Genomic DNA, 142,026 nt, shown 5'->3' on the forward strand with positions numbered 1-142,026 from the left:
GATTTTTCATGTCTTCTATTAAAAATATCTTCTATTTCCTGCAAGAAGTGAAAACCACAAACACCCTGGAAGACCATTAGCAGTGCAACTGAGAGCTAAATCATAGCTGCCAGAACAGAGAAACAGTTGCACATGGGTACGTGTTGGCTTTTCAAGCCATATCCATGGCCAAAGCCTCATTTTAAGTCATCAGTGATGCACAGTAGTCCTCTAATCCTCTTAATTGCTTTCACTCTGAAATTATATCTGATGCAAATAGATTAAGTTAATATGAACACCCACACTTAAAATTTTTCATATCCCCATGCACAGGAATTTAAAAAAAAAATATTTCAGTACTGCTCTTAAGGTAGTATTCTTGAAAATTACTTTAAACTGGGTATAGAAAATAAAAGCTTTTATTTGGAGAAGGGACTATTAGAATGAAATGTGCTCTCAAAAGAACATTTCTTAGAGCTCTGTCCATTTTTACTGCTTTTAAGTCTGTATTCAGGAAATGTTTCTTACGAATTCTTAGAGGAAAAAAAGAGTGCTGCATTTCTTCAAAAAAAAGTTTCAATGTATAAAAAATTTAAGTTATGGAACAAAGTTTACTCATGCTACTTAAACATTAATGTCTTCCAGAGATTAAAGAGTGCCTCAAAAATTCAGTGTCAACATTTCATTAAATTAAGCACTCTGTTCTGTGCCACTCTTCTCCTGTGCATACTTAAAATTTGAGGTTAATAAGTACAAAAATTAATCAGTGTTCTAGTCTAAGATATGTCCAGAAAAAGAGAATGAGGCACTTCCTTGGCTTGCAACAGGTAACTTTTACATGCTTATGCACTGCTGGGGATTTCACAATTACTATTGCCAGTTATTCACTGTCTAATTTCCATATATAATTCCTGTTTAAATAAGCACTTAAGATCAGGAGCTGCCAGAGCTGGAATACTAAGCAGGCAGAAAGCAATAGCTAGCCTTCAGGGAAGGCCTTTCTGGAGCTTGGCTAGCTTACCCAGACTGAGCCAAATTCTGTTCACTCACAGTTCATAAGCCGTTTCTGAAAGTCAGCATCTGTGCTTACTCCCAACAATGAATAAAGCTACTCTGTTAAAGCTACACAGTTTTACAGAAAAGACTGCAGGGTTCTCTGGGCTAGAAGGAGAAAACAAGCACAAGTTTGGCTGTGGTCTAAAACACAGGGCTTTTTGCAGTCCCAAAGTAGAAGTCTTGAAAGGAAAGCTGTCAGCTCATACCACCCTAGGAAGTACTACTACTATTCGTATTGCAGCCATATTCAGAGTGCAGGATATGTAATACATAAGTTGCATTTTCTACATAGCTGACAGTAGCTCATGTTCAGGCAACTTTATACTAGGGAGAAAAGACTATTTTCCACCCTTTAAAAACATTCAAAGTGTAAAATGCATAAAGCTTCTCTTTCCAATTATGTTCTCTAGGACAAATGAAGATTTCTGAATGCTTGCTCAAATTGTATAAAGTCTACCGAAAGGAAGGCGATTTTGTTATAGTCTGGTCTTTCCTCTTCCCTAATACTTCAAGGACAAAATAAGCCACAATGCAGAGTAATGCCAGGAAACCAACTTCATCAGCAATTGCATTTTGTATATTCATGATTTTATTTGATTTTGCCTAGGGAAAGCAAGGAGATGCGTGCCAACCAGGCTAAAATATCTATGGAGAACAGCAAAGCCATAAGCCAAGACAAATCTATCAAAAACAAAGCAGAAAGAGAGAGGTAAGTACCAGAGCTCCCTTTCTGAGAAGAAAAGAACATTATTAAAAGCTGGCAAGTGAACTCACAGATAAATTCTGTTAAAACCATGCTTTTATGTAGGGAAACAATGTCTAATGATTGTGTTGAATACTTTTAAATGAGCATTTTAAGAAAGGTGTTACTTTTCTCATCTTTATTCTTTTAATAAATGTGATGCCCTTCTCAGGGAAACAAAAATGTCCTAAACTTTATACTTACTATCTGTAAGTGACTGGTGTAGGTCTAAGAGTTGTAATGACTGTACTTAGGAGTGCAGTATACTTTTTAGCAGTTTTTTGTTTGTTTGTTTGTTTTAATGACATTAAGATTGTTCTGAAAAGGGAGTCTGAGGTTTGGAGCTAGGTGGATTTAGAATATTTTAAGAGGCAGCATCACTAAAAACACAGGAGGTGGTGCCAGTGAATGCTTTTCTCTGTCATCTACTGATAACACAGAAGAGAGATGGAACAGAAGACAGGAGTGCTAAAAGTGATGATAATAAATGGAGAGGGTGATGAAAGATGGGAGTGAAGAAGCTGGAGGTGTACTGTTGAACAGCATGTGTATTGTCTCTGGTCCTGAACAGAACCACAGCTCTCTCCCTTATTATGTGCTGGTATTGGGAACCTGGCCAGCATCTAAGCTCAGCAAACCAAGTCAAGGGCACAACTACACTTCTAAAAGTGGGTTATTCACAGAATGTTTGGGGAAGACAGCTGCAATTGACTTGAGAGACTTGCCAATACCAGCTACCAAGACTTTTTTGGAAGATTGATTTGCATTATATCTATTTTAAGTTTCTTCTTTATGTTTCCAAATAAGTAGATAGAAGCAGAATGTACATGATAATGTCTCATAAGCCTTCAAGGTTTCCCCTTTACTTCTTAAGTGTTACAAATTCCTAGCTCATCAGAAAGATGAGTCGTCAGAGGTCTTTGTAACTGTATGCTTAGTTTATGTAAGACCTCCAGTAACAACTCGAAAATAAATCTCTTCCAATATTTGAATGCAGTCTGAATGCAGTTCCATTTTTCAGGCTTTGAGGTTAGTCTGATTCAGTTCTTTGAACTATTTCTGTTATATTTCATGACATGAATCGTAAGAAGAGAGGCTTATGATTATGTCTCTTATGTTAGTATTGTATATTTATCTTTGTATAAAAAATACCTTTAAAAACCTTAAAGCATTGGTAAACCATAACTTTACATATGATGATCAGATGTTTTTTTCCATTGCCACTGCTAGAGATGTAGCACTCTGTAATCAATTTATTTTGATAAATGGAGAGTGAAATGAAGAATACACAGATGAATTAAACAGTTTTTAAAGTTCTGTTCACCACTCCCGAGTTAGGGAAAAAGTCAAAACTTCATTGAAACAATGAAGTGTAATAACTAGAAGACTGTTCAGCTTGCCATTAGTGCCATATGTGACAGATAATCAAAAATTAAAATACAAGTTACAAGTCTGTGGTTCTCTCTGCTGGTACCTTTGAGTTTCTTTTCTTTTTTTTTTTTTTCTAACAAGTCTTCATGGACAATGTTTGTATTTTTTTAGACGAGTCAGAGAACTGAACAGCAGCAACACAAAAAAGTTCCTCGAAGAGAGAAAAAGGGTAACTATAACCTTGACAAAGTCACTGGGCGCTATTTCTGGATATTCATTTTCATTTCTGTGTTGAGAATACAGCTCTAGTAAAATAAATAAATAAAATGAATGTTTGCCCTTGCTTGGTTCCACATGCTTGTAGTATAAAGATCCAACAACTATATAAGAGGAAACTTTAAAACAACAAAGTTAAGGTTGATGTGTCTCTGTTAGACTTCTATGTAGTATATATATATTATATGCAATACTTATAAATGTATTATTGTTATATTAATAGCTCTTCTTAAGACTCTGTGATACAAGAACCTCCTGTGATGTTTTGTACTATCCAAAGGAGACAACACAGTATATATATGTATATATTTCAATTAAGTTTTCATTTTGTGTGTTAATAATGCATTATATTTCTCCCAATATTTTCTCTTGCTTACAGCTTGCAATGAAGCAGTCAAAGGAAATGGATCAGTTGAAAAAAGTTCAACTTGAGCATTTAGAAGTCCTAGAGAAGCAGAACGAGCAGGTATTTTTTAAAAATGCTTAAAATAAAAGCAGACTAGTAAGAATGGTAACCAGAATCAGGCTGAACAGAATGCTTCTAAATATAAATCATTACCAAACTGGGGAAAATGACCTTGTTCATGGTCACTCAACTACCTGGGGGGAGTTAAAATGAAGAGGCAAAGTGAGTTAAATAATGATATAGAACTCGGTTTGCTTCAGATGTGAATGCTTAACTGTTTAGTCAGTCTGTCCTTTTAGCAGCTCAGCCACTTTGGTACACATTAGCTAGATATGACAGTAATAAAAAGCCCAGCATACAAATTTTAATTACTCCACAAAACTACCTCAAGAAAATCTGTTTCTGTTGCTTTTGAACTTAGATTTCTAGTGCTGACTGGGAAATAGAGGTGTAAAGCATGTGCACAGAGCATCTCTGAACTCCAAGAGCCACTTTATTTTGGAATGAACAATAGAGGAGTACAGTAGCATGGGGAGTTTTATCTGTGCTAATACACCCTTTCCTAATTAAAATACCTTTTATTTTCTGCTAGTTTATAACCTTTTTTTTTTTTTTTTTTTTTTTTTAATTTGAAAAAGCTACTTGGCAAGGCAAGGAAAATTCTAATCTTAATTCTGGTAGAAGCACTACTGTTCTGAGCAGTTCCCTTGCTGAAAGGTTGAGCCAGCAGAGCTGTAATATGCATGAACTTGCAGTAATGCACTTACACAAGTGTAAACTGCAAGGGGAATATACCCAGCAGTTCAATAAGATGAGAGAGAAAGGGTGTGTTTAATACCCGTTGCTTTCAAGGGTTATGCACTTAATTCTTTGTTATTAAATTTTCTGAACTTAACTCTGGCAGACACTATACTATGAATTAAAGTAATCTTGCAGAGGGGGAAGGAAGGGTACATCCAAATCAAGTGTTTCCAGTATCACAGAGTCCCAAAAGCTGCATGTGACTGGGTTAACTTCTGGGGTGATGACAGCAAGTAGGGTCACAGGCAGCTGCTACTACTGAGCCCCGGCCTGATCACTCCACCTTCCTTCTGGACAGCAAGTGAAACTTCCAGTCTGTCCCCTGCCAGGGTTTCTGTAGATGCCGTCTCTGACATACAACACGAATTAATCTATTGGTCATTCTGCTCCTGGGCAATAGCTGCACAAAATCAAAAGGTGGGGTGGGGGGACATCTAGGGGAGGCAATTGGGGGTACAGTGGACCTGTAGCTTTAACTTCAGAGAGCAGCACAGAGAACTGTGTAAACTGAGCTAGTTGACAAAAAATAGTGGGCTTGATCCAAAGACAGGTATTATTAGTGGTGTCTTTCTGCTGGTGGCAGAGGGCCTTAGATCCAGCATTTAAACACATAAGGACAAGAGGGAATGATTACAGTTGTACTTTCAACCACAATGTGCCAAACACGTCATGTATAAGGGAGATAGGCTGCTGGGAAATAATTGTGGGTCATTAAAGGAGTCACCTCGTTCAGCAGTTAGATTCTTCCCTCACCTAGGGTTACAGCCTCCACTGCTGAGAGGCAGTAACAGCCTACATGAGCTTGCTCATACTCCATTTCAGTGCAGGTCAGCCCACATCAGCAGCGATGAAATGGAGGAAAATCATTCAGGTTCTGTCAGGTTATCACTTTGTGGGGGCATGTGGAGGCTTCCACCACAGGCAGTCCTTACCAGCTTTTTAACCCACTTGATTTAATCCATCAGAAAATATACTTCCACACGTGCTGTCCTGACCGCTTCCTTTCAGTCCCTAAAGTGCACCAATGCAAACCCAGGTCTGGTTTCGTTGCTATATGCATTGATGTGTGAAAGCTAATTGGATCAAAATAAAGGTGATACTTGTTTAATGCACATTTCAAAATGTGTTGTTTTTTTTTTTTCTGATCAAATGGGTGAAGAAACTTTTCATACAAATACAGAATGTAAAAAGTAGCAATATGGGTGGAAACAGCCTTCAATACAAACTGTTATAATTTAAATTTTTGTTTTATGTATGTTTTCCTTGCATTAATTTTTTAGTCTCACTTCAGTTTTCATTCATTTAATTTGTTTCTCCTTGTATTACTCAATTTTGACATTATTATTTTTGTACAAACAGCTTTTGAAATCCTGTCATGCAGTGTCTCAAACACAAGGTAGGATGGACGTATAATAAGCAAACTCTTATTTCAGTGTGCTTTCCGTCTAAATTGAATCAGTATCATTGGAGCCTTCCTTGTAAATGCAACCATTGGGAAGTACCATTGACATAGTGAACACAATGTTAATCTTTTTTGCACACAAGTATTTGAGCCTAACAGTATTTTGTGCTTTAGCATCTCCAATTCAGATGCATATGAACAGCGATGTAAATAGGAAATATTTAGAGATTAACTTGTATTGTACATTACCTGTTGTTAATGAAAGATACGTTCAGAGTTCTAAACTGTCTGCAAAAAGTGTCTATTGATTGAAGAAAACTTTTAGTGTTAACATACTATGCTTAACAGGTAACGCTGATAGACAAAGAATATTCACATATATTAGTATGGTAATAAAATAAGAAATTCCACACTAAAAATAGCAAAGTATAAAATAGATTGCTAGAAATAGCTTTTTAGTGTTTGAAGAAGAGAGGCTTCCAGCACTTCAAAATTCACTTTAAAATCCAGCGCATTACAATGTATGGTAATTATACTGTGTGGCTGTGCTGCTGTAGTTTCCAATCGTTACAATAAATCTCTGTTAACCCTTGTCTTTCCAAGGGAAATAATTGTATTAGGCTTGAACGTCCAGTTTTACAGTATTGCCTGACCTGCATTATTTTCTTGAATTGATAACATACATATTGCACCACACTTTTGCAACATGTATTTACAGACATCTAAAGAGGAAAAAAACATTCATTATTTAATGTATATGGTTCTTAGACTGTCTCAGATTTCTCTAGAGAGCAAGCACCTTGCAAGCAGGGTCCATTAACTACCACTAACTTCACGGATTCGCTGTAGCTTTAGCACTGCCTTCCAGAAAGCTCTTCTTACTGTGTTTGTGTGTGCACGTCAGAGTGCACTGTCTGACCAGGCCTCAGAGTAGCAAAAACGGGCATCGTGATCCTATGCTAATGTGTTCTTTGAAACCAGGTTATCTCTAAAATAATTCCTTACGCTATACACTGGCATGCAGAATATTTATAGGACACTATGTGCCAGCAGATAAGTCACAAGTCTAAAGCTTAAAACAGATGAGTCACTAAAAAACAAACACAGAGTTTTATCTGGAATTGCACTTCACACACAGGCAAAATCCAGCCAACATTTCAGAAGAGGTTGTACATATTAATTTATTTATTATGTTTTCACATTTCCATGTTAAAATTATTTCTTCATTACTTTCAAGCTTTTAACTCATTTAAATGGAGAGCATTGATTAATTTTTAATCATATTTATGACAGTTTCTTTGTTATTATCATAATTACTATTACTTTTTTCCCCAAGATGATGATTGTGAAAGTACAGGGCTAGATTTTTTAAGAAGGCACGTATATCACATCTGTACAAACCCACACTTACCTTGCAAAATGGATAGCTGTGCATCTCATTACTTTAGATCTACATCTGCCCATGTTCACATACATGTCCTTGCATGTCCAGAATAGGTGACTACTTCAGCAGGAGTCTGTATATCAAATTTCCCTGTCAAAGCAACATTTACAGCTTTCTAAGGAAGAGCTCACATAAATCAAGTTCAGTAATCATTCTTCCCTGCCTAGCAGATACAAAGGAGGTACACTGAAGAAAGGATTAGTTTGGTTTTCCTCTTCCTAAACTTGTCCTAATCCTCCCAGACTTGGTTGTAAAGATAGCTTGCCCTCTGGGTCAAGTTATTCAGAGTCCTTTGGGCTATGTATTTAAATAACTTCACAGATTGAGAGTCATCACAGAAAATGAAGAGATGGTGACTCCCAGTTCTTTCAAACCACAGAGTTTCAACCAAAGTGCAATTTATAATCTGTAGCTGAGCCACAGGAGGAGTAAGCATGTACAAGTATGTACATGTGATGGAGAGAAAGAGAATTTTAAAAGCTCCCTCTAAGCAGAGGATTCCCAGGCCAGATAGCATTTATATACAGTGCTTTAACTCTTCTTGCAAAGCCTGAGGCATGCAGAATTTATTGCAAGATCTGGCATAAATTCAGTGCTGTATTCTGCACAATGCAATTGGATGCAATTTCAGGTGGATTCAAGGTTTGTAATCCCATGGAGGACATGTAGCAGTAGTCTAATCTTGAGGTGAAATAGTTCATATCTGTAATACTAAAAGACAAGAAAGATCTCCAGGCCAGATAAAGATTATTATTATTTAAAAAAAAAAAAAAAAAAAAAGGCAAACTATATAACATACTGCAAGAAAGATGTTATGCTGACAGATTTTCATCATTTGTTGTATTTACGGAAAGAAATCGGTCCAGATCATAAATTAACTCTGAACATTTCAGGAAGTAAAAGGTATATTGCAGTACTCTCACAGCAGTGATTGACCATACATTCCCAAAGACATTTCTTATAAGGAGAAACAGTTGAAACAGCATCTGAATAGTTTTCTTCCCTAAAATTGGTGCTTTGCATTTTACTGTGCATTTCTTCAGAAATTCAACCCATGAATCTTGGAATAAAATCAAAAATATTTTCCTAGAGTTTGTAGACATAAGAATTACAGCTGATTTTGAAAACATAATGACATGGTGGGAGGGGGGAGAGACATTATGTTATTACATGTATATTCAGTGTGTTTTGCCTGTATTTTACCCAGATGCTATCATATAAAATGAGCATCATTCTGAACACATGGTCTGATGCAGTGCTTCATGTGGTTATTTTGGATTGCAGGCAAAGGAGATGCAGCAGATGGTGAAGCTGGAAGCAGAGATGGATCGCAGGCCAGCAACAGTGGTCTAAAGCCTCAACATGTAAATTGAAGTTGGAGAAAACAGAATCCTTAAAAATGAGTGCAAAATTCAAAATATTATTGCTGAGGTTGAAAAGTGGGCTTTTTCCTTGTTCCCCCCTCCCCCCCCCCCCTTTTTTTATATATGGAAAATGTAGCTATGGACCACCAAGTCTTAAGGTTTGCATTGTTTATTTTTAACACTGAGCACTGAATTTCCTTTGTTGGATTTCCATGATAAGAATTTCTTTGGTTCAGGAAAACACTAATCAGAAGATGAAGACAGTTTTGAAATCCAGTCCTGCATTCCATTCTGTATCTCCACAGGCAGACTGCCTGTATCAATTACACAATCAGAGCCTTGAAACACAAGAGATATTTTTAACATTATCTCAAATGGCAACAAAACCATAGTCAAGTCATGTTACCTACCTTTTGTGTTCTCATGTGTGATATATTGTGTAGAAAGCCCATGCTGCCAAACCACAAGTAACATGTCAGCTGCTCAGCACCTGCTGTCATTGAGCCCACTGAACTGGATTTTTTGCTAGGTCACTGTAATAATACTGATCCCAATCAAGTTAGTAAGGAGTAGAATTGGGGCATTTTTTAATTTATATTTCAAAGTATTTTTCAGGCAGCAGACAGTAAACAGCTGAACATTGTGTATGTTTGAAAGTACATGTACGAAGTCATTCGTCAAATTCATCAACTGTAACAGTAACTTCACAGGATGTTTCTGCAGTCCAGTGATGTAATTCACATGTGCCATATCAACTCCATCATGTCTGAAAGAAGCCGATATCCTGTGAATGTTACTGCAATGGTTAGCATGAGGGAAATACAGTGTATTTGTGCCAAACTTGCTCAGTGCTCTAAGGGATTATGTATTAGGCACTTTAAGAAAAGTTTACATCATATGTTGCTTGTACAGAAATTGCATTTTGATCCTGTTGCTGCAGATCCCAGATATTACAGTTCATTGTAACTTAAAGATTGTTTAAATGGCTTTTGGCAAAAAGTTTGTAACTGTGAAAATGTAAAAAGTATTTATACACTTCAGAATCACAACATTGTAGAAAAATTCACATACATGTAGCCACATGACAAAATTAGTAAACAGAGACGCTAAGAGTATGTTTGCATGTGATACAAATGCTAATAAGACTGTAATGCCTACTATATGACCACAGTCATCCTTTTAGCCAGTAAATACTGAATAAATGTATGGCACAGAATATTGTTTGATTAAGTACAAAGACTTTTAGCATAACAAGGTCTCTCTATATATGTGTGTATATTAATTACGTGGGCATTCTTGATACTTCAAGTAAAAGAAAACTAATTTAATTTTACACAGAAGTATTTATGCAGATTTTCAGAATTTCATATCAGGAATAACCTTTTTATGTCCATTAGATAAAAAAAACAATTTGCTAATGTGTTAATGTGCATGTTTCCAAAGCTTGCTGTAGTTATATTGCAAAACGATGCATGTAAGCATTCTGCTTGAAATTTGTCCATGCTGCCAATTCAAAGATGACTGCATGGAAAAATGGTAGTTTAGAACAAATCAGATTCCTGATTTCAATGTACTAAGCACCGATTATTTTGTTGTATATGCCTGTACAAATGAATTCTACATATTCCTATAAACAAAATAAATGAAAAGAGATAATTATGTCGTTGTCAGTCCTGAGATGAAACTTTCAACTTCTCTAATAAAAAACTTAAAATTCAAAACCTGTAGTGACCATAGTGGATTGTAGGGTGGTGTGTTATTGCCTATGATTTTTTGATAAGATGTATTTCCTGTAAGAATGTGCATAGTGTAAATATATTTATATCATAGCTTATTTATTCAAATGAGTCTTATTTCTTTCAAGTGGTTGAAGAATTGCGCAGTGTTGGTCTGTGCAGTACTACAGAACAGCCTGAATACAGTGTAGCAGCACTACATTGAAAATCCAAGAACTGAGTACAGTGTAGCAGAGAACACAGCTGAGACAGAGGTCAGTGAAGTATTTAGGTGTTTAAGACAGAATTTAAACAAATTTGTGATGCCAATTCAGAATTCCCATTCTGATGCACTTAACCTGTGGAGGCACCTCCAGCTCCTTATAATCTGTAACATTTTAAAGACAGGTTGTGTGCGCACGCACTGAACCACCGCACTGGGAGCAGCTGTCCCTGCTCTCTGAGCTTGGCTGGTCCTCTTCCCAAGTGCTGGAGGGAGCTGGGAGCAGCAGTGTTTTCAGAGCATGCTGGAAAGGATCTGGCAGCTCAAAAAAGGTGGTGAATTTTGTTTTATAATATATAATAAAAATATCTTCTAAAATGCAGCTAGTGGAGACAGTGCTGTGAGCTGGAATTTAATACTGATGCCTACTATTGTGGTTTCTAGACAGTAAGGAGAAGAAAACAGATTAGGTATGGAGGGAACTGGATGGTGAACAACTGAATGTTACTAGTTTTCCTAGGCTCAGTTACAGCCTAGCTAAAAATCACTGCACTAGCTGTTAAAGAACTAACTGGAAATGGAGTACTTGGGTTCGGTTCACTTCCCTCTCTGAGGAAAATCAAATCTCCCTGTCATATTTCTCTGACAAATATCATATACATCAGAGGATTAGCTGGTTTTGGAGGGGAAAAAGCTGTCCACAGCCTCCTTGTGAGTCTGTGCTCACTGCTCAGCCAGGAGTGAGACATTGATCGAGTCCGAGAGAAAACGTGCTGCTGTGAAACAGCAGAGCTGGGTAGCCTGTGTGTCCAGGCTCTGCTCCCAGAACTGCTGTGTATTTCATCCACTGACAATTTAGCAAAAAACGCAGACAGTAATTTGAAATTAAGTGATGAATTTTGTCAGCTAAGTATTTTGAAATACTGTTTAAGTAGTATTTGATTCAAAAATTATTTGAAATTTGGCTGCTAATGTAACGAGGTGAGAATTTCTATTGAGATAAAATAGGCTAATCAATTTGAACACTGATACTGAGCTGAAGCAGTTTAAAATGTCACTCTCCACCGGGGTGATGGATTCCACTTCACTGAAATTTTATCCAGGGAAGTGGTAGATTCTCCCTCACTTAATTTCTTCAGATAAATTCAGTGCAGCTGCGATGGGGAGGGTTGTGACACCCTGGCTGCACAGGCAGCCAGTTGTTCTTTCACTTCCATTGACTCATGGGTTGATCATTAGCTCACCTGTGTCCAACTGAGGTCCGTTTAACCCATCCCCCTTGAGTGCAGTCAATAGCGATGCCAGAGATACAAGATACACCTGGGGGGCTGATTTCCTTGCAGATTGCACGTGCTGTTGCCCATTGGCTGCCAATGGCAGGCAGACACATCCTGGAGCTGCTCAGCCAGAAATCCCAGCACGCAGGATCACACCAGCGGCCGTCGCAGTGCTGCAGCCCCACTGTCACCGTGCTGTGCGCTCCCTGTGAGGAGGCTGTTAAGAGCAACTGCTGGCTGGTAGCTGGGAGGTAGCAGTAGGAGTCTCAGCCTTCGGAGATGCATGGGCTCTCTCCCCACCTGAGGGTAAGAGCAGGTTTCAGAGGCTGGGCTGGCTCCAGGTGGTCCATTAGCACAAATCAGGCCTGGTCACAGCCATTCAGCTCAGCTGATGCTGCACTGGCTCCCTCAGGTTAGAGCCCTGCTCACTTAATGTTTTGGGGCTTTCTTGGTGTGAGGAAACCTTAACCCTTTCCCTTTTCACCATGGAAAGCAGCATAAACCCTGCTCAGCAGGCTAGAAATAGGGGCGATGCTGAAGCTGCAGGATTTTGTTGTTCTGTACAGCTGGGAGGTGCAGGGAGAGTGTGGTTCTGCACCGTGGGGCTTGGGGCTGCAGTCAGCCTCCTGTCCCTGGCACGGCTGCTCTCACTCCTCTGCTCCCTGTGCTTCCCTCCCACGCAGGCTGGGTACAGGGGCAGCTGCTCAGCATTATATATTTATTTGGAGGCTTAGAAGCTACCTAGAAACCTAAGAAATATTTCAGAATAAGTAGGGGGCTAGAGGATGAAATAGGGGCTAGTAAAGCACTGCAGTCTTCAGTGAAAGGCCTGAACTCACCAGGGAAATAGTCCGGTGCAGTCAGAGGGGCTCACGTAGGAGGTAATGGCTTTTTGCTTTAAATAGTCGATTGCGACTGTTATCCATGGGTTAGTCTTGTATCACTACTGACACAGATCTGGCTCTATTTTGAGGGGCAGGAATGAGTCCTTATCCTGAAACAAGATGGAGGGGAAAAGGCCAGAATATAGTATTTACTACATACAGCAAGCAGGAAAGGTATTCGACAGAACAGTTACAAAACCAAAAGCAAACAAGCAAACAAAATCAATTTGTTCCTTCAGCAACTTTTATTTTTGAAGAGCTATTTCCCAGCAAGACAACCATTCTCTGCAGGTGTGCCCTGGCAGGGAAAGGGCAGCTTCCAGAAGCAGGAGCCTGCAATCAAAACTCCCCTTGTAGTACCTTGCTTGGCAAAGCTCTGGACTGTTTCTCCCAAACTCCTTTTCCTGAATTAGAAAATTGAATTATTACTGAATCCTTGTAGGGCCACGAGCTCCAAATAGCTGCTGTCCCTTCGGCATTTCACAGAAAAAAATATCCTTAGGCTCCAATTCCCTGCCACAACTGAACTCCTCTTGGGACTCTTCTTTATCCTCAGGGCTGTAAATATTTGGACGTGCTTTTCTGTTCCTACCTGGTGTTGAAGGGCCCTAAAAGCTCTCGGTGAGAGGCAGAAAACCCTCAAAATTTTACCGTCGCGTTGGCAGGCGACAGGGAAAGGCGAAAAACGCCGAGGGAGCCGGCTGCTCCGGGATGGAGAGGGAGCCCGCAGCAGGCTGCCGGTTTTGCTTCTCACCTTGCAGCCCCAAAACAGCTGCCCGCGTCTCCCAAATGAACGCGCTAAGCAGTCGCTCGCCTTCGACCGAAATTCCGGGCATCGAGGCAGGGTTGGGAGCCCCGGGGGATCCCCGGGAGCCCCTCGGCGGGGCCGGATAGGGCAGGGGGACGCCAGTCCTCCTCCCCGTGTGCGCCCCGTCCCTCGGCGTGGGCGCCTCCAGCAGCTCCACGGCATCTCCCCTGCTGCTGCTCCTCCTCCTCCTCCTCCCCACACACCCACACACTCTTCCCCGTCCCTCCTCCCCGGCACTCCGCAGCGGAGTGCTTTTGCAGCCTGTGCAGCTCCTGCGTGAGGAGGTGTTTCAGCTTTTTAAAAAATAATTAGTAGCGTTTTCTCCTTTTTTCCCTTCTTTTCTCCATCCCTCCGGAGCGAACCCTCCCGGAGCAGCAGCAGCCGCCGGGCCGAACAGGGAGGATGGCCGGGGGGCGCCTCCCGGGGTTGCTCTTCATCTTGCGTGAGTACCGCGGCCACGGGTCGCGACGCCCCCCCTCCCCCCCAGGACCTCGCTGTCGCGACACGGAACCCTATCGCGATGTGGCCGGCACCGAGACAGACCCGGCGCTGCTCGAGCCCCGGGGCTGCTTCACCGCCGCGAGCCGTCCTATCGCTACTACCCGTTCTGTCGCGACATGGGGCGCCCCGTCGCGACTGGGGGCCTTAGTCCCGGGGCCGGGCTGGGGGTTGCCGAGGGGTGCAGCCGCCGCTCAGCGCCCCTCTGCCCGCAGACGCCGCGGCTCGCCTGGCTGCCGAGCAAGAAGTTGAAAACCTGTCCGGGCTCTCCCCTAACCCCGAAAAGGACATTTTCGTCGTGCGGGAAAACAGGACGACGTGCCTCATGGCGGAATTCGCCGCCAAGTTCCTCGTCCCTTACGACGTGTGGGCCAGCAACTACGTGGATGTGAGTGGGGCCGGGGGGCTGGGGCTGGGGGACGTGCTTTGCCCACGCCGGCCGGGCTTTGGGGCGGCTGAGCGGGTAGGAGGGCGGCCGGCGGGGCTCGCCCCGCTCAGCCCCGGTCCCCGTTCATAGCTGATCACGGAGCAAGCCGACATCCCGCTGTCGCGGGGCGCCGAGATGAAGGGCAAGTGCGGCACCAACGAGTCGGAGCTGGAGATCTCCTGGCTGGAGCAAGCGTACACCCTCAGACTCTTCTTCCTGAAGGTACGGGGCTGGGCCCGGGTGCCGGGGTGCGCGGCCGTCCTGCCGGCTCCTGACCGCCGCTGTGTCCCCCCCGCAGGAGGGGCACAACACGTCCCGGGGCCAGGAGACTTTCTGGAGGCTCGGCCGGATCCAGTTCGCCTATGACACCTCCGAGCGCACCTATTTCAAGGACGCCGTCAGCCGTAAGCGCCCCGGTCGCGATTTGAAAGCACAGCCCCGGGGGGATTCCCGGCGTCGCGATTTTAAAGCGCATCCTCGGGTGATGCCCAGCGTCGGGGCAGCCAAACGCAATTTAATGGGGAAAACCCCAACCCCACACCCGCCCGACAGAGTGGGACCGGGTGCCTTTTTTAAACCCTATGTTATTTTTTTTCCTCCCCTTTTTATTCTTTATTCGTGTTTTTAGTGACCGCAGCTGCCGCGGGAGAAAGCGCCCAAGCTCTGCCTGGTGCTGCACTACCCTAGCCCCGCCGGGGGACCCGGGAGGCAGCGGGACGGGCTCTGCCTGCCCTGGGCACGTCTGGCTCCTGTCCCGTGGGACAGCACCTTAAGGGCATCTAAGGTTAATTATTTCCTCAGCCCTGACCATGGCTGAATGGGTGGAAGAGCAGCGGACTCCTGTGGGAACGATGAGACGGACATCAATATCCCTATGTGCCTCCACACCCAACAGTTCCTTTTCTCACTGGGTTTCCTTTCTTTTGGCTTCCATTTTCTTACCTTGTTTTTGGTCAGAAATGAGTCACCTCGCATTGAAATTTAAAATACAGTCATTTGCATTTTTTTTGTCAGCGAGATTTTCAGACTCCAGTGAATGGTGCATTACTAGCTTATGGCATAGGGCTCGCTGGATGTGGAGCTGTTTTTCCACCCCTACGGTTTGTGTCCCCAAAACGTGGTGGCGGCTGTGCCCCATCACCCTCTGCAACCGCAAAACGCTGATTGCCTTTCTGTGCTGCCGGAGGGGAACAAAGGGCTGCAGATGAGCCGAGGGTGGAAGGCATCCCTCATTCCACCTTGCTGAGCTACCTTCTGCCTTCATTTACGAAACAACTTGATATAATGAGAAAATATTTTTTGCAATCTCTACTTGGGTGAAATGACCATGTTTTGTTTTTGAGAAGGGTGCTAAGGCCTATTTTGCTCTGCGGTAAGGTCCCCAAATTGCAGCATTCCTTCCATCTCAATTCAGGGCCAAAGCGCAGCCACAAGAATTGCTCTTTCCCAAACACAGGGAGTATGAGCACAGTCTGAGGCTGCATAGACAACAATAGACACCATTCCTCTGGCTTTATGGGCTTCAAGTCCTGTGTCAGGAGCGTAGGTGGAAGCAGCAGAGCCAGCTCTCCCCTTTGTGCCGGCAGGACAGCACGCTGCAGCCATCCATCCCTGATTGCGGGCAGGTGACCCCACTGCAGGTGCTGTCCTGGCTATGTGGGGGTGCCACGCAGAGAGCACGATGCTACCCTGGGAGAAACTGCTGCTTTGAGAGCACTGAAGCGTGTAGCCACTGTGCTGCATACCCCATGTCCAATTTATAAGTTTGGTTAATAAAGTCACATCAGTTCCCCTCAGACAGGGCTTGACCTTGGCTGTTTCTGCCCCTTGGCCAGCTGGGAAGCACACAGCCAACTCGCAACGGCTCTCTGCCTTGGTCACCCCAGCTGGGAAGTCCTACGAGTGCCAGGCACAGCAGACCATCTCCCTCATCTCCAGCGACCACCAGAAGTCTGTGCAGCTTTTGCTGTCTGAAGTCCGCATCCAGCCCTTCGACATCACTGCAGATTTTGTCTTCAGTGAAGGTAAGGCACCGGGTGAAGGCATGTTCTGCATCCCCAACATGCTACCACTGCCGCAGCCTTTGGGGACATTATTTGCTCAAGGAATTTGGGTCCCACCTTTCTCACAGCAACATCTCTTCCCTCCAGTGAGTTGTGAGTGCTCCCTGAAGTCCCTCAGATCCCTTCCCTGTCTCCATGGTTTCCAAAGCCTTTAGGAGCTTAGCCCAGCTGTTACTTGGTCACAGTGCGTGCTGTCATTGCATGTAGGTTGGCTTCTGTAAGGCCTCATCTGCCTGGGTTGCCAGCAAGCAATGGTGCTGCCTGGTCTCCAGAGAACCCTGCAGGTAGGAGCATCTCCTCAGCATCACCAAAGGTGCTTTTGGGACAGCTCCAGGGGCTTTTTAGGGCCACTGCATGTTGAGGAAGGATTGGTGCTGTAGTGGAAGGAAATACGTGGATGCACATTTGAGGCTTCAGCTCTATTACTGCTCTTTGCAAGGGTGAAAGAAGTGTAAAAGAGACTTCATCAAGTGACCATTAGGTGCTCTTCTCTATGTTCTTGATTTAGGCAAGGTCTTTTGGGGAGGTTGGTAGTTGGGGACATCTGCATGGGGAGCTGTCCACGGCATGGTGAGGAGGAGGGTGGCAGGAACAAGATGAAGGCAGTGGCTCAACAGCAGAAGGCTGTGGAGATTTAGTCCCTGACAGGATGAGCTGCCTGCCTTGTGGTTTACCTTTAGAGGTTGTGATGGTGTAGGGATGTCCCTGTAGCCAGACTGCAGGTCTGCTGCTGGGTGCAGAGAGGGGATGTTTGAAACCCTGGCGGTGTCTGAAGTCCTAGGGTGCTGCTGTGATTGGCGTTATGCTGAAGCTGAGCAAGGGAGGAAAACAGTCTTTCTCAGTCAAGTCTGTAAATGTGAGCTGGAACCACAGCGGAAGCCAAGGGTGGAAAGAAAATGACTGGAAGGAAGCCTTGTCTGGAGCAGCTGTGTGTGTGGGGCACCTCGTATGCCAAACGCGGGGGACACTGTCCCTTCTCTCAGGTTTCTTAATGTTAATTGAGGGTAAAAGAAAAAAGTGAAGTAACACATGCTTTTCAAATCGCAGGGTCTCACTGAGGTCAGTAATATCACCGGGGGGGCGCATTCCTGCAGGTTCTGCTTTCCTTTGTCCTTAGGAAGGCACAGAGCTCCTCCTGCCCCACTGCCACCTGCCTTTTCCATCAGGTTGAATGAGGGAGTGTAAGCATGTTCACTTCAGTCAGGGCTTTGACACCAGTCCCCTCTTTATACTGCTGCTTTAGCAAAGTGGTTTACTCCATTATTATGATAAGTTGCAAATAAAATATATAATAGCCAGATCTTCTAATAACCAGCTAGAAGGTGGTGGTGTTATTTTCAAGGCCAGCATTAAAAACATGGGGCTTTATTATTTTGCATGTAGGAAATATTTTAGAACACAATAAAAACCCATCACTGACTACAGAGCCGAGCACTTCCACTCATGACTCACATTCCTCTCACTGGTGTAGTAAATACTTGCTATTGTGTATGCTGGCTCTGGCAGAGCTCTGCACAGCTGAATTACTCATGGTGAGGCCAGCATTGTATAGAGTAGGTTTTATCGTGGGCACAAATAAGTCTGTTTTCTATAGAAGTAGTACCACACTTTGCATAGGCTGCAGGGAGAAAAAGGCAAAACTTCATAGTCTCCTATCATTTTTGGTGGCAAATCTTCATCTTCTCCCTCTTTCTGGGGCTCCAGGGACCCCATGGAGGACATTTAAAATATGCAAGTCTGGGCTCATGTTTAGCTGCTGTGTCTGTGTGCTACCAGACTTGTGAGGTCTGATAGCTCCCGTTTAAAACAACCAGGCTCAGGGTTCATTGCCAACAGGGACTGCATCCATTTTTCATGATACCCTGTTTTGGTATCAGGCTGTAAATTATTTGTTTTTCTTTGTTGTAGGATTTTTTTTTTAATTATTATTATTTTTTTTAACCCAGGACACAAAGAAACCCTGGTTGGTTTAGCAGTCTTTGAATGCAGGGGGGGAATTCCTCCTTCTGCGGAAAACACGATTTCTGTCTTTGTCAAGCTTTCTGGTTTGTTGCTGTTGTTATTAAATTACTTCTTGTTATTTAATTCTGCTGGAAGTTAAATAGCAAAGAGCGCCCACCTGGAGAGGATGGCTAGAAGTGCCTGAGAGCAGTCATTTAAAACAGCAAAGCTTCAAACACAGGCGCTGCTGCTTCTCCCAGTGGCATGTCCCCAACAGCCCTGCAGACTGGCGCGTGCTCGGCACAGGCATGGCAAAACATGATCCTTTGTGGGGTCTGAAAATCACTGCCAATCTTAAATTACAGTAATTAGCCTTCTCCTTTTTGGTTCATTAATTTCCCATTAGGTAAAATTCCTATTAATTATGAACAAGCTACAGAACATTTTAAAATATTTTAGAATAGAGAAAGAGACCTGCTAGAGCAGAAGAATTGCTGAGACTCTGGAGGGTCAGGCTCTTTTGCCACAAAGAAATGGTGGGGAAAGGCTTCGTCGGTAGACCTGATGCTGTCCTGCCTGGAAGAGATTGAAGAACCTGGGGGGAGTGCCTAGACTGCTTTTGTTTTCTGAGTGCTTAAATTCAAGCGTTAGAGTATCTTTTCTTGAAGACAACCAACTGGCACACAGGCATATAAATTTGCGTATTTATTTACCTTTTTCAATACAAAGGCAGCAGAAATTTTTCATTCAGAGTTTGGGATTTTTTTTTTTTCTTAGTGGAAAATGTGTACATTTATCAGTTAAAAGACCAGTGAAAAGAGAGCCAATCAAGAGGGTGAGAGGAGAATGTTTAAATTGGAGAAAGAACCCACAATAATTGCCAGTTCTTTTGATTTTCATGAAAATCATACAAAATGCCGATACACGGGGATGCAAAAGCAGAGAATTAGGGGCTGGGATCCCAGGAGCTCTCACCTCCCTCTGAACCACCCCAAACAAAGGCCGCATTTTCTCAGGGGTTCTCAGCACCAACCAGCTCCTCTCTGCAAGGTGTGTGGCCACGTTTAAAAAGCAGCCAGCCTTTTTTATTATTTATTTTCTAAACCAAACCCTTCTAAAAACCCATCTCAAAAATCCATCCTGTCATGCCAGACACTCCTGGGCTGTTTTTCTGTCCATTTAACGGCCCTTGCACCAGTTCTCAGGCTTGCAGTCGTGACTGCGGGAAAACACTGTCTCTTTTCTCTCTCTTTTTTTTTTTTTTTTTTTTCTCCTTGCTATTTGTTCTGCTGAAGGATGCTGAAACAAGAAAATGGGCCTGTTGGGTGGTTTCGTAGCTGAGTACTGAAATTGGATGAGCACTCACCATAGAAACCGTGGCGGTACGTGAGGCTCGGTGCCTCGCGGTGCCGGAGGAGGCACAGCACAAAGGGAGCACACCTGAACGCCTCCTTTGTCATCCGCCCGCAATCTCTGCATTGGGGTCGTGCTGCGGGGTGGCTCAGCCCGACCCCGTAGGGCTTGGGATGCAGTCCAACTGCCAGCCTTGAGCCAACCGCTCATGGAGAGAAAAGTCACCAGGGACCCTTTGCGCTTCGCGGGACCCAGGGTAGGGCCCAGCAGTTTGAGCAAATGCTGAGATCTCTGTGACCCGAAGCAAAATCTCTGGGAAAGTTTGCTGGAGAGGGCTATTTTCCTGCAGAAGCCATCGGTTTGACATATCTATGTCCATTCCCAGTGTGACCGTGTTTCATTTGCCGTGCATTGAGCAGCCCGCCCATGGTTGAGCGGGTTGGATGTCTGGGTGGGGGTCTGCCTCAGACTTCATGTAAACCCCCCTCCCTTCCCACTCCCCCTTTCCATTTTCCTTCCCTGATAGAGCAGGAATAATGCCCGCTACCTACCTGCCCACCGTGCTGTGCACCTCAGTGCCTACAATGCTTTAAATTCTTGGGATGAGCAATGCTATGTGGACCCTAAAGGACATTGCCATAAACGTGCAAATATTTTTATTTGGTGTAAAGTGAATGTAACGTTCCTACAATGTTAAAATCCAAACCTCTTTCCCCGAGCCAGCAGCATCTGGAGTGCCTTCGCTCCCCGACAGATGGGTTTGCGCTGAGCGCTTGCAGGCACCTCCCTGCCAGGTCCCCCACGGCCCCAGCCCCGCTCCCCCCGCGCTCCTGGCAGAGCGGAGATGTTGGTGAGCAGCTGAAAGGAGCAAAGGGTCTGTGGCTGGGCGAGGAGGAGGAGGTTGTAAGGCTCACAGCTGCCTTCGCTGCCCAGGCAGAGCACTTTCTGCCCAGGGAATGCAGCAGTGTCTGGCTGGGAGTTTGGGGTGTGCTGCTGGAGACTGCAACCTTAGCTTTGATTTTTATTTTTTTTTTCCTATGGGGTATTTTTTTTTCTTTTAATCCTCTTTAAAAAGTGTCAGGATAAAGAGCTATCTTCTGTGGTTGCTTGCGAAAATTGACACCTTTTTGAGTTGTGACTCAGATACTTAAATACAGCTGTGGCTTTCCGTGGATGCTGGAGTTTTGGCCATGTCTTCTGTGTAATCTATTGCTCTGCAGTCTGTTTACTTTGGCTAAAGATGGGAATTCAAATACTGCAAGCAGATGCTTTAGAGTTGGGTTAGTCCTCTGCATCACAGCACTGGTGCTTTCAGCTTTGCCTTCTCTGGTTGCAGACCCTCGCATGCACCCTGTTCCCCTAAAAGTGCTGCGTTACTCATGTTTAAGTAAACGTGCATGGGCAACCCTGCCCTGTTTGAGCACAAGTGAATGTCCTCAGCTGGCTTTACACCAGGCTTGTTTCAATACTCCACGGGATTTAAGCTAAGCTGCTTTCAAAGCTGCTGCTTTGTGCCCAGATGTGGTCAGTGGTTGGGGTGCTGGGGCACCCCTGGCCCCGCAGTGCTGCCCCACGCAGCTTTTTCCGCAGCCAGGACCGGGCACGCCAGCGTGTGCCGTGCCTCTGCCTCACCGCTGCAACTCTGGTCAGGCCTTAGCATCCTAAACTGGGAAGAATTCCCTAAAGCTCTGGAAATCTGATTTGGGGAGCTAAATAATAATCAGGGTAGCTTTTTTGTTCGTCTTTCTTGTTAATACAAACAAACAAAACCCCTGCATTGCAGCAACCGCTGAATCGCCTGTAACAGACCTGGTGATTAATCACTCCTCTGGTGAAACAGTGAACAACTGGAACTGAAAAGGACATTTCTTTGTTAGACTACGTTTCACTTTGCCTTTTTTGTTTCACTTCATTTGCGGCTGGAAACGTTTCCTAACACATGGCTGCCAGCCTGCTGCTGGGAGGGGGGCAGCCCAGCTCCGGGCGGTGCAGGCAGCGCTGGCGATATGGATACGTCCCTGCTGTCACCTCCTGCCTGGGCGCAGGGGGTCTCGGGGTTTTTCCTGCCTTTTTCCACATTCTGCTAGATTTGCAGTTCATTTGTTTTCACAGCAATTCCAGCTCTCTGTGTTCTGCAATCAGCTGCCTGGGGAACCCATCTGGATGGTCTTTAGTGATGGGAGGAAGTAGTGGTGCCCTTTGTATGTGCTTGTCTAACACGCTTTTTCTTTCTTTCCTTTTTTTCCTTTTTTTTTTTTTTTTTCCTGAAAATTACTGCTGTTTTCCTTGTTTTCAGTAGGATTCTGACACTGTGAAGAAGACAGCCCAGGGGCCAGAGCACTCTACCTTCTGTGCCCATAGGTTTATTTTTCAGCATTGCCATTCTTCTTGTTGGTCTGCCTGCCCATCAACATGGATAATCAAGGTTTCTGTGGAGAAAAAAAAAAGTAAATTGAGGTCTTGCCTACCACCTGTACGACTGTGGCAGTGTAAGGGAGCTGAACAGGAACCAGGGTAGTGCATTTCCTATCTTTGGTGGGCACGTATTTGCAAGCTAAATAGAAAAGTGTTTTCCCATTGCAGCTGTGGTTATTTTCTGACAGATTATTGGACTATGGTGAGGATTCACAGGCCAGAGAGAAAGCCACTGGGGATGCTCCCAGTGCTTCTGCTCATCCTTTGCTATATTTGACAAACAAGAGGGGGTGCCGGGATGCTGTTTGCCCACAAACACAGGCGTGCTCTGCCAGATCTGGCACGCTGCCCTTGGGCAGCTTGTAGGGAGGGGGAGATTCCTGCTGGATCTCCGTCAGCCTGCAAATAGAGGGGAAAAGCTCTTTTAACAATGAGGGTTGCTCTGATTAAATACTTACTGATGTTGCTGTTTCATGATATCACATCTATAGTCTCTAAATAAACAGAGCAGCTCTTCAGCCATGGTCAGGAGGCTTGTTCTTTCACTGCCCTGTTCTCAGTGTCAGTGCTATTGGTGTGGCACAGAGGACTGAAGACGAACCTATGGGCCTGAAAGTCTTTTTTTTCCACCACGTTGGCTGGCTTGATGGAAGGTGTTCACCCTCCCTCCAAGCCCTGCACAGTGACTGTGATTTGAGTCTCCTCCAAAGCAACTGATTTTCTCCCCAGGACGCCGATGGTTGTTGCTGTCTCTCTTGGTTGCAGCAGCTATTTGTGCTGTGCAGGGACGCCGGTGCACACCTGACTTGTCCAGGACAGTTTCTCCAGGGATGTTGGTTTGGTGCAGCAGCAGGAGTTAGTATTTGCAGTGTCTCACTCGTTTCTCCATCTCATTTTCTCTTTTTTTTTTTTTTTTTTCCACCCAGAACACAAGTGCCCAGTGGACCAGAGGGAGCAGTTAGAAGAAACCCTGCCTCTGATTTTGGGCCTGGTACTGGGGTTGGTTATCGTGATAACCCTCTGCGTTTACCATATCCACCACAAGCTCACAGCCAACCAAGTGCAAATTCCTCGTGACAGATCTCAGTACAAACACATGGGATAGGTGACAGGACCGAGCAGCCCGAATATTTATCAAGTTGAAAAGGCAAAAGCACTTTTTTCTATGGGAGACGAAAGATTATAGGGGGAATGAGATGGTATTCACAACACCTAACCAAAGGTATTTTGGTATTTCGTGGGGACACATGAGTTGAGATCAGGCTTTATTGCGGTCCATGCAGACACACAGCTTTCTCCATAAGATGAGGGCACACCTGATACTAGGAGTCTGTCTGTGGAACTAGGTGCTCTGAATACCTTCTTAATCAGCCGGGACGATCACCTGGAAACAGAAATACTTCACATGTCAAAGTCTAACACGGGGGGGCAAAATGAACTTTTTTTTTCTTCTTTGTTTTTTTTTTTTTTTTTTTTCTGTTGTTCCTCAAGGGACTGTTACCTCCCTGATGCACTGCTCTTGGCACGTGTTCAGCCTCTGTGTTGGTGTGCCTCCAGCAAGCATGGCTGGGGGTTCAGGGCCATTGCACAGACTTCATTAAGGTCCTCTGAGAAAGGACACAAACCACATTCCTGGTTTTTGCACTCATGTTAAGGAAAGCATGAAAGAGGTACAGGTGTGTTTTGGAAAGAGTTCAGGCCAGGTCCTCAAGCTGGTATAAACTGGAGTAACTCCAGCAGAGCAGATTGCAGCCAGCTGAGGAACTGACCCCACGCTTGAGGTGGAGTGAAGAAAGTTTGTTTTTGCTTCCTGAGCCACATCTGAGTTAAACTTATTTAAAAAAAAAAAAAAAAAAAAAAAAGGTATTGATATCCAAATTATAAAGTGCCATGCTACTGCAAGTCAACTGAGAAATGCTTCTGGCTGGACATCCTGCACGTTATGTGATTGTTGTTGAGATGTTACATTGCTACCTGCAACTGATATTTTCACAATGAAACAAACAAAAAAACCAGATATGTTCAAGTTACTATGCAGATTATTCAGGTACAATCTAATGTAACACAAAAAAATATAAGGAAACCCTTGAAATTTATCCTTAAATGTAGACCATTTTTAAAATGAATTAAAACATGCACATATATAGTACTTGATTTGCCTTCTCATTTTGAAATGATGTAATGCTTTTTGCTAACCGTGGTATCTGGTGGGGCTGGTGTAACAATACATACATAGTCTGAAGGGATGCTTTTAAGTGTAGCTTTTAATTCTAGCAGCATTTTTGATGTAGATGGTTTGGTGAAAATACTCCGTGTTGGCTTGGCATTCTGTGATTTGTTGGCAGTTTCTGATGTTGTTCTAATCGCTCAGTCGTGTCTTTCTTGTCTGTTGTGGGCAATGGCGATTTCCACTCAGGTGCCATCCAGCTTCTGCTGAAACCTTTGACTTCCCTTGGCTTTGGTGTTACTGCAGCAAGAGTTAGCCCAGTCCTTCTCCTAGTCGAGGGTATGGAAAATAGCTTGTTCTTGAAGTGATTTGAGCCAAGCAGGGATTCATACGGCCTGTCCCCCTTCAGCTTAAAACAGGGCAATAAGCCAAGAAAATAGCATTTTCAGAGTTGAAGCTGTTACCTGTGCTTGTACATACTTAGAGCAACCGTGTGTGTTTAGGGTTTGTTTTTCAGCTACACAGCTACAGTAAATTTAAAGCAGAATTAAATTACACTGAGGAACTGGTCCTACACTGAAGTGAAAGAGCAATGATCTACCTGTCAGCGTTGCTCTGCACTCGTCTGTCAGTAGCAGCAGCTATATGTGCACAGATTTGGCTGATAAGGCACAGATCCATGTGGGAGTGGAGACTTGTCCTGCGCTCAGCCAGAGCTGTTGGCATTTTGGAGTGTGTGACGCCAGGTTGGTAGACTTAGGGTTTGACAGGGAAGATGGTTTGAAGATTTACATAAAAAAACCAACACCTATACTTAAAATGTTGGAAGAAAAACCCTTTGAATCTTTCAATTCAAACTGTATTTTTGCTAATAGTTAATTGCTGGTTTTGAATTTTCTATCAACTTAAGCTCACCAGACTTACATTTTTGAAATATTAATTATGAGGGGTTAAAAAAGCTGTCCAACTTCTCCTCCTCCCCATCAAACTACAGCAATGTCTGGAGGATGGCAGCACTTCGTGATTTCATTTATATTTGATTTTTTTACATTTAATTTTGTATTTAGCTTTTATTCATAAATGGCTTATGGGCTTGGTGCTTAGGGACATGGTTTAGTGGGTGACATTGGTGGTAGGGTGGTGGTTGGACCAGATGATCTTGGAGGGCTTTTCCAACCCTAACGATTCCATGATTCTATGATCATGAGCTAGCTGCAGACTCGAACACACTTTGCTTTATGGATGTTTATGAACACACTGGTACAATGTGAGTAAATATAAGAAACTTATCAAGCTACTAAGCTCTATAAAGACCTGTAATAATTAAGCACTTACTAAAGCAGCTGTTAATGACTTGCAAAGGACTTATGAATAGAACTTTAATTATAATTTTCTGATGTATTGCCGAGGAAGGGAGTTACATTGCCAATAAATGCCCTGGCCTCTGCTACTGCAATTATTTAAGTATTTGCAAATTGTTTAAGAACTGGTGAACTGAAGAAAAAAACATCATTTACTAGTGACAACAGGAGCCCAAGGTAAATGGACGTGGTTATGCCCTGCTTGTTTGGCTCTGGCTTTATTGGAGGGACTACGAGTGAAATGTCCAAAGTTAGGTATTTTTTTATTTTTATTTTTTAAATGAATGATGCCTAACGTATTTTGAGACATTTACTGATGTCATTAACCAAAAGCACATGGCCTAATACTATAGCTCATTTGTAAGACTTAAAGAGAGCAAAGAAGAGCACAGATTCATCAGCTGACTGATGCTGCTACTGAGGAGCCTGAGTAATGCTCTTAATAGGTAAGCGCGCTGAATGATTATCAGCCCAAAATTAAGGCCATGTAAGGAAAAAGGAAAGGATTATTTTAGGGGACAGGAAAAGGAAGGTAGAAATGTTTTGATGGGTATGGTCTTTCTGGAGTACTTCATATACAAAGCTGTGTGGGTGTGCTGATCACTTCTCGTAATTTGTGGTACATTTCGGCTGACTGCAATGGGATGCCTGGATGTTTCTGCCAGCTGCCAACACATGCTGAGCCACGAAAGGGCTTTTTTGTGGGTGCACCAAAAAGCTGTCCATTTTTTCTAAAGACCGTGAGTACGCATGTGTGTGAATGTGTTTTGGGGATGGGGCGCGTGCTGAGAGGCTAACTCATGGTGCCTTGGGTTGAAAGAGCTTCATCTCCGGTATTTCTCTAACTACATCATTTGCATCAGGCTGATGAGCCACGCTGGCAATTTCTGCCACCGGGAAGGTTTGTTTTGTGCGAGGGGAAGCAGCGAGGCTGCCGTGTGAAATGGCTGCTCCAGGCCTGCTCAGGACTGTCCTGCTTGGGGACAGGAGGGGCTCTGAGGGAAACAAAATCAACCTCCCAGATCAGGGGGTTTTGCAAAGGCTGCTGAGATGCATTTGCATAATTATTTATTGTCATTATTTCTCCTCTCTTTAAAATAATTTATCTAGGCTATTTAGCTCATAGGCCGCATGGTTTTGCTGCACCCTGTTGCACTGCACACCCTAAGCCTTTGCACTTTCCTCCCTGAGGCAATTTAAAGATGATTTTTTTCTTTCAGTCACGGGGAGGCTCTTCTTCAAGCATTATATGCCTCTATTATGCCTCTTCCAACTTGCTGTTCCTTGTTTGCTAAGTTAAATAAGATACATATATTTTTATATATATATATTGCACACGTATTCAATGAACCTCTTTTTTCTTGTTATTGTCTTGGCCAAATATGTGTTGGAACACAATTTAGAAAAGAGAAACAAGGTATGGAGAACAACCACACTGAAAACGAAATTATTTATTCATTTATTTAACTCGCATGTGCATTTCTCTCACCAGTAGCTGGCGTTCACAAAAAAAAAAAAGAAAAAAACCTTTGACAAAACTTTCAGTAAACTTGATGAACACTGTTTGGAGTATCTAACCATAAGAAAGTTGCAGAAAATTCTCCACTTGTACAGTCTAAAATGTGCTGATTATTAAAGAGAAAAACCCACCAACCCCGTTTTTATTCAAAGATGGTTAAAAAAGTTTAATTTTGTGTCTAGTACTACAGTTTCACTTGTATGCCATTGCCTTTACCGGTGCAGCCTTTTTTCCTGAGTTGTCAAGACTACAAAATACAAACACTTTAAAACTCTGTAGGAGCCCTCGTTCTCTCTGCTGGGTTTCTGCAGGTCTGTACCAGCAGAGCGTGTTTGTGGCAGGGCAGAGGCTCAGCTAAACACGTTTTCTTTAGTAGGGTCTTGAAATGTGCGAACAGGGATAAGAAGAGAATGCAGTGGGAGGTGAGACACACACGTATAAGAACATTGAATAAATGTTCAAGTTCATGTTTCTCTCCCCTTCTCTTTTTTTTTTTTTTTTTTTAATTTACTCTCCCTTCACATGTCACTTCTTAAAGGACAGTACGAAAAGAGCTTCTTTACTGTTGGCAAATCTTTTGTCTGGGAGGAAGATCTTTAAGAACCAGCTCCTGCCAGGTTTAGATGTTTGGTTATAATTTGCTACAATAAATAACAATTAATATATTCACTATGAAATTCTGTAATAAGAAATAAGCTAACTGTGTCTTCACAAAACTGGCTTTGTGTTTCTTACTGGTATCATAAAATGAGGTCAGTAAAAAAAAATTGGAAAAACATGGCTTTCATACTATACATTAATTAAAAAGAACTAATTAATAAATAAATTTAATTTATCATTGAAAGAATTATGAAGCACTTCTAAAAATTTTAAAGGCAAATCTATTTAGGCCTACAGTTAACATGCAAATTCATCCAACAAGTAACACAAAAATGTACCGCAGTAGTCAACTGTTGTATCAACATTCAAAAAGGTCTAGACAGCAGCACAACTTCTATATGGCAAACATCTCGTAACGTATTACAAAGGTCTCTTCCAAATCTGGAGAACACCTCTGTCAACTTCCAGAGCATGACATAACTAACAGGTATTTTTGCAATAACAAAACTGACGTTGCGGCAGCGTAAAATGAAAGGAGCGCCACGTTTTTAGATGACCCTTGGGCAAAGGTACATCTGATGCATTAGTTCCCACTGATGAAGAGATGAGGGAGGCCCTGACGACTTGCAGCATGCAGCAGAAGCTTTGACTGCAACCACATAACCAGAAGCCGAGAGGGCAAGTACCCAACGCAAGTGCTCTGACAGTAGTGGTAGCGTCGGCTCCCGTCGATCTTCAGGCTGCTGTGATGGTGGGATGAGTGCTCGTATCACCCCAATGGAAAATCTGCCAAAATTTCTTCCTTCCTAAAGGCTTTTTTTTTTTTTCCATATTCAAAAGGGTTAAAAAAGTAGGAAACTTTATCTTCTCAAATTCTTGCTAAGTTACACTTATAACTTCAACTAGCACAACAGTTACATGACAAAGTACTGCAAATTATCAAAAGTACTGTACAGAAAATTACAAATTCATTTCAAAATACATTATGCTGCTATGACTGAGATTAAAAAGTGCTTTTTTTGTCAGAAAAATGTTCTTCTGAAATAGAAGTGCCGTAGCCTTTCCTTCTGCACTGGAATTCTGGTTTCACTCTGGTTGTGCTATCTACTATTACCTTTTCTACCTTGTTTGCATTTGGCGCCTTCTGCCTGCATGGCCAAGATGAGAGCGCAGCCATGGTCTGTGGCAGAGCATGGCTATGCAGGTGGTGGCTAGGATCGCCCTGAGTCCTTTGCAGCCCCAGGAAGCTCCTTCTTGTTTTTTTTATGCACCCTGTTATTTCCACGGGGTGGGTTTTCCTTCACAAGGTTTCGCTCGCCCCTTTCCGTGGCTCTCACGCAACCACTGGGAATCCTGCACGACCCTTACCTGGCCTCTGCACCAGCCTCTTCCCAAAACATCACCAGGTTCAGCGGTGCCTGTGCTGCCTCATGAGGGGCACGATGCAAGAAGGGGGCCCGGCCAGTTTGAGGAATGGGTGTCTCAACAGTTCCTGTGCCGTGGCTCTCTGTGAGGGTTCCCGCACCAGCATCAAGTCCAAGAAGCCCCGGAGGACTGAGGAGACCTGCAACAACGCGCTGGCGTTAGGGGCAGGCAAAGAGAAGCGATCCCAGCCTATGCTGGGTCTTTGCATGCTATTTTTCTGGGGAAGACAAAGGACAGTGTGAGCTGTCCTATGACAAAGATGCACTGAACTGGAGGACCATGCATCTTTTATGTGCCATTCATGTTGAAAGCACTGGGGTGCAGAACAGCACACAATACAGAGCTTTATAAGCAGCATGTGAAAAGCAGTAACACGCCTGGTATTACTGCTGAGGGCGTGGGTCTGACTTTACCCAGATCATGGAATCATAGAATCATTGAATATCCCGAGTTGGAAGGGACCCACAAGGATCAGCGAGTCAAACGGGAGATCCCCAAAGGCTTTGGCAGCGGTCACAGACGCACCGGCCCATACAGAGCTGGGCTTATGTGCTGCCTTGCTCTGGTCCTCAGGCAGGGTGGGAAGTGCCTGGATGGCGAAGCTCTGCCCAGACCCCTGCTCCACCACTCACTGCTGAAGCAAAGCCAAGGCCAGGCACAGAAGGGCTGGTGTGCTGCTGGCTTACACCTCCTGACATCCCCTGGCCAGTCTTACACAGCGCTCCCACACGTGCTTTATGCTTTGGGCAGGGCAATGAGTGGCTGTGACTTTATTACACCATTTGTATGTGCAAGACCCTCATCACCAGTGGAATGTCTGACCTTCTGCATGTCCTTCACCCGGGGCGGTAAGTTGTCCCGGATTCGGCGCATGGCTTGCAGCGGTGGCTCGTTGAAATAGGGCGGTTCGCCGTCTATCATCTCGATCACCATGATGCCCAAGGACCAGATGTCCACCTGCAACACAGGTGGGTCAGAAACACCACTGGTAGCACAGGGAGGGGGGCGACAGGCTCAGCACTGGGGTGCATGTAACCTTTAGAGCACACACACACGCTGTCTGCATCCATTGTAAGCCAGCAGTCTGGTGAACCATCACCTTTTTTTTTTTAACCAGCTGAAAACAATTTTTGTTTCTGAGTGCCAACACTAATGAAATAAATTAGAAAGGCTGTTAAAAAACGTCTGCAGTTGGTTCAGGTGATGTCCACTGGAACCATGGCCAAGGCAGGCTTGTTGCAGAGGCTGACTGCACCCTGCGGTGCAGTGGTCCAGCTGCACCTACCGAGTACTTACCCTGCATTGGCCCCGCAATGCTACAGAGGGGTGCAGTGTGTGGAGGAGTGATGTATAGCAGGTGCTGCGCAGTCAGTTATGCTATTTCCCCTGGATCCTACCAACTATAGAAAATCCTGCTTACTCCAAGGCAGATGCAAGTATTTACTATGCCCAGGCCCACTCCCAACAGTCACAGTTAGCACATTATATAATCCCTTTGGAAAAATTATTCAGCTTCAGCTTTAAAACAACAACACTTTTTTTTGTCATGGTCTACTGCAGAACTTCTCCAGAATCCCACTCAGCTGATGACTGCAATTTCTGTCATTTGCCAGCCCAAATACAGGCAAGGGCAGTTCATACTTACACGCTCCTTTGCCAACACTCTCCCTCGGCTTCAATACTTTATTTTTTCTTTGCCTACTAGTGGGAAACCTAATGTATCTTTAAGTTCAGGCACTTCAGAATCCTTCCAGTGCTATTAATGGGCTAATAATAGCTGCTGTTATTGTCCCTGAAATGTCTCCTACAACACCATGCGCACTAGGTGAATGCCAGCGCCTGCAGGGTGCTCACCCTCAGGTAGGAGCTCTCCCTGCCCAGGCCTTTCTGCGCCATGTGAAGGTGCCTCGACTGCTCTCAGGCCTCGGCTGCACAGCTCCTCTCCGCTCCTACGTGTGCAGAGAGGGAAAGGGCAAGGGAGAGGGCGCAGGGCTGCTCTCTGCAGCGGTTCCTACAGCCAGTATCGAGTAGAAGCTGACCATGCAGAGGAGGCCCTGTCTCTGTGGAGGGAGGGCCAGGGGCTGACTGTCCCAGGCTGGCTGCACAAGTGCTGTGACTGGGAGCTTTGTAATAGGTGGGTTACGGCCCTGCAGAGCCACGGGGTCCCCCCGACAGACCCATTCCAGTTTTATCTGTGGAAGTGCAATACATTGTTAAGTGCTCTAACCAGTTGTTCTCTACCCACACATCACAGAAAAATACATTAAACATGGCACAGTGTTAATACTCTGGGGCAAACAAAATTGCTGCTGTTCAGCCCTTTTGTATAAAGGTGTTTGAGCTGCTGGTGTCTCTCTGGTCTCGGTGGGTTCAATTAAGGCACCGTGCAGCCACCGCACTGCACTCACCTCAGTGCCATAGGGCATACGGGAGATCACCTCCGGCGCCATCCAGTACGGCGTCCCAACCAGAGACTTCCTCCTCGGCACCTCCTTTGACACCTGGGCGCAGAACCCAAAGTCAGACAACTTGATCTAGAAAGCAAAGAAAAAGAAAGATCGCCTCTTGAATAACAAGGCACTTGTTCACCCCGGGCACAGGTGTCCCCAAGAGACCCCGGTCTCCAGCTGGAGCTGCTGGGGCTGGGAACGAGCTGCGGCGTTAGCGTGGGACAGGGCGGCTGCACAATTTTGGCACTGTGGTTGGAGACAACAACACAGCCTGGGGACCATGCGGCTAATTAAAAGGGAAGGAAAAGGAGCAGGAAAGGCTGGCAGCGGTGCTCGTTACTAAGGTCACCTGTCATAGCTCCTTGTCTCTCAGCCAGAAGAAGCTACAGAGGTGATAGCTGGCTTATAGTATTTAAAAAATATAACTCAGAAGGAAAGCAAAACACTCCCAACTAGCAGTATTTATAATTAATCTATTATTGCAAACATGTAAACACTATGTTTGCAGTGCATGTATGTCTGCTAATATTCATTAATATACATACTGCAAGTAGTACTTACCACTTCTATTATATATTGGGTTCATGATCTATGAGTTTGCCAAAAACAGATTAAACAACTGGCATTCACCCACTTTTCTTTTTCCACACAGAGCATAATTTAATGCTCAGAGAAAGCCATATCCCAGCCAATGACTTTTCAAGACGAGGCCCTCACACTGCAGGCTATCACTAGAAATCGTTTTCTCCCCTTAATAAGGGAGCTGATTTGGGGAAGGCAGGGATAGGTAGAAGAGACGTTTCCAAATTGGCTGCAAGAGATGAGGGGACCTGCACCCAGTGCTGGGAACTCAGGAATTAAAGAAGGCATTGTCCTTGAGTAGCTGTGACAGTGACCTGAAATAGAAATAACGGGATACACGAGCACTCCGGAGAGCAGCTCTTGCTGCATCATGTGCCTGCTTGTACTTATATGCAGATTTTTTTTTTTCCAATAAAAATGCTGGAAAATTATGACCTTCCCGCTCCCTGTTGCTGTACAACACCAAGGTGAAAACTCCTCCAAGCCTAGACAAAATAAGCTGGGCTGAGTTTCAGTGGCATCATCACCTTCCAGAAACTGTTAGTTTCTTAAGGCTGAATCGCTGAATCACAGAAAGGTTTGGGTTGGAAGGGACCTCAAAGTCCATCCAGTTCCAACCTCCCCCCCGCCATGGGTAGGGCCCCCTGCCCCCAGCCCAGGCTGCCCCCAGCTCCATCCAGCCTTGCCTTGGGCACTGCCAGGGATGGGGCAGCCACAGCTCCTCTGGGCAGCCTGGGCCAGGGCCTCACCACCCTCACAGTGAAGAGTTTCTTCCTAATATCTCATCTAAACCCACCCTCTTTTAGTTCAAAGCGTTACCCCTTGTCCTGTCGCTACACCCCCTGACAAAGAGTCCCTCCCCAGCTTTGCTGCAACCCCCTTTAGGTACAGGAAGGCTGCTGTAAGGTCTCTCCCCGGAGCCTTGTCTGCTGTGTTAGTTTGTTTTCCAAGTTATTTATTTGGAGATCTAGAAGCTACCACTGAGGTTTTCTTGGAAGCTGTTCCACATTAAGACAGCCCCAGAGCCCCGAGCTACACACCACCCAGTGTGATGACGGCCAGTGCCCAAGGTCCATTAGCCGTGTGTCCAACTGTGTACTCAGCACCTGGGGATGTGATGGGAGCCCAAAGCTCCGGGACAAGTCAAGTGGGAAGTTTCATAAATTGCAGTATTGTATAGAACAGCATTTTATTGTAAGCACTGATTTGTTTTATTTTAGATTCAGTGCAGACCCTACTTTTTAAAAAAAACTAAGGGTATTATTTTTAAGAGAATTGCAAAATGATTGTTGGTATTTCTGAAACAAAGCCAATAATAGCCAAGTTCTCCATGCTAAATGTATTTTTCAGTTTACAGGATGAAGAATGGGAGAAATAATGCATATTTTGGAAGCAGAGCCCAATCTCCTTTTGTAGGAGTACAAGAGATTTTGCATATCTATTGCTCATTCGAGTACATAAAAGAAGATGATTTTCTAAAAAAAGATAATTACACAACACAGCCATGAAGAAATCTGCAATGCAGATAATAAGTACTGGAGTAATGAGTATAATGAGGCACTGTATGTAGAGCCTGAAAGCAGATCAGATGCTATTTCAGCAACATGGATCAAAATTGTAACTGAAAAACTCCTACATACATAGAATTTTCCCCGACAGGATTAATGGGAACAGCCTGTGACCGCTGCAGGAAATCCCTCTCTCAGTGATATGGGAAGCAAATTATAAAGGCAAGCCTTTGATTAGGGAATCGGAGCGGGACCGAGAAGCTGAAGGCTTTACCTTCTGCACCAGAAGATCTAGGTTTGCTTCCAGAGTGCCTGGGTGCTCCTGGGCTCAGTCCAACCGCTCCCTAAGCCTTGACTTAGACACGTGCGTAGCTCCGCAGGAGCAACCCTGCGAACCCTGCCGACGGGACTCTCTGGCCATGACTGCATTCGTTTTCACTTGAATTATTCTAGTGTGGCCAGAAGGTGAGATACGAACTAGTGCAGAAATTAGGATCTTACATCTTATGGTGATTTCACTTCCTTTCACCCAAGACTTTGGGTGCCCCAAGTTTTAGGTGCCTCAGGTTTTATTGCTGTGTGCCCACAAGTACCATGGCCCAGACTCACCTCGCTCCTTGTAAGGAAACAGGAATTTCTTTGGGACTGAACAGTGATGAGGTATGTTAGTATTTTTTCATGTGCAAACTTTATTTTGCTGATTAAGCAGGTCACATGCAGCGTTTTCTCTCCCTCCATCCCCACTCGTAAACACCACAAAGACCAATTCCCTGATAGCAGCAGCCACACAAGTAAATGAAAACATGGGACAGGTGCTGTCACCAATCTCCTACATGTACCTATGGTACAAGTTACTCTCCCAGGGGGGTGTTTCAGCAGTAACATTTGCTTATGGATTGAAGACTGACTCTTGAAATTAGGGTTACTTTAACAAGCCACACGTGCAGCTGTTTTATGACAGCCCCCATCAACCTGTTCCTCTTGCGTGCCAGCGAGAGACGGCAGGGGAAATGCTGGCTGCTCACCCGCCCATCGCTTGTGAGAAGGATGGAGTCGCTTTTGATGTCACGGTGGATGACGCCTTGGTTGTGCAGGTAGGACAGGGCTCTCAGGACAGACAGGCAGACGGTCGCTATCTGCTCCTCGTTCATCCTGAAACACCAAGGTGGAAAAACACGCTGAGCGTTAACGAAGAGAGCAGGGAAGGGGAGCTGGAGTGGAGAGGCACCAAATTCCCGTTCACACCAGGACTGGACAGCCACCAACCCTTCTAGGCAACAGCTCTGGAGTGACCCTTCCGTCCCATTTCTGTTGAAGAAGGGAGACGATGGGTAAGGAACAGCTCTGCAACAAGGTCTGGGGAAGTCCCCCTCTAGCATTAAAAAAGCAGAGTATTTTATGTGATACAGTGTGTTACAGTGAGCCTGCTTCCCTCTGGGAAATAATGGAAATGCCTTATTTACAGTAAACTTACTGCTGCCAAGGAAGATAAATCACTACTGGGATGGAATCAGGCACAGAATAAATGCGAGAAGCAATGCTCTAATTGTGCAGACAAAACATCAGGCCCTGGGTGTAACTTTATGAGCATTTTCTTTGCCTTTACAACTATTATAAAAAAATAAGGGTATTTCAGTAGAAAAATATACAGTGAGAGGATTATTGGGTCATTTCTGTGCATGGGTGCAAAGCTCCATTCTAGAAAAGCCGCCTGCTGCAGCATGGCAGCCATGGGCGGGACAGGCTGCGCGCTGCGGCCCTGCTGCCCCATTGCTGGCAATTCCCAGTGGCTCTGCTACCCCAGCAGAAGCATTATTAAAGCATTTCTGCTTTAACTTGGTGATGCCATTTGCAGTATTTCGGCAACATCTTTAAGAGAAGGTCATGCAATGTAAAAAAGAAAAAAAAAAAAACAAGAGAAGAAGAACAGAAGAAGACAGAAGAATGACTATTTTGAGTCAAAAAATAGATGACAGATCTTAAGAAGAAGTGTCCTGGGAACTGCTGTTTGCTGTTAAACTCCTGTCAGAAATACCTCGGATAGCGCTTTTAATGTTTTGGGGAGCAGTAGTTAACAACTGACTTGCAATATTGTGATTTATTTTAGCATGTCAGCTAAGGCAACACGTAAAAATAAAATACCTAAATAAAATACATTTTTTTTTTCTTTTGGCTAAGAGTAACACTAAACTATGAGGGAAGCCATGTTCGTGTCTCATTTACTACTCTTTGCTGCTACTCCTTGCTTTTCTTCTTGCTTGCTTAAATGCTCTCCCACTGGATTGCTGTGGAAATATTTTTTTTCTTTATTCCAGAGGAAGAAATTAAACACAGTATTCCTCTTTCCAATCCCGTTTTATTCTGCTTATCAGGAAAAAGATGAGTGAAGAGCATTTGTAAGGTGGGTTGCAAAATCTAATGGCTCTACTCAGAAGAGGAACTGGAAGAGAGAAGAGGCACTGGTCAGTGCACTACAGCTTTTGGACTGATGAATTGCTTTACAGTAGTAACTGAAATACGGGGACCAGCTCTAAAGCACAAATGCTGTGATATAAAAATAATTTCCCCATTATGTCTCAGGCTCAGCTTGCAGTTAACATTTTCTGACAGCATAGTTATGTGGCTTATGAGTATCAAGAGAAATCACCCCTACAACTGACATAGTTATGACAGCAAAGACAACAATACAGATCACCATAAGGGGAGAAGAAGCGCTTTTTTTGACATTTGGGGAGCTAACGGATATAAGTCGTTTCTGCTAAATTAACACCGAAAGCTCCAACAAATCCCTGTCTACCAGCAAGCCCTTCCAGCTATTTTGTTCCCTTCTATTTAAAAAACACCTGTGCTGACAGAAATTCATCTGCAGTGGCTTACTTACGCTGGTAAAGTGAGTGTGCTGCAGTGTGTGCGTAGATGTATGGATATACGTACCTGCACACGTGCACGTATGGCTATACGTGTATCTCTGTGTAGCTATATGGCTACCTGTACACACACATATAGCCATATAAACACATACATGTATGTATTTATGTACGTATCTTTCGCATGCATGTGTATTTTATGCACGTTTTGCACGTTTGTATAGATGTATGTGCATCCCTACGCACACAGACATACAGACACAGGGACACAAAACCCCCTGCAGGGAGCCAGGGGGGCACCCCGCTCTCCTCGGCATGAGGCGAGGGCCGGAGGCACGTGTGAGGCGAGCACCAACCCACCTGGTGTGAGTCACTATGTCTGTCAAAGCGCCGCCCTCCAGGAACTCCATCACAACCCACAGCTCGTCACCAACAAGGTAACTGTTGTACATGTCAACCACGTTTTCGTGATGGTAATCTCTCATGATTACAACCTGTGAGGAAGAGAAAGACGGTGTGTGAATTGCTACAAGCACTATCTGACACTTGTTTTGACCTTCTTTTTCACTGTTCTCTTCTCTCCGTGCTTAGTAAAGGCTCTGCTATGAATCACAGCTTTGCTCATCCTTGTGCCAACGCGTAAACAAAATCAATCTATTTACATAAAATAACAGTCATCGTAAATGCATTAGGAAAAAGGAAGAATCTTCAGTTGCTAAATTATAAGTGGTAGATAATTGTGTTTCATGCCATACCGCAGGAACAGGACTGTTTACTTCACTGCCTTCTTACTGCCAGTCGCTTTCAGTACAACACAGATGATTTTTCTTGACCCAATCAATTGCTCATCCCATCAGTCTTCTTCATCAGGAAGCAAACTCCACTTTGCACAGAATTTTAACAGAAAGCTGGTAATACAGGGGCTATTATAAGGCATTAAAGGGCTCTGAGGCCCCTGGGCTGCTGACCACACCACGGGCAATGAAATGGGGAGACCAGCGCTGGGGCAGGGGTATCCTGGAGCTGTGGGGCTAGGGAGCAGACTGCCGACACGCATTATAGCTTGAGTGACTGGGAGGGATCAAGCTTAGCTCCGCTCTGCTCCTGGGTGCTCCCAGACTGTGCCTTGCTTGTGCATTTTGCTATTATATATATAAAATTGAAGAACTATAAGGATATAGAGTTTCTCATTCCTTACTTCAGTCTAGCTTGTCTGGAAATGGAATAGCATCTTCACTTAAATCTGAATGATTTAATAGTGTGGAAAGGATGATGGCTAATACGGGATGTGCAGTTATGCTTTCAAAACACTCTGTATTTATAAATCGTAATGGCAAGTGCTGGAACAATTAGTATCCTGAGTCCTGGAATCTGCTACACAGGTGCCAAGACAGCTCCGCACGCTGCTCCTCATACCAGCTGGGTGCAGGACCTCCCTCAGCTCAGGCCGAGTCGTGCAATGCCGGATCTCAGCGCCTCCAGCCCTTAATCAGGGAAGACGTGGTCATGCACAATCCCTTCAAGTCAGCAGGAATTTCTGTACCTGTGAAATCTGCTAGATTTGTTTGCCTCCACGGTCAATTGTATTTCTAATGTACTTACCGTTTTGACTCCCAGTGCTTTGAACTACCGAAGTTTTAAAGCAAAAAGCTGGGGAGAGCTGGCAATTTGGGACCAATTCCAGAGGGGCAGCCATGAGAAGCGCTGTGTTCTTGAGTAAAGCATGGGACAAAACCAACACAACTCACGGAGAATAAGCTTAACTGAATGATTACAGGTTCATTTAAACACTACCATGAAACAGATCCTGGGCCAAGTGTATGCATGCTTTACATAAGCTGTGAGCATGACAAGTCAGACCGGAGAACCAGATGCCCCAGCAGATCCCTGTGAGCCCGAGCACCACGTCTAGAAGTGAACATACAGGACTGGGACTGCAGGAACAGCAGCTTGGCCAAGGTTGTGACAACAGCCACACGATACTGAGCTGTCAGAAAGGGAACAGGGCTAGAAAACAACAGCAAGGGAAGGCTTTGATTGCCCCTGTGTAGATGGAGGGAGGCCTGCTGGAAAGAAATTTTCAGATGACACGAGTGAGCGGAGCGTGTCAGGGAAGCAGCTTGGTCCTGCACAGCATGTACGACCTGCTTCAAGATGTTACCACTCATGAGATGCTCTGTTAGAGCTACACAAAGCAATTCAGTACAGTCTTCCAGAGGCAAAATAAAGCCAAAATACCCAGCACGGTCATGGACTGCTGAAAGAACTGTGCAGAAACGAGCAAGTTTTTTAGAAAAGCTTCTATAAAGCAACCATCTGGCCACGGCTTGGATGTCTGGCACCTCAGCAGCCATTGGGGAGCTGGAATATCCCCACTGTAGGGCCGTGTTTGATGCATCAGAGGATCTGTCTCTGGCCAAATGGCAGTAGAGGAGGTTTTAGGAGGGACTGGTACAATGAACAGTGACGAGTGCACCCAGGAGGACGGTGCTCACCTGAAATCCTAAAGGAAATCGAGTACAAAATGGCTGGGCTGTCACCACTGCGACTAACCTATTGCTTGGAACTTGGCACCCGAAGCGCAGGAAGTGGTGAGTGTCACCCCTGGGCTCAAGGGGGCTCCAGGGAGATTGAAACAACCACAGGTCAACCCAGCGCCTGTGCTCAGCAAGCCACTGGAAGTGGTACCTGCTATCGTGTCATTAATAATCACAGTATGATATAATAGGGAACAACATAGAAAATTGTGCCTCAACATCCTCTAAGAGCTCTTTTACAGAGTGTGATCCTGCTTGAGACCAGTCTGCTGGGATTTCAAGGAGGTGACAGATCTAGTCTTTAAAGAAAATCTTTCAGGATTTTATTTTAAAAATTTGATTTTTCAAAAAAGATTTCAAGGAAACCCGACTTGCATGTGCCGAATGACGAGCCTGCTATTGTTAAAATTCCGGAAACAAGTGACAGGATCAAATGTTTCTCACAGGAGGTTTCCCTGAGGACCTGCAGTGTTTCTGGCATCGCTCAGCATCTCTGTAGGTTGGTGATCTCGAAGAGTGGAGAATACACAGCACTAATGTCTACGGGAGGGTAAGAATTAAAAAGGAGAAACTCTTCACACTGCAGAAGGAACCCACAGCACCAAAAAAACGGATGAAAAAACGGCAAAGGTAAATCAGTGTTCTTAAATTTAAAGTAATGAACATGGGGAAAACAATTCTACATAAGCAGCAGTGGTCTCTGAACTGGCTATAATATCTCAGGAGATGTGGGAATTAATAAGGATGGTTCCATGAAAAACAGACGGTCAGCTCTTTGCTTATTAAGCCAAAAGAAAGCAAAGGGACTGCTAATGGTTAGGAGGGGAAGGAAGGAGAAAATAAGCATGTATGTGTCTGAGTACGGTGCATATGCTTCTTAAATAGTCAGGTTAGCCTGGATCCTCCATCTCAAAGAATAAATAAACTACATCAGAAAATGGCCCAAAAAAGGCAACTGGGTTATGCCTGTGCAGCTGACAGGCTGTATGGACCAGCTGGTAGATTTCTTAGTTGTTCCCTGTGACTTTCCACAATGTTACACGTTTAAAGCCAGAAGGAGATGCAGCTCATCTGAAACCGGTCTGGTTATCTTAGACACCACAGATGAGTACAGGACTTGGCACCTCTTTTAGAAAGACATTAGGGCCACAGTGGGCCTTCAGTCCCCGTCTCATGCCGCACTACCCGAAGCAACGCACCTCATTGAAGAGCAACTCCCTTCTCTGTTGCTTCCTGAGATCCATCTTCTTCACGGCCACTTGCTTGCCCGTGTGCTTCTCGGTGGCGATGCAGACAATCCCCGTGGAGCCCTCCCCGATCTTGATGAAGTTGTCCAGGTACTCCCGGGGGTCGCCGGGGCTGACGACCAGCTGCAGGGCGGCTCGGAACTGTTCGTGGGACACCCTGGAGGGCTGCTGGTCCGAGGAGGAGCCCCAGCTGGGCGGAGGGTAAGCACTTGATGTGATACTGGGGGAGCTGGGGTAGGAGGCGGTGGAGATATAGGGAGAGCCGGGCTGGAGGGGTGGCTGGTGATAGTGGGACACTTTGTGGTAGACCAGAGGGTACTGGTAGCTGCTGCTGGAGTAGCTGACTTTGCTTTGACTTTGAGGTAGCTTTACTGGGCCCCTTGGGTAGGTGTCCGACCCAGAGAGCGGCGGGCTGACTACCAGCTGCGCTCGGTCGTAATCCACCTGCAACACAAAAGCAGATGAAAAACATGGGTGCAGAGATGGGTTTCCAGCCAGCCCTCACCACTTGGCTCATGCTCAGCACCCCAAATGTGCTCAGCGGGGTGCCAGCACAGCATAGCTCCTGCATGGACCCGTTCTTGTCCAAGGGACACTGCTGGTACCCATTTTTATGTCCAGGCACCCATTTGTAGACATCCTAATCTTTGTTTAATGACAGCATAGGCTCCAAAAAAAAAGTATTTGCTCTGTATTTGCAGTTCCTTGCAGGTTCTCTGGGCCATTTCCTCCATTAATCCAACCCAGTCACAACTAGAAGCCCATTCAAAAGCAAACTGAATAGAAGCAAATTCAAATTCGCGCCTTTCCTTACAGACTTCAGTTTCTAGGTTTTGACTCTCAGCTTTAGTCCTTCTGCTTTTCTCCGCTGACTCAAGAACAACCCCTTCCCACCCTCTCGTGGAGGCTGCTGCTCTGGAATGCCCATCGCCCCTGCCCTGCCCCATTGCTGGCTGCTGGCGGAGCCACCACAGAGCAGATGCAGCCCTCATCCCGTTTCATTTTTTTTTCTTTCCCCTTTTAATCTCTGTACAGCTTTAAATAGCAGGCTCTTCCCTGCTATCCCCACACGCAGGAGCAGGGCTGCAGGACACCCCAACCACAGCAATGCAGCAGCATGGGGAGAGCTGCAGCCCACAGAGCAAACGGCAAAGCAGCACCAAACTCACGGTGCGGGGTAAATCCTGGGGAGTTACCATCAGGCAAGCACGCGACCTGCTTGGGATGAGAGACGAGAGCCACTCGGTGGAGTTTACAGAGGGACTTCCTCCGAGCAAGCCGTGACAAGGAGACTAATTCAATTTACCATTTCTTAAATCATTTTCCGGAGTGACACACTGCTTAACTGTGGTGTCACGAAACTGCTAATTTTCATCTGAAATCAGAGACAATCGCGAGGAGATTATCCCAGTGGGAGGCCTTTGTCATTTGCAGGTTCCTTTCTTTTCTTTTATTCTCCCAAGCTTTTCTAAGCTTCTTCCACTGCAAGCAGATGAATACTGCACCTTCATGAACAAACAGTTTGCCTCCATCCAAACATAAAAAAGGATGTAAGACAAAAAACGCACCCGAAACAAGAATACGTTTGTTTTTCCTTTTCCCCAGAAAACAGCATCTCCACATTGATAGAACATATGTGACTCCTGATGACACAAGGGGCGGGGGTGTGGTCAGACACAGCTCGCGATGTAGCACAATTACAAATAATTACGGCAATGAACCCATTTAATCAATCAATTTGGGTGGCGGCGCGCAGGGGTGGACAGCGCAGCGGAGCTGACACAGCTCCCGGTTGCTACTACTGCTGCTGGCTGCCGGCCAGGAGCCCCTGATCCATGTTAGTTAAACGCACATTAATCTGAATTTGGCAGTGTAATCAAGGACCCAACTGAACTGTGAAATTGAATTCTGCGGTGGAACATCATTTGACCATTTTATGCTAAGACAGCATAAAAAAAAAAGAAGAAAAGAAAAAAAAAAAATGCCGCAGCATCCATTTATCACTGCGCCCTGCTGCGCAGCGAGGAGGAGTTTCCAGCCTGGGTGCAGGGAGGGAAGGCTCAGCGTGCAGGGCTGTATCGGGTGGGAGCTGGGCGTGCTTGCCTCTTCCTCATGCGTGAGGTTAGCGGGAAGGGGGAGCGCCTCGGCATGGGGGCTGCCCTCAGGTTTCCCTGCTGGTGCAGGGAGCAAGGCACAGCCACAGCTCGCAGCCACGCAGCGCCTGCACCCAACATGCATCTGCCCCCCAGGAGGCTGCTTCGGGGTAACGGCACGTACAGGTGATTCGGGGCATCCCTGCACTTCCTCTGTCAAGCAGAGCAGATGTAGATAGAAGGGGGTCAGAGGCATCACGAATTGCACGCGGGACATCACAGCTGCCACGCTGATTAACGCAGAGACGTGCTCCGATGCTTCGGGGGAGGGAGGGGAGCTCAGTTACCCCGTCCTATAGATCTACGTACGCAGAGCCACACAAATTAGTGATTAGACTGTAAAAAAAATATGTATTTTTTAAAATAAGATGGGGAAAACCCAGTCTAGGAATTCAAGCTAGACAAATCCATACTGATGAACTGAGCCCGGGCTTCACCCATGCCTGCTGTTTCTGAGCAGCTAACATTTTAAAAGGAAAATTCCAGGGTTGAGTGGTCTTTCTACAAATTACTGAAAGCTTTTTGAAGTTAGCATTTGATAACCAACTTGCTGTACAATGTAAACCCAGGCACTACCTGAAAACCAAGCAATCTTACAAAAACACCGGACCCCAAGTGACTAAACCAGCCTGATCTTCCTCCCAGGCTGTATCCGTATGCAGTCCTTCGCATCATGGCAAAACTGAACGTGCTTATTCCACTAATAATTCCACTTCTGCTACTGAATGTAATTACCTTCTGAAAGGAAAGCCTTTAAATACTACAAAAGCAAGAAAAAAGCAGCCCTGCTCTCCTACGCCATCAGGTCAAGGGAGCAGATGAGGCTGTGACACGCCATCCATCACGGCTCCGCAGTGCCCTGCTGCTCTGCGTGGGTCACTTGGCTGCCTCGCAGCACCACCCAGATCCCTCCAGCAGACAATTTTTGCTGTTCGAGGTGGATACAACGCTGTGTGCAAACCCAGCGTGTGTTCCCAGGCTGACGGCAGCAGTACCCATCCTGTTGTGCAAGTGGTGGGGACACCCCCATGTTTTTATGGAATATTCTGCCCTGTAGCACGGTCTGCGTGGGCAAATATTTTACCCTTGGCTATCACCGGGTGATCTGCAGGCACCTAAGGCACTGAGTGCTGGTGAGACGGACTGCGGCGGTGACAGCGGCCGCAGCCCTGAAGCCAGAGCTGGCACCTTCCTCAGGGGCAGGCAGCCCCTGGCGAGGTGGGGTCGCCTGTCAGTAAATGTAAAATAGGTCCCAGTTGGATTAGGCTTCAGCTTGCTGAAATAAAAGGTGTGGAAGGGATGGGCTGTAAATCACACGGAGAGTGCAAGGGAAAAGTTTACTCTCCAGAGCTTTGCCAGTGGAAATCTCGGAGATTCCCTGTTCCACACATGGCGGTGTTTGTGGAAAGCTCCTGGCACATGGATGGAAAACGAGGGAAAAAAGGAGAGGGTTCCTGATGGTAAAGGCCTGGTTCTGCCTTCACTGGGCTGGAAACATCCTGGTGGTGCAGAGTGCCTGCAAAACACAGCAGGGAAACAGCAGTGCTCAGCTGTGGCCAGGTGAGAGCGAGACCTCTGCCCTGGTGCGGCGCTATGGGGCAAAGACGGGGACAGCAGGAACCATGGCCCCTGGCAGGAGGGACAGGAAAGGGTCACGGGGAGCCAATGCAAAAAAAAACGATAGCAAAGGAGCTTCAAAATACCAGGCTGCAGTTCAATAGGGCCCGTGATGAAGAGGGGAGTAAAAGAAAAACGTGCACTACAGATTGCCCAGAAATAGGAAGGGGCCTTCGTGGAATACGCAGACTTGGTGGGATGGGTTTGGGATTGTGTGGCACTACTGAGGTGGTGCCATTGAACAAAAAGGGATGGGGTAACACCAGCAGAGGCACCAGTGGCAACCTGCAGTACAGGAGTGATTCTGCAGGGACAGGGGAGTGGTGAGGGACACCAGGGAGAGATCAGCAGGGCAACCGAATCTGAGCCTTCAGCTTCGTACGCCTCTGGTCCCGCCGCACGGCTGCGCCCAGCCCAGCGCTGCAGAAACCTCCTGATGAAAGACATCCAAAACCTGCGAGACCAGGGCACACATTTGATTTATCCTCCTTCTATCACCTGCACCTAACACTGAACTGTGTCTGCTCTTCATTTACGAGCCAAAACTTTTGCTAAATGCATACTGAAGCCATACATTTGTGCCTGCTGACTTTTTCAACACTTACGTTTCTTCCCCTTTTAGTTATTCTTTAAAGCCAATCTCATTTGTACAATATCTGATCCGAGCCCCGATTCTCATTTAGTAAACCCATTTAATGAACCATTATCTTACTAATGCTTCCTTGAAAAGAAGCCTCCTCAACAATCAGCCTAGGCACGAAACTGCTGTTTGCTCCCAAGAGCTGTGGATGTGTTTGGGGACTGAAACTGCTGCATTTAGCAGTGAATCATTGAGTTTCAACGTACCGAGCCCGTAGGAGTGTTTTTGATGCTCTAAGGGGAGAAACAGCTCACAATGAATCTTGCACGGAGGCATCTTTTTTTTTATAAAAGTTGTTACTGCATTTTAATGGGGTATTTTTCAAGCTGTCTCAGAGCCCTGAGAAATATACCTCAGCCTTCAGCCCTCCTGAATGCTGTAAAACTGGCAGCAGCAGGCACAAGAGAGTCTTTGAATTATTGGTGGATTTGTCCTTCTTCCTTCCAAACTCTGACAGAATGATTGCTTTAAAGGAAGGAAATGGCAGATAGCCCATCCCAGGCTTTCCTCGCAACTTCCAGAATTTGTACTTTAACACTTTACTCCTGCACACAGGTAACTGCACACATGCAGCCCTCTCACCATAGCCCAAGCTCAAAAGAGGCACGGGAGGAGATGTGGTAACTTTTCTAATCCCCCCACGGTTTACCCTCAAACTCAAAAGCCCAGATTTGTGCTTTGATGAAATCTGGAAAACAACAACAACAACAACAAACATCGTTTCATTTCACCACAGGGCACTGATGAGAACTTCGGACCTCAGCATTACAAAGTAGACAAAGCCTAAGTGGATACCTCTGGGATGAGGCTATGGGACGACTTCTGGGGCTGAAGCTGCCAGGACGAGGTTCTCAGCGCTCACAGCCTGGACAAAAATGCGCTGTCCACATCAGCACTGAACAGCAGAAGGGATGGTGGCAACTGACAACTGCCAACCTCAGCACAGCTGGCACGTCCCGGCACACCAGGGCCGTTCCAGCCCTGGGAAACGTGCGCTCATCTTGGTGCCTGTTGCTAAAGGAGCCGGGTAATGCTCAGCGCGACCTACACGGAAGGAAACCCCTTCTTGTGGAATAGTGGATGTCACCCAATAAGGCACCCGTCATCTAGTAAGGCTTTTCATCCATCATCTAATATGGCTTTCCCATCTAATAACCAAGCGGGTCATCATCGGAGCGATGTGCCTGGATGGGTGACAAAAGAGTTATTCCCTCCGCTGCACAAACCAGCGAGCTAGGGGAAGCACGGCGGCGTGGCCTGATGGAGAGTATTCCTCGTGCGACTCAGAGGAGGCAGAGCAGGCCACAGCTTCTGCGGAAGAGCTGCTGGTAGGTACCACAGCAGAGCTGCTCTTTTGCATCCTGAGCCTGTTTTTTTTTGTTGTTGTTAGCTACAACTGTGTTGGGTGAGAGAAGAGACTGTGATTTTATTTCACCGCTTCAAAATGAAGCAGAGAGGGGTAAGCCCTGCTCTCATTAGCAGCAGAGTGTTAATAAACCCTGTAATGCACACGGAGACCTGTCAGCCCGGTGGCTGTGTGGGCTGGCACTGCTGGGTGAGCTGCAGGCAGCTCCTCTGCCTAACACACATGCTGGGCTCGTGGCTGCGCTTCCCCAGCAGAGCAAGAGTGCTTTTCTAAGTGGCACAGAGATGTCGGCAGTAATGACTCAAATGCAAAAAGAATATGATACTCAAACCAGACTGTTTTTTCAGCTCCTGCCAAGATCTGCGTTGGCACATGAACGGTGCTACAAGAACTGCCACAGAACTTGGGGCTTTTGGAAATCCCAGGTAAAACCCATGGAAGTTGGGCACTTCCAAAGTGCTCTTTGAATAAGTTTGGAAGAGCAATATCTTAAACCACTGGTCCACGACATCTGTTTTCAGATACCCAAGGAAAGTGGGTGGGTTTTCACACCCACCACACCCATCATGGCTGTATAGCTCCTGGGGATGCCACCAGCTGCATTTGGCACTTTGTGCCCAAGCCCAGCTCCTTGCCCTTAATATTCTGCACATCCCCAGTTTTTTGCATTCCTGTTTTGGAATTTCCCTGTCCTGGTAGCACTGTCACCAGGGCCCTTAACGTTACCTTGGGGATGCCTGCTGCAGTTTCGGACAAGCGGGGGTAGGTGTAGGAGCTGTAGGAGTGTCCTTGCTGGTGTGCTTTAAACGCGCTTGCTCCATAGGGCATGGCTGGCTCCTGCAGACCAGAGCCCGACCTGGACCTCTGCCTCATCGCGGGCTGAGGGCTCGCCGGGTCCACGTAAGACGACTTCGGCCTCTTGTCATAGTCATCCTTGCCTGGGCTGTGCCCCCAGTCGCCGTCGCCATACTCCAGCCTCTCCTTGGGGCACTCGCTCTGCACCGATGCCCGGGACAGGGCGTAAGGAAAGGGGTCTCTGTAGTCCAGCGAGGATCCACTGGGAATCCTCTGGTACTCCAGCTTTAGGCCTCCATATTCGATCGGACTGGGCTTTGCCTCCACTTGTGCCTGGTAATCTGGGAGGAACCTGGAGAGGTCTGACTTCAGGGGCGTCACTTCTGAATAATAGATGTCCCTAGAAGTCACCTTCATCATGTGCCCGTTCTGCTTGGCAGCATAGCCCCCTTTGTAGTACCTGTCTAACTCTTCCCCGTACAGAGCCTTGTCTCTGTACTTTTCCACGCCATAGTCTGTTGTCGTGTCTGACTCGCTGGAGTACTGGGAATACGTGATGTAACCGTTCTCCTCCTGGTGCCTTGGCACGTGGTTTGCATTGCCCTGGTGGTGGGTGGGAGGGCTTTCCTTCCGCAGGGAGTTGGATCGTGTCACGGAGATGTTGTCAAACTCTTCCAGCAGGCCGTTGATTGAAGTATCCTTTCGAGGCTTATTTCCTCTAACAATAGTCTGGGAATAAAAAAAAATACTTTGATTAAATGATTTTCATTTAGTATCTGACCAACAAAACAACAGAAAAGAAGTCTGTGATTCCCCCAGAAATGCACGTAGTGATGTGTCACATTCTTCAGTCACATACTTCACAATAAACCATTGCCAGAAAAAAATACAACAGGACATGCAGAAATGAAGAAACAAAAGGGTCAAATGCAGTGTCCACCATAAGCTGAGATTTAGCATACAACCCCAAGACACTCTTCAAAAGCTCAGTTTAAGAGGTGGGTGTTCAGCACTGACCAGCAGAGACATTTAAAAGCACTACTTGTGTTTTAAAAAGTTGCTGTTATTTGCTATTATGCCGTTGTCTGCATCAAGGTGAGCTGGAAGGTTGAGTCTGATGTGCCGAGTATGGATAAGCTAAAAAATACCATTCAGTGTTAAATCTTCATATTTAGCAAACTGCTGATGTGGAAAGTAGTATAGTGAACAGGTCTTGTTTTTCGTTTTGTTTTGTTTTGTTTTGTTTTTTAACACAGCAGTACATTCCTGTGTGCCAGAATTGCCACCAGGGATTGCTTCTTCATTGACTTAGAGACACGTGGGGTGGATGGAAAAATAATACTTACCTTATGCCGCCTCACAATACATGTGCTAAATCCCTGTGCGTGAGCATGGCTTTGGGACATCCACATGATGGATGCCATGGGGTGGTGGCCCTGGTTGTGTCCTCATACCGCAAACTGCCCCCTGCCCCCTGCCCAGCACTTCTCAACTTGGACTGAAGCAGCCTGTTGGGATGGGAAGCGAGCAGTGCTTGGCCACAGCCTTCCCTCACGAAAGCCCGACTATTTTTAGCTAGTACCATCTGAAGACTGTAACAAGCGACTGCATCCATTTCTCAGCAGCTGACTCCCATTGAGCGCTGCGTCATGTTTGTAAACACCCTGCAAGAATGAGATGTACAAATTAAGGGCCAGGGCCATAAATCAGCATGGTTCTAGTGAAAACAAATTTGCTTTTCTGATTTGCTTTAGCTAAGTATCAAAGGTTTTATCTTCCTTAACTCGCCTAGTTTTTAAGCAGAGTCCCCGTGGCCGTTCATCCCCAGGAGATGTCCACCCATGAGCTGCAGCCTGCCCGTGCTGCCCACATTGGACACCGAGCGCGGTCCCAGCCTGGGAACTGCCTTCCTGCACTGCAATGCTGGCGGAGACAGCGCTAGCAGAAAGACATCCCTGTGATACCCAACCCTGCGGGAGCGGCACCAAAGGGATAAAGCAAAGAAACGTCTGTGAAAAAGGGCTGTGCAGGACCGGGGTCTAAAAGGAAACGCTTCCATGCAAAGCAGGCCGTTTCCAAACATGTGATGACCAGGGGCAGGGACGGAGGGCCTTGGGGAAGGGCTCTGATGAAAAACAATGGTAATTGCTTGTGAGCAGTGAGCTCCTCTGGTGGCTGTGTTGATGGCCAGAAAGGCTAACACAGTCCAAGTCATATTTTTTAATCACGCTGCATTTAGCTTACATGGAAGGCTTTGTGTTTCAGCCAGCAGAATTGCAGTACACTGGCAACTTGTTTTTTAGAGCTCCTACTATCCCCAGCAGAGGCAGGGGAGCATGAATGGTCCTCCAAAAAGGGCATGTGCAGGACTAGCATAACCTCCCTCTTTGAGCAGCATCCTGCTCTTTGCTCATTTTCTGCACAGGAGAGGTTCACAATGCAATCAGAAGATGTGACAGATTTTGTCTTTTGTGGTGTCTGCCTTGCTTCCCCACCCCTCTTCAAGCCCTGCTTTGCCCCGTCTCCACGAAATTAACAGCAACGTACTTCTGTTGTTCAGAAAAAGACAGCTGAGAAAAGATGGGCTATGAGCAAAGCAGCGCTGACCTCCCATTGATCCCTCCTCTGATTTATGTCTGTAATTACTTGCCTGGTTTGCTATTTTGAGGCTGGTGATACTGGAACAATAGGACAGAAAAAACCAGGAGCAGCGAATAGATCACTCCTTTTGCCTCCGAAGTCATTCAGCGAGACAAGAGGAATTGGTTTTGTTAGGCTACAGCCGCTTTGGCAGGATGAATGCGCGATCATTCATATTTAATTATCACGTAATAAAACAGCACACTCAACAATGAAATGCTTATAATTGAAAACAAGATTGAAATACACAACTGCCACCTTGATTCCCTGGTGTAAATCCACGCCAAGGAGTAAAAATGCCAATGTAATGATCTCCATGGGACTAGCCTTCACAAAAGAGAGCCTTCCCGGAGCAACCTGCATTGTGCCTGCACAAAAGGACCTCAGAGCCAGAGGGAGCCCCTGGGAGCAGAACAGCCCCTGCGGTTATGGGAAAGGGGAGCTTTCCCTCCTCTCCTTCAAACAGATGCTCTGCTGAAGCAGTTTTTTTAAATACAGATGTGTATGGGATATGGGGGGTGGAAGAATCTCAAAGAGATGTCCCATGTCAGAAGGAATTTTAGAAGAACGAAGTTGAAGGTTTTAGGCGTTAGGGGATTCATCGATGACAAAACCCTGCCGTTTAGGGATTTTCTGCCAATGGGAGCCTCCATTTTGGTCATGAAGATACAAAAAAAGAAGTGTGTTTTTTGTTGTTGGTTTTGTTTTGATTCTTAGTAATAGTAAAATAGTCTTGTAGGAATTTTGGTTTTCCAAAAAGAGCATCTGCCACCAAATCTCCAGTCTATGAAGTCTTTGTTATCGCCGTGACCTCAGTGCCACCTAATCCTGACTGATGAAGGTAGGGAGATGAAGATCTAAAACCCCTTGTTTTCTCCCAGCGCTTTGAGAACAACCACCGGGGAACGCTGACTTCCCAGAATGATGGCAGAAGTTTCTATTTGCTTTGGGCTCCTCTCTACCAGGAAATTAGAAGTGGTGGGACCAACCCTGTCCCAGGGCTGAGCCAGTTTGTGGGCACTGGCCTGGGTCCGTACTGCCGAACTCTCTCCGCCTCTGAAGCAACATTGGTGGCTTGGGGAAAAGTCTCTGCCTGGTGCTGACTGTGCCCAGGATTGGTTTAGGAGGATGCTACCTGGCCCAGGTGAGGGGCTCGAGCAGCTGAATAGCACAGAGTATTTAATTTCAGTGTCTGATGATAATCCTCGGCGCTGCGTCATTGTGTAAGCACAGTCCTTCAGTGCAAACGGAGGATAAAATGCACCTGCCCCTGAAGAGTGCTGCAAATCCAGATCAAAATGCCTCGGCAGTTCCGCCTGAAGGCTGCAACCATGCCAGTGAAGCACAGCCACTGCTGGTGCTAAAATCACACCACTGACATTATTACAGTAAACTAGGGTGTAAATGTCATTTGTTGAAAAATAAGAAAGTAAGCATGATCTTAAGGTGATGGATGTTTTCTACGGAATAGTCAGTGCTCCATTATTACTACTGCTATTACTATTATAATCTTCACTACTTTATTATTATTGTCACCATCATCATCATCAATGATTATTTGCTTTAGCTTGTTTTAAAATTTAGCACTTCCCTTATATGAAAGGAAATACACCTTGATGAGATTCCCCTATTGCTAAATCAGGCAGCCTATTCAAGCCTGACTTTTTAATTTTTTTTATTAAGAAAACACCTAACACTATTGTTATCAAAAGAACTGTCGTGTCCACAGAGCAGATAATTAAGGACGTGTTTCACAGAGACCCTGCCAAGTACTCCATATTGTCAAGATTTTTTCTGAGTAGAAGTTAGGATGTTTATACACAGATGTGAAACACGGTGCCTCCCTGGTGGGCAGAGTTAATTCTTCACCATTTACTTGGCTTAAAAAAAAATAATAAATTAAAATCCCAAGGCAGGTATTATTCTGTAAGAGTGAGAAAGGTAATTACTCTGTAAGGAAGCTCACAGAGCATCAAAAATCGGAAATAAAGGCAAAGGAGCTGTTTCTACATAATGACACTTAGGCTGGGCCTTGTTAACCCTTCCTGAAGTCATTTGCTCCAGAGAAGGTGTGCTGGGGGCTCACAGCACCCTGCAGCTTTCCTCTGAAGAAATAAGCCAGAGATCGACAAACTTCCATAATTATGGCCCAAATTTCCAAACCTGAAAGCCTAACGCTAGCCAGAAGTACCCAGGTTTGAAGGTGGAAGGATGAGGGACAGCCCGAATTGCTGACACGGCCTCCTCCCTCAGGGACCTGAGGGTACGGTCACTGCGCTGTCGGGCTCTGTGCTGCACTAGCGAGCAGGGGGAAAAGCTCCCGGGACTTAAACACAACAGCAGAAATGACAGAAGATGGAAAATTTTAGCTCTAGCTTGAAAAGCAAAGCAAAATGCTTGAAAGAAAACCTAGCAGAAAAAGCAGGCTCAATCGAAAGGGACGTAAACAGATTTCCCTGGTATTAATACCACAGGAACTGGTGACTAGTTGCAATTTTAAGGGCTTTGTAAACTGAAAGAGACAGCTTGTGTTTCCACATCAACGGGGAATTCTATTTTTCCTCATCTGAATTTAGATAGAAAATGGTTGTTTTGTGTTTCCTTTTTTTTCCTCCTTCTTCTTTTTACCCCTCACTGCTCTTCAGATTTTTAAACTTGGAAAATTCTCAAAGCTGCGGCAGGTAAAGTGGATAGTTAAAAGCGAGGCATCGTGTGCAAAGGTCGATCCGCGGAGATTTATGAGGGCTTTGTTTGTGACTCCCGAGATCATGTAATGGAAACCTGCACAGTGCCCAGGCACGCATGACAAACAGAAATCAAACACTACAGCAGGCGCAGCTTTAGCTGGGTTCCACCCCGGGAAGATGGGATCCGTTACAGTCGATACCCCGTGGTCATTAAAAGACGTTTTCAAGGCGTTGTGCAATTGGGGTGGATCAATGCGACACCAGACGAAGGAGTGCTGGTTGGTTTTACGCTGCCGTTACCGTCACCCGCTAAAATCAATGGGATGCAATCTCCGTGAATTAAAGCTGGTACGCTGATGCTGCAGCTCTCAGATCGTTTTCAGTGCTCTCCGGACGGGTTTGGCGCTTGCTCTGGGTGCCGGTGACAGCAGACATCCTTCACGGCGCCGCCGTAGCGCTCTGTCCTGCAGTGATAAGCCATAATGGATCTGTCTGCAAGAACCGCTGCCTTGCCTCGTTTCCAAGAGCAGATGAAAAACAGCTTCTGCGCTCAAATACTGTATTAACCTTGACAATAATGAAGTGGGTAATTAACTGTTTTGCCCTAATATGACCTTGCATTTATTGTCTTTAAAACTACTATACTTTATACAGCAGCCTTTGTCCTTCAGGAGCTGTGGTTTCAGAAGTCAACAAGGATTTAAAATCTCTGTAACGCACAGGGTGGGAGAAGAGAAGTCTTTTTAGGAAATGTCACCTTATAAAGAGACAATCTAAATTCTGGTTTTGCTTCTAGCTAGCTTATCCCCGCGTTTTCATTATGTGTAAAATAAAAGCACATCCTATGCAGATCTGAAAATCAATTTTTTCTAAAGGAAAAAATTGCTGTTGCACATTGCACAGCTGGTAAAAGTAATGCATGTGATGGAAGTGTTGGTAATTTATCTTCTTGTGTTGCAAGAAGATAAATTCTGGCAACTTCACAAGCCTTTGAAGTATTTGAAGTTGTGTTCATGATACCACGTTTTACTCCTTGGCACAAGCGAATGTGAACAGCACTACCTTGGGGAGAAAACCAACCCCCTTATCATGTCAGACAGAAAACTCCATCTTTCCTGGGAAGCAACAGAGTTTTATAGCTACAGCCAAGGGTGCAAGGAGTGTCAAGGGTCTGCCTTTGATCTGCACTTGTGAGATCTCAGACTGAGCAACAGCCTCGGCAGAGCTCAGAACAGCTGGAGACCCTCCTAACTTCTGGAGACGGTTGTGAGCATGCAGCAAAAACCTCTTTTTGCCAGCAGCCGACACGAAGTGGACAGCTAAATTTGGACCCTGAGCTGCCGTCTTGAGGGGTGACAAAAGGACAAGGGTTAGGAAACTGATGTCTTGTCCCCTATGTCCTGGCATGGTGCCTCAGCTTTGGGCAACCTTTCCATGCAGCTGGCAGCCTGCCCTCCCCTCCCCACCAGAGGCTGCCCCAAGGCTCTCTGTTTTGCTGCCAGCTGTGCTCACCACCACTGCAGGAGCCTCCTGTAGCCACACAATGGTACTACGTTGTACTGTGAAGGAGACAATTGGGTATATTTGCTGCTTTCGATCCTGAGACGTGGCTCGGTGCCAAAAGCCAAATGCTGGCTGTAGGACCACCGAACTTCACCCCGAGTCAGAAGCAGTGATGCTACAAGCCGTGCAAGTGAAACACCAGTGATGCATTTGGGCAGTTGTCTCCTGACCGCAACAGGCAACAAGCAGATACAGCCAGCAGCACCCATCTGCACTAACCAAACACCTCACTTCCCCGTGGTAATAAAAGCCACTAAACCAAGAATGAATTTTAGCGTGCCTGCGCTGCACAGCATTACCCTGGGAAGACGCCTCCTGCCACAGAAACTCATCAGGTGCATGGCTAGAAGCAGTGCTGGATGGGAAGAGACGGCGTTCGTCACTCTGCACCCTCCAGGACTGTCCTATGGGATCTGTTCCAGTTTTGATCTGCAGCCCGTCCATTAAGCAGCAATTACTCAGAGTTAGGCACAAGAATACATAACAAAAGGGGAAGTATGGCAGGATGCTTCTTCCTGAAGCCTGCAATTTAAAGGTTGCTTTGCACCCGGAAGCCTCAAAGTTTATATAATTTCTGTTACTAATTCCTTCCCAATGCTATATATTCTCACCCTCTGTGCAAAAAAGAAAAGAAAAAGAAAAAAAAACACTACTCATTTCTTGTATCCCAACGATTCCTCCTGGGGGAGTTTTGCAGACAGCACCTGCATTGGATGCAGAGCAGAAGCGATATAGCTTTCACATGGTTGTGGATTTGCTGCCTCTAGTCAAACCTGATCCTCTCTGGTGACTGCAAAACTATAGCTCCAGTGGCTACAGCTCAGCTCAGGCCCTTTCTGCTCTGAAGAGCCCCAGGCTTTTCAGTCATCCCACATCCGCTTCTCCAAGCCCCATGGACCTCTCCACACCATCACAACCTGCTGGTGGTGCCACCTCAGCGGCTGGTACTCCCTCCTGGTGACACGAGACAGGTGACATTTCACCAGCTGTGAGAGTAGGTGCCATGTCTGTGATGTGCTGGTTTCCAGAGCTGACTCAATGCCACCAGATAAGAAAAAGCAGCCCTTAGTGGTCACCCACCAACTCAGCAGTGCCTTGTGCTGTGGCTTTCCAACAGGGGCTGACCCGAACGGGCCAGACAAGCTGTGCAGCGTGCTCCTGCTGCACGCCAGCCACGCTGGGACCCGCGGAACAATCCCACGGACACCGCAGTCATGTTCCTAAGCAAGCACGGGCATTGCTGAAATTTTTTTGCTGCTGCCAAACAGCAGTGAGCTGAGCTGGTTACAACAAACCGCGTACGTGCAACACCATCACCTCAATTACCCTGCTGCTGCCAACAGCACGGGAGATGTACGATGCTGCGAAAACGTTGGCACGGCCACACATTAATTATTGGAGGGGTTGATAATGTGGAAATGAAATTTATTCAGCCTGGAAAATACATATTACTCAATGGATCAAAATAAAGGTATAGCTAAAGACCTGAGACAAGTATAATGATCTCAACAACACCACTCGTGCCAGCTGTTTGAAATTCTTCAAAAGTAAAATGATGGAAAACTATAGAAAAGCCTAACCAAAACCGCACTATGCAATTTGTCAGCCTTCGCAGCAGTTTTCAAAGTTAGTTGCCATAACAACAGGAGCAACATTTCATTATAATCACATTCACTGGTAATTCGTTTGACATGTTAAAATATAGCAACTTTAACAAAACATTTAGTTTTTAAATTCCGCTGAAATATCTACATTCTACTAAGTTTTCCTTTTTTTTCTTTTAATACACAAACACGGTCATTATATGTCATTTGGATTGTTATTAGAGAATACTGAACATCAGAAATAACTACTTGGGCCTACTTATAACACACCAAGTATGTGAAATTTTCTATCTAATACGTGTACCAAGATCCATCAGACATAAAAGAAATGAGAGTGAAATGTGATTTTAAAGTTTTTGAGTGAGAAGCTCAGTGTATCTATTGCTTTTGTGCTATACGAGCAGTCCACAGGGAGAGGAAAGGAGAAATTTCAGATTCTGAAAATCTCAGAATTTCTATTTCATATGACTTCTTCTGAGGATTCAAACTTATCTTTTATCCCAACATGGAATGAAAATAACAACACATCCCAGAAGATGAAATTTCCTCAGAAACATTAATTGTAGGAATTCCAACTGCCCTCTTAACAGGCTGACTTCAGAGGCAGCTAGAGGCTGTGAAACTCAGAGCAAATCTGGGAGCATCTGGCAGGAAAAGGGCGATGCTCTAGGTTAGAGAAACCCTGCCCTCCAAGTAACACAGCTCTTCTTTTGTCTTGTAACACTTAGATAGAAGCACACTACAAGGTCGTGACACGAACCAGGACCAAAGTTTGCCTCGTGCAGAGTTGTGCGTTCCCTGAATAGGTTTCTGTCAGGGAAAAATGACACAATTAAGGACAGTCAATAGAAAGTGATGAAGCTCCAGTGCCTCTAACTGGTACCTCAAAAATCTGGACTTGCAAACTGATTTGTGCCTGGATTACTGTTTGAGACGTTTGGAGGATGCTCCCTGTGCCACAGCTCCCAGTCCTCAGCCACGCTGCTGGTGCAGGGGGCAGGAGATGAGGTGCGGGGCAGCAGTCCTGACCCCCCCTCACTTCTTGCTCTGTTCCTAGCCCCAGCCAGCTTCCTTTGGTAGATTCCCATTTTCTTCTTCTTCTTTTTTTTTTTTTTTTTTTAAGTATCTTGTCAGATGCACACATTTAAGCACAAAGTGAGGATTTTGACAGCCTGACAATTTCTAAGAAACAATTTTAACTATGTTCCTATTTCTACTCTACCTGCTGACCGCACTGGTGGGGAAGAAGCCACCAAGGCACAGGGGAGAAATTGCCCTGCACCTGGTGCTGCATGGCCATCTGTAAAATGCCTCTGGCCCACGGCCCTAAACGGGTGCGGAAGTTTCAAAGTACTTCATGGAAATGGGGCATTCCTGGCCCCACACATATAAAGTGTAGTTTTTAAAACCTGATTGATGTCTCTGAGTACTATGGGCTCCTTCATCTTCTCCTGAAACCTCACCCTTTGATTTAAGATTTGCATTAGCAGAATAAAAACATGCAGTAATTTCATACAGTAATTTCATAATTTCTGCAAAGTGCAGAGTTTTTATTTCCAAGGAAATACTCGTTTCCCTTCCCAGGGATGGCTATTACTAAATGGGAAGTGTAGCAGTAGGAATGCCCCAAGTGGGACTAGCCCTCACGGAGTGATTTTTACCTGACAACATGGGCATGCAGCAAGTACAGTGTTCCTCTGCACAGAAATCCGTGTTAGGTCAAATTTACAAGGCAAGCGAGAGGCAAGACTCAGAGCTTCCTGAGCTGATGTTTTATGCATTCGCTCTTGTAAATGGGAAGTGCCAACCAAACACCCTCACCACGGGAACAAACCGAGACAGAGGTTTCAGTGGACCGTCCGCAGCAGCGGAAGGTGCAGGTGCCCAGGACAGCCCCGCAGTCTCATTTACAAGGAGCTGCTGAAACACTGCTTGGTGAATCTTGATTTGATTCGATTTGATGTGCTGGGCTGCGCCGTCGCCAAGTGTCCTCTATCCCCAGCAGCAGATCGGCCCTGCCGTGCACGGTGAGTTCACCTGCTGCTCCCTCCCCGTCCGCCGGCACTCTGGCTAGCAGGGCAAGCCATGGAGGAGAGCCGGGTGGTGTGCCCCACGTCCCTGCACACTGCTAACACGGCACGACTCTCCATACAGCACGGGAAGGAATAACGGGGCTGCAGGATGGGAGAGAGGCAGCCTCCTGCCCCTAAGCTTCTCCCCAGGGCAGTTTGTAAAAGCCACCATGCTCCTACCAGGTCTCTGTGCCTATATATCCTGCTACTAAAAAGTGCTGCTGCACATGGAGGCATCTTCTCTGGAAGTTTGTGCTGTGCTCTGGGAATTATTTAATGCAAATTAGGACACAGATAGCAATTACTGTTTTGTTCAGACTACAAAACTGTAAAATTCACTAAAATTCATAATCTCTTGCTATTCTTTTAACTGTATGTTCTTGAGAGCTAATTAGAGCCTGCTGGATCTGATCTTTGCAATTAAAAAGTACAAGTCCTCACCCTAAATATATCTCTTTTGTTCACTTTTCTCTCCCCAGAGATCTGTATCTGAAACACCTTTATTTTTCTGGCCTGCTCAGCTCATCCCAGGGCAGTGACACTTGGGCAGAAAAGGTGTGTAAAGGTCTCTGTGGGTACGTCTGCATCCCTCTCCCCTACCACCGGAGCTTGGCTGCCGTAATTGGGTCCAGCCTGACAGGTAAGACAAGACAGAAAGAGCAGCAGAGCAGCTGCAAATTCCTAGAGGGCCACAAAGCCCACATCTAATCACTGCAGAGCAGGAGATAGATAAAAACACATTTACACCTGCAGCTTTGGCTTCACAGGTAGGAGAGCTGCTTGGCAGCATTATCCATCTCCTGATCCTACTACTCGAGGGTACTCCTTAGAATATATTTAGCGGGCCTTTGACCAGCATGGGTTCTGCTCTGAACTACAATGAACCAAAATAAATTGATCAATAGATCTAGGAAGGGAGATGTGCAGAACGTGTCGTTACGGCCTGATTACTGTCATGGCACGCTTGCACAGAAAGGGAAGCAGCAACCACTGTCCCAGGGCCGCTGTGAACTGCTAGTGCCTGGCGGTGTGGTACAGAAATGCCTTCCGCAGCCTCTTACAGCACAACACATGCCTTGACCAAACGCCATCGGGTGCCCCAGCAGATTTCTCACGGCTTCTGTCCCAGCCCGCTGCCGGGAAGGCCCTTTCCAGAGGTGCCTTGCTGCCACCTAGCGCTTCCCACGGATGGCCACCAAGAGAAGAGTGACTTCCTACTGTCACAACTTGGCGTCTAAGCGGTCAGCAGCACCACGGGAGGTTCAGCCAGTCCGAAGAAATCCCATGGGGTATTTAACGCCATCAGCTCTCTTGGCTGAGTTGGGCAAGGGTTGCAGGCCTATTTCACTGAAGCTCGGTAAAACACATTCATCCTTCCCACGTGTTTACTGGTGAAAACTGTTTATGCTTTACCTTTTAATCTTTTGCACCTTGCTCTGGGGGATTGGTGCTGAGGTACAGCAGCCAGAAGGACCCTGCCAGCACAGCAGCCACCCCAAAGCCTGACCATTCACAGGCCTCAGCACCGCTTCTGTCCCCAGAGACCCTGTGGGTCAGTGCACACAAAATTTTGGAGGCTGAAAGCATGGCTAAATGAACTGGAAGAAAGCAGCAGCCACGTGGACAGTGATGGAGGCAGAGCCCTCTGGCTCCTGGCGGTACGCTGCAAGCACGGCTCCTTTCTCAGGGCAGGCAAGCAAGAGGAGGTACTGGAACATTCTCCTAAAAGTTGTCTTCAGGGACTAATTTCCACGTTAAAAAAATGGACGTGATTACCTGTCCTTGCTCAGGATCTAATTCCTGCCTCTTTTCAGGTTATCCAGCACCACCTACAGAGCATTCCCAAACTGGTACCCCCAGGGGAGACCAGATTCAATTTCTGAAATGCTAACGCTGAGAGTTTGCCACAGGTTACTGTGTTTCTTGAGCACTAAAGCAGGCTCGAAAGCCTCAGCAGATGTAGACTGTGACCTCCAGATCTACTTTCAATCTTCACTTAGCATATTGCAAAGTCCTGCTCCCCCAGGTAAGCTCTCATCAGTGTAACTCCAACTTGAACATCACTGCCTTGCAAGATTGCTCCAACACTAATATTACTTAAAATCACTATGCTGATACAAACAGTATTTAAAAATATTCTTTTATGAATTTTATTGGGAAAAAAACACCGCCTTTATGCACAGAATTCTGTAATCCATATTGTTGTCTATCATTGCTATGGGCCCAGTAAATCCTTCCTCATGTGAGCAGACCAATTCAAGCTCCTTTGGGGCTGCTGGGGCCTTTCAAACGAGGGACGTGACCAGCAGGTAACTGAATGTCACTACTCCAAGGCAGAGAGGCAAAATCATCCATCTACAGTCTCAGTTCAGTTTTAAATACGTCTGCGTCGTCTCATGAAGACCAAAGCATCGCCCCCTACCCTGCGCTGCCTGCATTAGCTACAGGGACCACGTAATAAAACTGTATTTCTGCCAGCAAAATCTCAGAGGCATTTGAGCACATTTCATATTTCAGAAATAAGAAGATGGAATGTGAAAAAAAATACATATATTTGCCACTTAAAGCATTTATTCTGAATGGTGGCAGCGTTCTTCATACTAGCAACATCAGTGTTTCTCTAGCTTATGAACCCTGATGCTGCTGTCTACAACTCAGCTGCAAACAGACCCTTCAAACTTACATGGCTGAAACCAGGGGTTTGTTCTGAGGGACAAGTATTTTGGTCAGAAAAATTATGTGAACAGTTTGTTTACTGGTTCATTAAAAATGGAGGGATGTTTTATGTTTTGAGTCAAACTGAAATGATAGCGATGCTTCTGTTTTTTTCTCATCCAAAGGAGGCTCTGGAAAAATGCAGCGGTATGAAAGCAAACATGCTGCTGCTGCAAATCTGATCGAGAACTTCACTGTTCAGAAAGTTATGAGGAGTAACGGAGAACATATCAGTTAAAGGCACCGTGGAAAAGAAGAGCTTCTTTCATTTTAGGATGGCTATGGGTTGCCAGTGCAACTCCGCAGTAAAAAAAGGTCTGTGCATTGGCTAGCGTACTTTTGACAGAGATGAAGACATCTTAACATCACTAAATGCACGTGGATATGGTGATGGAGAAGACTTAAGGTCTGCTTCCATCTTTGAAACCAAAGTATTCAAATATTTTCACAGAAAAAAAGAAACAGACAGCTTCTCATCTCTAAGATGTGTCTTCTTCCAGCTGAAACTCTTCACACTGAAACTGTGTCTTCCATAAAACGAACTACTCATCTGAAAAAAATATTCCTGTTCTTTTATTCAGGCATTTTCTCTCTTGAACTAAACTTTGCATGAAGCAGTAATATTCTCCTAAAGGATTTATGCAAAAACCTACAATTTTCTGAAATCAAACCATCAGAAATAAAAACAAAAGTTTCTACTGTACAGTGTAGTACATATGAAAACATATTAACCTAGTAATATACATTATATAAAAAAAAAAGCTGTGAATTTTTCGCACTTATTCATACTGTGGCTGATTTTTATTTGTACAGAGGCAGATTTCCTCCAAGATTACACAAAATCAGTGACTTGGCTCTTCTCACACCGAGCCAACGTCACAGTAAGACGCATTCTTGGACACTAGGTGGCATATTTGTACTAAATCTGTCCAGGTGCAGATGCAGCATTGTCACAGAAACGTGGGAAATCGAACAGCCCTCAAGAGAGGGGCATTTTCCCTTTGAAAGAAAGAGCATCTACTTAAATATGCTGCGATAATTTCTTCTGGCACCGTGTAGCATCAAAAGCATTGCTGTTTAGTCATCAAAATAAACTGAAAGTGGAACTGCATTACAAGACAACTGCAAAGCTGACCGTCACAGCTAGCATCAAAGCCTGGTCAGGTGGCTCAAGGCATTGTCCATCAAAGTTTGTTCTCTGCAAGGGCTGAGTCTCTGTCTCACAGTACCTGCTGACAAAACATTTTCCTTCCACCCCAAACGTCCTGTGCTGCAAGGTGTTAGCTCTTTCCCTGTTTTGGAGGTGTCCCCTTCACCTTATCTCCTCCCAGACGAGCCCATGCCAGGCCCAGTATGTGACTGAGAAGTGTGCAATTGGAACCCGGCGTTCTTAAGCACGAATTAGCACGATGTGGTTATACAAGGAAGGCCCACGAGATGTCAGCAGCCCTTTGGGTCCTGTGCTGGCAAGAGCAGTGCTGTGGGTCTGCAGCTTCCTGGTGGATGGGAGCGAACCGTCTTCAAGCAAGAGCTTCAAAATGTCCCATCCACGGGGGTATCATGGGGGGAAATAAATAAAAACAAGTAGCTATGAAGGAGAGAAAAAAATGTGGCTATTAAAAGAGCCACAGAACAATAACTCATTTTCTGCTTATTTTTTCTCTGTGTAATACAGAGTCTGACTTGTAGTAGTAGAAGCTTAAAAAGGTTTTGAAGATTACTGTTAATTCACCGGTATCCAGGTCAATTTTGAGAGGCAGCGGTGAGGAAAACTAAAGCTACAGATAACACAAACCATGCGGATTACACCACTGAAACATGCAGATGAAGGAGAGGGAAGTCAGCGACCCTGCAGCCTGCCCCATCCAAAATTCTCTCTCCTGTGAAGGCCAGCAGCAGGTGAACGAGCTGCCGCAGGCAAATGACACAGTTACCGTGCATCTCAGGAACAAGAGGCATCTTCTCCAGTGACTCACAGCAAAGGGAGGAAGCTCAGCTGTTTGCAGCACTGCGCAACATGAGGAGGGATTTTAACAAGTCCTGTGCTGTGCTGCTCCCACTGATGGCCATGGATGTTCAAGCATCTTAATGGAGCATCTTCACAAGGCCAATGCTAGGCTCTTTTGGCAAGAAGCCCCAACATAAAGCTCCTGGTACTTCACAAGGTCTATTTTAGGCTCATGAAGACACAGAGAGTTCACATTTTTCACACAGAGATGTTTTCAGTGAAGAACCAGCCTTTTATCAAAATCACTCTCTCCATGCCCCAAGCCTACCAAGATCGTTGTCACTTTCTGTTTTGCATGAAATCTTGTGCCGTGCTTTACTGATCCTTGCTAGCATCTCAAACACACAGCGCTTTGCTTGTATCTGGGTCACCCACGCCGAGGAGGGGAATCCTATTATTGTTTCTGCTTGTACTGGGAATGAATGAATTTGTACAGCCAGCTCAGGTCTGGATTCGAGCTCTGACATTACCATGACAAGCCAGCAGCAGCCACATGCAGCAGGACCATGAGCCTTTATCCCAGCCCACACACATCTGTGGGACAGGGCCCCAGGAGATCTGGGAGCCCAGGGTGCTGCCTCTTCATCAGCGCTGCTGCTTTCAGTACAGATGGAGCACTGAGAATATTTATCATGTATTGTTTTTACCCGACGGAATATACTGTGGGCCATCGGGTCCTATCTGCTTGGCAGATTGAGAAACAAGCAAACAGGGCAGCAAAGCCCATAGAAGCCAGGAAAAGTCTTTCCCTGCCTCTGCTTTGGCTGTGTGTGAAGCCCAAAGCAAACAAACCCAGCTCTGTCTCAAAACCCAGCAATCATTCTCTTCAACTCTACCCCTACAATGTGCACTGCCCCACAGCTGTGAGGCATACCTATTAGCAGCAACGCCTCTGCCTCGCTCTGTCTGTGTAGCCAATACAGAAGTTATTGAAAGGAGAAGAAATTAATAAATGCGGAGGAGAAAAGCTATCGAAGTGCCACGTCACCTAAAACCACTGCACAATCAACTCTGGCCGAGTGCCTCAGCCTGACTTAACCCCGGGACTCAGGACGTGCCCAAGTATCAATCTGCTGCTACACCTCCGTGCATTTACAAGGTGCTAATTAAACCCTATCAACTGCTGTATGGACAAATGAAAAACCAGTAAACGATATTATGACCTTGGAGCCTTTGGCTCCCATCTTCCCAAATAGCAAATACACTGCAGATCTTCAGTTCTCACCAAAGTCATGAAATCCTTGGTGCCTGAATCACTTCTTAACAGAACTAAAGGTGCTAGTGCACGTGCACACACACAGATCTTCATTAAATGTTTATGCTGAACTACTTCAGCAACATGAAATATTTTCAAAGTTTCTCTCCATAAGTTATGCCAAAATAAGGCGTAATTCTTACTGTCCAGTAACATGGGTTACAGACAGCCCGTCCCCAGGAAACGTGCCACGGGAAGGTGTTGGGGGACACGTGGATGCAGGATGGACCGCAGTGGCCCAAGGACTCCTGATACATACACATACGTAAGGCCCCCTATATATAGACATATGTAGTCCTCTGAAAAACAGACAGAAAAGCAAACCAGACAATTTCCTGGAAACAACTGCCAGTGATTTTCTCCACTTTGAAGTGCTGCGGATACTCATCCAGGGCTTGAACCTTCACACCCCGCAGCGTGTATTGTATCACCAGGGCTCTCCTCACAAATAAAGCTATGCAGATGTCTGTTTGCAGGCCTAGACCTAGATCCGCATTGCCTGTAAGCTGTTGAGAAGCTAATACATTTTAAAATGTTTCAAACTTATGGATTTACAGCTCTAGAAAAGAGACGGTACTACTGCAAGATATGAAATGCATTTGTTCATTTTAAAACGTCTTTAAGCATTCGTGTTAAAATACCCAGAGATATTTTGGTGTTTAAAAGGCCTGTGAAACAAGCTTGCTTCTTTGCCCTAGCTGGCAAAGGTTTGCCTGCTTTTTTCCCCACATTATTCAGGGCCTCTACTATACAGCAAGATATTTTATCACAGCAAAAAAATCTAAGACTTTGCTTTTATCCTCCTCGTCCTGTAGCAGCCCCCAGCAATCCTGATCAGCAAGTGGTGAGTGTCCTTCAGGAGCGGGCAGTAAATGCAAATTTAGCAAAGAGCACTTACGAAATATAAATACAGAGTCCACGCTCTCAGGATTATCCGATTTTCGCTTGCCGCAGAAAAATCCACACGAAGATGAAATCCTAAATTTATCTTTCAGCTGCATGACAGTGAAGGGGATATGTACTGTCAGCACACAGGTGTCTCTTACTGGGAGTTAGGATGTGGGTCCAGGAACCACGAAGGAATGCCCAAGTGGGACCCGTGACATAGGCTCTTCTGGGACAGTTCTACAGGCTTTATAAATACAGTTTTTCCTTGCAGCTCTAGGAATTACATATTTGGATTTGCAGCTCCCTCTGTACTTGCACACTCCCCAGCCCTGCCTGGACAGCCGCTGGGGGCGATGCAGATAAATATTTTCTGTCTGTTGGTGCTCAGTGGCCAAGCCCGACACATCACTCCTTCTCACTTCCCTTCTATTTCTAGCCATGTGGGCAGAGTACATATACATGAGTGCTTACAGCAGAGTAATCAGATCATCTTTTGCTAAGACACAGTTGCGTATGGAAATTGGGATAACAGGCACACAATGGTAGCCCCCACCCTGCAGCACGTACCTTCCGAGAGCACGAGGCCTTTTGGGGCTTGAAGCCCAACCTCAACTCTGAAGCAGTGTGACTTCATTAAGGCTACATGCAATTAACGACAGCCTAGGAGATAGAGAGGAGACGAGAAAGAAAGACTTTGCACGGTACCTTCATAGGTGCGAGCTGGATGGGAGTGATGCATGAGGGGTCCACCATAGGCTTGGGCCTGTTGGCCGTGTCCGCCAGCAAGCTGTGCCACTGCTGAGGTAGTCCCGTGAACTTTTGCTCCCGGTGGTCAAAGCCTGTGTGAACCCGATGCTCGAAGTTGGAGGGCCCGGAAATTTCCAGCTTTTTCTTCTTCTTTCCAAACATGGTAGAAAAATCTGGAGAAGTAACAAGGAAACAGGAAAGGGGGGGAAAAATCTTTACGTTTTGTTGCAGCCTGTAGCTGTTCTCTCTACTACATGGAGAATTTCAGATGTTATTAGCTAAATACCTGCATAGGCTTTAATTGTACTCCACACTTACCACCTTTGAGGTCTATGCCCGGAAAGCACTTATCTGCCCTCTGCTCACAGGATCTGAGATTGCAGGAAACGACCTCGGTCTCTGACCTGCACGTGTCCGTAATACCTTGTGAAATAAGGAGCTGCCCTGATCCCCAGCAGAGAAAGCCCCAGGTCTTACTTTCTGCTCCTCTCCCTGCTGCTCTGCTGGAGCTGCAGGGTGCATCCCAGGAGAGCTGGCAGCCCGGAGCTTTACGGCTGCAGCGCTGTACGGCTCTGCGCGGAGGCCAGCGCTCAGCGTGAGCAGCGATTTATTCCTACGCCATCGCAGCGCTGCAAAGAGATGGAGAGCACAGAGCTAATTCTAACCCTGCATAAATGCCTTCATCTGCATTTGTAAAGGGTCCCGCTCACCAGTGCTATCGGCTGCTGTGATGCATGTACATCGTGTGAGCTATCCTTCAGAGGGAGACACGTTACTGCAAGAGACCCACATCCCCCAGGTACCTGGGTTGGTGCATGGCTGGGTGCAGATCGCTGGCTTATGGCCAGCACCCTCAGGTGGCACCAATTACAGCGAGGGCCGTACTTATTTAGAGGTGCAGGAGCACAGGCAGCTCCTTTGCTCTCTGTGCACGTGGTGCAGGGAGGAGAGAGGGTCCCTCTGCCACCATGCCTGTGCAAGGAGCTAGAGGCTGTCAGAAGAAATGCAAGCTGCCCTTTTTGTACGTCGCTGGACAGAGCTGGCCGCCTGGTAAAGCTAAGCATTAGAGCATTTACTCAGCAGAAAGTGAGATTTTGGTTAACTCCATTACTTGTTATTCCCTGGCATGAGCAGGAACTTGTTAATCTAAAGTCCTTTGTTATTCTCCAGGTGCTGTTAGCATCCTGGGAGGGTTTAACTGCCCACATCTCTAATAATGCAAGCCCCCCAAAACTTACTTTTTTGTACTGGGATTTCAAATATTTTTTGCAATCTCTGTTGCAGCCTCATGTTTTTCCTAAAAGGAGGAATTTGGATGAACTTTGGTGTGTTTTTCCTAAAAGGAGGAATTTGGATGAACTTTGGTGTGGCCATTCCAAGCAGGGCTTGGTAAGCCCTCAAGCAGCAGGAACAGAAGCATCTGCCTCAAACAGAACAGCCGCCTGGTGAGGAGGCCAGCAGCTTCCTAACATCTCTCCCATCACAGGAGAGACTCAGCTGTGAAGCTGCTGCCCCAGCTTTATGATTCAGGCAGAGCAGCTGTCTGAGAGAAGCTCAGGGAAGAAAACAGAATTGCATTACTTTTCTAAAAGAGAGAGGATGATAAATCAAGTATGTGTTCTGCCCCCATTCCCTCTTAGTATTTCACTAAAAGATCAGGCCCATTGTTTGGAAAGTGCCTGCTGGGTGCTCTACACGTCCCCTCTGTGTGTGCAGGTGATGTCTCCCCTGTGTGTACTTTCTTTAGATGGAGCAGACTTGCTCGCCTTCCTTGGCTTTTCCCTGAAGGTGTTACCTTCCACACCTCCCTCCAGCTTTGGTTCCCCTTTTCTGAACTCCCTCTGAATCTCCTGCCCTGGCTGACAGTCTTTCTCCATACCTGTTAACTTCAGTCTCCTGAAATCTGTTATAATCACTTTGCTACCTGGCCCTTTTTCCACTTTGAACATCACAATCCGTTTATTTTTGTTGTTGATGGCATGCCTGATACCCTGTGGTACTTGCAGAAACATTCGCAGCATAGCCTAAAGTCTTTGATTGGGCTCTGTTCAAGGTTATTTACCTTCAAGGCTTAAACAGAAGCACCAGCAGCTCAGGCAGTAGCTTGTACTCACTGATCACCTCCAGGGCTCCATGAGCTGCAGCTGGTGTCAGATCAATGGATCTGGATTGATTTCATTCACCCTGTGGGATTTCAATCTATAAGGCCTATTGGAGTCACATTTTCAACCAACAGCTCTAGAGATGTGCTTCTTCATCTAATCAGTGCCAGTACTTGCATGGTTTCTATGCCAGACTTGCTCTCTGATGCAACTGCTGGATGCTTCAAGTCCTCCAGCCATCAGTGGATAAAAGCCCATCAGTTGGCACTGGTGCACGCTGCCTTTTTAAAGAAGTAATTCATTACTTCTTTAATTCAAGACCTTATTCTTGTTTTTAAATTGCTTTTTGTTACACTGCTCTCTTCCATGGTTTAAATACTGTTACAGCTGGATGTAAATGTGAAACTTGGCCCAGCTGCACCTTTACTTTCTCAGGAGAGTATTTAAGTCTCATGTCTGATGCCAAGGCCACGCTTTCACATAGGGGCAGCATTTGAAACCTGGGCAATGGGACTCGCTCTCCTTTCTGACTGCACCTCATGCTTACATCAGCTTAAATTGACCGTGAAGCTACAGCAGGAGAGACGGGGATACCAGCACCTTGTACAAAAAGAGACAGATGCAGCCATGCGGGCAAAAGCACAAATGCTGTGTGTCTCTGTGGCCGGAGAGCATCTCCCGGGGGGCTGTGCCCATGACAGGCGGGCAGGAAACCTGGCTGACAGCAGCTCTGACCCCACAGGAGTGGAGCAGGGGGCCCCCAGGCTATGCAGCCTCTCCCCTGGCTCTGTAAACAGCCTTGTGGCACTACCATGGGAGCTGAGAGCCCCGACTGGCTCCTAATGGCATCAGTAATAGCTGCTGAGTGCTGCCTCTTTGCTTCATTAGCCTGCAAGGTCTCCCTGTCTCACTGCAAAGCAAAGCCAACCTCTCCTTAGCACGGTTGCTCTAAATAACTGGAATTTATATATGCAGTAATCCAGGGGAACTTAATTTCCCCTGATTTCTCCCAAAGAATACAGCCCTTTGTGCAACTGCAGGCATGGACACAACCTTATATACCCCACATGTATGTATCTGTATTGTGGAGAGGAAATACTTTGGATTTGCACTAACCCCAAATGGCATTTGTGAACAGGAGGCTACGTGGCAGCCACAAGAGGCTGCGTACCCAAACTGACCCCCACTCACTCTACTTTCTCAAAATGGTGACTTCAGTTACTCCCTCTGTTTCCAGGCCATGGCACTGAAATGCTGCTGCATGTGAATGACGTTACTTGTTTTCCTCAGCTGTCTGAGGATGCAGGTTTGGGGCAGCCGAGCCACTCCTGCTCCTGTTCATAAGAGCCCTGGTTTGGTCTCCTGCATGTCCCAAACAACCCTTTTTCCCTAATTAGGAAATTAGGAAACCCTAATTTCCTAATGGGATTAGTTAAGAAAATATCCCTCAGGTGATGAGGCAATTGCCTGCATTTAGTGGAAGCAAAGAGAGGGAGGGGACGGCCTGCAGGGCATCCTCACCCATCCCTCTCCATGCCAGAGCGCTCACCCTTAAATTAATCCCTCCTGACAGCCTCCAAGGTACTCCTGACCATGCCAGGTCTCTCTGCAAATGCCATCCCCCTGTCCAGCTCCTCCTGTGCTCACCCCTGCTGACCAAGAGGAAATGAAAACTGTCATACTCCTGAGTCGTTGCTATTTTTGTGAGGATGAGCACCACCAGGATGCCTGTCCTGCCTGTGTGTGCTTTGCTAAAGAACAGTCTGGCTGCTTGCAGCACGGCACGTGGTGCAGGGCGATGCTCAGTGCGAGGCAGTCTCAACAGCTATTGCCGATGGCAGTGGTCTCAAGCTACCTCCAGTGGGGGAAAGAAAAGCTTCATTAAGTGGCTTCGGTGGGGTGCTTCTACAGAAGGACTTCACTGATCTTTAGGCAGCAATGTCGTCACGAGTAGCACGTGCGTTTTGTGTTTGTAAGGGGGAGTTTTGAAGGAAGCTACTGCGAGCAAATAAGTACAATGGTGTAAGAACAAAACCAAGCCTGTTCTCCTGAGGAAATTGGTCAGTTTAGAGCTGTTGTGCTGAGGGGATCCTCTAACCCCTGGTCCCCCATGGCACAAGATACAGATGAGGGAACTGGTTTCTTTACCAAAGGCGCGCTAGAAAAAACATAGATATGATGTTTGCTGAAGGACACCACAATGCTGGAGGGACAGTCAGACCATGGCACTGCTTCCCCTTCCAACGATGGCTGAGTTACCTGCAGCTGTGCTGATGGGGAGAGGAGAAGGAGCAGGGAACAGCAGCTAAGTGTGTGAGGGGTACTGTTCAGACGCAGCCACCCAAACCCATTTGTCAAGCGGCAGTTTAAAAAATATACGGTAAGATCACCATTTTGACAGGAGCAATCACAGAATCATTCCCTTCATGCTGTTTACTGCAGTGCCTTACAAATCGAATTAGACGCAATCAGCACAGCCTGCCTGTTAGATCTAAGCCAGACTAGGAACAAAGTTCCAAGAGGCTCCTTTTTATCTTACTCCTTTCCATGCACAGAAATACTTCACTGAGCACCACGGTGCCATGAACTCCTGCGCCGGCCCAAATGTCACGCATGACCTCCAACAGTGTGACACACACACCAAGTTCCCTCTGGCTGAGCTACCTGCCCCTGTGGGGTACGGGGGACAGACCAGTAGAGTAAATCCCCTCTATCAGCTACTGCCCCACCACTGTGCTGCCTCCTGCTCACAGGTGAAGGTATCTTCCTGGTAAGTAGTGTACTACAGCCCTGCCCTGGAGCACAAGGGTAGCAGTATTATTTTGGGTGCCATGGATGAGGGCATCTGAGCTCAGGATACCTCTAGGGATTTGCAGCAATAGCCTCCCTAAGAAAAGTTAAAGCCTTGCCCAGCTCGTGTCCCTGAGTTTCTCCTGCCAATTTCCATTCAGAGATGACAGGTTGTGGTTTATTCACTCTCACACCTGGTCTCCACCCCAAGGGTTTGGCAGGTTGCCTCTTCCCATACTCAAGATCGGGGGATACGCAGACAAGCTGATGAACTGCAAAGCTGGAAGTCCAGATCTATGTAAATAGCCCCAGAGTTTTCCACTTACAGCAAGTAAAACCTGAGGCAGTTGGAATAAAATGGAAAAAGGACACCTTAAGTTCAAAGGTTAACAGTGTTCTGTATCTCTTATCCTAAAGATGCGCAATCCGACCAAACTACCAAATGAGCCAACAGAAGTCTGCTCAGTTCTGACTTAGGTGCTGACTGAAGGCCGCTAAAAAAGTGGGAGATGCTTTTTCTTCCCCTCTCAGTAAGTAGCTCTTCTTTTAGATTGAAAACTATGGAAGCAGGAAAAGTTTGTTTTGTCCTGTACCTTGAAAGCTGCCAAGGAATGCCAAGTGCATCTGCAAAGCAACACCAACTGCACTTGCCATCCCGGGTGATCCCGCAGACTGAAGGTGTGTCATTGTGTCATGACTAAAAGTTTACGATAACCTCACAATTAATATAAATAATAAAGCGAGATGGGTATTGTTACTTAAAAATTGAGCTTCTAACAATTGTGTAACATAGCTACCCAAGCTTCTTTTTCTCATGACAGCCTTCCAGCAGCCAGACGCTGTGTCCCACCAAAACAAGGGCATCTTCTGTGCTCAGCAGCAGCACCTGCTGATAACCCTGGGAAGCTGCCCCGGGGAAGAAGCATTTCTTACCCAGACCTTTCACTGGTTCAGCATGTGACTGGGTTGCAAATACTCCCTCAGGAGGAGCTTGTTTTTCATTGTCTGCCTCAGCCCAGCAACACGTTTGCTTTTTAACAGCCAGCAATTAGTTCATTTTCAGTGAGGAAGTGCACGCTGCAGTCAGTCCAGCGGTCTGTAGTTCTTACGCAGGGGTTCCTGGCAGTTCCCCTGCTGTGCAGCCTTGCTACTCGGGGCCAGGCAGGCTATTAGGGTTTGGAAGTTGGCTTCACGTGCACCGAATGCTCATCTGCTGCAAGCCCAGTACGCCCCCAGCCCTGCAAAAAAAAGTGCATTTTCCCCCAAGGCAGCCATGTGGCCAAAACCACTGGTTACGGTCAAAAGTGTTAATAAATTGCTTCATTTTCAATAACTTTTAAAAAGAAATACAGACCGTAAAATGGGAGATGGGTGCAAGTTGTTCTTTAATAATTTTTAGTTACTAATAGTAGTTTCATGCACATCCCCCAGTCGTTCTCCTACAAAGCAAACAAAATGTAGTAGTACATCATTAGCTTTGCCAGCCTCCATCCCCACTTTCTGATTAATTGTAACCTTTTCCGATACATGATCATAAATGGATAGAGTATGAACTGCGAAGCACAAACTAAATTAACGTGTCAAGCCAGCGCTGGAGATAAATGTGAGCAGGCTGCTGTTCATCCCGAGGAGCTCGCTCCTGTCTGCCTGCTGACTGATGGCAGAGCTTCCCCTGGTTCTCCTGCAGCTGACACGGGCCCAACTGCTGCTGACACACGTGGGGGGCGACCGAGCCCGGCCAGGGATAAAGGCACAAACCCCAGAAAATTCAGAACTCAAGAATACGGCTGGAATTCAAAGCACGTGCTGTGCTTTGAATCCAGGGGGTTTACAACGGCTGTTAAGTGTGACTCCGGAGTTGGGCTGGCTCCTGTTAAACCTCAAACCTAAACTCACTGTCCAGCTGCCCTCGCTGAGCTCCTTAATGACCTCTTCAGTCTTTTTTTTTGTCATTCTTTCTTTTCAAGGACTGAAAAAGTCTATGGGCCATCATACAGATGGGGGAAACCTGCAGAAAACACTGATTTGGGTCCACATACAGTATTCTGCCTCGCTGCAAGGTTTTGCATACAGCAGCAGACATATCTGTGCACACATAGAGCTACAAAAACAAGGAAAATATTTAAAGAAAACAAGGAATAGCAGCAACAAGTTTTGTATTTCTTCTTTGTTTGCTTTAAGGGTGGTTCTAAGCTGCTTAGCAGGGCTCTTCTGCTGGCTGCAATCGGAGCCTGAATTACCTCTGCAAAAAACATGTGCCTCAGACATATACTTTTTAAAAATAAGTCATCTTCACTGGGCTATTTTTAAACTGAAAACACAAAGAATACTACTGTATTTGTCAGGAGATGAAATAAAAAGCAATACCTGGAAAAGCAGAATGGGCTGAATGAAAAGCCAACATAGCTAGTGGAAAGGCTCTTAAAAACCTCGGGTTTCAGACCAGGCTTGATGTGTCACTGGGACAGAGGAGAAATCCCAACTCAATTCCCTGATGAGATGATCCTAAATACCTCCCTAACAACAACAGGATAGCTCTGGATGTACAGGCTGTCTTTTGTTTGGTCACTGATCTTACCTAGAGGGAGATCTCGTTACTTCTTTACATACATATACAGCAGGTTCAGAGCCCACGAAAGGCTATTTCTTTTAGCTTTACTTTCACCTATTTTGGTTCAAAAAAGCACAGAAATACTATTTTCAAAGCACGACCACATGGATTTAGGCACAAAAAAAGCCTAACAGTCCACAGGATTCGACTTACTTGTCTAAATCCCTTGGATTTTCAAGGTATGTGATATATTTTTTTGAGATGGGACAGACTCCCAAGCCATTTAAACACTGAAAATACATGTTTTAATCATAGAAAAATAAATCCTGACTGATGTCTAGACCACACCGAATAAGCAGTGAAGTGCCATTCTTTCTAAAAACGCTCCTTTACCTTACAGCATTGTGCTCATTTCAACCTGAGGTCAAATTGGCCAGTTTTTCAGAGTTATTGTGTCACTGCACAATATAATAAGAATACATTTAAACAATTAGAAGCTGTCCAGCACTTGTCATTGTCCATGTTTCTTTTAAACCCCACAATACCTTGTCTGTGGTTGAAAATTCGCCACACCACAGCCCAGCAGGATGTCTCTTGATAGCTGGCCCATGAGACATACCTAATAGAAATGCACAATGGGACAAAATATAGGAAAAAATAATAACAAAAGGCAATGCATGCTTCTAGAAAAATAGTAAAAGCTGCGATGGAGTGGCCAAACCAGGATTTATGTCCTCTAGGGAACAATACTCGTTCTTCTTATTGAAAGCTGCCCTTGTACGAGGGCTCATTTCCGCACGCTGACTGACATGTGCTTTCCTAATTTAGAAGTCGTGTGACTCCCAGTGGATTTAATGCTCAGTAATTTTCAGCTGAGTAACTTAAATGCACGTATTGTAGTCAGTCACTCCCTGTTACCTTACACACACGCTCACACAGCAACGTGCAGACGGAGTTTCCTGCAGTGAACTGCTCTGCAGCAGCTCAGGGCACATTAAAATGGGGGAAAAAACAAACAAAACTGAATACCACCAACCCCTGGAGGTGATTCAAACCATTTCTAGACCTAACAAATGAAAAGATTCCAGATTTTCAGAAGCAATTAGTTCTTTGGGTGCTCAGCCTGAGATAATTAATGGTATTAATGTTGCTGGAAATGCTGGACACCCACAGGGAGAGGGTATTAAATAAGGTACCCATTGAGACACCCCAAATCTCAACCTACTTCTGAGACTTAAAAGCAGTTGAATTCTTTTCCGGAGATTTTGTTACTATGACTATATTATTACATTTAATATTTTTTAAAATATAATCTAATTATAAAGAATGTAGCTAAGGACCCGGAAAAAGCTACTTTCTTTTTATGCTTTGAATGAGCAAAAAAACATTCAGGAAAAGGAAATGCTGCCAAGAACAAATGCAATGATCTATCAGGAAAGCAGGAAACCCTGCAGAAAATACCAAAACCAGAGTGGTGAAACAGCATGACTTAATTCTGAACATCAGCATTTTTATGGGCAGGGGCGGCTGTATATTAAGAACCGCAGGGAAAGGACTCAGAAACTGGCTGAAAAGTGTTTGGAAACTTGCTCTGATCGATCACACCCCCAGCTACACCTTCTCTGACTTTTGGGCCACATGCTCAGTGGGCCAAAAGCTTTAGTGAAATGTACGGATTGCCAGAGAAATAAACGGATTGCCACCGACTTGCAACACACTGAATGGTGCACTTAAGCTTTCAAATTTTTTTTTTTTCTTTTTTTTTTTTTTTTTCTTTCCATGTAAAATCTTAGTTTTAACTTTCTGAAACTGAGTTTCTTCCCCTTCGCTCGATGCTGGTTGCAAAGCCAGCATTACCAACGCACCAAGTGGGCTGCTGGGGCCTCCAGCAGCATGGGTCATTTCCCAGCAGGCAGCCAGCAATGGGCACGAGGGGGACTCGAGGGCGACGTACACCTGTGGCAGCAGCACGTGCTACAGGGCTGAGCTATTAGTGAGGCAGAGGCTCTTCCCATTCACATTTTCATTTGTAATAAAGATTGCTTTGCACTGAATGATAAACAGAAATGAATGCTACTTCATGCGTTATTAACGGAGAGTCTGATAATAAGAATGTACTTTAGGATGAAACACATCTGACCTGCAAGTATTTGCCAGTAAGTGGAACAAACTCGGATTACTTGATCTGTCAAAATGTCTTTACAAACGTGTCTGCCAATTATCATGCCCACAGCAAGTACCTGGAAGATCGAACTTGTTGTTATTACTGTGGGTTTCCTACCTTCATATCAAGTTTTGTTCTATATCACTCTAACATGAAGGAAAAATATTCCCATGATCCACAATAAAATGCAAATGCACAGATTCTACTTTAACTTTTCATTTCTTACATATTTTCTTGTCTTTTTTCTCACTCTGCATAGTGCAGAAAAACTAGTTTGGAAATCAATTCTTATCCTATTATCTACTGAATTGCTGTCATGCAATACTCAGTTTCTGAATTAAAAATGAGAATCGATCTCTTCAAGGGTTTGCTCGAACTTACTGTTTATCATCTCCTTCAGAAAGTTTATTCTAAGTTTTTTATACAGAACATCGAATGTTTATACAGCAGTGGATCACCCACCACAAACAACTGCATCTGAACAATTCCTCAACACTGAGTGTTTCAAAGCTGAGGGACCTTACTGCGTAGACTTTGTGTTTTCTTATCTCCGAACATCCATTAGGAAGTGAGGGGTTTCACCCATTCTCAATTCAACCGGAAGATAAAGGGTTCAGGGAGGAATGGAAACCCTTTATGCTGTATCTATGTGGAAGTTCTGAGACCAGCCCCAGAAAAGCAAACAAAAACCATTATATAAAACTTAGATACAACTGAATGAAAAAAAATCTCTCTTCTATCTCTGTGATTATTTCACTTTTATTTTTGGGTAAGCAGTGCAAATCCAGAAACATGCATGCTAGTGTGAATTTTTTATTGTTTTCCAGCTTTTAAAGGACTAAAATAAAAATGTTTTCTGACTGCATGTAGGTTTTGAACAACTGGGGAGGCTGCTGCCTCCTAGATGGTCACCACTGCCATCTCCTACCCAGGGAAATTGTGGTGGTGGCTGCCAGGCCCTGAGCCTTCTTTTTATATCGCAGGAAAACACAAATTTAGTGTATTTGCATCTGGGATTAAAGATTCTTCTTAAAGTCTAAGCAGCAAAAATACACCCCCAATTAAGGGGGTGGAAAAAAAAAAAAAGGAAATCCCTGCATGCTGACTGTGGTTGTGCTCACTGCTGTTTCCAGGGGCAGGGAGGCTCGTTAGCTCATTCATTCCCAACTTCATTATGGAACAACTCCTACGAAGCTGCTGATACAGTTGGGAAATCAAAGGACAAGCAGGGAAAGTGGCTGCAAAAAGACGCATTAAGGAAACACGTGCAGTTACCTGGGAGGTGGGGGCTGGAGTAAACGTGCGGTGACAAAAGGGACTGCAAAGCTTGCTAGCTGAGAGAGGAAATAAGCATGCAGAAGGGGTTCAGATCCAAATGGCAATAATATTTTTACTGGAACAGACTTACTGTTCAGGGTCAAGTGAAATATTTTGTCTTACCGAGACTTTTATTCCATTTTCACTGTTTTCTTTTTGTTCTTAAATGAAAAGAAACATAAAACTCTATAAAATCTCATAAAACACTATTTAAAAAAATGAAAACTCCAACAATGTCAGCCTAGTTTTTTCCTCTTTTTTTTTTTTTAACGTATGACTTGATAATTTGCCTGATTATTTTTTATTTTATCTTATCTGAAAATTGTCTGTGCTCTACATGGGTATCAGAGAAGATGACTTACTGTGTGCTTCATGGGGCAATATAAAGGTTTTAAAGATGATTTTAAGATGGTCATGATAATTATTCAAGACTTTGTAAATGAGTAACAATAAAATCTTTACACTACACGCCTGTTAAGTCGCTGTACTTGATGCATACTACTGAAAATCTATTTTATTCTTTTCATCATGTTTTAAAACTCCTTCCTGCAGCAATTTCTCATACCTACCCTCCCAGAAACCCAAATGATTCAATTATCACATCCACTGAAAAGTGCTAACCAAAATGCCTCCAAAGAACTGGTAACAATTTTTTCCACCAAAACCTGCCGCGCTGTAGGGAACAGGATTACACACACTTTAAAGAGTGGAAGAAAATAAGCCAAGAGTCTCCCATGTCCATTGACATCAAGTACATCTTCAGTTCTTCTGGGTTGCAAATACTGTGTACTGTGAACCCATGTCTAAATGAATGGGGTCAAAATAGGGAATGGACCTCAGAGAGCTGCTCCTTAAAGGTAGGTATGGCGTGGGATGTGTATGAGGAAAACAATTCAGGCCCCTCGGTCAGCGTACACGGAGGCTGTGCAGTTCTCAGTAGTTATGCTGTTCACAAACCAAAGGTGAATTTGTGAGGAACTGAAAACTTTATTTTGTATCGAGGAAAAAACATGTTTTTCCCTGCGCAACCGACACAGGCTGCGACCTGCCATGACATTTCACAGGTCTTCACCACCGCAGGAGGCCCTGCCTAGCGCTAGGCCGCTGCTGGCACAGGCCGCTAGCAGGTGGCCACACGATCTCGTTCAGATTACTACCTGACTGTGGAAAGAAGAGGCTGTCCTTTCGTAAGATGCTTTCCACCTGTTTGCCATACCTGGCTGCCAAGTTTGTTTTCCATCTCTGTGACCAAGGACCCTAGAATCCCTAAAAATATGAAGTAATGTGACAATTACACCATCTGCCAAGTGCTGGCAAACTGAACGACGAATCTGGTGCAAGAGCAGGCATTTCTTCTGCTACAACAAACTCTTAGGTATTATATAAACTCGTGTAAAATATTACAGCATACTTTATACTCCTATTCAGCTGGCTTCCTGAGAGAAAAGCTGAAGGAGCAGCGTCCCAAGGCCTTTCACTGCTTAGCTAAAAGCTTCAAGCTCCACAATGAGTAAATTAACAGTACATTGGTGAATACACTCGGAAGTTACAAATAATCAATACAATTTCCATTTCCTGCAGGAACTGAAAACCTTCTGTCTGCTCCCATAAAGCCATGGCTACAGAAGGATGTGGGATTATCTGTGAAGGGAAGGACTGCAAACGGGTTTAGTGAAGATCAGGCTCTGCACATCACTTTTGCACATAAAGTTACAGCACATGGAAAGCCTTCATAGATGTTAAGCTCCAAAATCGTCATCATTATCAGCCCTTTTAAAACACAGAGTGGATATTTTCATTTTATTATAAACCTGAGCCCAGCACTCAGAAAAGACTCGCCACCTTCTCCTGCCAAAACGGTGAGCGCTCTGTCAGCTGCAGGAACACATCCACGCACTTTGCTGGCTGACAGCCTCCGAGCAATGTCTGTTGCCAAAACTTAAGATACGTATTTCGGTGTCTCCAAATATTACAGAAAATAAAAAGACTGAAGGCTACTTACATACATGCATATACACACACAAACGCAAAAAGCCCACAAGACTCAAGCACCTCCTCCCGGTTAGGTTTAACTGGAAGGCAGTTGTTTCTCCTCTCGTTACAGCAGACCAGGAGAGGGGCAGGGTGGTGCACAGCAGCAGCCGCTGTCATTACTGGCACTATGAGCCCTAAGGAGAGCTGAGAGGGACCTTCGGAGCTTCGCTCCTGCTCCAAGGCAGGCTTATTCCCAGCAGCTGCCTGTTTGCCGGGTATCAGAAAGCAGACCTTTCGCTATGGAAGAGGTTGAGGCATGCCTCTGCCACACTCCTAAAACATTATTAAAAAAAAAAAAAAAAAAAAAAAGGCCAACAACAAACCAGAGCCTGCATTGGGGAAGGCTCAGTGCCCCTGGCTGGACGGCACAGGAGGGTGGTTGGGGACCTTTCCTGGTGGCACCACCATGCACTGCAGACAGCACAGCCCTGCCGCTGGCTCTGCTACGTGTCTGTCACTCTGAGCTCGTCAGCTTCCATCCACGTACAACATCGCGGTACAAGGGGGCCCAATGCAGCTTTCAGCTGCTCTCAGTGTGCCCACCCTGACTTGTATAATCGCCAGCAGCACACAGCCTTGAGTTCAATGCTACTGACAGTGCCTTTTTCTAAATTATTCCCAGCTTCTTCAGGATAAATGCAGGAAGAAGTCATGGACGGCTTTTAAAATGATTATGTAAAACATAGCGGGCTGTGCAATACCTCTTCCAGTAGCTCCCCCCTGTGCACTCTGAAGGTTCATTACCTTCAGAGTACAGGTAATGAATCTGTTATTATAACCACTATTTCTCCTTATTATGTATAGGCTGGATGGTTTAAATGGAAATAAGATAATCTCATCTCCCCGTGTTCCTTACTTGTGGCATGTCCTTGAAAGTAACCAATGCTCAGGATGCCAAAAGCTGAAGGCTCAGATCGCCCACGTATGAGATGTGATATGAATAAATCAGTGCAAGGTCCATGTGAGCTTCTCCTCTCTTGCCTGTGGGGGCTCAGCTTAGGCTGCAAAAGCTGTATCTGCAGTGGAGCTGCCAAGCAGACCTACACTACCCTTGGTGCCATATAAATATCAGTTGATTCAGTATATTGATTCTTTTTTTTTTTTTTTTTTTTCAAATGCCAAATATGCAGCAAAGTATTTCATGGAGAAATTAAAAAAAAAGTGTATTTAAGATGGATGTTACCCAATGAGAGCAGAGCTGGGTACCTGCTGCTATGTGTTTCGTACCTCTCTGAAAGTCATCTTTGCATCCCATTAGCTGTGCCCCAGTGCAGAGCTGTCTCATTGCAGCCTTTTGCTTCCTGGCTCATCATTTGGATTCCAATTCAACCGCTGGTGGCTTCAACAGGAGTGGGCCCTGACCCTAGAAAGAGCCACCTTCTTCTCTATTTCCCTCCATTGATAACAGGATGCGAAAAATAACCCTAAATGGTGACAGCAATGCAAAGGCGGGGGTGAGAGCGCAGTTGGTTGACTCTGTTTCAGAAAGCTTATTTCCCTTTCTTTGTAACACAAGCTAGAAGAGATCTTGCACAGAAACCCAAAGTGACTACTCTTTTTAAAGAATAAAGGCTAAATGAAATGAAGAAAGATTAAGCTAGTGATACAGTGCTTTCTGTAGCACTGCAGCTTTGCACCCAACCCTTTAAACAGAAGCTCTCGGCATTGTTTTTCACTGATAACGATGTGCAACTGAACATTATTCATCCATTTGCCAAACAACTTGCCTTGCCCAATGCCTTTCTCCATGCATCAGATCTGTTCTGAAGCCAGCTCCATCCCGCTGTCTCACCATGCTTCAGCAGATGCTGAGTCCTCACTTGCAATGAAATTTGCTGGGGAAGTGAGCTGGGAATAAACAGTGATAAAAACAGCTCCAGCCACTCAGCACACCAGTGCCTGCTTCCCTCCCATTTGTTGCCACTGTCTCCCACATCTCAGTGGAAACCAAAGCCCCAGCAACTTAAACCCTGTTCCTTCATCAAGATCTTGTGAACCCGGCGTGTGGGAAAGAGGCACAAAGGCAGGGCCGTACATTATCTGCTCTGAATCCAGCAGAGCTCATGTTCATCAGAAAGGAAAAACGATGGAAATTTCTGCCTTGGAAAATCTCAGAGCCATTATTAGTAAATAAAGTCTGATTTAATTACCAATATGTACATTTTTTTTCTGCTTTCTAGCACTGAAGGAGCACACTCCCAGGGGGATGAATCAACGCCACTAGCATGCAAAACCACAACTCACCTTTCAGCCTATTGATAGCTTTCTAATTCAGAAGAAAAGGCAAGTTACAGGCAGAGCAGAACAGCAATAATCTGAAAGCGAGCATCTGAAATGCTCCACTGAACTCTGCTCCAGGAAACAACGAGGAGATTTTTTTCTCCTTTTCCCCCCAGTGACAGCTTTCCAGTGCTGCTGGCATCCATCACATGTGCAGAGGCAAATGCCTCCACACTTGGTAATAATCAGAGCAAGGAAGTTACAGATAGGGGGAGAAGGAACAAAGCTTTTTTTTTTGCTTTTTTTTTTCTCTTGGCTAAAGGCATATTTAAAAACTGAACATATTATGAGAACACCAAATAAAAAACAAATGTAAAAGAAACCACTAGATCCCTAAAATCATGATTAATTATTAATAAATTATTAACATGTCAGGTTTCAGGACAGGTGCTGTACCTTTTCTGTCTAGGGAACCAGCTTTTTAAAGCCTAAGACATTAAGGCTTTATTGATCAGTGTACTTTGGTGGGCTCTCATCTGTAAAATGATCAATGACATTCCAGAAATAAAAGAGGGGGAAGCTTCTCCAAGCTTCTCCAGGGTTGTTTTTTGTTGTTGTTGTTGTTTTCTGTTGTTTGTTTTTTTGAAAGATGGCAGTACAGCCTTCCACTCAAGCTAATCTCTTCTGTTTATTTAAAAAACTGGAATGAGAGAAAAATGACGATGGGGCAGCACAGTAAAATTTTCCTATGGATGCAACAAAGCAAAAACTTGCAGGTCAGCTTGCTTTCAGCTGGGAGAAACACAGACAAAAATTGCAATCAGTCTGCAATTCATATGGATGAATCACACGGCGATGATTCAGACTGAATTACTGACCAAATTAGCCTAACGAACAACCCTGCTCAGAGGAAGGCAGCAGTCCTTGACTTGTTTTTGGCAGAAGGCAAAATACCAACTTACAAGTCTGCTTTGTCAAGGGTCTCTGGGGTCAGAGCAGAAGGTGGACTCTCAGAGAAACTATTTCCATTGTTTTGCACTTTGCTCCAGAAGTCAGGAGCTTCCCCTTTCCGCCTTCACAGCCCCATTTTGTCCACGCACCTTCATGCTGTTACCGGCAGTTATGACTTGAACACTGCCTTTAAGCTTCTGAGTCACCAATGGTCATTTAGGTCAACACATTTATTTCTTCTGCTCTTCTGAATATTTATGGGTTTCAGTGTTTTTCCTCTTCCTTTGGTCCCACTGTAGCTCTTTTCTGAGCTTCCTATTGCAGAACAATAAATGCCAGGCACACCACACACTGTGCTGCCCATCTGCTTCCCGCTGATGCCTTCCCTCTTCGCCCCGTGCCTCAGCTGCTCGCTGCTTTATGTGATCTCTGTGGCAAGGTTTTCTCATTATTAAGTCCACCTATCCTGCTGAACCAGAAAATGGGAAGAGCAGCACCGTCCACTAGCAGAGCCATCGATACATAGCTTTCTCCGGTGCTAATCAGCACTAAGCTTTTTTACCCTGACACAAAGCACGGGAGAAAACTGCAGGAAAGCTCCAGTGTGTAAGTGTTCATTATACAGGTGGGGGACTGCCACGGGGCTGCGACACCACACAAGCAGCAGAAGCAGCGAGTCACCTTTACTTGCTGTGACATCAACTACGCTGAAGGACGCTCCCGGTATTTAACAAAAAGCCCTGACGCAGGTGCCTGCAGCAAGAATGGAAGGAAGAGAAAATACCTGTAGGGAAACCACGAACAGATTCTCAGGGAGCGGTGAGGGCAGAGCGATAGGCACAAATGCAGAAACTGCGCTGGGTTTTCAGAAGAAAAGACGACAGGAGCAGCACAGAGATACCGACGTGAGTGGAGTTGTAGGCTGAGGGGACAGGTGTGTAACAGAAAATTGGGTAAGGGAGGATAGGCCAGAAGAGAAGGCGCTAAATTGATCAAGTAGCTTTGACTCGATCCAGTACTGAAGGGGAAGGCCAAGGGAGCAGCACTTGCCAGGCAAGGAGGAAGATTTGTCCAGCCCCATTTTACAGGGGATGAAGCGACAGTAACAGAATTAACTCCACATCACGTGGTGGCTGCCACGGGTCCGCTTTGCTGGGTCTGCCCTGAATATTTCTCCCAGCACCCTGATAGCTCAGAATTGAATTTATTAGAGACAGGCAAAGCCTCAGCAGCTCCCTGCCCCCAGCAGGAGGGCTTCATAAGTCCATAAAACCCCTTCAAACTTAGCGTTTTCTCCCATCTCTCTCGTTGCTGGAAGTAAGGCTTGCTGAGATCAGTAAGGCCCCATCTCCATCTGTGGCCCTGGGATGCCAGAAGCCATCCACACCACGTGGGTGATCCGGGTCTCTCTGCAAACTGGCTTCTAGGAAACTCATTTATAGAGGAGAAGCCAAAGGGGGCTCATTTTCTGCCAGGGCTTGGTGAAGAACTTCCACCCGTTTGGAGTGCCTGTGCTCTGTCCCATGCTTTTCCTTTCATGAAGGAGAAATCTGCTTTCACAGCTGCCTCCATGGAAACAGCAACTACGTGGTCTTGGCAATGCTCCAGACTCGATGTGCTTGGTTCAAACATGGGAATCTGCATTTCTTAACCATGGAGCACTGAAAACTCAAGCTGGCATCGGAGAGCCTGGCCTGGTGTCTTCGGGTTTGTTTGTCACCATCAGCAAAGACCCTGTGGGTCAACTCTTACCCCTGCAACACCTGTGCAAGCTGACTGTTGACTAACGGGCCATTCTGGGCCTCAGATACGCTTGGGAAAGTGGAGGGGCTAGATAGAACTTTTAATTTGCACACTTCATTAACTTGGGCAGCATTAGTGCAGTTCCTGGACTATCAAAGTGGTTAATGGAGGTGAAACCAAGTGCTCAGTTTCTTTCCTGAAATGAGCTTCGAGACCAAGCATTCAGTAAATTCAAATGAAATTGGAGAAAATTTCTCCAGTTTTCATTCTGAAGAGGAAAAGACACTTTTGCCATTACCCTGCTTTGGCTGTTTTGTGTGATTAACCCATTATTTCCCCAGCTGAACTGCAGGTACACGTCCCCTTTCCCTCCAGGGGAACAAAAAAGGTGACAAAAGACCCAAAGGCTCAGTTCTGAGAGGTATCTTCCTTTCACAGAAGTGACGCTAATTCACATTACTCCATGCTGAGTCCACTCAAACAGATTTAAGAGAGACAATAAAAAATGATTTTAACAAGAGGACCACTATATCCTAATGTTAGAGAACTGTTCTGCTCACAGACACCCTGAAATGCTTTATTTTATGTGAAAAATGGTATCAAGTTTGCTTCACATGCCTCCAGTGGATTTGGTCCCAGTACCCTGCTGCATCCTCCAGGAAGGTTGCAGCCAGTGGAAAAATGCAGCAACACGTACACCGCTCCTGAGCTCAACTCCCAAAAGAGGGTAAGTGACTCCTCAGGCCCCTGAAACATCCCTTAATCTGTGGCTTTCAGACTATTGAAGAGGATGCAGGGCAGCTGCACAAAGTGAGCACAGGTAGAGAAGTGGGGATTTGCCCTCTGGCTTGGGAAAATTGGTCAAGTGTAATGAAGTGCATGGCTTTCCTACAACCATTTGTTCAGCTCCACAAATCACAGGGCATAAATCAGGCTGTCAGGGAGAGCAGCTGTGCAGGGATCTCTGCAGGAGCAGAAAAAACACTGCGACCACCTAGAGCATCACAGTGTACTGCTGGGAGCCACACCGGGTACCGGACCTAATGCTCCTCCGGTTTTTACATCGCTTTCCTGCCACTGATTTGAAAGGAGTCGCCCAGTCGTAATACTGTAAGTATCAGCAGAATGAGGCTTGGTGGCAGCTTGTGGTGAATATTAGGAAAACATAAAAGTCAGCCCTCTCTAATTGTCCTTCACTCAACAGTACCTATTTTAATTACTGTTATTATGGCAAAGATATTGAAATTGCTGCCAGAAACACAACCAGGGATTGCAGATGCTGCAGCTTTCCACCAGTAAATGTTTTATTTGCTGATAAATGCTTCCCTTCTGAAAACAGAAACACCACCTATGGTGGTATGCAGCCAGCAGCAAGGGGCTGCTCTGGATTTGCAGGAGTGTGCGCTGCGAGCAAGCTCAGAGCTGGCAAGCAAGGAGAAATACATGACGAACGCCCCGGGGAGTTCACGGAGGACAGGCTGAGCACGGACCCACCTTGGGACTGAGCCGACCGGGAGGTCTCATCCCACGGCGCTGAGAATCACAGGACCAGCGTGTTGGAGCTCACGGCAACTGCAGGATGAAGAAACGTCTCCTGTGACGGTAACCGCTCAGCCCAGCTGGAAAGCACCCGTCCTGTTAGGAACAATTAAAAAAGTGTTAGAGAAATGAAGTCAGAAGAGACCAACAGAAAGATCAACCACGTGTCTAATGAAAATTGAAATAGAGGGTTTCTGTTTCTTTTCTTTTTTCTTTTCCCAAACGGGCATAGCATATTTGTCAAAAAAGCGGTTGGAGGATCCGAAGGTACTTATGGACTTTGGCTGCATTCAGCTGCTTCCCTAGAAATGAAGGTGTTATTCGTGAAACCACCAAGGAGGGGGAAAGGGTGATAACTGCTCCCATGGCAAGTGGCTGCATGGCTTAGCTGTGGTGGGAGAAGCAGATCCAGATCTCTTCAAGGTCTTAACTCAAAGCAGGGATTTAACAGATCTCCAGAAGGGGTCTCCTTACCAGGGCTACCGAGGTACTGGTGTTTCTGTCTCCTCAAAACACCAAAAAGTTCAGAGGCTGAGGCTGGGACCGGGTCAGCCACCCGTCAGCAGCACAACTCGAGACTTTCTTCCCACCTCTGCCAAGAAAGAGCTCTGTCCCTCGCAGGGTCACTGCTCAGGATCCCAGGAGCAGCGAAGCACGCTTCACACCCACCACAGCCAACAGAAAGGACAGGCGGCTCCAGCAGGACCAAACCCAACGAGCTTCAAGACTCGACCTCCAACACCAAGCCGCTGCTGCGTGCTGGGAGCCCTGCAGGATGTGGCCCCACTGCTCCCACCTCAGCCTCCCAGCAGCTGCCAGCAGAGTTACACGGATGACTCCATCACCGAGCAGGAAAAATCCCCTCAATGAGCAATGGTATTTCTACGCACAGGGGAAAGCTCTAAACACTTGCTACAAACACGGCCTGTGCAGGCAGGGAGAAGATCTCAAGCTGACACGAGGCTTTGCATGTCACTGCTCAAGTAACTGCAAAATCTGGCCTAGAACACCTTTTGTTTGGTTGCAAGATAGCATCCCGGGATTTTTTTTTAATACATTTATACAGAAACCAGACCTCTTGCACCACCTCCCCTTGCTCCAACAAGGATCATGCTGATTCAGCTGTTCCGAGGGGCTCTGTCCGAACGCAGTCTCGTTGCTACACAAGATCTATCAACCATCATCGCTCGCCCAGTTATTCAAAGTCTGCTCAGGTAACGCCACCAGGCGAGAGCTGCTCCTGCTGCACACACGATGCAGTCCCTGCCCTGGGGGCACTGACCAAGCAGAGCAGGGCACACAGCGTTTGGTGGCACGGTGAGGGGACTTGTCCCAGCCACCCTCGGGGCCAGGATTTGACTTCAGAGCTCTGAGCCCACCTCTCCTCATATGAGCGTTGCTCTGGGAAGTCCCCGGTTCAGAGGTACAGAGCAGGCTGAGGGGATTTACACCCTGATCCTACCCATACGCGTGCGTACACGTAACTTTATTCCTGCTGTCCAGTCTTACAAGGGTTAATGGGACTTACCCTACACTTAAAGTAAGGCAGCTATCAAAGCTCACGAGTCCACGGTCTGACTTTCTCCAAGGCAAGTGGCTTGATTTGCCAACAGCTTTCATAGGAAGGTAACTTTTCTGGGAGGCAGCTCTTTGCCATAGGTTCTGACTATTTAAAATAATTTCAGAACACCACTGCCACACTCACTTCAACAAGCACCAATCAAATTAATGTTAAAAATGACTTAGTGCATAATTCATGTCCTCGAGAAACCATCTCTTACTCAACAGGCAAGCCAACCAGCCATGCATTTTACATCACCTTCTCATTTTCTTAGAGGCGATGTGCTATGTCAGGAGAGATTTCCACGTGTTTGTGTTCCACTTCTAACTTGGACAAAGCACAGCTCTCTGCCAGGGTCCCCACGCCAATACAAACCCAGGAGGATCACCTGGGATGGGAAACAGCAGACTGTCAGCTCACCCAGGAGGGAGTTAGGCCAGGTTTATAACCAGGTGGAAGCAGATCAAGGCAGGATCTCCGTAATATATGTATGAGTATAAAATGCTCTACTTAATTTTTGTGGGAGTCTCCTTTGGATGCTTTAGCCCAGGAATTTATGGCAGCAAAGCTTGGAAAGCAGTTGATTTTATGCAGGTATTATAGAAAGTATTTGGGAAACATCTACCCCAATAAACACCAGAAGTGGTAGTAGGAACACAGCTGGGAAAGCTTGGGGCACCTGCAGCTGCAGGGAAACCTGCCTCAAAGGACGGGCAGTGTGAGAGCCCCACCAGAGCCACCTTTAAAACCTTCTTTCGGGCCCCTCATACCCAAGCTGAGGACCTCGATCCCGCAGAGGCCTGTGGCTGTATTCACAGGTTCATTTTCCCTTTCATCAAGGCAGAGCAATAGTCCCATATTCCACCCAGTAAAGGTGGACGTTCGCTTCAGGTAATTAAATTGTATCACTGAAGAGCTGCAGTAGCTCATCGGGACAATGTGCCACACAGGAAGGTACAGAAATTAAATAAAACCCATGAAAATCTGGGTATTGTACTGTTGAATTTTTTTAAAATAAATCCAGGACCGCAGTATGTTTTACACTTAATTGTCTGAGTTGATGTTTATTAACAGTCAGCTCTGAGGCCCCTGGATAAAATAAGACGGACTGTAAATTAAAACCATTGGTTTAGACAGCCCGTACTACCTAGCCTGAGCTCAAGGAAAAAGGTCCCACAGACGTGGTGTGAGATGATTGGAATGAGATGATAAGCAGACTCCAAAATTCCTAATTGGGAAGGCTGTTTTTCAAGAGCAGAAATACATAAATAAAGCCCTATTTCCAGGCTTTTATCACGGCAAAGCACTGCCCGCTGGTCAGGATGGGGCAGGGCTGCCCATGCACTCAGCCACGTGTCCAACTCGGGAGGTGTCAGAGCAGACAGAACACCTGCAGCGATCCTCCCGTGACACCTCCACCACGTCGAACCCTGCCGTCAGGCCTTAATAACCTTCATTTCAGGAAAGCAATGAGACATCCCTCTCTTCTTCGGTTTTAAAAGGTCAGCCGACGCTCCAAATGTAGGTTATCCCAGGAAGGGAATACTGTATTACTTTTTCAAGTGGCTTGAGGAATGGAGACCCAGAGTGGCTTAATTAAGGTTAAATCATCAAGTTCAACTTCGCATAATTAAAATTAACACCTATCAGAATTAATAGGCCAAAAATAATAAACTGCATGAGAAGAATACGAAAGGCAGTCCTGAAAGTCCTACAGGCAGGAACTCAGTTATTCAAGTACCAAAGCCTGGCACTCATGCTAGCAGGAAAATGGACGCTTGGAGGACTCATGACCACAAGCAGAAGGCACCAGGAAAACAGCAGGAAAACAAAGGCAGTGGAAATTAGAGCTTCAAAGATTTTCCAAGCAGAAAAACATCCAGCTTCAGAAATCTTGTTGTTTAAATTAGTTTCATGAAGTTTGAAGAGTAAAGGCTGGAAATAAGATTGATGCAGCAAGGAGGAAAATACTTAAGAATCAAAGGATATCTCCGTGAGCTCCTTGAGGAGCTGCCGACCCACCAGGAGATGAGGAGGAGCCAGCATGGGCAAGAAGGGCATGCAAGATGGAAAGAAAGCTCCTCGGCAGCCTCTGGTCCCACTGCATTCCCCACACCTTGATGCGAAGCAGCAGCGAGCAGGGCCACCAGCACGGCCGGTCCCGATTCCCCTAGGGCTTTAATCCCCCTCCCATCTGGTCCCCTTCCCTCTGTGAGCAGAGCCGCTTTTCCCAGCGGGCGGCTGCCTGCCAGATGCGCAGCGGGGGACGTTGGGCCTCTTCACATGATTATCGCTTTCTCCCCAGGAAGGATTTAGTTTATTGAGGTTGTTGCTGAGAGACTTCAGTTTACACGAGCAAAGTGCGTTGCTCGTGGGACACAACCCGGGGGGCGTGGGTTTGGTTTTCTCTGCTCAGGCGAGATCGTGGGGAATCCCTTCTGTGCCCATGGGAAAAAGGCAGAGCCTGGACGGGCTCACGGGTTTAGGGTCTTCGTGTCTCAGCAAGGTGTAGGGTACCCCAAAGGTACCTGCCCAGGTTTTCTCCTATCACTGTGCTCTCAAGCTAAAGGATAAGAATAACAAATCTCCCCTGCCTGAACCTGGGGGTTCAGCTTCATTCAACATTTTCTCCAGCGTCAAATGTGCCAGAAAGTTTTTGTAAAAAACAGAACTCAGAGATTCTCCGTCACTTTTCCCCAAGATGTGGAGCTTTGGATTACAATACTGGCTACTGCCACCCTCCCCGTTCCCTGTGTGCTTTGGACACATGCCACGCAGAAATTCAGAATGCACATTTTGTTCTGTTTCTTCCAAATTTTGCCGATTTCCATAATGTTGCAGAAAGCTTTTCCATTTGCTTCTGCAACGTCCCCTCTGCTACTCACAGCTTGCTGTTCACAGCCCAGCTGCCTCCTGCGTGGCTGAGGAAAGCAGCACCCGGGGAACCCTGCAGCAGGAGCTGCGTGTCGAGGGGCCACAAAAAGAAAGAAAAAAGCAACTCCCACCGCTGCTTTGGGGCTGGGTATATACAAACCTCTCCTGCAAAGTTCCTGTCTGATCACCCATGAGCTGACACAGATAAACTTCCCTTCAGTGTCACCACCAGGAGAAGCTGCCTTATGTAGCTGCAACAAACCCTGCAGCCTTCCTACCATCAGCGCCTGCTGCTGGTAAATTTGGCTGATCTCGGCCTGCGGGTTCAAAAGTTCTCCTAGGGAGGGATCAACAGAGCCTGATCACATAAGCCTCCTTAGGAAGTCGGGCTAAAAAGAGATTTGACTTTCTACAGTGCCATGATATGGTACATTAAGCCTGTACAGGCACACGCAGGGCGGTGCGGGAACCGCTGCCTGGGTGGCAGCGAGGGAACTCGCTGGGGTACGTGTCCTGCGGGCAGCTCTCACGGGAACACGGAGCCGTGCCGTGGGGAAAGGTGTCAGCCTGGGTGCGGGATCTCGAAAACCAACCCCAGAGGTACTACGGGCAAACAAGAAGTCTTAAAAACGCGCTGGAGATGCTGAGGTGCCCGTTTCCTGCAGGGAAGGCAGGAGCTCTGTTGCCTGCTAGCCACATGCGTCCTTACAGCGCGGTGCAGGTACTGACCTCGTCACTCCTGCCGGGCACCAAGACAGAGCCCCAGAGGCTTCCTCTGCCCTGAAACACAGCAGCACTGATGAAGCCATTAGCTCCCCCAGACGTCTGCCAGGAGGACAGGGATCTCCACACTCGACGACACCAACTCCCCCAGGTGCAAACCAACCCCCACCATACCACCACATCCATGCGAGCCCAGGGACCCAGCAGCACCAGCGCCCCATCTCCAGCCCCCTCCGCTCCCACTTTGTCTCCAAAACCAAGTTCGTGCTCCCCGCTGCTATTTTTATACCCTGCTATTTTCTGGTTCCTTCCCAGCCGGTTATTCACATAATTGCAGCCACCACAAGATTACACTAATGGCTTAAGTGCCACGTTCAGCCCCCGAGCTAACAAACCCTCCCTGCGAGCCGAGCATCCTCTGCTGTCCTCAAACCAGGGAACCAGTCTCTGCAATTACGATGTCACTATCCCTTCTGTAATTAACACGCTGCAGTCAGAGCCAATTAATAAGAATGGTGCTAAAAAGGTCGCATTTGTCCGAACAGGGCAGTCTACCAGCAAACAAATGACATATTGCCCCCAGGACACACGACAATGTGACCCCGCGTAACGGAGAAGGTGGCTGGAAGCACCTACTGGAGACTTCAGCCCAACCAGACCCAGCATCGGTCCCCCAAGGAGATGGGCAATGGGCTTCGATGCCCACAAGTGACATCCCACCCTCGCTCAGCCTTAGGTCTCGGCGGCTGCCCGGGAGCAGGCTTCAGAAAACTGTCGTTTTCACCAGCTTCCACGCCAGGGAACTCAAAGCAGGCCCCTCTGCCTTGCAGGTGCACGCTTGAAGCAGGGATGAGGCTTCCAGCACCTCTCCTGCAGGAGAGCACAGGACCGTCTCGCTGGAATTGATTTTTTATTAGCCAAGTCAGCAGAGCGATAATTATTATAGCCCCCCGGGGGCCGACAGCTACCAGCCATTTACAGGGCAGCAGGGAGATAAATACAGCATTTACACGTACATATAATCGGTTTATTTCTGCATTAAATATTCATTTCCAAAGGGCTTCCCAGCACGCGGGGGATTTCCAGAAGCACTGCGCAGAAGCCAGCCTTGCTGCTTTCTCGGGTGTCCCCGTTGCTGCATTTTTGCTCCACAGGCCGCCCGCTGTGTTTTTTTTCTAACAGGCTGCTTTGGCTTCAGCCAGCTTTGTGGGGTTGAGGCAGGACCGGCCTGGCACGTGGGGGAACTGCAGGCAGCACAGAAATTTCTAGGGCTGCCCCGCTACACCAAGTTTCACACCATCCCATCTGCTCTTTATGCCGAGTTCCGGGCAGCAGGAGGGCAGCAGCATGGGAAAGGGCTGCGAGTGCTGCCAGAGCAGCTACTGCAGCATGCGGCAGCCCACAAGCTGTCTCTGCCGGCTGCTGCCTCGCTTAACTTTCAAAAATAATTCGTATTATCCTCTTGGCTTTATCCTTCTACCTGCACAGCGAACCTTTGGTGCCACCGGTCTCAATTTCTTGGTCCCAAACATCAAGTTCTCAAGTGATGCTGTTGCACAGCTTGTAGCACCTTTGTCCCTATCTTTTTTTTTTGGCTGTTGCTTTCCTGAGGCCTCTCAGGACCGGTGCCAGATGCCTGAAGCTTGGAGAACTGCTATTCACTTTGGTGAACACCTCTGTGCTTTCTGGGGAACCCAGGGCAGGCACTGCTTCTGTACCAGCAGGGATGTCAGATTCCTCAAATGCCAGTGGATGTCACCAGATGTCCTACGCTAAGAAACTAGTTTGGAAACCATGTTTCACCCCCAAATTGCTCTGATAATTTTTCCTTTCTTCAGAGGAACCCAACCAACTTGCAGCTGCACCTTAGGCAATTCCTTTGGCCTAAATCAAACCTCAAGAACAAGCAGCAGCGTGGAGAACGCCGCTGAGGCAACCAGAAGGGCGTTATGCCCGTCATAACAAGCCTCTCCGAAGCACAGGTCTCCATACAACCCTCCAAGCAACCCTCGCCCCAGCATTTTGCAGCAGCTGCTTTTGCAGGGATAAATATGGCCTCGTGGGCAGTTCCATCTGCCGGCCCACCAGAAATGGTAACGCTGGGGAAAAAAACAACAAAACAAAAAAACGCCACCACGAAAACTCCCCGAATCTCTGTTTTGCTCCAGTGATGACACATTCACCCTCCCAGCTGTCTTCTCAGTCGCTCAGAGCCTCCAAGAGTTTTGTGAAATGGTACTTAAAATGCTTTTTATCATTAGCTGGAGAGAGAGGAGGGATGACATAGCAGGGAAAGACAGACTGTCTGGTCTGAGACTCTTGCAAAGTGCCAAGTTTACTGCAAAGGGCAGGAAAGAAACCTAACGAAGTCATCTATCAGAAAATCCCAATGCTTTGAGAACGGTATTTTACCAACAAGTCCCCTGTGAAGCCAGGCACACAAGGTGCAGCAGGTCAGCACAAGCACCCAAGTTCCCATATGCTGCCCTGGTTGGGAAGCAACTTCAGACAAATTCACAGAAGGCTTTTTTACTTCTTTTTGCACCAGAGACTGACCAAGCCCATGCCGATGTCTGTTTGAAGAGCTTGTGGGATTAGAAGAGCCCATGGGATTTGAAGAGCCCATGGGATTTGAGCACCCCCCCACCTAATTGTGCTTGCCACAGAGCCACCGAGAGCCTGAAAACACCCACCAGACCCGGGAACAGCTCACGCTGTTGGGTATTCTGCAGCCACTGCCCTTTCCCAATGAAACTATAAACTATCCCTTAATTGAATTTGACAATTGAAAAGTAAAGAGATTCAAAATAACACACGGTCCCCCCGCTTCCCCTGCGGCAAGGTCAGAGACGCTTACTGAACTTTAGCTCAGCTGCCAAACCAGAACACCAGCAGGTAAGGAGGTGTTAGGAGTACCTGGGCTAAGTTAGCAACTGATCTTTCTCCAGGAACAGCTCTGCACTGTCAAACTTCTGCCTTTTTTTTAATCACTGAAAAAGCAACGTGAAGAGAAAACTGTCACGCACCACAAGGGTACCTGCAGAACCTGCCGCAGCAGCTGGTAACAAAACGCCCCGTGGAAATATTCAGGAGACCAGAGCATGACTGCCCTGCGTTAGGGGGGATGTCCTGCCTAAACCACGTCCCTGCACAATGGAAATGCACCACGCACGAGCTGGAAGACAACTTCACCCCCATGTCACAGTTGTTGAGGTGGATCCTGGAACAGCACAGACGCCTTTGGGGTCAGCCTTCACAGAAGGATGTTGATAAATGGGAAGGATACAGGAGAAAGCTGTAGAAATGACTGGATGGAAGGAAAATGTCTTAGAATGAGAAATCTGGAGCTCAATCTGTTCAGCTTGGTTAAAGCAAGACTGAGAGGTAACGTGATTACTGCATAAAACCCCCTCCACAAAGAAAATACGGTGTAAAAAGGGCTTTGTTATCGCTAGTAAGGAATAAAAGAAAGCACTGGCTGACAGCTGAAGGTAAGGAGGAGCCGGTAAAGCAAGGATTTCCATACAGTGAGACATCAATTTCCAGACAAGGCTCTCAGATAAAGCAGCGGATGCTGCAGAAGAAAGCGCGGTCGGACACAGCGTGCCCCGTGCCAGGGCGAGTGGGAGGAAAAAACAGCCCGAGAAACACTGGAGAAAGGACAAAATGATTCCATGGGCTCTTTGGGACTGACCTTCCGAATCGAGGCAAAAGCGATCGGTCCAGACACCTCGTGTGGACAGGGAGCAGCATTACATGTACCCGAGTGCACTCAGCCATATAAAAATTGAAGAGATCTGCCTTGCAGAAGTCAGGTTCTAGGAAAATCTGCAAATACAGGTGCCACCGTTACGCTCTGATGTCATTCAAGGCTTTCAATGTATTTGAAAATGTGATAGGTAATTGAGGAAAAAAAAGCCCTGCTCTTAATTGGCATTTCCTTTCTTCGCTTTCCCACTCGCTAAGTAATTATGAGGGATATTAAACACACGAGGTAAAAACATTTGCTGCTACCTTTCCTCTCCTCCAAGAATCATCCAATGTTTGCCCACACGGCATCAGAAAGAGCATCTCTGATGCTACTTATTAAAGTTTAACCGTGTTTATTTCACATGGTAGCGCTGCTCTTTGATAAGTAACGATCCAGGTAACACAAAGATAGCTAACAAAGAAGAGCAGCCAAACAAGCTTGGCTTTGTGTCACGGTGTTCGCAGAAGCCCAACAGTGACAGGAGGGCATATCCATGCCGGAAAAAAATGGTGAAGAGCAAGAAGGAACAGCTTTGAGCCAGCGGCACAGTGTTGGAGAAGTATTTCAGCATCCTCTTGTACTAGGGTGCGCTTCAGTTTCTAAGTCTAGGGAATACTCTGCCCTACAGAGGCAATGGGTTTTGTGGGAACTCCAGCAACACAGACAGCACGGGCTGCTGCTGGCAGCTGCTAGGGAGGTAAAACAACAAAAAAAATAAGGTGGAGGTTTCTAGGAAGTCTTACAGGAGCCAGAACAACCCCTTGGTCTTCTTCCCTGGCTAAACAGGGAACCCACATCCTAAACAGCCCCTCTGACACGTGTTTAAGCTTGGTACCTGAAGCAGGCAGTGTTAGCCCTACCTACCTACTGCAGAGGAGCCTGCTTTGCATAAGGCTCATGTAAAACCCATCAAAGCCCTCAAACGAAGCTCGAAATGCTGCTGCAGTGCATAGGATTAATGCTGGTCCTTCTACAGAGGGGTGAATGTCATTTACAGAACTGTGTTAATTCCTGATTTGAATTTAGATGATGTTTTTAAATAAGAAACAAGCTCAGAACATCCGCTGGGAATCTGTGACTTGGATAAGCCTTAATAAGTCACTAAATACAAGCGAGAAGTGCACTCAGACCGCAGCGCTGTACAAAAATAATAACAACAAAAAGGAAGATCACTTCCAGAGAATAGAGAATAATGGCTTCAGATTGCTCATTCTTGACACAGCTGATGTGTTTAGAATGATGTGACAGCATTACTGAGCTCAAAATCAGTGAGCTCCAACTATAAAATGTGCTCTTGTGAAGAAAGAGTAGGACAAGTAGGAGGTTCTGCCTAGGGTTTTCCTACTAAAAGCACTTTTCTCAAAGGAAGGCAGCAAGAACTGGAAGAAGGCTGTGGAGCAGACCAGATCAAGATGAAGGGGGTGAGGAGGCAGCAAAGCCTCACCTTTATTCCAGCCAGACTCGCCAAGTGCTGGCAGTTGATACTGCATGCCTTCAGCAATTCCTCCTGTGGCAGATGGGTGTAACAAAGCTCAGGTACCGCTGAGCTCCTGGATCCTTTGCAGGATCCTTTTCCGGATCCTTTTCCGGCCCAAAGCAAGCAGCATTTGCAGGAGCAGTAAGTACCAGAACCCAGCAGGGACGTGCAGCTAACAGGAGCATCCCAGCACCACTCCTGGCTGCCCCAGCCCCAGCCCAGTGCCGTAAGCCTTTCACACACACCAGTTTGTTTTGGCTTAATTTGAAACGCTGGTGCTACTATGCTACCCAGCAGCTCTCCCCAAACTGGTAGCATGTTAAAAGAAAAGACAGTCGTACACTTATCTAGGAGGTGGTGGTGGGGAAACTTCCCATGGGTGGAAAGGCAGCTTGGCATCTCCAGCCGGATTAGCATGCAGCCCACATCTTCACATCGCTCCTCGGCACGGGGAAGGCTTTCTGCGGAGAGACGTGGAAGAGGCAGCTGCACTGAAGAATTAAATTTAAAATGCATTTACTTCCAAAGTGGGTGAAAAAATGTCTCTTAACTCCTAATCTTTCATATCGTGGACTCAAGCAAAACGGATGTTCTTTTCTTTTAAAGTCATGCAATTTAATGTGATGCTTCCCAGCAGGCTGCATTAGCTTTAAATGTTTGCGTTCAAAATGTGGAACCACTCCCTCCTCCCCTTAATTTTATCTAGAATTATGAATACTTCATTTGCTTAACTATAATCAGAACAGATGAGCCTCAGAAAACCACAGCCTCAGACTGGGACAATCTTCTGCACCCTTCAGGACACAGCACGCTTGGGAAATGCTGCAGAGAGCCTCGGTAGCTGCTGTCCATCAGGAGAGAGAGGAGCCTGCAGGCAGAACTCAGGGCTGCCGCACAGTGTCCCCAAAAAGGCTCAGAACACCAGTGAGCTGTTATGGAAGAGGCTGGGAACAATGAGGACTCAAGCTGATGCTGGGAGCAAGTCCAGCCCTGGGGAGGAAAGGCCCCGTCCCCTCAGCAAACCAGGGCAAGGGTCTGGCTTGGAAAAGTCAGGAAAGAAATCTTGGAACCTTTACAAACAGTTCCTATAAACATCTACCTAGTGCTCAGCAATAATTGAGCTGAAAATAGACAAGAAGAGATGGAGAGGAAACAATGCCAGCAAATGCCCTGATGAGACAGCACATGTTGAGGCACCGGCTTTGTCGAGAGCTAGGCTCTGCCTGTGCCTGCCTGGGGCTTTGCTGCAGCTTATTGAGCTGTACCAGCAGTTCTTCTATTGACCAGGTGGCTTATCTCTGTACATAACCATAATGCTTGTTCCAAGAGTACTAACAGGCGGATATTCTGCGGAGAACGGAACAGCGATGATCCGGCGTGAGCAGGCAGCGCCGAGGAACGGCACGGCACCACGTGGCTGGGCACTGCCAGGCAGGGGCACAGGACGCCACGCAGTGGGACGCAGGCACGGGATGATGCTGGACCCCCCACAGGCAACAAAGCAAAAGCCCCATAACTATCTTACTATGAAATGCAGAAATCCAGACCTTGGCAAAATCAGTTTTAGGTGCAGCAGAAGGAACAAGGACCAAGCATCCAACATGCTTAAGGTGCTCTGCAGGCAGTAAACACGGATACAAGAGGGATATGCAGACCTGAAGAAAGAGGATGGTGCTAAAGCATGCTGGAAAACAAATACAGCCCCAAGCAGATTCCAGAGCCAAGAGGAAGAAACCATCAACCTTAACCTCCTGTTCCTCCCAGCAGGGAAGAATGAATGCCACCGGCAGCAAGATGTCCCTCCCGGAGGCAGCGCGGGACGCCGATGACTCACTGCATTTTTAATCAGGACTAGGAGCAGAAATGCCTGGCTGCAGGAGAGGCTTCTGACCTTACAAGAGGGTTGGGAAGGCTCAGTGGGTAAAAGCCCCCACCAAGTGCTACCAGATAGTAATTTCCATCTGCAAAAAGCAGCCTCTGTGCCTGCATTTCAGATGAGCCTCTGGGAAAGTCTCTGCACCTGCTGGTTGCACCCCCATTTTGGGGCAGGCTTTGATGGACTGTACAGAATGCCACAGACGCCTGCAGGGGAGCCAAGAAGGAAGAAAAAACATCCAAAAAACAACCCTTACCCCAAATCCAACCCCCCTTTTCCCTGGAGGGTAGTGGAAAGGTGAGCAGAGAAAGGCACAGATAATTGGTAGAAGCGTCCAGCAACTTTTAAGTTATTACCAAGTCTGCTTCTGTAGCAGTATTTTTTATTTCCTTTTTCTGTAACAACTTGATCTGGACTACTAACAACAACCATTTCACTAGAGGGGTGCGGTTTCACAGTTCACCAGCCCTAAGTTCTCAGCTTTGCCATAAGGCACATTTCCTTTTGCTCCCAACAAGATTTCAAGTGCAGCAATGCACTAGTTACGCCAACTTCCAACACTTAAAATGAAAAATTAAAAGCTGAGAGTTTTTATGTATTCATTTACTTAGAAAGAGCCTATATTTTGGTAGATTCCTTCCCCCTTTTCCAGTTTTGGAACCAGGATGTATCACCAAACACCTCCATGCCAATAAATCAGGATACGTGGAAACAAACAGACCTCCCTCTCTGGCAACACCACCCACCAGTAGTTATTGTCCTGCAAAAATCTCAAACTTGATTGCCGCGGGGTGACGGTCAGGGCAGCAAAAGAGCCTGCAGACTTCCTCAGTTTTCTAAGCCGGACACGAATCCCATTCCCTGCACATCTCTTTCCTCATTCTGAGGAAACAGAGGACAGAAACAGTGTTAGAAGAACCAGAGAAACAAAAGACAAACTGATTTCTGAACGCCCAAACCATCACTGTGACAGCGCAGGGAACAACCAGGGATGAGAAGCAGACCGCCACTGTACCAAGAAGTTATCTTTCAGGAGGACAATAGTACTCGAGGTCTCAAACAGGAACATTAGTTAGCTATTTTATGCAAGAAAGATTGCTTGAATAATCAGTTTTTCTGATGTTGCCATGTCTTTTCATTTGTTAGCGTGGAGCATAATTGCTCCTTGAAAAGCTGAATGATTTTAAATTAGATGGAAAGATGGTCACTGCGAGCGGAGATAATTTTGAACGTTCCCATCCAAAGTTGAAGGTTTATAAATATGAGTTGAAAAGAGATGGAATAATTAATCTGGCAGCATTCACTTAATTTGTCCCCTTTCTTTTGTTTCTTCCCTGCTATCCAAGTATGCACAGCCCTGGGTAATGAAGAGCAGGAAAATAAATCAATTTACCTAGACCAACCCCCTTGCCAGACCTGGAAGCCATCAGTACAGCCGGCAGCGGTGATTAAGCTCAGATTACGTGAAAACAAATTTGCTGTGTCACTCATAAGACTTCCATTTGGCATTGACCTGAGTATTTTTGTTAGTCTTTATCCTCTCTCCAAACACTGACCAGTGCCACAGACTCACCCCGGCCAAGGGACCCCATACGCAGCAGGACCAGGGCAGGATGCTTGGGGCTGGGTCTGCCTGCAGCTTGAAAGCCCCCCAGGGACAGAGATAGGATCATTCAATCCCTCATCTGAAAGCTTTCTGCTTGCAGGAGCTATTTCCAGGCACTGAAAATCATGACTCAATTGCTCCAGCAACTGAAACGACTCCTTCTCACCAGCTGATTCCGCTGAGCTCTGCTGCCGTGCCTTTTGGTTTGGTTTACGTATCTTTCCCAAATTACTCGCTCTCTGATTTCTTCTCCCCCCCATCACAGCACCATGTTCCTGAAGGCAGCTGTCACCCTTACCAGAGGATTTGGCAGTTGCTATTTGTATACAGAGGAACTCCACGGTGCCTTCTCTCTGCAAACGCAAAGCTGCTCTTGCTCCACCGCGGGGCGAGCCCGGCTGGCGAGGAGCAGGGAAGGCGCTGCCGGAGGAAGGGCGGAGAAGCAAAGGGCAGCACAGCCTCCACGTGCTGCCCTGGAGAAGCTCGCAACTTGCAGCCACTCGACAACTAAAGGGAGATTCAGGGTCATTTCTTCTCCCGCGACTGTGCTCTGCCTTCAGTCCGCGGGTGACGGGAGCTCTGCTGCTGAAGATGACGCATCGGGGAGAGATTTTAGTAACTGGGGCAGAGGAGGAGAGGCAGCAAGTGGTGAGAGGAGGAGGGAAAAGAGCCTACATAAAGCTGCAAAACTCAGAAAGAGGCAAGGCTTTCTTACAGAAGAGAAATGTAAGAGGGAGAGAGCAAAGCCTGGGGAATGTGGGAGCAGAGGGGTGCATTCTGTAAGAGAGCTCCAACCCAGCCGCATCTCCCAACACTCAGAAGAGCCGGCTTCATCCCGTGGCTCCAACTCAAAACCAAGTGACATCCATCCTGCCACCTTGTGCAAATGAACAAGGAGGTCTTCAGGCTCTGACTCTAAGCCACCACAAACGGCAGGAGCCCAGAGGCCTGCTGAGGTCTGAAATTCAAGGAAAGTGTTTGCAGAATTACTGCACTGAAACCAAAGCTTCACTGGGCAGAGGCACTGGGGCCATAAAGCTGGGTAACGCACATCCCCGCGTGCCGGTCCAGCAAAGTGACAAGCCCTAATACTACCAAACAAATTAAAGCATCCCCAGCCCTTCCAGCAGAGCCTCCTGAAACCTGCCATGGAGGAGCGGAGGGACCAGGGAGCCCGGCTGGCTGCACATCTCAGCCCACGAGAGCAGCACTGCGGGAGGGGATGCTGCGCTGTGCTCGTGGCCTTGCTCAGCCAAGGCACCGGAGGAGTTTCCAGCAGTGGGTACCAAAAAACTGTCATCTGCAGGTTGTTTTATTTTTTTTTTAACGCTGAGTTTTTAAACTTAACTAACCACAGGTTCCCATTGTCTATCTTCAAGAGGCAGGGGAGTGAAGGAAATCTCGCCTTGGTTTATTACGGCGCTGATGTACGCATCTCACTTTAAGTGCCTATGTCCAATTTAATCGGGTTTGACTATTTATGCTAAAATTGCTCAAGGAATAGATGGCCCAGTTAGTCCTTGGACTGAAATCTGGGACCACACGGATATTAGGGACAATTTCCATTTACATACTTGCTCTTCCAGTTTCAAAGCACAGAGGTGCGGTTGTTTCTTCTCAAAACAATGAAAATGTAAGATGGGTAAATATCCTCCCCTCGCCAGTCCTTCTGGGAAACCATTTCACTGAAGCTTTAATCCAATAAGGTCAACCTAAGGCAGAAGTTGGCAAATTTTGCCACCAAATAATTGCAATTTGGGAATTTGAGGAGCTGTTGGTAGGGCTACAAAGCACAAAGTGCCTGGCACACCTCAGCTACGCGTGGTCTTCGCACAACGTGGCCAAGGACACAACCACCCTAACAAAACTCGACAGCTGCTGATCTGAGCAAGATGCTTCGATGTTCTGCTTTACAAACAGAAAGGTGAAGTTGCATTTGCTCCCCACATGCTCATCCTCCCTTCACAAGGCCTCGTGCTCTCCCAGTGCCTCCAAGCAACTCGCCAGACCCAGTACACTCGCATATCCCCGGTCCAGGCACAGCAACTGCCTTTGTACCTCGGGCACTGAGAGCCCCCTTCTCTGGAGCAGCACAGTCCGTACACCAAAGGGTAATCAATGCTCCGTGATGCTCTTAAAGGAAAACCAGCTAATCTGGGCTGTCAATTAACCCCAAAGACCCAAATCCCCTCCTCCCCAGCTGCCTGTCTGGCAGAGGGAGCTGCCTCCTGATCCCTGCACACTCCCCAGACCCCAGCCCCGCCGCCCTCCTGCAGAAGCGGAGCCTGGCACCTCACCCCCAGGCCACGTACTGCCCCAAAGGGACATCAGTCCCCGAGGGCTTTCCTCTGCCCAAACACCCATTCATTTTTACAGGACTCTGACCTGAACCGAAGTCTCACCAGTTTTAAAGCAGACACGATTCCGAGTGCCACTACGCAGCTAATTCACACAGAAAAAATGGGGGGTGGGGGGGTGGGGAAAGGCATGGCCTTTACACAGCCCCACGAGGGATGGCAGCAAAGATTTACTAGCAAAGGGTGGCAGCGAAGTCTCCTACTTCTAAGATTTCATTACTTTTGCATAATAGGCTATCACGCGCTTCCTAGCATGCTGTGAAGCGCTGCCATAAATATTTAAGCAGCGGTGACGAAGTGACGGCGTTGCGGCCCGTTTCTGCACTGTGCCCCCAGCTCTTTCGGGCCCACGGCAGAGAAAGCGGCGCTGTGCAGAGGAAGGACTAAAGCCCCACGCGCAGACCGGACTGCACGCACCTGCCCTCAAGTAAAGCCCAAGGAACTTACCCGGTCATTAAAGGTCTTTCCAAACTGGCGTCTCTTGCAGTCAATGTCGGCAAGTTTGTGGCCAGCGAGGCTCCGCTCCCCAGTGCTTGCCTGAGCGCATTAGTTATTAGATCTGATGGCTTTATAACATTGTTTGAAGCTTGCTATTTACCTCGTTACACAAGAGTCAGCAGCTTAGAGCCTGCTCTCTGCCTGGGATGCAAATCTCTGCAACTACCTCCAAAATAGCCCAGATTTTATGACCCGTTAAGCTTAATGATAAACCCTTGGATTTACGTTCCAGGCTAGCGAGCAGTGGGAGATCAAGGGCTAAGCTTTGATTTAGCTGCAGGCCAAGGGAGCTTGTTATTTATTTCTTTATTCTTATTTTCCTCGGCATTTGCCACGATGACCGCAACGCTTTGCGATGACATCATGGCACCTCTGAGTATTATTTATGTCACGGGCAAGGACGCACGAGGACCTTTCGTGGTGCCGGTATGGCCTCTCCCAGCAGGACCCGAGGATCCTGCTACAGAGACACTGGTGGTGGGTAACAAAATGGTTTTCACCTGCAAAGACTGCTGGAGGTGAGGGAATGGCCTGGGAAGGAGCGCTGTACTGCTCCGCGCTGGTTTTGTTCACTTGCGGTGCTTTTTGGGTGATGCCACTGGTGCCTGGGTTGAGACAAGCTCTGCTTCATGATGCTTTAAATCCAGAATCATGAAAAGAGGTGTGTGTTATCCAGTCTTTGCCTTGACTGACAACTTGACAGTCTTTCACACACTTAAAAAAGGAGGCACTGTGGGGAGATGCTACTCAGCGTGGTCCGGTACTCTGCTTTTATTATAAATCTCCTGTTCTAAGGGTTTCTCTGGAAAACCTATGTCTCTGGAACCAGGGAATTGCAAGAAAACCTTCAATCTGCTCTCAAAATTTATTTTAACAGGAAACAGGGAGAAAATTAAATGCCCTAAGTGGTAGAAGAAAGTCTTGAGAAACTGCTCGTAAGGACCGCAAACGTTCACGCAGCTCAGTTTCACACCTGTGTGGCTTCAAAGGCTCATCACAACGCCAGACCCTCCTAGCCTAGTCTCCAGGTGTTTGCGTAAGCCCGCTGCCAGCACGGCTGGGTGTTAGCTCTAGCACGGGCAGGTGGCTGCACCGCCAAGTGCCAGGGCAAAAGCCTGGGAAAGCGTTGATGAACGCAGCATTACAAAGCTGATGGCAGCTGGAGTTATTTTCTGCCATGATCATTACATCCGTCGTACTGCGCTGCACGGGTGTATCAGACTGCTTAAGTCATATGGAGAGAGGAGGGGAAAAGTAAACATTAAAGGGCAAATTTGGAGAAGCTGAAGCTTGCAGAACGAAGAGGATGTGCTTTATAGTAAGAGGCACCTGTCAGGGGAGCCGTGCATCACCCAGTCTTTCTCATGATTGACAACTTGACAGCTTTTCACACATTAAAACCCCCTTCAAAAAGCATTAGTTAGCAATTATCACCAATTTTCCCATTAAGTCCATGAAACAATAGTTGCAGCTTCATTTCAATTACATCAGGACAGTTGACTATTTTTCTGCTGTTCGCACAAAATTGGGAATTGATGAAAAATTGCAAGATGCCATTTCAGCAATAAGAGAAAGACACCCAAGAGCAAAGTAAATAGCAAGAGACATGTGTTTCTCTTCCTAAGAGAAATTCGAGTTTATTAGAATAAAAATTGCAAAAGCAGTGCGGGGGGGAACACGCAGAAACCCTTTAGCCCTCAGTTAAAGATCTCTCATGCAGCAGCATCAGGATGTCACTCAGACAAGCCAACAAGAAGAGATCGTGGGCCAAGTCCTACCAGATACTGAGGAATGAGCCAAAATACATCTTCAAGCATCAAGTGATAATAAACGTGAGCCTGTGAGGGAGCCACAAGGCTATTGGGTTTTTCAATCGGTACGTAATCGCAGGGGCTTGCTGAGGTCCAAAGTCAGGCTGGATTGCCCCAAAAGAAAGCAGTGCTGGCCTTAGCTTGACTTGATTGCAGCAAACCTTTCCCTTGGAAGGAAGCAGCCCTGCTGATGAGTGGCATGACCCATACTCCTCTCCCCCAGAAGAGGAAAAATCCACACTTAGCATTAGCCCTTTAAGAGACTGTAAGCCACTTTTCAGCCAGCAATGCTCTGCATCAATCAGTAAATTATTCATCTCAGCCCTTGTACTTTGTAAGTACTCGAAAAGGCAGCACTTACACTCCCTGTGAATCCTGAGAGCGCAACGAGCTGGTCCTCAAAGAGATGGGGATGGAAAGCAGAGACCGGGACGGAGAGCTAACAAGACCTGCAGACCAAAAGAGGCGATTTCAGTATCGTATCCCTAGTGTACCATAGCGTGAGGGACACGCTCGTGTCCCGCATAAAAGCTGTGCACCAACAAGCAATTCTCTTGGTTCCCCAGACCAGGGCTCCACTGCCAGAATCGCACCTCTGAGCGAAGGCTTCTCATTCTCCACATTCTCCACCCTGCTCCTAGGAACAAGCCCTGTGGCTTTGCTCCTGCTTCCCCAGGGTGGTCTTCAGGGTATGTATGACACCATCTGCCTTACGCTGAGTCCCATCACCAGTGTTTAGTTTTGGCATAAGGGCACTAACAACGTGAGTTCCCTGCTGAGCCCAGCAGGACGGGACTCTTTCCATAGAGCCACACGACTGCAGTCCCAGGCAGCCACACGTGGGATGTTCCTAATCTGTTTTCTTTTCCACTTCTCCTCCTTCATTTACTGTCCTGAAAATGTCAGAACGGAGATCAACAGCTTGAAAGGCAACCACCACCTGCAACCGCTGTAACAACACTGAACTATTTTGGCAGCCAGGCCTCTCACAACGCCGCTGCCGGGGCGCACGCTCACACTGAACAGACACGGTGTATTCCCAGGCTTCGGGCTGCATCGCTTCAAGCTTCTGCAGAAAACCTGGGGGTGCCCAGCCATTTCCTAGAGCAGCCGACGGCTGAGATCACAGCCATCACCTTGGCACTGGAACACTTTCCAGTAGCGCCCTGAACTTCATGTTTCCAACATAAACCCCCCGGTTATGTTCCTTCCCCAAACCCTGCTGGCACACTCCACAGACAAGACCTATCTCCCAACCTGCTGCCCCACAAGCAACAACGTTTTCAGCCAGCTCTCCCTGCCCTTCATTTCTTTAGGTGACACAGAACACAAAGGGCAAGACATTTTGCCCCCTCAAAAGGGGGGGAGGGGGGGGGTCAGTGCACAACTTTTCTTCAGCACATGCTCCAAAAATCTGGCACGGCAGCACAGCCAGGGGGACGTTCACCTTGCGCTCACCTTGCTCTCATGAAAACCTTCCTGCTTCTTCAGCCTACAACAGCACCCATCTCTATAGTGCGTTAATAAACCAAACAGCCTCCAAAATCTAAGCAAAATGCAGCAGATCTGTTGCCTTTGGGGCCTTTAAAATCAAGGTAGAAACAAATCTAATAGATGTAAAACCAGGCTCCTGTGGAGAAGGTGGGATTTGGGCCAACACATAAACCATTTAAGCGCTCTGACGTTTTATTTATATTTCCTAAAGAGTTCAGGAACAGCCCTTTTGAACCATACCTCATTTATGCATCCCTCAGCTATAAGCACCCTTCTGTGAGAATCCTGTAGGGGATTCATGAGCAGTCCTTTAAATGCATTTATCTACGTGGCCCAAACAGCCCAACGAGGCATTAAGCGTTGTTTTTGTAATCCCACAAAGCGCCAAAAGCCTCCTGGGACAAACTGAATCGTTCCAGCTCAGGACCAGATAGCTCTGCACCTGCCTAAAAAAGAAAACTAAACACCTGAAAGTACAAAAAAAAGCCTTCCAAAGCAATTATCATAATCCCTCCCATTGCACAGAGGTTAAATAACTTCTCCAAGGTGGTTCAGCGACGGCACAGCCTGGATTAGAGCTGCGGTGCCTCCCGACTTCCAGCTCCGTGCTCAGCTCAGCGCCTTAAAATAGCTCGAGCGCAAGGAATTAGCTCTGTGCGTACGTCCAACTCGGGGAATGGCAGAGCAGGAGCACATCTGAACGATAACCAAGTCTACAGAGAGTCCTGGGAGAGAAACGTACCGCTTTAAGTTGGTACTGCCACCCAAACCACCTGCACGAAGGCGTACAGCTACAGCTTGTTGCCACCAGTTTTGAAAGAGTGAATTATTCTCACGTAGCAGAGCATGCTGCAATAAAATGTTTACAGCTATCAGCAGGGTCGATCTTGTGGCATTTATTTGTTCCAGGTTTTCTTCGTTGGCATTTCTTTTGTCCTCTCCTTTGTCAACAGGGGTCTCTCCGTGCTCCTCTTTCTGGGGTACCTTCATGGCTATAAAAATAATGAAGTTTTTTGCTACGGGAGGAGTTCAGTGACACCACACATTTTTATTTGCGTTGTCATTTTGCATTATTATGTATTCCTACAGTCATTTCTGGCCCGCGTGGCTTTCCTCTCGGAGGTGACTGCACACACGTGCTTCCACTATTCCACTGCCTGTAGCTGCAGCGTGTTCTTTTACTTGTCAGCTCCCTCCAGCAGAGGACAATAAATCTAAAACAGTCCGAAAAAAAAAAAAAAAAAAAAGAGAGAAATATATACTGCTATTTTTGGCCTCCAAGATTTTTGGCTTAACCTATTTTTGGCAGAATATCTTTGTTCAGCAAGATCAGAGCTCCCACCCCTGTGACACCAGAGCACGTCCCGCTGCTGCCGGCGCTGCTCGCTAGCAGCGAGCTCACACACAGAGAGAGCCCAGGAGAGCCCAGAAAGAAAAGCACGAGAGCCAGGACTCCCCTTTGCCCCTACCTGCCAGGCGCAGCCTGGCCTGGAGAAGAACCAAACTTATATTCGTATTTGGCGAGAGCCAAATGTTGGGGCAGATCATAGCCCCGAAGGCCCTGTGACACTCCTCCTTCCCCAGGGGAAAAATAAAGAACAAAGAGAGTTGATTTTGATAGCAAATATTCCGCCTTCCTGGCAGGAGAGAGCCCTCCAAACGCAACACCAAGCTCTGCAGCCCTGCTGAGCCTGGCAACAGGCAGGCCGAACCACGGCACTGGCTGCAGCTCCCCGGTGAGTCGGCGTGGTCTAATGGATTAACAGCTTAATTAGAGTTACCTGAACATTACATATCGTTAGAGAGCCCTGAAGTTTGCTCTGTTTTCCTCCCCTTTTAAAAGGCCTCCTAACTGACTGGGTTTTGGTGCTCTGCTGTTGATGTTTTTGCAACCTTCCAGTTTTCAGCTTTTTCCCCGGAGGACAAAGCCGATGCAGGTGTGCTCTCTCCATCAGGCAGGGCTCCCCACGCCCCTCATCACCAGCTGAAGCTGGTCATAACAAGGAGGCAGCTGCCTCAAATCCAGTCCTGTACCAGGAGATTCAGGAGATGCTTGGTGGCAGCTGCAGAAAGTAAGAGAGACGAGCCCGTATCGGGCACCTGGGAAGCCACAGGAACCAAGGCTCTGGTGGCACTGCCAACCAGTTTTTTGAGCAAGTAGTTGTATAAAATCCTTCCACACTTCAAATGGCTATTAATAAGACTGCTCAAAAAAACTGAATAAATAACTAACGGAGATAAATTAATAGACTATAGTACAAGATTGTGAAACTATATGTCCTCCAGGTCCAAGGGACGTCAGCCTCACGACATTTCCATCGTCGTGCTCCTGGTTTTGCCTGGCTGCAACCACTGAGCATCCCACACAGGTGCCTGAGGGTTCACTCAGCTTCCACCAAAATCTAGGGAAAATCACCCAAATCCTGCAGCAGGCCCAACTCCCCTGAGCTGAGCAAGGAGCAAAGCAGAGCTGGCCCAAGAAACCCCATCAGGATGGACAAGCAGCACCACGAGCCAAAACGCAACACTAAGAGCAGGATATCCCAAGGTATTTTAGCAGGAGGCTTTGTTCGGGGTCTACGCAGACCGCAGAAACCCTTCACAGGTACCCACAGCCACCTGTTAACAGCTTCAGCGGACAGCACACAGACCGCTGGTTTTAGATTTTGCACAGTAAGGCAGTAAACATGGAGAGGATTTCTGAATTTGAACGGGTTCGTGGCTGACACTTGAGACCCTTAATTGGAGCAACTTCAAGGCAATAATTGAATTGAAGCGTCAAGTCTGAGTGGGATCAGAGCAGAGGAACAGGGATGCAAATGCTTTCCCCCCACCTTTTTCCCCGTTCCTCCCTGAAACCTCAGAGTACCCGTGGCAGATCTGTGCCAGCATCACCTTGTGGGCAACGCCCAAGCCACGGGAGCTGGAGTCTTCCTTGAACACAGCTTTAAACCCAAATTACGTCCCCAGCTGATGCCGAAAAGCACAGTCTGCCCATAATATCTCCCCTGTTTCAGTACCGAACGGGGGGTTGGAGGCGAGGCCGATGAGATAAAACAAAACTCAGTTCCTCTTAACTAGCACCACGAGAAGTTTGTTCTCAGCCAACTGACGTCAGGAATCCATGCTGCTGACCAAGTTTCTTGCAAAGCATTTTATTTCCCAAACTCACAGCACCCTGGTGACATATTTTCATTGTAGGATTAGCCATCAGGAACTGAGATTTCACCGAAAGCCAGATATTCACCTACTATATTTGGGATTGATGAAGGTAGCCAGAAATAGCAAACAGGGATGCCAAAGAGCCAAAGTAATTACACAAGCAACAGGATTTTCTACACACACAGGACTGGTTCGCTTCCCTTTCTTTAAGGTAAGGTTAAAAAAATGCAAAAATGTGTAACGCCACTCTCAGCTGCTGCACGAAGGCGAGGCGGGACCACGGCAGACTGGGCTGAAGTCTTCTGATGAAAATTAATCTCTTCTTGAAAGTGCAGTTTCACCTCAATCAAAAGCATTTGTAAAAAGCGTTTGAAGCAAGGAGAGAAAAAAGGAGCTTTGTGTCAGCACTTTCAAAACAAGTGACACTGCCTTTTCCTCAACTCAAGCCATGTTTTGACTTCGCCTGCCTCAAATTAATTTGATTGCTAGAGCAAAACCTTAATTCCAGATTGAACAAAGGCTTTCCGTCAACCTCAAAGGAGCTAAAACACAACAAAGCCCCAAGGCAGCCTGCCCCAGAGGCGCAGCCCCGGCAGCCCTGACCCAGCAGCAGCAGCAGCTCGGACTCAGCACCCAGCCCCGCGTCCCTGCCATGGGGAGGGCAGCGGCCCCAGAGCAGCAGGACAGCGCAGGTTCAGCGGGAGGAAACAATGCAAAGGGCCATTTTGTGAGCCTCAGGCTTTCAGGTAATGGAAATCTTTCTCTGCTAAACCTCGCTCGTGGGTGTGCGGGCAGCCGGGAGCCCTGCACGCCCACCGGACTGGGATCATCCTGGGGAGATGATGCCCAGAGCACCTCCAGGCGACGACGGGTCCATCCCAACGGCAGCAGCGATGCTCACACGGGGACCTGGCTCCCCGCTACACCCTGTGCAGCGTCCCGGGAAGTTTCACGGTGCGATCAGGGCAATAAAGAGATGAGGAGTGACTGGGGCTCCCTGGCAGCCGGCGCTGGCCGACCACAGGGACGCAGGTACCGGCTCTCTGCCCTCCTCTCGCGAACAGCAGGGCGCACAGCCAGCGACACGCGCAAGGAGCAGAGCATCAGAACGACAACACGCGTTAAACCAACGGCTGCCGGACGGGCGGCGACCCTCCCTGGCAGGCTGGCAGCCCCTCGGCTGGCGGCGGAATATTTGGGGGCAAACCCCGCGTTTCTGGGCGCAGCGCCGGCGCGTAACAAAGGCAGGGCGGTGCGGGCGGCTCGCTGCGGGCCCCGCGGGCTGCGACGGGCACCGGGCAGCGAAAGGCGCCGTCCTGCGGCCTCGCCCCGGGCTGCCGGCCCCGTGCGTCCCCCAGCCCAGCCCAGCCCGTCCCCAGCCCTACCTCTGCCGCCGCGCCCCCAGCGCCATCTTCTCGCGCCCGCTGCATCCGGGCGGCGCCCGACCGGGCTCGGCTCGCTTCGGCCGGGCTCGGCTCGGCTCGGCCGGGTTCGGCTCCGCTCCGCTCCGCACGGCCCGCAGGTGCCGCCGCCGGGCCCCGCCCCGAGATGGGCGGGGCCTCTTGAAAGGCCACGCCCCCTCCTCGGCCACGCCCTCCCCGGGCGAAAGGGCGCGCCGGGAGGTGCCGGGTTGGGTTGGGATGGGATGGGATGGGTTAGGGTTGGGTTGGGTTAGGGTTGGGTTAGGGTTGGGTTGGGTTGGGTTGGGTTGGGTTGGGTTCAGGCTGTCCGAAAACCCAGGACTGCTTTAATTCAACCCCCTAAGTGGGAAATGGGCAGCCAGGCCGGTTAGGTGGGCTCACTCAGTGGTGAAGCCTTCCCCTTGCTCCTGCTCTCCGGTGGTTTCCGGAGGTTTTCTGGTAGCCATTGAAGGACGTTCAGGCTTCTGAGAAACTAAGAACAAAATAATAACGATAAAAAAATAAAACAAAAATCAGTCCCAACCGTAACAGAAATGTTATCATAAAAAGGCCCGTGCTTAGACTTCACCGCAAAGCCAAGGACTGCCCTGGCACCCCTGAGCAGAGCTGAGGCAGGACGAGGCAGAGGTTTTCTCACCCGGAGGCAGCAGGAATGGTGTGTGTCTGCGATACAAGGTGCTGCGCTTCAGCTCCTGGCGCTGTACGTGTGGCTTCTGGCAGGGGAAAGAAAGAAATTGAGCCTCTGCTATTTTATCTTCAGTCTCGAGCGTGTTTTGGAGGAAATTGAATTGTCACAGCAGGCTGACGACTGCTAAATTACAGCGCGGGGAGAGGGGCCTGGTGCTGCTCAACCAGCACAGAGGTAGGAGGTGGCAGGAGCCCTCCTTCGTCCTGCTGGCACTGGGAGATGGGGGGCAGAGGCTCAGCAGTGCCACCGGCTGTGAGTCCTCCAGGAGGAGGCAGGCACAGCCATCAGCAATGACAAACCCCAGGCTGTGCACCCCAGGAGCTCTGGACATGATGGGCAAAACCAACGAGCCACCCGGGTACCTAACCTGGAAACTAGCCTCAGCTCAGCTACCTGAAGGATGAGCTTCACTATTTAACGTCTTCATACGGAAAAACGGATGTATGTGCGTACTCAGACCCCAAAGCCTTCCCAAAGACGTTCACTTCGCTTTGGGCTTTTTCTTATATGGTGGCATGAATCAGAAATACGGCTCCTCCACTCACCGTCGGTGCCCTGAGGAAGAACTGATGCAAAAACCAGGAGGATGAAAATGCAAAAATCCTTTTCCCAGAAAAATGAGAGCACAGGATTTTAGATATATATGTAAATATATAGTACATGCGTCTTCGCTATTTACAATTCAATGATTTTAAATTAAAATCGAATTGATGGCACTGAATATTATGGCCTAGCCTGTACTGCAGTAATATAATAGACAGAAATAAGCCCCTAGAATTTTTATAAGTCGTCAAGCTACTGAAGTGACCGAAGTATTTGCTAAGCCAGTTACAGAGATGTTTCTCGTCCGCACGCCCAGAAAGATGTCCCTTCCTTTAGTTCACTAAACATGGAGAAAACAATCAGGAACCGAACCCAAAGAGATAACAGGTTATTTTACTTTTCACAACATGAGCCGTTATAAGGGTTTGGTGATTGGAAAGGCAGTCTGGTCTGCTGGCATGCATATTCTGTGTTCAGAACGTCCATTTCAAACGCAGAATGTTTTGGTAATTGCGCTCTTCTCCCTACACTGTATATCCATCATATTTAAGATGTTTATTGTGACTTAAATTAGAAGACACTAACGTATGTATGTTTCTTACTTGGCTTGCACACCTTGACACAGATTAGCATTCCAATTAGTCATGTAGCAGAGGTGTCAGTCATCAATTTGGAACATAAAATGAAAAGCGTTAAGTGATTTCAGACTTACCGTGCAGATTCTTAAATAAATATGGTAATGGCGTGTCCTGAGCACAAGTGAAAAGAGAGCACTAGGCACCAGTGAATCACTACCATTTGTTCCTTAGGAAAATAATTAAAAAGTACAAACGAAGAACAAGATTAATTTAAATAATCAATTTTGTGTTTCCTGCTAGCTGATTTAAGTCATGATGGAAATTGTTGATTAAAGTCTTACATTTAAATCAGCGCCCCTTAACGAGCGTGCAAGCCAACAAATGTGTGCCCATAAGAGTAACAAAAGACCCTTCACGGAAGAAACAGCTTTCACTAGAATACTTCCAGGGCTGAAAGACCATCATCCATCCCTTGCAAAAAGAAAAATAAATCTTACTAAGCTAAGCAATTTTTCTCCCTTAAGCTCTTAACACTGTAAAAGTAGTAGGGATAGGCCAATAAGTCACAGGCTGTTCCCAGCCATATTATGTAAGTACGACTGAACTCACGATGCATTTCACTAACTGCGGGCAAGGAAGATGAAGTATGGACAGAATAATTTAAAAGACGGCTTTGAGTTCCCTAAACATTGCAGACGGATGTCCTGCCCAGCTATTCATCTTGGAAGCGCTCAGCCTTTCAAGAGCTGCGAGTAGTTGCCTGGGGATGATGGCCAAAGGGTGCTTAGTGGAGCGGGACTGCGCTGCCCCAAGCACCACGGTGCTCCCATCCAGCCCTGGCCTCTCCAAAAATGCTGTTGAAGGGCAGCATCTCTGGTGCTGGAGCAGTTTGTCTCATATCTCATCTATACTTAAGATTCCTTTGTTTTTCTTATCAGTCAAGAATCCAAGCACAAAAGGATTCACAGTGAAGTCACAGCAAATGCAGAAAACTCTTTCACTCAGGGCTGTATGGGTATCATCAGCCTCTGAACATATTTACACACCCACCATCCACCGAAGTGCGCTCTTCCTCTAGTCCTAATCCACATCTCTTCCTATTCCTCTTGCCTTTGGGAGATTTGGGATTGCTGCCTGCGGGGAATGTGGGTACAACCCCACAGCCTCTGTGCGCCCGGGGGGCTGGCGGCAATCTAACACCGTGCCGCCCAGCGCTCGTCTGCTCTCCCAGCTCCTGGGCACGTCATGTGCCCCCAACATCTCTGCCCTTGCAAAGGGATGGAAGCTTGAAAGCACGACCTTCTCTGCACTGAGATCAGACACCAAAAGACAGAGAACAGATACAAACACGATAAGGGGAGCTGTAAAGTCACGGTATGTTTTTGAGGCGTGGAATGCCCGGTATTGGTACCGCCAATATCCTGATTCAAGTATCAAGAGATGGACAAAGTCTAGAACTAGGGGTATGTCTTGTAGATTTTTCTCAGTGTCATCCTTACACCTCTGATTCCCCCCTTAAAACTGTATTTCCAAGGGCAGCGATGGGGCCATAGCCCTCCTACACAGAGCACGAGATGTTGTGTGGGGTGCATCCTCCCAGGACACCGGGCGCAGCCATCACTTCTCCAACACATGGGACAACCCCGGGACGTGCGGGGGCCTCCAGCCCTGCTGAGCGTGGCCCTGGCATGACCACAACCACTGCAGTGCCAGGGCTGCATCAGGCCCCGATCCCTTTTACGCACGCTGGGGTGCAGAGCCCTGGCATCTGCACGCAGGAGCTGCGCTGGGTTGTAGCAGTGGTTCCTGAGCAGATACTGTCTCAGGGACCTTGTAGTCTTTATGATAAAGCTATGGTGATCCAAGAGCACAATTATTGGTTGCTTTTCTTCCTCCAGCATTTTGCAAAAGCAGTATTATACCTTTGTGTCACGCTGCCCTGCAAATCTGCTTCCAAAAGGCTGCCTTCTTTCTTCAAAGAGTGTTTCCAGTGCTTAGCAAGATCTCTCAGGGCCCTTGACTTTGCAGCTGGCAAAGTTTACAACATGTTTACAATACCCTGCATAATTTGGCTATGAGATAATGTATAGTATAGTCCTTCAGTGGTGCACAGTGAGAGAAGAACAAGTGAAAAAAAAAAAAGGTGATGGAAAGCCAAGAAAAACAGATGGTAGCAAGCTCTCCAAGGGGCGAGAATGAATAAATAACTGCAGATTTTTTTTTTTCCAAGGAAAAATATACTGTCAAATAAATAATACAGATTTTAGGAAATGCAAACTCTATCGAATGTGCATTTTTTCAGTATTAAACAATGGCACTTCATCAGGACCGATAGTCTGTGCTGCACGTGTTTGCCGAAATGAAACAGAGAGAAGCAAAACTTGCACTTCTCAGAAGAGTTCTTGTTTGACCCGGGGGTTAAATTTCATGCTTCCCGGAAAGTTACACTACAGATGACAGACCAGATCTCTAGCAGGTGTAAGTCAGAGTGGCCTAGACTTACCATGCCATTTAGCAGCATTATAACTTTGACAGCCTATGTCAGGTCAGCCATTCTTAGGGAATTTTATGGGAACTTTCCTGTGCCTGCTATTAGAGCCACGGGAAACTATATCTACTTAATTCATTGTGCGCACACCTAAGATGATTACTTGATGCCTTTTTGCTGTTTTTTTGACCATGTTGTGTCAAGCTAGGAGGGGAGAAAGAGTTGCTTAAACAACCCCCAAGTATACAAATAATCTTACTTTCTTCCAGCAAAATATTTTTTCCCCTCTTTTTAAGTCACGCAGAAGGAGCCAACAACATATGGGACGCATGAAAGTTGCTCTCTGCAAATCCGTCAATCCATTTTAGCAATGCCGTGCATCAGCCCCAGCTCTGTTATTAACACAGACTTCCCCGCGCAGGGGCTGCCAACTGGCCCACAGTCAGCTATTCGCCACGAGACAAACCATCTCCTGCTACACTGCGCTTCGAAACTATTGCTCCTTGCCTGCATGCGTGAAATGGGAAGGTTCCCTTTCTGTTTCTGTTTCAGAAGATCTGGGCTCAGAGGGCTGGCAGGCTATAAAACTTACATTTCTTTTACCAGTGCTTCAATAAATCACCATGTTCAGGATACTTCTTAGAAGCCAAAAACCAGCATAGGCAATGGGAATGAAGGGTCACCTCTTCGTGTTACTGCTTTTCCAGAGGCAGCCAACGCTCAGTTATCAGGCCCACAACACTGATGGTATTTTCATCCAAGCCCCGTTTTCTATTCTGCCCATGCAAACTCAAACAGCAAAGTCACTGCAGCTACTTTAGTTTTTAACTCTTCCTGCTGAGAGTAGAACCTGAGCCCCTCCTCAAAACCATGTGCTCCCATGTTCTGGCACTGCCTGGTTTTGCTGTGTAAAGAGAATCCTCTCTAAAAATCCACATCTTTCTCACGAAGCAACGCGCCCTCAGGTGAGCTGCCCAGCTGCCAGGAGCCCTGTCTCCCCACCCGGCAGGTACCAAGCTCTCCTAACAGCAGCTCCAGAAGAGAAGCAGACCCCAGGGATTTCCAGGGAGGGCAGGACTCAGAACTTGCAGCGGTGCGGTGTGGTTCATACATCTGTGCACAACGCTGCGGAGTCGGCAGGGTCAGATGCTGCTCCTTTCGAAGCTGGACAGGTTTCAAAGGGATGCAAGCTGTCAGAAGAGGCAGTCATTGGGAAAGCCTCCAGCTCCCACCCCAAACCGCAAACCAACGTACTTCCTTTTGTTTCAGCATATGGCCAGACCCTGAGTCCTACACACGTTGTAATGCCAAGAGTGACTATTAGCTTGGCATCCTGCACGGCAAAGGAGCCAGCAGGAGTTTTGCCCAAATGAGAAGAGGGGCAAACGCAGGCAGTCCAGCCCGCTGCCATTTCAGCGTGCTCTGCATCTCCCCAGGTGCCATTTTACAGACATGCCACCTGGCTCCGATCCTGCCCGGCCACCACCCCGTCCCTGAGTTAGTCCAGCTCCTGCCGTTCTTTGCTCTCGCTAGTCACTTCATGCGAGACCCTGTGCGCTTGTACTTCACCCTTACTTTGCAGTGTACAAAGGACTGCATTAAGAGTATTTGGCAACCCAAAGCATTTCCCGGTTACAAGTTTTTGCAGCAAATCCTAGGTAGGCTAATATTGTAGAATAGCATAATTGCAATCACCCGGTAGAATATTTTCTGTAGTTCCTTTACCAGTATCAAAGTACCCTGAATATATCCTCTCTCTCTTACTTAAGCCTTCAAAATTATACTGATCAGAGCAACCTGCATTTATATACCGACGTGCTCCTGCGTTCAAGAGATTTGCCAAGTGCTGGATATAAGGCTTCTCACTACAGCCAAAATCAAATTCAAATTCCAGCTGCCTTTGCTAATGTGCAGCAAAGGTTTAGCAGTACAAAGCCATTGTCGTAAAGCAGACACCGAAGATGATTATATTAAACTGAAAGGGGAATCGGTACAAGCCTGAAATTAGTTTGCTGAAGATACCAACACTCATTTCCTTCCTCTGACAGCAGAAGCCACTTCATGTCCTTTAGCAGTCAGAGCAAATGGGGCAGTGGCTTTGCCACGGCTTCCCACCCCTTCCCCAGCAGCATGCGGCCTTACAAATCAGCTCCAGCATTTCCCACGCTAACCTTGGTGGGTTAATGACAGGATGCTGAAACCAGCACTGCAGTTTCAAAGAGATTTCCCATGTGGATTTTGATCCATCGCCTGCCTCTTGGCAGCATGCCCTCTGGCAGACAGGTGCCCTGAAGAAGTAAAACTCTTGGGATGTCTTCGTGGTCTATTTTCAAAGTAAATGAGTGTCCCATCTCAGCTAAGAGACACTGATTGGATCAAGGTGGAAAAGACGGGAAGGAGCCCACATTGGGCTGGGTGCTTTGAAGAGATGTGGAGTGCACGCAGGAGCAGGAAGGTGTCTGAGGGACGAGCAGGCAGTTACTTCCTTGGCACTGCTAGCCTGGCTCTTTTAAAGCTGTACGAAAATTCCCAAGGTAAAGAAGTTCCTGTCTACAACTGTAGCAAGAGAGACGATGGGTTTTTAAAGCATATGGCAGCAATAAAAATCCTTCATCTGTCTCCCACTCCTCCCCATTAGCTGGTATTCTCGGGCAGCGTTATCTCCTCTGAGCACCCTGCACGCTATACAATTACGCTGATGGCCACACACAGGAGATGGAAAACAACCTGCTGCAAACAGGGATTTCTCTAGGCTACTGCAGGACGGTGCGCAGGTTTGCCAAGACACCTTGTTCTGCCCCTGCAGCCCTTCTGCTGGTAGCGCTCTGGGCCTCCTGTGAGCACACCAGGCTGCCTGCTCTGCTTGCCCTGCTAACGGTCGGCCGACCTGGTTTAGAAAGCAGACCGAGTGCACCGATCCCATTTGGCACACACAACAAACCAGTCCGGGCTTCAGAGGCTGACACACCTACAGCCACATGCAGGCACTTCTCGAGCAGCGTCCCCTGGAAGCAGGCAGCGGTGGCACGCACAGCGGTGGAAATCAGCCTGCAGCAGCACGGCTGGGCACGCGCCGAGGAGGGAAAGGGAAAAACGCTGTCCCTCGATCCAGCAATGAATGGCAGAGACTGGGGATCAGATCTTTGGAGGCATTTACTGAATTCCTTTCGATATCAGGCAATGAATGCTTTAAAGAGGATCTTGGCTGAAACAGTCTGTCCTGTGCACAATTCACACTGGAAATGTTAGTGGATCAGAACAGCCCCCTGCCCTGCTGCAGTCTGTTCCTGTGATTTAAGCAAAGGGCACCAGGCTCTTGGCAGCTCTTATTACGTTGCTTTCCTTTCTGCTGTGCTTCATCAGTGATGTCGCTTTCAGAGGGTGGGTTCCTACAGAAGGAGAGAGCTTTAAACTCACCCCTAGCCAGAAGAGCAATGTGGGGATGACAAAGACCTGCAAGAAGGGCTCCAGAGGGTCTGAAAACTGTAAGCAAAGGCACACGCAAAGAGGACTGATCTGACCCCAGTAAGTGGATTGTGCTGGACTCGAAAGCCAAGGTGATGAGCCCCCCCTGCAAGGCTGGGGCAGTGTGCCGAGGGGCCTTCAACACTGCCCAAAAGGAATAATGGTGATAATAATTGGCGGTCACTGGGGGCAGCTGCAAAAGCCAATACGGTCCATTTCTGCTGCAGGATCTCCCAGCAGAAATATGCCTTGGCTGGCATGAAGACTTTACTTATACTATAGGTGTACAAAAATCCCACATGATAGGGATTGGGCTTCAAAGAAATGAACAAGAGAAGTTGCACCTTGCTGGAGAAGCTGGGTTTGCATACTCAGTACAAAACACAGACAGTTACAGTCCCTGCCCTGGGGAACTGTCACCAAGGCAATAACTACAGGTGTCCTTGCATGGCTGCAGGCCAGCTTACCTCTGGGGAGCACAGGGATGGCCATAACCAGCTTGTTTCTGTCAACAGGCAGCTCCTCCGGATAAAGGCTTGGTCGGTCTGTTACAGCAGAAGCACCGTGAGAGCACCAAAAGGACAGCTGCAGCAAACCCTCCCATTTGTCACCTGCCCAAACCATGTTTCACACAGCCCTCACCTGTAGGAAACCCCCCACGGCTTGAATATGGAATTGCTTTTGCAATGTCTTCTTTTCTGTGGGGTTTGTGTTTTCAACTACCTGAGTGCATCTAAGACACGGGGCAGGAAAAAGGAGCTGCAAACACGGGTGAAGACCAAGCTCGGGGCTGGCGGTGCCGCACTGCCCTCTCCTGCCGTGCCCCCCAGCAGACACTAATCCAGCTGCGATTACTCTCTCTAGGATCTTTAAATCCATCAGGGATTAAGGAGTCCCCCTTCCCAAATGAGGGATTCCTCCCTTAATCCACTCCAGCTGGCACAGCAACGCCAGGGAGAAGCAGTGTTTTCTGGGGAGCGTGGTCCTGGCTCTTTTGGGGAACGCTGTGCCCAACTGGCCATGGCTCGAGAGCCCTTCAGCATCACTCCTGAGTCAGTCTGGCTACAGATCACACCTTGTAGCCATGCTCCTGCTGCACCCTCTGCTGGGTGCTGCTGTGGGGTTATCTTGGCTCTTCCGTCCCAGGGTATAAGCCCTGCTGAGCCTCGCTGCTCTGGAGACATCCCCAACACACAGGATGGAGCCTTTGGGGTTTACCATCATCGCTCAGCACCCAGCGGCTGAAGCAAGTAGAAACAAAAACTGAGGAAAAGTGCCAGCACAATAGAAATACGGTCTTATTTGTCCTTATCCTATATTCACCTCTTAGAAGTTTTCAGCAGCTTTAGCCTGTATTTCAGTGGCAACCAAACACTGTAACAAGGCAAGGATTTTTGACTTGATTTTCTCTCGATGGGGCTGGCTGAAAGGGTCCCCACCTGCTGTACCTGCTCCGGTCTGTGGGACAGCTGGTGGGGGAAAAGGACATCAGCGGTGCGATGCTGTGTCCCCTAAACCTGGAAGTTCAGTCCTCCCAGCTCCCAGGGTCACACGGCTCTAAGAAAGTCAGAGTCCCTATGTAAAAAGTTATATGCATACATATACATATTCAAGGGTGTCCAAAATCTATGTCAGGCCTATTTACACAGGAGAAAAATACCTGGACTCTTCAGGATCTAACGGCTGAAAAGAAGCAGTCTGTCTTCCAGCATCTGCTATTAAGAGCATCCTGAAATATACCTGCTGTGTGGTTTTGGGGTGTAACTTGGGAGGGCTGGAGCATGCTGCAGCGCTTTTCCTGTCTCAGGAGCTCCCCCCAGTGTGGCAAGAGGCAGCTCCAGCTCTTCTTGCACTCCTGGGCTCACACCCACAGCAGGTTTGTGCATGCCCCTTCTAGGCCCATTGCTGTCAAAGGTGCAGAAGGCAGAGGAGGGCCCAGTGGATACCCCAGGACCCCCAGCGGTACTGCTTTGAGCCCCCCATTAGCAGCAGCAGTCAGCAGCCCTGGGGCAGAGCACCCTCCATCTCACTGCATCTCCATCTGCAGCGGCATGGATGAGTTTTCTTTTTAATCCGTTTTCACTCTGGCATGTTCCAGCTAAGTGTGTGTGCTTTGCTGGGGGAAGGGAGGCTTCATTTGATTTGTGCCAGAGCTGGGAACAAAGACACAGAAAGCAATCGCTCCCCCCATTGCTCGGAGCCCAAGTGGGGAAGGGAGCACAGCACCAGCTGGCTTTTTTTTTTTTTTCCTTTTTCCCCTCATTTCCTAAGGCTTTGCCCAGCTATGTTTGCACGTGGCACTAGCAGGCACTCAGAGGCAGCAGCATCGCTTTAAGCTTTGAACTGCCGTTTGCAGAAAGAAATGTTCATCCCGACAGGCTGATTGTCATGGCAACGAGAGATCCCGCTCTCCTGCGGGTACCGCTGCCGGAGAGGCGCTGCTGGGGTGGCATGTCCCGGGGGATTCAGCCCGTGGGCGGCATGCGTGCGGGCACCCGACTCCCTGGGGAGCATCGCTGGGGCATGACGTCCCCCTTGTGCCACAGACCCAAAGAGAAGATGGGGATGGCTGAGTTCTACTCGCTTTGCCATCAGGAGGTACCAAGGGGGAGGTGATGGCGGTCACGCCTTTGGATAATGCTAGGTAATGTCTGTGGACTTGATGAGCTGCTTGGATTTAGGCCCAGGCATGGTGACTCTGCAGTCACTTGCGCAGGGTTGAGGGCTAGGAGATCTCAGCGGCTCCAGAAAACCAACGCGCTTCCTCTCCCAGGCAACAGTGGAGAACCAAGGCAGGGTGGATCTGGTTACTCAGCTTACATTCTCTGGGAGTCCAGATACCCCCTATTTCCAGTTTGGCACCTTGTCACTAAAGTCCCCTTCCTTTATCTGACCCTTCTCATTTAAAAATGCAATACACTAAAGAACCATTTACACCTCTTAGCGCAATAGGGAGCTGTGATACTGCAGTGAGGATCACAATACTCATTATTATAATTGCCTAAGTGACGACAGTTGTGCTATTGCTGATTCTCTCTCTGCTTTGCATGAGCCTCGTGTTTTCTGTGCCTTCCTGTTGCATGCACCCAGAGCCATATGCCAGCTTTGCTCTCCACAGAAGGTTTGGAGCTTTGTAGGTGTTGCAGGCTGCAAATGTATGATTTATAAGGTAAAATTTTGGAGATCTCAATCTATTAAGACTATGAGGCTACTAGCTGGCAATACAAAACATTACATGAGATCAGTCGCTATTTGAAATCTACCACAGCTGTCTCTAAATAAACCCTATGGCACTGACTTCCCCCATCTAGCTGTCCTGGCAACGATTGTTACTGGCCACCAGCGTTCAGCCGGAGCAGAGCAGGGCACGATCCCCCATCCCCAGAGCTGCTCAAACCCGGCAGTCAGCAGCTAACAGCCAAGATGACAAATTCTGGACAAGTTAAAGAGCACAAGCATCATTTACCATAGATGCTACATTGATTACAGATGACAGAAGCTCACCTGACCCCATGTAGACCCCAAAAGTCCTATTCTTTTGAAAACATGCTCAAAATAACATGTCCAGAGGACAGGCTGCTGTTATCTGCTCTGCTTTGCTGGGATCTTTGCAATGCCACTTGTGGGCAAATAGTGGGAAAGAAGAGTGTTCTGCTCTTGTTTTCTATCACAACTTGCATCATCACACAAGAGCTGAAATGCTGCCCATTTCCCATAGGAGTATTGGCTACAGTAAGATTTCAGTATTTGCAAATAAGAGCAGGATCTGGCCCACACAGTCCATGTAATGGCTGGTCCCTACAATTGAAAATTAAGTGCATATCCACTGGTTTACCCACCGTAGTACAAAATAAATAGTCTTGCACAACATTCTTTGGTCTCTGTGAATTTAATATCCCAGAAATCATTTAAAGTATTTCTGGTTTTACATACTTCATGCTTCTCCTGAGAGTCTGTGCTAATGCAGGGGCAATTTAGTAAAATCCAGAGAGGTATTCGCTGCATGCTAAAGTGTAAGGTTTCTTGTTTCCCACGTGAACAGTTTTCAGTTTTAGACTGGTTCTTTTTCTATACGGCTCCTCAGATTTACTTTCCATGAGAATTTTTATTCATCTTTTGAAGAGCCATTAAGATGCCGTAAGCAAGAGGGAAAGCTTTCAGGAAGACCAACGATAAAAACTTCTCAAGAACATTTAAAGCAAACAGAAAGTAAACATTAATTTCCTTGGTCTCCACTCCAAGGCTAATAAATATAGTGTCACTGTGAATGGTTAACCTTTGCTGAATGTATGTGATTTCTTTCTGCCTTTATACGGGCAGCATTTAAGAATCCTGCTGCACGGAGGAAAAAATAAAGGGGCCTCTGATATGCTGCTGGCACTGGGGTTTGCTAAGTACAAGGAATTGCAGCAGATCCAGCATCTTCTTACCTCGCTGCTCTAGCTTTGAAAGAACAAGCTAATCTGGAGATGGAAAAGCAGGATGCTTATTACCAGTACATAAAATGAGACACAAGGCTGAGAGCTGCTGGTTAGGAAAATCAGAGGAACACGGAAACCATAAACTGGTTCAATTTTCTGACTTGAAGTAATACTTCCTTTTTGCTCGATAAACCAGCATTGAATACAAAATATCTGATAAGCTATTTTTTTTTTTTCTCTCCATCTTTCTTTCTGAACCCAGTGCAGTTAATATTATTTCATTCAACTGAATGTCACTTCTCTGCATGTTTAATTGCGTTCTTATTTCTTCCAGAGCTACTTGACATGAGTTGCCAGGAAAACAAAACACAATCAAAATACCCAGCCCAAGTAAATCTTCTAGTTAAAGCATCTGACAATGAGGAGTCAACACGAATAAATACACACATTGAAGCAATTACAGCTGAGTATGGGGTATGTCCTAATACTTAGTGAGGAGGCTATATTTAATTATAAATAGACACATTTGAAAGATTAGTAAATGAGAATGGGCATTAATTAGGCGAATGGAAACTCAAAGAATCTTGGTTTAATTTCACCTGCAACCAGAATAAGCTCCCCTTAAGGACCAGTTGCCGACAAGCCCGTTGATGAAGCCTCCTGCACCTTGGCCACTTTGAGAAATGCACCGAGGCTGCTGGAGAGCTGTGCTCACCAGCCAAGGAATTCTTACACAGAGGGACACAGCCACTAGTTACATCCTGGACAAAGGGCTGAAAAACCTGGCAAACTGATTTTGCCTGATTTTCAGGCAACAAAATATTATCAAGAAATTGTTCCCTAAACAATCTTTAGGGAAGACGAAATATGCTGGAAGAGCCAAGACAGCCTAATTGTTTCCTTGGCTCTGCTCACGCTTTGTACGCATCACTAAGACCAGCCTTAACAAGCATCCACTTAATGGTGGCTCTGAGTGACTTTAATTACCTACTTCCACTGATGCTCAGCTCAGTACTAGCAGAGGCAAACAGGAAAGGCACAAGCTAACAACCGGCTATGTATTGAAACAAGGACTTGGAGTTGCACCTCCAGAAAGATGTCCAAGAATTAACTGAGGACAGAGTCTGATTTCAGTTTCTCTTTCAACACTGTAGGCATCCAGATGCTAGCGAATGTCAGCCATAAAGCATAGTACACTCATTTAAAGTATACATATCCTTTTCTCTGCTGAGATGCAGCAGGAGCTATTTCTGGTTACAAAAAAACAGTTATCAGTGAAAATAACCCGCACCCCAAAGCAATGATGAGATGTGGAATTTATTCCATTGCACGGACCTGTTGATTAAAACCATCATTCATATCACTGAAAAATGAACTGCCATAGAGACAAACTACCCTGGAGCTTGCTCTTTCATTCTGTAGTAATCATTCCACACAACGTAATTATCTTGAAAAGTTGCTGATGACAAGGCTAAAATACAAAAATATTCAAGAGCATCTCCACGAACAGTTTATTGATGTGCTTGCTAAGTTTTCATGCACACGTAGGCTGGGAGAGGTCTTTGTCTGCTTGTCTACATTAACAGTTGCTGTGCATAAGAAAATACAGGCTTGATTGTGTTAATTGCAGCTCTTTCATCTTTCAGCTTCGAGCTGCATTATAACTGACCTAGCTTAAATTTGTAATGCTAGAGAGATCCAGAAACAGAGGGAGATAGATGCCACAATCCTATCCACTACCTTACGTGATGTTCTGAGAGAGCCCTCCCATGGGGACACCAAGGAAGATGATAATCATACGGTCTACATTGGACACCTAGACAGGAGCCCGGTCTCTACCGAAAGCCCTTGGAGAAAGGTGGATTTTCCAGCAGTGAAGAAGTACCTGCTCTGAACTGACTTCTGCTGGAGATGGTCTGATGGTTATGGAGGAGGTTAGGTGACCTGGTTTGGAAGAGTGCCCTGCAGCCTTATGAAAGCTGAGCCTTATCAGCCAGGCCATTTACTTGGACTGCATAAACAGGAGCCACCAGTGCTCCAGGCTGCTGCTCCTGCTGTTTCACACATCTGACTGGTGAAGGTGGAAGGCCTCTCACCATGCTGAAAAAAATCCCAGTTTCCTACCCCTGGCCTCCTCGCTAGGTCACAGCTGTTCACCTTGCCCAGCACACCAGCTTGGGAGAAAATCTCAGTACAAAACAGGTGCCTTTATTCTTCCACAGCATGGCTCAGGCAGGGCACGTCATCACAGGAGTGCGAGGCAGGTAGGATGTCAGAGCCTGAAAGCCCTCCCTTTTAAAAAAAGAGTTGGGTTAACTCCAGTAAGATGGAAAGAAGAGAGGCACAGGGACATATTTTAGTACTATTCACCTGTCTCCTGCAAACAGCACACCTTCACGTGAAATTCAGGGATTCGGGTTTGGGCCAAGCCCCTCTGCAGGTGCCAAACCCTGCCCGGGAGCTGGAACAGAAAACTCAGCGCTCAGGAAAACACTGCTGGCAGAGCACAACTCACCCATACCGGAGCACACAGGATTTTCCAGGTGAGGTGACTGAGTGGAGGCTGGAATAGACGGCAAATGCACAGTGCTCTGGTGCCTTCTGGAGGTGAAGGCTGTCCACAGGCTGGAGCAAGGCCAGCAGAGGGCCGCGGGGATGGCTGCAGACACTGCCCTGCTATGCTGCCCAGAGAGGTGAGGGATACTACAAGGAAGATACTAAGGAAGAGGATTTAAGCTACAGGCAAGGCCCGCAAACACCATCGCCGCCAAACCCTGATCTGACTCTAACAGATTGGTCTCCAAAAACCTTTGGTGCTGCTCTGTAATTTGCCCAAAGCAGAGGAAAGACAGGAAGCGCAATCAGGTAAAACATTGGATCATCACAGGTGGAAAGCCCACCTAACACTCACACACACTTGGCTGTTGCTATTAAAGAGGAATTTTGTCTGAAGACTCACCCACCATGGCTTATTAGAAGCAGAGTGCTTGTTGTACCTGCTCTCCTCACTGCAGGCAGTGTCCTTTGTTTTCCTGCACAAACAAATCTCTGTGGCAGAAGCCACTAAATATACACTATCTACTGGCACACATAACTAGAGGATGTGTCAACAGGCAAGGCAATTTAATTTCAGTCACGTACCATTTTTAAACCCCCAGCACCTGACCTTCGAGAAAGAGCTCGGCTATGGTGAATGCAGAAGCACATCTGTCGTCGTGCTAGGGAGAAAAGTGGGAAGCCCAGAACTAGAGCACAGCCATTTTAAAGTTAGCTGTTTGTATTTTTTGCTCTACATTTAATAAGCTTCTGACTAAAGAAGATTTTCGGAGGTTCCTAAATATGGTTTCTGCTCCAGCTTATGTCAATGTGCTTGTCTGAGCGCTCAAGAAAAGCCCATGTGCTTAAGTCGGAAAATCTGCATTAAAAATAAAGTTGAACTGGGAAAGGAATTTGGGAGTTGGACTGTTTTGCAGTTTCAAGAAATGTATTTAAAGGTGTGTTTATCCAAAGAGATAGCGTTGTCATCATCCAGCAGTTCCAGAGGACAAAAAGATGTGATGCTACCGGCTTTTCCAGCGTAGGAAGGATGCAGCAAACGGCAGGACCCAACCGATTATCCCGGGGTGCCTCCACCCTAATTGTCACTCTGACACCAAGCTCCCTGGTGGCCTCCACTCATTCTGTACTTTTTCCTTACAAGTCTATCCATTTCAGTCCACTCTAAACTGACGGTTGATGGCAGAACCTCAGGGAACGTCTGAGGCTGGAAAGGACCTGCTCAGATTATCTGGTCCAACTCCTCTGCTCAAGCGGGCTCAACCAGGCCATCCAGAGGGGTTCTGAATGGCTCCACAGAGGGAGAATTTCTGGGAGCCACAGCACTGCCAGCTGTAGCAGTCTCATTGCAGATCTCCTGATAACTGGACCTGCTCTGAGCGGGAGCTTGGACTAGATGCTCACCTGAGGTTCCTTCCAACCCAAATTATTTTACAAGTCCACGACAGCCAGGATCATAATTACGATGTCCTCTGTTGTAGACAAGCTTTCATAGCAGCACGGACTCACTTAAATTCTGGCTCACTGGCCCATGAGTCAGCCTAGGGCTGAAGCTGAGAGAAAAGGAAAATGCAGATCTACAAATCACTGGGCAGCTGCAGGGGATGCTCTGGAAAATGTTGGGTATTCATGCTAGGGCACAGCTTAGGGCTGGGAGGGTAAGCCCAGAGCTACAGCCTGGTTGGGGGAATGCCAGGAACCGACAATTTCTGCAAGCAACACTGCCTCAGGAATAGCTCACCTCTTAACGGGTTGGGGATCCAAGTTCAGAGAAGCATTTAAGGAAGAGCAGCAACATGCATGGCGATCCCCACAAGATCTACCATAAAACATTACTCCAAGTCCCCAGTGGGTACAAAACCCTCTGGCAATACCTCAGAGAAGTCATAAGTTTTCTATTTCTGCCAATCTATTACCCAATTTAATTAATACAGGACTTTGTTTCTAACTAAAGGACCCCAAACTGACTGATAATCTTGGTGAAGGTTTCAAAGATTCCTGTAGTGTGCTTTAAAAAAAATAAGAAATGATGTGCATTTAACGCAAATGAATATTCTAACTGAAAAGGTCAGTGCTTACAAGTAAACAAATTAATGAATTAATGCCATCAGTGGAATATGTTTGACCTCGCGATGTATGAGCCCCACCATGCAGTCTTTAGTGACGTGCCCACAGCGTGTTTTTCAGACAGACACCGAGGGCCACGCGTCTTTAAGTTACTCTTAGCGGAGCCACGCGCGTGTCACCAGCGCACCCCGTCCATCCGTTAGAGCTTGCTGCTGTACCTCTCCTTATTAATTGCCTCGATCGTTTTCTCCTCTGCTCCCACTCAACTCAATTAGCGGGCTGCAAGTGAGCAATATCGAACAGTGAGCGAGGAGCCTCAAGTTAAGAAATGAAATTTGCCTTTAGGAAAAAAAAAAAAAAAAAAAAAAAAGGAAGAGAAGGAAGAGGAGCAGAGCATCTAACAAGATATATAAATCAATAGGTCGGCTATTTCTCGAGTTGCAGTGGAGCATCTGGGATGTTAATATCTGCCCAAGCTGACGGCTTTTGTCTTTAGATTCACATCCAGAACAGCAAAGTGTGTCAAACAGCAAAGGACATCCAAATACCTCTATTAGTAAGCAGCTTGGATCTTTTTGGGGAGTCAGAAAAGACTGAGCTGCCAGATAAGAAGCAAAGGAATTGTTTTGTTACCATCAACTATTGCCACTGGTATCACAATGGAAAAGAAAACGCATTAGGAGCTCACTATTTTTACTTCCCTTTAGGTAGTCTGAAGGGTGAGGAAGAAATCATGTCAGAGCACTGCGAGGTATAAATACTTGAGAACAGGCTCATTCCTCAGCGTACAGTTTCTCTGGACTAACCAAACTGAGATAAAAAATGTATTGCAAATTTTCTAGCAGTAAAAGAATTCTAGAAAGAAACAGCAAGTTTATTCTCTGTCCCCCTTCCATCCTTTCCCCTCTTTTTTGAGTCTCCCTTTTTCCACAGCAATATGAAAAAAGGAAATGTGAAAGAAGGAAAAGCAAACAAGAAGGGCAAAAAGCAAGCATTGTAATTCCTGCATTTGGGAACAAAGCAATGCTTCGTGGCTTTAAGCAGACAACAGAAATATGAATTTTTAAAGTCAATTTTTTACATTCATTGAAGAATAGAATTCAATTTATCCAGTGGAAACAGAATTTCCCAATCACCTCTCATGCAGGTATGATGCTTTGCAGTAAGGATTTCAATCAAACAGGAGGACAGAGAAACAGCGTCAGTAAGAGTTACATCCTGATGGCTCCCCAAAGCTACTGGATCGCCTGGACAAGGCTGCTGACCACTGCAGTGCTCTCGCTGCTCTTGTCTGTCAGCTCTCAGATCTCTGCAACCTTCCCAAGGGCAGCCCAAATCAGGAAAGCTAAACTGTACCTTTGCACCCTCCGCAGAAAGAGCCCAAAACATAGGAATGAGATATTAATACCAATACAGAGTTTAACATAGCTGAAGTGTTTACTTTCTGCTTGGTATTCCCTTTTCAGAGAGGGGTGAAAACAGGCCAAGCACAGCACTGAGCCCAGCTCAACCAGCACGCTGTGCAAGCAGGGCTTGAAGCTGCTTGGTGGCTCTGCAAACAACGTGGATTTGAAGAGAAGCACCACTTGTGTTGCTCGGTTAGCAGCACCATGAATACGATGGTGGTATCAACTGAAAGCCAGAGCTTTAGGATCTGTTCAGAAAAGCCTTAAGCTAAGTCTCGCTCATTATATTATGCATTATTCTATAGAGGCTAACTGCACTCTCACGGTTTTTAAAATGATAGAGCTCCCTATACCAGGCATTTTGAACTGCATAGCCAAATCAAGCCACGGTCAAAAGAGAGCGACCATCCACAACAGAGGTATCCCCTTTTCTAGGGGGTGAGCAATTCTCAAATCCAAGCTAACCTGATCTGTCCAAGATGTTTATATCCTAAAGAAACTGCAAGAGCAGATCCCCATTCTCCCAGAAGAACAGCTCCTAGACACCCCACAAGAAGAGCAAAGGGAAACCAATCACCACTTGGAGATCTTTTGCAAATTGAGGGGCTGACCAAACCAGAGCCTGCCTCTCGCCACAGCTCTCTGGGTGCCACGGTCACCACATCATTGATGGGTACCCCTCTCCCAGCACACAGACTGAGGCACCAGGCAGCACTGCAGCAACAACATTGCCTGAACTCACTGCTCCTCCCCAGGGGGCCGTTTTCCTCCCAGGCAGCTGCAGGACAGCAGGAACCCTTGGAGGAATTAACCCAGTAGGGTCAGTGCAAAAACCAAGCTGGGTGACAGCCGGCTGTGGAGCTGCAGGACATGTCACTGCTGCCCCACGGGTCACCTAGCAGCAGAAGTCTTTGTGCCCCGAACAGGGTAAGCTGACCACAACCAGGCAAGACCCAGGGCAGTCCTGAGGTCTTGATTGCTCCCAGATGCTGCAGCAGCGGGAGAAAACCTCGCTACTTTTGGAGCACTTCCATCACCCGTAACAGCCCCCTGCTTTTAATGCTTCCCCCCGGCCTGAGACGAGCCGCCGAGCGGAGACACCGCCCGCGCATCCCCCCGAAGGCCGGCAGAGGCGGCTCCCGGCGGCGGGAGGCAGCCCCGGCCGGCCCCCAGGGGGCGCCGTTGGACCGCCGGGAGGCGCCGGGGGGGCTGCGGGGCTGCGCCTGCTGCGCTGCCGAGCCCTCCGAACAGCCCCCAGAACACCCACACCACAAAACACACTTTATTATTATTATTATTATTATTATTTCTTAAAATAAAATGCCAAGTGCTCTCGCTTTTCTTTTCTTTTTGAAGGCTTCAGTACTAAAGGGGAGCACCGAGGCTTTTCACAGTCAGTAAATCCAGCAGACATCACATTTCCCCCCCTTTTTTTGGCAGCACGAGGACTGTAGGCTCGTTGTGGCCAAGCCCGGAGGAGAGGTGAGGTGCAGGCTGCCTCCTGTAAGCCGCCTGCGGTGCCCCCATGGGCCCAGCGCCCTTACAGCTGAGGCAAGGAGCCGTCTGCACCACCAGGCACGTTCATCAGCTGCCCGGCTTTCTGGCAGGAAGGGTTGGAAGATTTTTAAAAGCACTGGGTGCATAAGATGAGCCCCCCAGTACACCCCGCTGCCTCTCTCTGCTTATGAACTGGGTGTTTGCCTCAGTTGTCCGCGTGGAATAAAGCCCTGTGTGTTTGTGCACACACTGGGTGGGGTGTGCAGGGTGGCTTTGGGGTGCAGCTAGCAGCAACCCTGTTCCCAAAGCACCCGGAGCTGGATCGCTGTGATAACGTGGTGCTCCCAAGCCGTGAGATGGGAGCTGCATGCCTGCACGGTGGGAAACAAGAAGTACCTGTACAACATGTGTGGGTCGTGCTGACAGCCTGTCCCACGCGCCCGGTGCCTTTCCAGTTCGAGCGGGGAATAAACACAGCAGCACCTGCACCGCAACAGAGCTGACAGTGCAAACCCTGGGGATAACCCGTACATCGATCCGCTTTAAACAGAAGAAGGGGGGCAAAAAAAGGAGATGCCATTTCAAGAGCAGTTTCTGACACTGAGGTTGTAGCTGATCAGCAGCGACCTCCACCCTGAGCAGGAAGGGAAGGGTCTTGCTTCCAACCTCGCTGGCTGCTTTGGAGAAAGCAGTAAGAGCTGGCAGTTGGGAAGCAACGAGCTTATGTAGGAGCTTTCATCCTGACCTGCTGTTAGGGGCTAGCTGAGCCTTGTAGCTGCAGGATTTGCCTTTTCTCCTCTTGTTCTTAAGTCTGCCGGGCTCCTGTGATCCTGCAGGGGCTACAGCTGCAGCATGGAGCCCCGCTGTGCCAGGGCATTTCCCCACTCGGTGACAAACGCACCTCTCTCCGTGGCACTACTCTGCTGCCCACTCTGCCAGCAAGAGGAATAGCGGTACCCAGCCTGAAATCTCTATCCTCAGTGGAAAAAGCTCCCTCTCAGGCACCCAGCTCGTTTCTCTCGTCCCCAACGTGAACCAAGTCCCCCTGGGCTGGTGCTGTCCCTAGGCCAGGAAGCACAAGCACACTGTTTCCAGCAAAGCACGAGCAGTGCCACGGGGCGGTTTCCAGCTCTGTGTCCAACTGGGTCCTTTCCCAGGCGTCCTGAGACTGCTGTATACAGTAGTGAGAGTGGTTAATTTAAGGGAGTTGTAGAGTGCCAAGCAGATACACGGGGATTATTTCTACTCCGTGGCTTCCCAATGCCATACACGCACTGCTGTAAGAAATCCCTGTGCACACCACTGGCCCTAAAGAAGGCACGTGGGAAAATGCCCTTACAAAACGAATCCTTAAATTTCAGCCCGGTAGAGCATCCAAGTGCGCAGCAAAGCCAAGACAAACAGAGAACTGCTCTCTCCTGAAAGCGTGTGCGGTTTGGAAATCTCCGTTGTTGCTATATCCAAGACAATGATTCATCCTCCCTGGGGGGCTCTGCCTTGCCTCCGCACGTTTCGCAACGCTGCCCGGCTTTATAACAGCGTGGTTGCACACCGTGACTCCTCGCAGATTTCTCAGCTCGCCTGTGCATGAGGAGGAGGCTAATCCTTCTAATGATGATTTTCCTCTTCCAGCACTTGGTCTTGCTGGCCGTAGACTTGTTCCTTGCGATGACCCTTTCCTGCCTCCTTTATGCCTTCGCGTTCGTGTCCATCGCATTTTTGACCTGCTGCATTGTCTTCTTGTCCTTCGGCATTGTGGAGAAGAACATTGACGTAAAAGGGAGAGCAATTGTGATTCTCGTGTCCAACAGCTCCATTGGGAGGACATTTGCCAGGAACCTGGATAAAGCAGGTTTTAGGGTGTCTGCTGCACACTGGCCTCCTCGAGAGGAGGGGACAACCACAAAAGAAGAGTGCTCTTCAAGCATGGAGGTAGCACAGCTCCGCATGACTGACGATGAGTATCAGAAGACAATGAAAACCTTCATAGAGAGCCACTTGTCCCTGAAAGGTAATTCTGAGAGCAAACTTGCAGATTGCGCCTACAGTACATATCAAAATGCGCAAGATTGTGAGGTCACTGCAATTCTCCAGCAAACAAGGGAGGCAAGAATGCTGTAGGAAATGGGCTATATACTCTAACTGCATTGCTTTTTCTTGTGCAAAACAAAAAATTTGCTTTTTCCAGGGGAAAGAGCCTACTCTGGCGGCTGTGAAAGGCCCCATTAGACCCCCAGCCCCGGAGGAAGGCAAGGTAGGCCAAGAAACAAGGGGAGAAGGTCCCACCAAGGCACAGAGGGCTGGACTAACCATGGGGAGAAAACACAGGGATGAGAAAAAGGGAGCAGAGACTTGGACAGTGACCTGTGTCTGATTTTTAACTTCTTCTGCATTAAAGAAAACCTGAGGTTCCTCTTGGCTCCTTGCCTGCTGTGGGATTCATAAGAGCCAGGTCTGAGCTTTGGCTGGCGGGCTGGGACATCCTGAACCCCATTGCAGCTGCCAATTCCACGGGGCTACGGGACTGAGAGCGACTGCAGAGCCGCCGGGGGGACATGTGTAAGCACTCCTGCCGGGGAACACCCCCTGTTCTTTCTAGGGGCAGGACGAAGGGTGCGGGTGGGCAGGCTGGTTCCAGCCCCCGCACAATTAGCTCTGCTATCCAGGATCCTCTGTCCTCACAGCCAGGGTTTTGTGCCGCTTGGGAGCGACAGAAAATTCAGCCTTCGCTGGCCGGGCTGTAACCTCACCTCTCACAGGGCTGTGGGGTTACAAGGAGAGGGCCAGCCCTCTCCTCCACCATAAACCTAGTCAAGGCATGTCCGAGCTGTGAAGCTCCCTCACTGCTTCCCCATTCTGCCTCCTTTCTTCTCCAGCTTACCTGCTTCTCTGCTCCTTGCTCTTTACATGGTGGTTTCTGAGGCTCTCCTTGAGGTCCCCCCTTCTCTTCCCGCTAACACCGCGCTGCAGTCCACGAGCCATAGCGAGAGCCCTCGCGTCGCCGCCCAGCGCTCAAAGTTCTCTCTGTGCTCCCAGGCCCTGTGCAGGAAGGCCGTGCTGGAAGGCAGAGCACTCACCAGGAGCCGCCCCTGCTGCGGGCACCCCCCCAGAGACACGGTAGGGAGCCCCAGCCGATGCCTGCTGCCAGCTGCAGCTGCCGGTGACCCAGCCGCACAGGCCATCTCCCGCTGCTTCCCTCCTCAGGCGCACCCAGCAGACCAGAAGTGCCTGTGGTCGGATCCTGTGAAACTGTGCTGGTAAAACTTGCCTGCGTGGACAAGGCCTGACAGCTCCCGGGGCTGAGCACCAGCACTCCCCTGCTCTGCAAATCAGTGAGGGAGACTTTCTCAACCAGTACGGCTCCAGGGGCCTCTACTGTTTTAACTACAGGAGGATCTGGCCCAGGGATACCTGCTTTTCTTCAGGTTACTTTGATCATGGTATTGGTTAAATAAAGGTTCTTCCGAGTCTTTTTTTTTTTTCTTGACAGGGATCTCTGCTGTAGGATCCGTGAGGTTTTGTTTTCCATTTAGGATCTCCTGCACCACGTTCACATCATAGACGTGGATGCATTAAAATGTATTTCCCATGTGCTGACCCAATTGCATAGCACATCAAAGCACCGTGCCAGGAATTTAAGGGAAAACAAGCAAACAAAGCTTCAAACTTCTCTTACTTTTCCTTGTTAACGGTTTCAAGCGAGTGCTGGTATTTATTCTGTAAGGTTTGCTGTAATATTTTGGCATGGGCTGGGTGAATGTGAACACCTGCCAGCACCTGACTGATGGTAGAACAATTAAAACCAAACCAAATCGAAAGACTACACTGGTAGGTCCCCACGTGCAGCATGCAGCTTGGTCAGCAGGGTCTGGACAAGGAAAGAAGAGAGTTTGCGTTGTGGGGACAAGACATGGCAGGGCAGTCATACAGCTTGCTCCTTTTAACCATTTCTCTTTCACATTTCATGTGTATGCAACTTTGGGTTTCCAAAGAAAGGAATGTTCATATTTGATTGTGTATTTTTTTGTTTGTTTTTATAGAGCTGGTACCCATGGGAAATCTTTAGTGCTATAACTCTGCTGTGTAAATAAAGCCTCTTGTTTGATATAAACACAGCTTCTGAAGTGCAAAATGTGTCACTCCCAAAGCGACACAATGCAGAGAGAACCCCCTAGCCACAGTTCCTTCTAGAATTAAAAGGCTTATTACAACTGAAATCACGTATTTGTTATCCTGCTGCGGCCCCACAGATCTAAATTTCCAGGGAGGCTAACACCTTTATTCTGAGGTTGCAGTACAAATGATTAAGGTGCTGTTAGGTGTAAAGAGAACCTAAGGATACAGAGAAATGCAAGCCAGCCCCCTTCCAAATTCATAATATATTGTTTGCAATTTGTGCATAATAAGTCTTTTATTCTTACAGCTTTTTAACTTGTGCCTTTAGATCAGATGTTTAAATTTTCTGCGACCAGGAGGCCAAAGAGATAGGGGGGAGAGGGGAAAGAACAAGTCTTAATTGCTCACCTTTGGGAGCTGGCCATGTACTATCAGACATTGCGAGAGCTCTTGGCCTGGCAACCAAGTGTTCTGGGATCAAGCTGCTTGAGAAATTGCTGCGCCGTGTTGCTCTTTGGGCACGTTGCCTGGAAATGCTGGCAATTGCTTCACGTCTTTCAGGGCTGGCTGCGGCGAGGGTGGGGCAGGACAAGCAGGAAAAGATGTGGAGATGGGTAAGGCCCAGCAGACCAACGCGAGAAGAGTTCAGACAACCGGAGCGCTCGTCTAATTAATTGCTGCAGCACGTGGGCGTTCAGCTAATCACACGCACAAGCACAACAGACATGGGGCTAAGCGAAATTAGTACGTACTGCTCCCTGCCCGAAGAGGGACTGCCTTGGGCTTTGCCAAGAAGTGCAAGTCTCAAAAAAACTGTCAAGTGTCCCTGCCCTGCCAGCCTGCACAGAGTTCAGCGCCCCACGTTACAGAGCTGGAACAAGACAGAGTGGAGAAACTGCTGTTTCAATCTACCCTCAGCCTACTCGTGTTTTAGAGGTTACTTGAACTGTGCTTTTTCTTCAGCAGCCCCCAAACCACTTCTGCTATCTTGAGGGTACAATCTCCTCCTTTCGGTGTCTTTAACCTCCCTCAAGTCTTTCTGTGCTCCAGGCTGAGCTCTGCCTGCCTTTATAGCATCTGCAGGTCTGTGGATGGCCACCGAAGCGCACAGAGCAGCCATCATGGCAGAGTGTTTGGGGGACTTCCCTTCTCACTGTCTGTACTTAAGGGACCACTCAAAGTTGGTTTCTGACCGGCTTGCCACATGTCTTCCCATTCCTCTCCCACTCCTCGCAGTATTTCATACTGTGCTGCCAACCATCCCTCTTCCTAGCTGTTCCATCTACTTTCCCTTTCCTCGTTTTTCTTCTGCAGTGGATCGCAGTGATAGATGCTCTCCTGGTACCTTCATTTGCTGTGCACCTCTCCCTCCGCACCCCCCTGCTTTGGTTAGCCATGCAGCTCAGCCCAGGGAGGCACTCTTGTGATTGAGAGAAGATGAAAGTGAGAGCCCACAGTGTGCCTGAACAGGAGACAGGCATTTAAAGCGCTCCTTTGTGCAGCAGATCCCTTCACTTCATAAGGATGGCAGTGCAGTAGATCAGGTGGTTTTACTTGAAGATGATGCTTCCTCACTCACTTAGCCATGCTACGCTTACCTCAAGACAAAGGGCTAGCCCATACAATCCTTCCTAAACTCAGCGGAGGGAAAGTTTAGCTTTCTTTTGCAACAGTATGGCCTAGAGCATGGCACAAGCAAGGGAGAGCCACACCAACCTGCCATTCTGGCTCCAGAGACAGGTTGAAGAGATGTGATAATCACTGACGGCACTAAGCTACCAGGGAAAAGGAATTATGAGTGAATAAGACAAATGAAATCATACACTCATGCAATTTTAAAGAGTACTGCATTATTTAACTTCACTCAGCTACAACGGCAAGCCACCTTGGATAAATCAGGCCACCTTCCATGCTGCAAATGCCTATGTTTGGAGTTATGAGTCAAATGATTGATATTTGTAGCTGTTTTTGTGCCTTTAATGTGGGTTATCTAGAAGTCTTTGAAAAACTGGTTTGCAACTGTATTGCCTTCCTATCTCTTGGGGATTTATTAGAACTAGAGAAGCACTTTGATACAGCAGCAATCAGGATCATGCAGCTACTCAGAGAAAACAGATCTCATTCTGAAACTATAGCTATTTATTTTAGGATGAAAGGGAGAATAAGAGCTGTAACATGAATCTGCATCATCTATACGGGCTGCATTTTCTTCCTCCAAAAAGAAGCTATACATCACCACCTATGGACATTTTATGGGAGGCCGGTTTTCCCTTCCCTGAAGTGCTTTTGTAATTCTCTTGTTTCAACAGACAACTTCTCTGCCATGCACCCTGGATGTACGCATAAAAAAAAAAAAAAAAGATTAAAGAGTTGCACAAGCCAGAAACACTGCAGCAACATTTCTCCTCCTCCATCCCCATCCCTCGCTCATCGCCAGTGGGCAGAGCCCAATGTGGGCTTGCAACCTCCGTCCCCACACCACATCACTGCCGCTGACGCTTGCCCAGTGCTGCCGGAGTGAGGCCACGTGCTGGAAGGGGGCCAGCACGCGAGACCCTGTGCTGAGTCCTCAGGGCTCCAGATGACCACAGCGTCTAATCCTGGCAGGGCTCAGGCCGCTCATCTGCTCCAGCCTGTATTTTATACGTCGGGGAAATCCATCAAGATTTCAGAAGGACAAAACAGGTGCCAGTCATGTGGAAACACACGGGCAGGGAAAGAGGGAGTTGAGCTGTGAACGAGTTTGGCTTGTTGTAAAAAGTATTTTAAAAGTGGGTTATCTTTGAGAGCGTGTTGCTATGTTCACCACTAATATACTACAGAAAGAGAACGAGGTAAAAGAGCCATTAGCTGCCATTGCCTTTTTTTTTTTTTTTAATATTTCTTCAAAATCTTACATTTGTAGATGGCAGTACATTATTTCAACAACAACAAAAAAACAACTAAACAAAACTCAGGCAGTTGGATGCTCTTGTTATACTAGCTCCTAATTCTGCCAGAAGCCTCTTTTAGCATCCTAAAGCAGCACCCTCCTCATTGTGCCCCTGCCTAGCTCATGAACTGTGCTCACATCATGTAAGTTTACTTTACAACAAACCCCAGGCAAGGGTTTCCAAGCTTCATCAATCATTATGTCATACAAGGCTGAAGAGTTTTTCCAGAAATCATCTGAAAGATGGCTACATTTATGAAACAGTTCTTGAAACAAACAACACATTTTCGTGCATTTGCAGCGGTAGGATTAGAGATGCAAGGTAAAATAAAAACAAAGCTGCATGGGAAGTTATTTGTTCATCACTTGTGCATGATGCCAAACTAACCTCTGGTCCTGTAAGTCACTGGAACTATTCTGAGATGTAACATAATCTTTATGCCAAGGTAAAACTGTCCCAAACTTTGCACCAGTCTAGAAACCGAGCATTAGTTTTCGTTAACCAGAGTTGGACAGCTTCCAGCCAGAAAAATATTTTGGAAAAACACCAGGATTACAGCTCAAAGAATTGTACAGTTTGATTTCCTGTCAGAGATAACACCGTTTTTCAGAAAGAGTATTAAGAGTGTGGATGCCTGTATCTGTATTATTCGTCATTCCAAGCCTTCAGAAAAATTTTCCAGAGAAGGGTTTTGTTAGGGAAAACGACCAAGTGAAAATGTTACCTGGAATTCTGTTTTCCCATGTTACACTGCTTAAAGGTAGAAACCTTCTGAGCAGTTCTATGACATACACTTAGAAACTTAATTTAAATTACGTAGTAAGATTGAGCGTATATAAAAATTGAGTACTTCTGTAGATGATAATTAAATGCCTCCCTAATACACATATAAACTACCTATTTTATTAGAGATCTCCCGAGTAGATTATTTTAAATCTACTCTCTTGAAATTCTCTATCGGACTGATAAACTGTTCTCCCAGTACTTACTATGCTGCAAGCTCCCAGGTTACACAGACGAATTGCCGAGGCATTTTCAGTAAGAACGGCTGGGCAGGAACAAACTACTTCGGAGCCCTCCTTGCTGCAGCACGGAGGACGTGGCGGGCCCAGCTGAGCCCCGGCAGCTTTGCTGGCGGCATTGAATTGTGCCAGCAAAATCCAGATTTCCTCCCCTGGGAGGAAACGTCTGACAGGTAGAGTCTGTGCTACCGAAGCTGTGCAGATCCCAGCACGGAGCCAAACTGCACCCCGAGGAGGCTGACTTAGGAACATTTGCAAAAGAATCTCACCAGTTCAGACCGGGCAACGGTCTGCCACCAGAGGCTTCCATCAACCTGTTTTTCAGGTTGATTGATTTATAAATGCATGTGGTGAAAACCTCCTCGACTTGGTGCTTTGTTATAGTTAGTCAATTGATTTGTTATGAAGAAATTGTCCATAACCAGAGCTTTCTTTCTGTTCTTGGGCCGTTTGCCCTAGTTTCTGGGACTGCTTTTATTACCCCGAGGTCTTCACCACCTTGGTTTGGCCAAACAGTTTGAAACCTCTCAGCTGTCTGAAGTCTCGGCTGCTCTTCGGGACATGAAATGATCCTGCCAGATAGCTACACTGGGTAGCACTCGTTTCTAACCCCAGACTAGATGCAGTTAACTTTTTTAAGATAACAAATTATTTTTCTCTACTGAAAATATTTCCCCCTGGAAAAAAGCTTGTCATCAGAGAGCTATCCCCAGTAGCCAAAACCCACGCTGATGTCCAAGTCCGACCGGTGCCTGCGTGCGACTGGAACATGAGGCTTTTTCCCGTGTACCTCGGTGTTGTTTAAATTTCATTTTGCCATGTCCTAAAAGGTGGAAACACAACATATGCACTGTGCAAGTCCATTTAGGCCTTGGAGTTGTGCAAAAAAAACCACCCCAAACTAACAAACCAAAAAACACCCAGAATTTATTTTTTTTAAACTTTGCTAGTGCCCCCAAACCCATTTGGTATTTGAATCACCCTTTCACTGTAAAAGGGGAAGTGCCTGTCCCCCACTAGAGGCTTGTTTTCCCCACTCCCATTTTAAGCAGTCATCATGAAATTAATTGAGATGTCATTAACGTAAAGCTAAAGCTCCTTTCGGATCATGTGTCTTCCACTCCTTCCTTCTGGCTACCTTTGTGGTTTGATATTTGCATATATTAAAAATGCATTTTCTCTCTTTTCTTGCTACCCGAGACTCACACAGACTCAGGCGAGCTTTTAGTCCTCATCAGAAATTCGAATTTCCATCCTGCTTTCAATTCAGGGAGACCACATTTTCCAATGAGTAAACACACTGATGGAAAATTCCCAGTCAGTTCCCATAACCACGCACACAGTGGTGACTGATTCACCAGGTCACGGCCCGTAAAGGGAGGGACCACGTCCTTCTTCCCTATTCCTTCAAGAACAGCAAGATTTAATGTTATTTATAAAAGGTCCAGAAAATAAAAATGCTGTCAGAAAGATGAGAATAAATGACATCCTTTTAAAAAACACGACCCCAAAGCCCCCAAATGTTTAGGTGCTGGAAAAGGAGGTGTCAAGAGGAATGCTTTCTTCATCCATTTGCTCTCTGCACCTCTCTTTAGACATCTCTAGCAGATCTTTTATTCATGCTCCCAGCTCTGGGGCGCAGGTCGTGTCTGTCTGTGTCAATCGTGTGGAGTCACGCTGTCTGATGCAAAACAAGGCAATGCATTCAACGTGGCAGCAGGTAAAATGAGACTAAGTCTCACTGCAGTTTTCTCAGAAGCAGAGGGGCAAAGTACCGGGGCCGGGATGTGTCTTTCTGCCCAGGGATGCCCATGGAAGGCGGTCAGCCCAGGCACAGCTGAAATACAGCTGGCACCGAGCTTTATGCACCAGGCACAATTAAGTGAGATATGATAAACATCTGGTATATGAAAATGATGTAATGAGTTGAAAAGCAGGATAGACAGTTTGGTCTGGGGTAGATATGCACTGAAGATGTTCAGACTCAGTCACTTTTTCTCAGGGCCAGCATTACAGTATGAACGGACAGATAACAGGAGCTGAGCACATGGTTTGCTCCAGCTTTCAGACACTTGTACAGCTCTCAGCACACGTGGCACAGAGAAGGCCAATTCTTGGCCACAAAAATTCATCCCGAGATTTCCTTGGGCTCTTCCTAGGACACTAAGGCAATACTTTCCCCAAAGCCTCATTCCAGCTCTCTTTCCCTAAAGCAAGACAAGACAGGTCACTCTTTTCTCAACTCTCTAACCAGCAATCACCCTTTCCCTAACATGCACTGTCTGGAGACAACTTCAAGCAGACAGGTTTAGAGGAAATATGGTCCCTTAGGTAGACATTTTCAATGGGTCAAACCTATTTTGAAGCTAGGTAAGCAAACTGATAAAAGTCACCTCTCAAAGATTATTCACTAGACCACAGACAAGCAGGCCCCAATTCTGATAATTTTGCCCAATAAAGTAGAAAACCTTTAAACCTGAATTTGTCCTTGGATGATGTTCAGATGCAAGAGCTTACCATTAAGAAGGAAACAAGTGCCTTATTTTCTCTTAAAGAGAACGAGTCTCAGAGAGTGGCGGTTTCTAATATGTGCCACTTGATTTTTCCTCGAGTATTTCTTGGAAAGTCCTTGCTTTGATTCTAAGAAAAAAAATTGCTAATGTTTGGCCGGTCATAAAATTGATTTGACCTCGTACAAATGATCTGACATCACTGCATGTTGCTGAACCTTTTGAAGTGCATTAGGTTGTTCTCCTATAGGGCTTTTTTCTGCTTATTCTGTACGGCCTCTTTGTACAACTGACAAACATTTCCAAAGCTTTCATAAAAATAACTTCAAATAACTAGTGAAAAAAAAAAGATTCTGAATTCCAATGGAACACAGAACAACAAATTTCAGTGGTTGGGAAGGAATAGCTGTCTCTTGACCAGCTTCATTTCTAGTAAGTCTTGCAAAAGTCTTCCTAATCCCTGGCATGGATGGCTGCTCCAGAGCTCATTATATTCAGGTTTCTAATTGAGGTAATTGAAAGTGGCTATATTTCACCTGCGCCCGTTATGTCTTCAGAGGAATGTCGTGACGTAATTCAAGAATGAGCTGTATGAGTACACTTAGCTCATACCCTGTTAATTTGGCAGGCATGTACGGGCCGATGAAGAAGCCGTCAATCTTGATATGGGAAGAAGAAGAGCAAGACACATGCAGGTTACCCGAGAGGAAAACCTCTTACACATGGAAAAGGGCTTTCAAGAGTCCAGGTAGGAAGCACTTGTAGAAGTCGAGTACAATTGGGTACACTGCATTTCTCCAGCAATGTCTAGATGAAGGAGGAAATGTCTTTAAAGTGATTTACCAAGTGTGTTTTTTTTTTTCCCTTAAAAAAAAAAAAAAACAGTTTTAAAAACATGTTAAGTGTCACTGAGTGTTCAACATCTTTGAAAGCAAAGACCTTTTTCTATGTCTCGAGCCTCATGGGGGTTGGTGATTGACAGCTTAAAACCTGAATCCAACAAAAAGCGTTAGCAAGTATTCCAGAAAGCTCTTGCTGTCCCAGGCTGGGCTTGTAATAAAACTACCTGGGTAGTAGAGAGCCTGTATGTGCTGAATCAGTGCTGCACAGCCCTCCGTGTCCTGGGAATCACCTGAGCTCCCTCCCCTGGGGATGGAAAAGATAGAAACACGCAGTTCCTATCAACAAAACACAATTCAGTGGCTGGCAGCACTGGGATTTATCAAACGGTTAGCTGTTCACGCAGAAGACACTTCTGCCTTAGCGCTCACTGAGAGAGGTGTGTTACAAGGGCTAGCTGTTCATTGGAAGGAGGATTTCCCAATTTGAAATAACCAGCTAATTAAAGTGTGACTTTAGCTACAGATGCATGTGTCATGTAAATAAGCAGATCAGTCGCATTATAAATTTGTTTGTATTATAAATGACATTTCTTTGCATGCTAAATCTCCTTGGCAAGACTTGTCACTGTTCTGAAGTGTTCTGCAGGTTTGTAAGAGCCTTGATGCTGAAGGCAGACTCTGGCCTCGAGGAGATGTTTCCAGCCACAGCATCGCAGTGCTCTTTCCTTTCTTAGCAAATGGAGTGATGACAAAAAGCTGGAAGAGCAGGCAGACAAGCTCTCCTTCATGTAATAGGCAAGCCAGTGGGCATCTTCTCCTTTTCCGGGTGATATGCAGTAGATGTGAAGTATGTCACAAAAATAGATGGGGCAAAGAACCAAGAAAACTGCCACCTAGCTCCCCAATTCCTCTATCTTTACTTTGGACATCACCCTGCTCCTGACCCCCAGCCATTTTTTTTTTTGTTTTGCTTTGGTAATCCAAAGCCCATCCGGGCTGAAGATGCTTTCCAGTTGTTGTTTTTTGAACAGTTTAATGTTTCCTTTTGCTGCTGGGCTAGTGGTTGAAACAGCATCACTTTTCTGTTTGCAGCCCTCTGTGTCGCTGTCCTCTTCTGCCCTCTGAACTGTGCCCTGGCTTCCCTGAAGAAGAGAGCTCTGCAGCTCCTTGTGCCCCTGAAGCCCAAAAACTGAGAGGTGAGGCAGCGTGCTCACGGCTCTCTTACGTACACCTGACAGCCAGCCAGCATCTCCCGCAAGGCCAGCTCTCAGCTCTGCTGGGACACAGAGGGCTGGGGGGCCGGGAGCACAGCCCAGAGCAGCTCCTGCACCTCCAGCGCTGACACCTGAAGGACGCCTCCTTTATCGCCTTTCTGCACTGATCTGGCCCCACCGCAAGCAGCCAGCCACTCGGG

General features: G+C 46.9%; 4 protein-coding genes across 21 annotated transcripts in view; 3 read left to right on the forward strand and 1 right to left on the reverse strand.

Moving 5' to 3' along the window:
* The window catches only part of PLCB4 (phospholipase C beta 4), a 207,716-nt gene extending 197,046 nt beyond the window's left edge, over nt 1-10,670 (forward strand). For 10 of the 12 annotated variants that reach the window (XM_035320050.1, XM_035320051.1, XM_035320054.1 and 7 more), the window contains 5 exons: nt 1,643-1,744; nt 3,320-3,377; nt 3,804-3,890; nt 5,991-6,027; nt 8,762-10,670. In XM_035320050.1, the coding sequence (XP_035175941.1) occupies nt 1,643-1,744; nt 3,320-3,377; nt 3,804-3,890; nt 5,991-6,027; nt 8,762-8,850 (373 nt within the window). In that variant the 3' untranslated portion in view covers nt 8,851-10,670. The remainder of the gene's footprint in view (nt 1-1,642; nt 1,745-3,319; nt 3,378-3,803; nt 3,891-5,990; nt 6,028-8,761) is intronic. The other 2 variants (XM_035320056.1, XM_035320057.1) reach the window with 2 other exon arrangements.
* A 1,480-nt stretch (nt 10,671-12,150) lies between these two features.
* Nucleotides 12,151-24,594, forward strand: LAMP5 (lysosomal associated membrane protein family member 5). Of its 3 annotated transcripts, none has more exons than XM_035320078.1 (7): nt 12,151-12,276; nt 14,106-14,190; nt 14,462-14,634; nt 14,764-14,895; nt 14,972-15,077; nt 16,509-16,697; nt 23,372-24,594. In XM_035320078.1, the coding sequence occupies exons 2-7, from the start codon at nt 14,151-14,153 to the stop codon at nt 23,548-23,550; spliced, it is 819 nt and encodes a 272-aa protein (XP_035175969.1). In that variant the 5' UTR covers nt 12,151-12,276; nt 14,106-14,150; the 3' UTR covers nt 23,551-24,594. The 3 variants fall into 3 exon arrangements, with proteins under 3 accessions (XP_035175969.1, XP_035175968.1, XP_035175966.1); XM_035320077.1 differs by lacking the exon at nt 12,151-12,276 and adding an exon at nt 12,919-12,937; XM_035320075.1 differs by lacking the exon at nt 12,151-12,276 and having other exon boundaries at nt 13,947-14,190.
* A 2,815-nt stretch (nt 24,595-27,409) lies between these two features.
* PAK5 (p21 (RAC1) activated kinase 5) lies at nt 27,410-109,549 on the reverse strand. 4 transcript variants are annotated; one of them, XM_035320072.1, is made up of 10 exons: nt 109,445-109,549; nt 84,825-84,965; nt 65,417-65,631; nt 47,211-48,008; nt 40,661-41,152; nt 37,285-37,418; nt 35,083-35,209; nt 31,926-32,051; nt 30,340-30,474; nt 27,410-29,656 (listed from the first exon to the last, which is right to left on the reverse strand). In XM_035320072.1, the coding sequence occupies exons 3-10, from the start codon at nt 65,618-65,620 to the stop codon at nt 29,501-29,503; spliced, it is 2,172 nt and encodes a 723-aa protein (XP_035175963.1). In that variant the 5' UTR covers nt 65,621-65,631; nt 84,825-84,965; nt 109,445-109,549; the 3' UTR covers nt 27,410-29,500. The 4 variants fall into 4 exon arrangements, with proteins under 4 accessions (XP_035175963.1, XP_035175962.1, XP_035175964.1 ...); XM_035320071.1 differs by lacking the exon at nt 109,445-109,549 and adding an exon at nt 99,036-99,322; XM_035320073.1 differs by lacking the exon at nt 109,445-109,549 and adding an exon at nt 98,525-98,846.
* A 21,171-nt stretch (nt 109,550-130,720) lies between these two features.
* Nucleotides 130,721-141,820, forward strand: LOC118165327. 2 transcript variants are annotated; one of them, XM_035323314.1, is made up of 3 exons: nt 130,721-131,200; nt 140,399-140,518; nt 141,705-141,820. In XM_035323314.1, the coding sequence occupies exons 1-3, from the start codon at nt 130,777-130,779 to the stop codon at nt 141,803-141,805; spliced, it is 645 nt and encodes a 214-aa protein (XP_035179205.1). In that variant the 5' UTR covers nt 130,721-130,776; the 3' UTR covers nt 141,806-141,820. The 2 variants fall into 2 exon arrangements, with proteins under 2 accessions (XP_035179205.1, XP_035179206.1); XM_035323315.1 differs by lacking the exons at nt 140,399-140,518; nt 141,705-141,820 and adding an exon at nt 132,226-132,599.
* Nucleotides 141,821-142,026: the final 206 nt, after the last annotated feature.

Source organism: Oxyura jamaicensis, chromosome 3, assembly GCF_011077185.1.
Source record: "Oxyura jamaicensis isolate SHBP4307 breed ruddy duck chromosome 3, BPBGC_Ojam_1.0, whole genome shotgun sequence".
Classification (NCBI taxonomy): domain Eukaryota; kingdom Metazoa; phylum Chordata; class Aves; order Anseriformes; family Anatidae; genus Oxyura; species Oxyura jamaicensis.

What these genes read in the sequence shown, in the direction of transcription:
- LAMP5 (XM_035320078.1), top strand. Translation starts at nt 14,151, where the DNA reads ATGGCCGGGGGGCGCCTCCCGGGGTTGCTCTTCATCTTGC. An exon ending in TCAGACTCTTCTTCCTGAAG is followed by an intron (nt 14,896 to 14,971) that starts GTACGGGGCTGG and finishes TCCCCCCCGCAG; the next exon opens with GAGGGGCACAACACGTCCCG. An exon ending in AGATTTTGTCTTCAGTGAAG is followed by an intron (nt 16,698 to 23,371) that starts GTAAGGCACCGG and finishes TTTTCCACCCAG; the next exon opens with AACACAAGTGCCCAGTGGAC.
- PAK5 (XM_035320072.1), bottom strand. Translation starts at nt 65,620, where the DNA reads ATGTTTGGAAAGAAGAAGAAAAAGCTGGAAATTTCCGGGCCCTCCAAC. An exon ending in TTCTCACAAGCGATGGGCGG is followed by an intron (nt 32,052 to 35,082) that starts GTGAGCAGCCAG and finishes TTTGCTTTCTAG; the next exon opens with ATCAAGTTGTCTGACTTTGG. An exon ending in GGGTGAAGGACATGCAGAAG is followed by an intron (nt 29,657 to 30,339) that starts GTCAGACATTCC and finishes GCGTTGTTGCAG; the next exon opens with GTCTCCTCAGTCCTCCGGGG.
- LOC118165327 (XM_035323314.1), top strand. Translation starts at nt 130,777, where the DNA reads ATGAGGAGGAGGCTAATCCTTCTAATGATGATTTTCCTCTTCCAGCAC. An exon ending in GAGCCACTTGTCCCTGAAAG is followed by an intron (nt 131,201 to 140,398) that starts GTAATTCTGAGA and finishes TTAATTTGGCAG; the next exon opens with GCATGTACGGGCCGATGAAG. An exon ending in AAGGGCTTTCAAGAGTCCAG is followed by an intron (nt 140,519 to 141,704) that starts GTAGGAAGCACT and finishes TTCTGTTTGCAG; the next exon opens with CCCTCTGTGTCGCTGTCCTC.